Source organism: Wolffia australiana, chromosome 13, assembly GCF_029677425.1.
Source record: "Wolffia australiana isolate 7733 chromosome 13, ASM2967742v1".
Classification (NCBI taxonomy): domain Eukaryota; kingdom Viridiplantae; phylum Streptophyta; class Magnoliopsida; order Alismatales; family Araceae; genus Wolffia; species Wolffia australiana.
The window spans coordinates 2,146,396-2,290,574 of NC_135847.1; the positions used below are offsets into that span (position 1 = coordinate 2,146,396).

Consider the following 144,179-nt stretch of genomic DNA (forward strand, 5'->3'; position numbering starts at 1 on the left):
TCAACAATAATAAGATAACTTTACAGAAAACTTAGAAGCCGCATGACGACAGCTCTATTAAAATCCTAGAAGAAATACCTTCACATTTGTAGAAGCAACTGGATAGCAAGTTCGGTCAGGATAGGTGAACGCATTCAAGAAAGTATTCAAACTGCCTTTCAGCAGCTCAACGAAAGGCTCCTTCACTGGATACTTCCTGGAACCACACAAAACGCTGTGTTCCAGAATGTGGGGAATTCCAGTGGAGTCTTTCCTGCATTGAAAATAATCAATTAGGTCAAATTTTCAAACAACTTGTGCAATAGGTTAGTACTTAAGATACCTAAATAGATGTTTATATCAACTAAATAATGATATGAGACTGTAAGCTAGAGCTCTCTGAATTGGCAATAGATATGAAATAGGTGATGTCTGCCATCCAATGATATATTTGCCCCCGTCGTCATCAACGTAATCATGGATGAGTGACAACGAGGATGATGATCTTCCCGTCATCATCATACGATAATCATTGGTATCAGGCCCTGACAGATGACATTCGGCATCGGCATCATCATCATCATCATCTTGTCATCTTGAACAAGAATGAGAGGCTCAGTGGTGGGTGGAGGAAGATATTAGTTCGGTCTTGTCACTGTCCTCGTCCTGATCCTCGTCATTGTTTATTCTTAAGATGATGATGAAGATGATGAGGATGATGGGACTCCTCATTGTTTATTCATCATCCTCACACAGCATTCAAAAGAAAAAAATATTTGATACAGAGAATAAAGTAATCAAAACATCTGATCATGAATAAGAAAATTCATTGGTTTCATCCTCTAGTGTGCAGAAGAATATAGAACAATGGAAAGTCTTTTTTTTGAAAGAAGAACGATGGAAAGTCGACATATCAACTTATTCATGTCATGTTAAATGAGTATTGCTCATGAGAAAAACAAGATTGCTTTTGTGTCTGCACAGAACTGAGCTTCTTTTGAAACAGCTAGCCAAAACAATAACTTTAAGATTTTCACTCCAAAGAATTACGATAGATCTAGTTTCAAAATAATAATAATAATAACAATGCTTACGGTGGAGTACGGAAGACAATGCCAAAAACCTTATTCTCATCATCATTTGTAACTGACATGATTTCTGCTCCCGTCTTCAGGTGCTTATATAGTGTTGCAGTTGACTTGCACTCATCGATAAATTCTTCAGATACCTTTTTAAACCCAAGCTTCAAGGCGATCTCATTGCTTTCATCAGTGCCTACCCAAGAAAATCAAAAGAAGGTATCCACTAAATAACCCGATAACAACAGAAAAAAGCAAATCTAAAGCTCAGAAAGAAATTAAGATAATGATTTTTTTCTCTTGGGGATCAACCGACCCTCGCATTCATTCATTGAGATCATTTTCAGTGTGGCTTTTATCACCAATCAAGATTAGTTTTGGATGATATCATTTATTTTTAAGGAATAAGCGGTGAGATCGAACATCAGCAGAAGCAAAGTCCCGGATGTTGATTACCGTGTTGATAGGAATGAGACATATAAACAATATATATATATATATACAGAATGAAATGTTCTACTTCTCATAACAACATAATCACAATCAAACCAGTAAGTTTTTAAATCATATTTCTGACTTTTCGAGGTGATTATGAAAAAAATCGATTATCGCAGAGATTGAAGAATCGCTCCCACAATCAAATTCCAGCGCGACTGAAGAAACCGACGCAGATACTCTCGAAAGAAAGGCTATAATATCACCGGAAGAAAAAAACGCTAAATTCATCCCCCCCCCCATCCATTTTCAACAAGAAACCGGAAGAACAAAGAAACCCAGAAAGCACTCCAAACTTTAGAAAAAGATTTCTCCACAAACCACTGGGAGACGTCGGAGCGGGGGAGGTGGAGACAGCTTGAGGAGCAATGGAAAAGCCCCTCCTGGAACCCATCCATCTACGGCGGAGGGCAGCTCCATTCTGAGAGAAGGGTCGGCGAAGAAGCCTCAGCTGGCGAAGCTGCTGGCGTTGCTGATACTGGGCCGAGATCAAACGCTGGCATCTGCTGCCAGAGCCGAAAATGAAGGTTCTTCCAGCAGCGGAAGAGAAGGAGAAGGAGCGGAGGAGCGCCAATCTCTCCATTTCTTGGGTGCCCAGAAGGGGAAAATTGATGGGTCTTATCTTTCTTCTTCTGGGTAGTGAGAAAGGTGAGAGCTTTGTATTGAATTTTGGGCCTGGAGTGGTATTATGGTGTGTGTGTGTGGCGTTTGGGCGTCCAGTGGAATTTTGTGGGTATTGGGTAGTGAGAGAAAGCCCAGTCTTGGGAATCAAGAGAGTGGCCGCCATTCGACTTGGGAGGATATTTCTGTGACTCTCTCTCTTTCTTTGTCTCTCATCCACCCCCCTTCTCTCTCATCCTTCTCTCATCCTTCTCTCTCCTCTCTCTTCTCTCTCTCATCCTTCTCTCATCCTTCTCTCATCCTTCTCTCATCCTTCTCTCTTCCTTCTCTCTCGTCTCTCTTCTCTCTCTCATCCTCTCTCTTCTCTCTTCCTTCTCTCTCCTCTCTCTTCTCTCTCTCCTCCTCTCCCTCTCCTTCTCTCTCTCATCCTTGCCCCTTTTCTCTCCTCTCTGTTTTTTCTCTCCTCCTCTCCCTCTCCTTCTCTCTCTCATCCGCGCTCCTTTTCTCTCCTCTCTCTTCTCTCTCATCCTCTCCCTCTCCTTCTCTCACATATTCTCTCCCTACTTTTCTCTCCCCTCTCTTCTATCTCTCATATCTACTTCTCTCTCCTCTCTCTTCTCTCTCTCACATCTACTTATCACTCTTATCTACTCTCTACTTCTCTCTCCTTTCTCTTCTCTCTCTCACATCTACTTATCGCTCTTATCTCTTCTCTACTACTCTCTCCTCTCTCTTCTCTCTCTCACATCTCCTTATCACTCTTATCTCTTCTCTACTTCTCTCTCCTCTCTCTTCTCTCTCTAACAACTACTTGTCACTCTTATCTCTTCTCTACTTCTCTCTCCTCTACCTTCTCTCTCTCACACATCTACTTGTCACTTTTATCTCTTCTCTACTTCTCTCTCCTCTCCCTTCTCTCTCTCACATCTACTTGTCACTCTTATCTCTTCTCTACTTCGCTCTCCTCTCCCTTCTCTCTCACACATCTACTTGTCACTCTTATCTCTTCTCTACTTCGCTCTCCTCTCCCTTCTCTCTCTCACATCTACTTATCACTCTTATCTCTTCTCTACTTCTCTCTCCTCTCCCTTCTCTCTCTCACATCTACTTATTCTCTTATCTCTTCTCTGCTTCTCTCTCCTCTCTCTTCTCTCTCTCTCACATCTACTCGTCACTCCTATCTCTTCTCTACTTCTCTCTCCTCTCTGTTCTCTCTCTCACATCTACTTATCACTCTTATCTCTTCTCTACTTCGCTCCCCTCTCCCTTCTCTCTCTCACATCTACTTATCACTCTTATCTCCTCTCTACTTCTCTCTCCTCTCTCTTCTCTCTCTCACATCTACTTATCCCTCTTATCTCTTCTCTACTTCGCTCTCCTCTCCCTTCTCTCTCTCACATCTACTTAGCAATCTTATCTCTTCTCTACTTCGCTTTCCTCTCCCTTCTCTCTCTCACATCTACTTATCACTCTTCTCTCCTCTCTACTTCCCTCTCCTCTCTCTCACATCTACTTATCACTCTTATCTCTTCTCTACTTCTGTCTCCTCTCTCTTCTCTCTCTCACATCTACCTGTCACTCTTATCTCTTCTCTACTTTTCTCTCCTCTCCCTTCTCTCTCTCACATCTACTTGTGACTCTTATCTCTTCTCTACATCGCTCTCCTCTACCTTCCCTCTCCCACATCTACTTATTACTCTTATCTCCTCTCTAATTCTCTCTGCTCTCTCTTCTCTCTCTCACATCTACTTATCATTCTTATCTCCTCTCTACTTCTCTCTCCTCTCCCTTCTCTCTCTCACATCTACTAATTACTCTTATCTCCTCTCTACTTCTCTCTGCTCTCTCTTCACTCTCTCACATCTATTTGTCACTCTTACCTCTTCTCTACTTCTCTCTCCTCTCCCTTCTCTCTCTCAAATCTACTTATCACTCTTATCTCTTCTATACTTCTCTCTCCTCTCCTTTCTCTCTCTCACATCTACTTGTCACTCTTATCTCTTCTCTACTTCTCTCTCCTCTCTCTTTTCTCTCTCATCCTCTCCCTCTCCTTCTCTCTCTCATCCTTGCCCCTTTTCTCTCCTCTCTGTTTTTTCTCTCCTCCTCTCCCTCTCCTTCTCTCTCTCATCCTCGCTCCTTTTCTCTCCTCTCTATTCTCTCTCATCCTCTCCCTCTCCTTCTCTCACATATTCTCTCCCTACTTTTTTCTCCCCTCTCTTCTATTTCTCATATCTACTTCTCTCTCCTCTCTCTTCTCTCTCTCACATCTACTTATCACTCTTATCTCCTCTCTACTTCTCTCTCCTCTCTCTTCTCTCTCTCACATCTACTTATCACTCTTATCTCTTCTCTACTTCTGTCTCCTCTCTCTTCTCTCGCTCACATCTACTTATCACTCTTATCTCCTCTCTGCTTCTCTCTCCTCTCTCTTCTCTCTCTCACATCTACTTGTCACTTTTGTCTCTTCTCTACTACTCTCTCCTCTCTCTTCTCTCTCTCACATCTACTTGTCACTCTTATCTCTTCTCTACTTCTCTCTCCTCTCTCTTCTCTCTCTCACAACTACTTGTCACACTTATCTCTTCTCTACTTCTCTCTCCTCTCCCTTCTCTCTCTCACATCTACTTGGCACTTTTATCTCTTCTCTACTTCTCTCTCCTCTCTCTTCTCTCTCTCACATCTACATGTCACTCTTATCTCTTCTCTACTTCGCTCTCCTCTCCCTTCTCTCTCTCATAACTACTTATCACTTATCTCTTCTCTACTTCTCTCTCCTCTCTCTTCTCTCTCTCACATCTACTTATCACTCCTATCTCCTCTCTACTTCTCTCTCCTCTCTGTTCTCTCTCTCACATCTACTTATCACTCTTATCTCTTCTCTACTTCTCTCTCCTCTCTCTTTGCTCTCTCACATTTACATATCACTCTTATCGCCTCTCTACTTCTCTCTCCTCTCTCTTCTCTCTCTCACATCTACTTATCACTCATATCTCTTCTCTACTTCTGTCTCCTCTCTCTTCTCTCTCACACATCTACTTATCACTCTTATCTCTTCTCTACTTCTCTCTCCTTTCCCTTCTCTTTCTCACATCTACTTGTCACTCTTATATCTTCTCTACTTCTCTCTCCTCTCTCTTCTCTCTCTCACATCTACTTGTCACACTTATGTCTTCTCTACTTCTCTCTCCTCTCCCTTCTCTCTCTCACATCTACTTATTACTCTTATCTCCTCTCTACTTCTCTCTGCTCTCTCTTCTCTCTTTCACATCTACTTGTCACTCTTATCTCTTCTCTACTTTTCTCTCCTCTCCCTTCGCTCTCTCAAATCTACTTATCATTCTTATCTCTTCTCTACTTTTCTCTCCTCTCCGTTATCTCTTTCACATCTACTTGTCACTCTTATCTCTTCTTTACTTCGCTCTCCTCTCCCTTCCCTCTCTCAAATCTACTTATTACTCTTATCTCTTCTCTACTTCTCTCTCCTCTCTCTTCTCTCTCTCACATCTACTTATCACTCTTATCTCTTCTCTACTTTTCTCTCCTCTCCCTTCTCTCTCTCACATCTACTTATCACTCTTATCTCTTCTCTACTTCTCTCTCCTCTCTTTTCTCTCTCTCACATCTACTTATTCTCTTATCTCTCCTCTCTGTTCTCTCTATCTTCTCTCTCTCCTCTTTACTTCTCTCGTCTTTTTTCTCTTGCTCCTCTCTCTTTTTTTTCTCTCTCGTGTGCTCGCTCTCATTATCTCTATCTTCTTCGCTGTCCTCTGGCGCTTTCCCCATATCTCTCTTTTCTCTATGCTTTTCTCTATGTTATGTTCCTTATCCTTCCTCTCTCTTCTATTTCTTATCCTTTCTTTCTTTTCTCTTTCTGATGTCTCCTTATTTCTGGATATTATGTAGCCGTCAGGTCAATCACAATTCTATGATTTATTTGAGTACATTGAAATAAATATTCATTCATTATTAATGTCGTGTGGTGTTTATAATGAAGTCTTTGAATGCACACAATAACCTAGAAAATAATGTGAAAATTATAAAATAGTGATCACTATTCTTTAAACGTGTAGTCTAAATATTCCTATTTGTTGGATACTCGACACAGACATCCAGTTATCATGATAGAATAACACTATCTTATCATACTTATACAATGAGTGTTGCTAATCATGTAGCCATTTGTGTAGATACACTAAGGACAAACAGTGGGTGTTTTTTGGAGAAATAATTCACCTAATTGATCCATATGAATCACTAAATAGTATTTTAATTAAAAGTTAATCAGGTTGATTCATGTCACAATTGTATAAGTGGTATCTTGACTTGAGACACCAAGGACATCTTGCATATGGACGTCCATGTTTTGACTAAAAAGTATGAGTCTCTAACCATGGTGTTCAAACATGACTCAGCTCGAACATAACAAAAAATACATCAAATTGTTTGAGTGGTCAAGATGAAATCATATGCCTTCGGTATTAGAGGAGATTGACTTGAGGAAGAAGATGTATCAAATCCATGGCCATGAACATAGGAACATTGACGAGGGCAGTATCCAATGATCCTTCCTGAGCATCAATACTAATTGAAAGAGGGATTAAGGCTTGACAACTAACGATACCCTAGGACATTCGGAGTCTCACACGGATGAAGGATTATACATATACAGTAACCAATGATGTTAAGTCTCCATAAAAGAGTATAAATACTACTTTGTACATTATAGACCATGAGGTATAAATTGGCACCATATAGGCTGAAAATTTAACCCATTAAATGGGTTAAGGTTAGTCAATAAATGTTGGTGGGCCATTAAAGTTACTAACTAGATTGATACATGGGCCTAGAGGGTCATGCTAATAAGATTAAAGGATATTTGTAGATAAAATTTATTCATAAGAACTTTTCAAAAAGTCCTTAAATATGTATAAATTTGGGCATCTCCCCCTCTCGTCCTCTTTTTCTCATTACTCTTCGATCATTCTACTAGAAACTCTTGATGGTGAGAAGATAAACTAGATCATCAAGGAGAAGAGGAGAAGAAGAGGAGGAGATCCATAGTCCCTTTATCACATTGAAATACACCTAGCAGCTAGGTACATGAATGGCTTGAAAGCTCTCTCTTCTCTATCTCTTTTTATCTCTATCCCAAAAATTCTCTCTAAAACATATGAAACTCAGTTTCTACTTTGAATTAACTGTAACAAATTAATAAAATAATGATTTTGAAGTCCACAATCCATTTTCTTATATGTCAGATAATGATTCAAACATGTTTAAGTTTTTTCATGGTTATGATGCAACTCCAAGTTTCCTACACAAGCTAGATTTGGATGATGATATTCACAAAACCAATCATTGAGACTTAAGGTCATATTTATCAATAGCTGCTTCAAGATGTAAAGGCTTTCGGAGGCCCATGTTTCATCTTTGTTCAATTAGTTAACACACAAGTACCACCACATTTTCCTCTACCGTTAACTGTCATTGTCGTTTTCAACACCATAGTCAACATCTCCATCATCCTACTACTACTCTTCCTTCATGCATCAAGCGTGGGTTTAGTTTACTATTTTCCTTGGTGAAACCGATTCAACATTTTCTCTCCACCACTTCTTATAGTACTTTTTATTTAATTCCTGATTTAAAGTTTTTATTATATTCATCACTAATTTTTGGGGAAGTTAATATTCCATTTTGGGTGACTAACAGCGCAACATCAATAAGGATACCACCCACCCTTCTTGACTTTCATTTACATTGATCACTTTACTTTGATTACAGATATGTTCCATGGAATGGATAGCCATCCCAGCAAAGTCCCAGATGATATTGTCTAGTTAGGGTAGCATACCACTACATATAATACCACTCTCCTAGTAGTAGCCATACCCAAGGTTAGCCTTGGTTAACCGACCCATCATCACTGGCACTCTCCTTGCATGATTCCATCGTGATATGGATATTTAAAAAGATAGGATGAGAGAGAGAGAGAGAGAAAAGAATGGGTGTCAAAGAAAGATATTGAAAGAGATTAAGAGGGATACAAAGGAAGAGAGAAAGTTGAATCTCAGGTGATGGTTGGCGATTACGTTAGGATTTCATCACATGATAGTGATGATGAGGATGATGTAATGTGCTACTGAATTTTGAAATTCAAGATGTGTGTTGGGACAGGGACTTCACAAAACGCATGTCACATTTCATTTCATCTGATCTTCAGTTTTCATCCATAACATCATATCCTAATGACCTGACCTAGGCAAAGCCCTTGTTAAGGAATGGGGTTCATGCAAGGAAGGGGGAATCATTGGCTTAGTGAAGAAGCATGCTCTAGTCAACCTGGGCATTGTGGTATCTAGAGAGGTGAACTAAGCACATCACTCAAATACTATCTATATTCCGTACTCCCCATTCCATCCTATCTAAATGTTATTTCATTTCTCTCCCATAATTCTCATTTATGAGTTCTGTCCGTCTTGGTTTGGTTTGAATTAAAGAACTATTGTTTTTAGTAACTCAAAGTGTGATTGTCGTAAACTCCATTGTGGGGCCTATCATTTGGTATTAGAGCCACAATCCTAAAACCCAATGGAGTGTTCCAAGCATGACTCCTAAGATTCTTTGACTACCTTTAAGGCAGCAATTTACCAAGCATGACTCCCAGGCTATCAAGTCCCAACATTGAGAGCTTGAGTCCATGGAATGACCCAAGGCTCAGATGTGATCTTGACCATCCAGGACTTGCTCCTACCAAATAACGTGGGCAGCCATGCCCATGAGTGGAGCCCATCACAATCCATCATACAATGTCGGGAGTCATCTAACAATGTTACTCATGACACAAAATGGCATTCTATATAACAGACACAATACAAGGTCGCTATCTAAGTATATAAATGCTCAAAACTTGCCCTTGTAAAAATAAGGGTTCTGCTTAACCACGAGTAAAAGAGGTGTTCTCAATCGGCGAAGCCTCTAAAGCTTGAGTTGATCTCAATCAGCAATGCCTCTAGGTGTTCTCAATCGGCGAAGCCTCCTTGGACTGAGCTGAGGAGTTCTTAATCGGCGAAGCCTCCTTGGACTTAGCTGAGGAGTTCTCAATCGGCGAAGCCTCCAAGTACTGAGCTTAGGATTTCTCAATCGGCAAAGCCTCACAGCCAATCCTTGCTCTCTCATTTATAATTTAAAATTTTCTAATATAATATATTTAAACTTATTACCAGTAAATCTAACTCCTATACACTTGTTAGAAGTCAATTATAGGGTAAAAAATTATCAGAATAGAAAACAAGTGTGTTCAATGCCCTTGTACTGCCTTTCATCATCAGCTGAAATGCACAAACAAGGGACAAAGGACTTGTGTTGCTCCTAAAATGAAAAAATATTCGGTAAAAAGCTAAAATTCATGCATGGATTTATTTTCATCTTAAAACCTTGTAAAAAAATTTCAAAAGTATTTCATCAAAATTTTTATAAGAATCCTCATTCATGCATGAAATGATTAGATTTGTAGTTTTTATTTGTTGAGGAACAAATGTTGTAGCTTTTGGGATTGATGAAGCTCTTATTTCAGTTTCCATTATATTTTTGAATTTTCAGGCCAAAGATATGAGTAACTTACTTTATTTGTTAGCCTTTTTTAGTTCTAGGTATTATGTAGAAGACAAACACGAGCAAAAAGGGGTTGAGCTACCTGGAAAATGGTCACAACCACCAAACCTTAAAGGGACTTGTTTCATAGTTGGCAGCCCAAACGGGAGCATCCATTAGAGGGGCAAACCCTGGAGCAATGTGTATCTCAGGCGAAGTATGGATTTAGCACTACACTCTTAGTCACAACAAAGGGGAGGCCTCAAACAGGAACTTGCATGTGACGGTTGGAAGTTTTGAAGACACATTGACAGAATAGGTCATAATCACATGGAAAATGTTTATTTTTTTCCACATGGGACTAAGCTCTTGACATTTGTAAGTTCCAGTATTGGCTGACCCGAGACAAACAAAAAAGAAAGAGAAAGTAGTGGGGCAAATTTCCTAACCCCACCATTTTAACGGATGTCACCACTTCTAGAGTAGACGACCCAAGTGATGACCAATGTCATCATATGCCCCAAATTAGATAATTTTATTTATTAGAAGGATTTCATTTTTTAATTTTCTTTAAAATTTCATGTTCATAGTTAATTTATTTCTCCTCTAAAGGCCTTATTAATAATACCCATGATGCAATAGATCATTTGGTGATAGATGGAATAGGTTTTTTATTTTAAAAATATCCCAAGAGTCTTGGCTTTGAAATTTCATGTTCTAGGCCCTATTGAGAGAGAGTCATTCTTCTAGTGTGCCTCCATCACCCCACGTTGTCTACCTTGCCCTATGCCATCATCCCATAATGCCTCCTACAATTCTTACATAACTATACACAACAGCCTTACACTATTTCATGCCTCCACATCTTGTTATCACCCCATGGCATCCTGTGCACCACCTTGCACCACCGCTCTACACTTCTCTTCACCCTTGACCACTTCAATTAGTACCATGGCCCATGATGCCCCAAATGTTATCCTCCTGCTGTATTGTACCACACAATGAATGATGTTCGGTGTTCCTTGCGCACACCACCACTACATGTGTTACCACTTACAATGCAGGCTGGTCAAATAACATAGCGCACCCATTTACCAAATGGCACATTAACCCTTTGAACAAACCTACTACACTATGCTAGCATCAAAGGTCCACTCTTCAATATTTGGTAATCCACATTTCTATGCATGGTGTCCCTCCTTCCACGTCCCCCTCTGCCACACTCAGTGGAATGTGTAAGCTGAATTGAATTTAGAACTTTGTTTGAAGATTGTACTTGCACTCTTGACCAAGGAAAAAATATTTTACACATTATTTTCTCCGAATAATAAGGTTTCAATTGACTCTATAGATGTATGGCTTTTCTGTTAAATCATAGATTACATTAAGTTATCCCATCCTATGTGTCTCTTAGTTATCATGCATTAGAGAGTTACAACCTTAAAAAAGACAAAAAATGATCACACTTTGAACCAACTCAGCCCTAAGCCTGCATCAAAATGAAACAACTTAAAAATGCCACATTATAATCTCATCCATCTAATATTCGCAAAGAAAATCAAACAGTCAGTTTAAAAAAGTTAATATCGTCATTGTTCCCATATGATAATGAGTGGCTGACAGCAAATGATAAGGATTAAGGGTCAAAAATTAATTCTAGGGTACACGGTTGTGTTTTAACGACAGATGTTTGACATGCTCTTTCTGAAGATCAGATGGATATAATTAGACCCTTTATCTCCACCCTTGGCCATCATCACCTTCAATCTAATCAAATTGTAATCACAACCTTCTACATGTGTTCAATGCAATAAACAATCTGCATAACCCCTTCTTTGGCTATTAAAATTGGATTTTTGAGACTTTTGGGTTCTTCCATTTAGGAACTTAGACGTGGATGAGATACCCTCCTTACAGTTAAAATATCCCAATTAAGAGAGTGAAAGTACATGTGAAGGCTTGAGAGGCTTAGAGAGACACCATAGAAGCTCTAGGAAGCCCAGATTGTCCCAGTATGATGGACACACACTTGGAAGAAACAAACCGATGTTAGGAAATAACAGTTGCAATCCTTTCTGTTTAACTATGTAATCAGGGCATTCCAGTTCTTTATGAACTTCTTAATGTTAGAATAGTGTTCGATTTTAGTTGAATTAGGTTTATTAAAAAGAATTGGATTTAAAATCAAATGAATTAATATAAATTGGTTGAGATTGTTTAGATTGAATTGGTTTTTGAATTTTTTTTCATCAAACACTCGTGAAATTTTGTATTTCCATTTTCTCATTGTTATTTTTCTCTTTTATTTTGATTTAATGATATCATAGATAATTACCAAAATTTATAGATCTATGTAAATTAGTATTTCCTTTAAGATAGTCTACTACTAATTATTTTCATTATTTCGTAATACCTTGTTATTCATCTCACCTGATTTTGTTTTTTCTTTATGTTTTCTTAACTTTTAGTAAAAATTAAATGTCTTGCTTCTTTTATTTAATTATCATTTTTTATTTATTACAATATCAATTATTGTTTTATCATTTAGATATAATAACTAAAGTACTATACCAATCATTCTCTCTCATTTCTCTTTTGTGTATCTTGTATTTTTTAGTATTATGTCATCTACAAACAGTACCATTCTAATCTACAAACACTCTTGAAAATTCCAGCCCCTAATGCATAAAATATTTGACCACAATTTCCATTGGCATGTCCTTCATTTATGACACCCTTATGAATAGCAGGTCCCTTGATCCTCATTGGGTCCAATTACAAGTGATCCTCTCAGACCTAGCAAGCCACCCTTGTAACTCTCAACACTATCTTCTTGCGAGAGGGTTCACTATCTAAACATATCAACACATATTTAAGTATTTTGAAGAAACAACACAATTTTAGACAGAATACCAATCTACTTTGTTATGATTTCAAGATCATCTATAGAAGACATGGGAAAGCAAGAAACCAAACCCACTCTCATGACTGAAATCTTCACTGGCCCTCAAACCCTTGATGTGTCATCCTTACAGCAAAAGTGGTAGCAGACCTAACGCTTAGGTAGATTGTCAATGACTTCACTGGAGACCTTATTGGCAGGCGCTTGTGTTCGCCCGTCCCAATACCGGTACCGGATGCCGATATCGGGACGGATGCTGTATTGGATACCGGAAAGGGAATTTACAGTATCTGTTTTTTTTATACCCAGATACCGGATATCAGTATCGGATACCAGTTGCTACAGTGCTGATATCCGATACCGATACTCGTCTCGATCTCATCATCTGCCTCCATCTCAGGGGGAAGGATGACGACATCGGATATCGGGTGTGAATATCGGATTTCGATATCCACATCGAAAGGATACTTAAAAATATTTTTAAGTGATAAATATTCAGCGATGAGTATGGATTAATGTGGGCAAGAGAGAAGTAAGAGAGCTTTCTGATTGATTACACATCTCATTTTATATATACAGCCAAATATTTTCAATTTCTTCCATATGGGATAACAGGATTCGGGTTTTTGGTGTTAAAATCCGAATCCCTCTATCCCATATAGAAGAAAATAGAACTATTCACTTCTATTTATTGGATGATGTGATATTATGTTAAATAATGAACAAATATAAGGGCCATTAAATATAGCGAGTATAGATTAAAATATAATTTTACCATTTAATGTATAGTCGGACTCATTTAATATATACAGAGAAAGATATCTAATTTCTTCCACGGGATTCTGAGTTTACATTAAACTTTGAATCCTGTTATCCCATATGGAAGAAAATAAAAATTTTGCACTCTATATATTAATTGAGATTGAAAATACATTAAAACTATTCGACTCTGATGTACATAAATCATAGATAGATACAAAAAACTTATTTTTTACTGTCGATACCGGATATCGATATCCAAATACCGGTTCTGATATCCAGATATTGAAATTTGATATCCGATATCTGATACCCGTTTTGTTCTCACCCCCCTGATATCCGGTATCGATATCCATCTACACATAAAGGACGGATATCGACCGATATCCGATATCTGATATCAGACACCGTCCCGGTTTTCTGCCGGATATCGGATGTTGGTTGCCCGATATCTGATATCGAAAGGATATCAGTTGGGCGAACCCTAGTAGGGGTTAAGACTTAAGCTTGGTACTATCAAAATATGAAAAAGTAAAAATATGATAGAAAATTATTTTGTACTTTTTATTCTGTTAAGTTGATAGTGGAATGTGATCTTTTTTGAAATAAGGCTAAGTGTCAACCAGGTGAATTCATCCCTTGCTTCTTTTAATTTTTTTAATCATTATGGCTTGTAAATTTGAATAAAAATGTGCATATGAGAGTATCATATCAAATTATTACACTGAAAACCAAACTATCACCATCATACCACAAAAAACATTTATAGATTTTTCTTTTCAATATCATCATGTATCTTATAAAAAGAGCTTATCTGACTATAATTTTTACCTACAACTAGAATCATTCATAAATCATCATATTGTGAATATGGTTGGAATTAAAATAAACATTTTCTTTACCCTCATCTTGTTCTTTAATATCTATATTTAAATTCTATGAATTTAAATTTTTTAAATTATGGATTTATCTCGAAGCAATATTTTTTATGATGATGTTATGCACACATATTTATACTATGATACTTATGGTTAACATCAAATACACATCTGGCCCATCAAAATTATCTTTGTGAATTATATTATTCTGATGTAAAAAATTTTCATGAAAGTATATATGTTATGAATAGTTAAATACAATTCAGAACTATTCTACTTGATCTTATAATCGTGAAAATATTTCAATTTTCTCTAGACCATTTGGATATGATTATGCTCCCCCTCTGCTCAATTTGACAATACTCTGCTGGATTTTGTTAGGAATTTCAGGAGGACCAAAATATACTGAAAATAATACTTGAACAAAACCTGTATCATATTGGGAATTTATAAAAGCTTAATAAAGATAAAGTGATATAGGAGCTTGAGCTCAATCCCAGACGAAAAACTGTGAATGGTTTACACTATTTCACACTGATATATATCATCTGTTATGCAATATGCTAACGATAAACATGAGGATAACATTCTAATGATAAAAGTCTGGTTGGCAGATTTATAATAAGGATAGCTATTCATACTATTAAAAGTCCTTTTTTCCCTTCTGAAAACTCTCCTTTGTTGAACCATAGTTAACCTAGTAGATTGTATGAGTGTGGATGATTCATCCTGGAGTGACATGAATTAATATGTTGGTAATTATATTTATTTACCAAAATGTTTGGGGAACCAAAACTTTAAATGGTGGAAATTAATAAAAAAATTATCATATAAAATAACTAATTTTTTTTTGTTGAATCCTGCTTAAGAAGTTGATGTTAATCAACCAATATAAATGTTCCATAGTTACAACTATTCTATGTTTATGTTATATTTTAAACATCCCACTAATCAAGAAGGTGATCTATTAATAAAGGTAGACCACTATAAGAAGAAATAATTATACATTTTGATGGTCATATTCCACGGGATGTCACAATTTCATTCATAATTGTAGAATTTCCCATTTTATTGTTATACATAGTAACCCTGTGAAATCGAAGAAAAAAAACTGAATATGAAGGATTTTTGTTTTCAACCATTTTCTCTGTGTAAGAACTAGTGATGGAGAAAAAGGTGAATTGTTTTTACATACTGGCATGAGCACCTTGTTGATGGTGAATTTTTTATATTAATTTCATGATATTCTAAATAAATCATATTTTACACATTGGCATCAAAACTTGATAAATAATAAATATAATTGTCTTGAAATGATTTCATGTTGGTCAAATTATTAAATATATTTTAATTTCTCCATAGTAAAATGAAACAAAAGAGGGAAGCCAAACTTGGAATACACAAGTTTCTACATGAAAATGGAATAATCATACATGTATATTATATGTAGTGACTTTATTTGGTTAGTCTTAGCTTTTTTAATCTTGATGTTTTTTTTGTAGTTTTTCTTTAGCAGATTTTCTAATCTATGTAATGTGTGCAGGGATATTTCCTATTCTTTGGTGTTCTTCCCCACAAGTGCTAGTTTTTAATCCTCTTTGAACTACAAACCTCTAAAATTCTGTTGAGGACTCTGCATGTCGTACTGGGGGGAGGCATGCCATATTTTTTGGAGTTACAAACATCACTGAATATTCATGATTTAATCTTGGTGGGCTAAAAGACGCTTCATGAAGTCAATTATAAATGATTTCCCCACTTTAGGAAACCCTTATCATCCTTGATATTAAATTGATTTTAATGCCATATAGGCTCATAGAGTGCATCTTGATCATGATTAGATGGCCCAAACCATGACTTTAGATTATGTGGGAATAGATTTCCTATCTGTTAGATTACCTAACGGAGGCGAAAATATGTGTAATTTGGTCGTCGTTAGTTTTGCTTCAATCAAATAAATTTTATTTTGTAAACTTACTCAGATATGTATAGTGTTGAGTAAGGTCGTCTCCAAAGGGATTGGCACTTAGAGGTAGAATTGACTACTCACTTATGGAATATTGCAAAGGAATTGTAGATGACAATTCTAATGGACAATTCACTGATTGTTAGTGTCTACTTGAATTCAGGATAGGATAATGTGATGATTTTGTACCAGAAGATTGATGAATATCAGTGTAGGATGAAAGACTTCCCCACAATAGTAATAAGCAAACACCGCTAGGTGTTTGCAGTGATGTCTAAAAGAGAACAATAGAGAATTTAATAAGGAATTTATAGAGGAAGTCTCTTCCAATGATTTTATTTAGACCTCAAATTTTATATGTAGGTAGAGGGATTGGGTTAGTGATTTTAGGATATTTTTTTGGAATTTTTAGAGTCGAATTATAGGATAAAACGTAGCTTGAATATCCTATTGCAAAGTGTTTGATGAAATGCTTCAAAGAAGTAAATGGGTTTTTATAGAGTTTTTGCAAGGGAGGAGGGATAATTTTTAAGGTATTTTTATCAGAAAAATGAATTTAGATTAGAAACTATATCTTCCTAAATTTTATTATATTTTAAGAGATTTTTAATTGGGTTGAAAGTATTTAAAATGATTTTTACAAGATCGATTTTAAAGACAATGCACACGAAGTGTTTGAGGAAATGCCTGAACAAAATTTTGGTTTCCTCGAATTACCTCAATTTCGAGAAATGTGTTGAGGATAATTCCTCAATCCCTTCTTGTAGGAGAATGTACCAACTAGGAATAAAGAGAATTGGAATTACTTAACGGAATTTGGCGGTGGATGGGGGTTGCCGACGACTCCTGACCTCTGTTCCAGTAGCCTTGTCCTTCAGGTAAGTCTTCTTGATCTTTCTTTGAGTGTCTCCCTCCTTTAGTTCTCCCTTCAGGTCACGTACCTGTCACGACCGACGATCGAGAGAATCGAACAGAGAGAAGATAGAAACTGGCGCTCCACCCTTAAAAAGAAACCTTGAACTTTGGCGACGAAAGATACATTTCGGACGGCTTATAGCAATTTTATAAGTCAGGAATGGTCGGATGACCTACCTGACCGGTATGGGACCATTCTGGCGACATCTCCAGCGACCGATCGGCGGAAATCCGCCTTCCCCTCGCCGGAGTGACGTCGCCGGCGATGGTTACGATGGCAGAAAGAGTCATTCAGTCGAGATTGTTCTCAACCGTCTGATGCTCTTTGAGAGGGATCAACGGCTACGATTACATCGTACCCGTGGACCCTATTTATCTACGGTGGACCTGCTCCGTCAGCGGCACCACGTCAGCTCCGAGTGTCTACGTGGTAATTTCAGATTCGTCTAGGATGAAGCTCCGTGTTGAGTTGTCACCTGAAATAGAAAAAGAAAAATAAATAAAATATTACGACGATCTTGACGGTCAAGATTAAAACATTGCTTTTAAGTAAGGCCCATTCGGAGTTTTAGTTTATTTTCATTTAGATCCCAGCCTGATGGGCAGCAATTATTCTCGTTCCATCTTTGGCCCAGCCCGCTCGCAGTTGAGATCTGAAAATTGAATAAACTCTATAACCTTGGGCGCAGGCTGACATTATCTATGTGCTGCTTTGAGGCTCGACCTGGGCTGGGCTTGTGCTGCGCGTGCCACCTGCAGCTGCGGCCTTGGCTGCGGGTGGCGCCCGCTGTGCCTTTGCCTTGGCTTGAGCCTTGGCGGCTCCATAGGAGGCCATTTTTTTATTTCTTCTATTTATCTTTTTAATATTATTTTTCTTTTATTATTTTTTATTTCTTATTTTTCTTTCTTCTTAATCAACAAAATTTATGCTATCTCTTATTAGTGCAAAAAATCATTAAAAACATGACATTTTACCTAATAGGGTGTTTAAGAGATAGGGAATCAAAGGATTGGAATATTATGGTCCAAAAGGTAGACTGTTGAGTGATCTATAAGAACCCCACCAACACTACCACCTTACTAAGCAGATCCTAGTTTGATATTTTCACAAGGTAAATTACATTCTGGTATAGCTTAATAGCTTGGTTTTTACATCCTGTTGTAAAGTCACATAATTCCTTCCTTTGATCCACCAAAGAAATCTGATTTTTTACCTTCCTCCACTACCTATCTAATCCTTGTTGGGATCTATGCAAAAAAAGTTGAAATCAATTAAAAGTTGATCTCTAAAACACAGTACACTATGTAACTTTTGGAGAAGTTGTTCCACCATTGACTTGCTCTCATAGATATTATTTTGAAGCCATTCATGTGTTTGGTCTCGAGAAATATCCACGTGATAAAGGAGCACTTGAATCTCTACTTCATCTCTGACTCTATTTGAAGCTCTTTTAGGTTCTCTTACCATGAAGATACTCTTCTTGGTTGAAGGGAAAAAAGAGACGGAAGAGAGCGGGGAGGGGCTCCCAACTCTGGCTAGCCTACATGCCAAAATATCTGGCCCTCCCTTATTTATACTTAAAATTTTCATGAAAACATCTTAAGTAGAAGTATATCCACCCATGCACATATAACCTTATGTGTGTAACCTTCTGTGTGTTACCCTTTAAACATTATTAACCAAGCTTATTAATTAACTATCAAAGTTGTATCACCTCAAACCCTAGTTGGCCAATAGGATGAACACCAGAAACAAACTATTCTTTCTCACTTGATTTCAAACGACGCCCACGCACCCATATATATGGAATGCTTATATGGGTGTACAATAGTGGGCCTATCAGAACATGCCATCAATTACTTAAAGGAAAATAAGTCCAAATAAGGAAAGTACAAATAGGAAAAGAGACGAATAGGAAAATGATAAATAAAAGAGTTTGCAACTAACATTAACTATATCAACATATAGATTGATTAAGGATCAATTGAACCCAATCGATAGTTCAAGTTTCCAGGCTATGGGGTATCTAGAAATACCTCCTCCTCTAGAAGATACATATTAGTGAGTGAAATCTCTCAAGGAACCTTTACCGTAGATGGTTACCATATATGAATCCTTCACTAGTGTGAGATTCCTGAACAAGTTAGGGTATGGTGAATCATCAAAATCTAATCCATCATTCAATTAGTATTGATGTGAAACAATGATCATTGTCAAACTATTATGGACAGAGATTTAGCTGCATTATCTTCCTTTAGTCAATATCCTCCTACACCGAGGGCAGAAAATCATGTCTTGATCTCATAGTCACCTTCATCTGCATTTTACTGAATCTCAGAGAAAACTTGTTTGAATCTTATAGTTAGAGACTCATAACCCACAATTAAAACATACATCCATTCATGAGATGTTCTTGATGTCTCGGATCAATGGATCACTTATACAATCATGACATGAGTTAACCTGATTGATATTTAGATATATTATAGTTTTTGGTTTCATATATAGATCAATTCAGTGAACTCTTTCTCTAAAGAGCACCCAGTATATGTCCTTAGTTTCTCCATGCTAGCGGTCACAAGATCAGCCATACTCGTCATATAAGAATGATCATATAATGTTATTCAATTTGAATAATTTGATGTTTTTTTTGCTTTTTCAATTTAATATGAATATTTAAAACACATGTTTAATTACTTGGAGTCACTATATTATGATTCCATCATAATTACCAGGTCACTACACGTTTCATGGACTTCATTAGAAACATTGCACAAGATTATTAATGAATAAATATTTCTTTTAATGGAGTCAAATAAAATATGGTGGTGTGATTAGATTTAGGGCCACATAACAATCAATCAATCATCCCCCTTCATCTACTTACACCCCCATCATCGAATCTCTAGAAAACCTTTTCTTGTCACTTGCATGTTACTCATGATAGCCATTTCCCAAGTCCTTATACCTCTTTATCATTCTATGATATCAATATGATACTTATTTCATGTCACTCTCTTGGGCTAATATTATGTATCATATTCCTACCCTCATTCCTCTATCTCTCTTCCCTAATGTCCTCATTAACCTAGATAATCAGTATCTTTCACCATATATTCTTATTTATCTTGGAATAAAATAGTGAATATTATCTAAAATTTTTAAAATATTTAAAAAATATGATCATAAAAATATTAAAATATTAGAGGACATGATTATTTTATAATATGATCTATCCTATTTTCCTCTCATCACTATGTATTTTATTCATTCTTCACTTTTAAATAACTTTGATCTGTTTAGTGAGTCTACTGTGGAATTATCTACTATTCATCTAAAATCTTATTTTGAATTATCTACTATTCATCTAAAATCCTTGAAGTTGGTTATCTGAAGTAACATAACCTTCATCAACCATCCTTGCTCTTCTTATCACCTTTCTCTTGACCCTTACTACCTTGTTTTCTCATCTACACCCTTGTTACCCTCATGATATTCATCTTCATCAAAGTATCTGGATATAACAGCACAATTAAAATTACCTAATACTGTATCTTATCTAATCAATTTCTCCATTTTATGTTTGTAAAAAGTATTTAAGGCCCCCTTTCATTTTTAATGTACATATAGGCAGATTTATCCTTGAATTGATATCATCTCTACTCTACCGCTCTTGATGAAAAGAGATAGCAAGCGATCTAATCTTTTAAAGATATCTTCATCGCAAGTTTGAGATATTTTTAACACCTTATTTCTTATTAATAACATCCCAAATTTAAAGGTTTTGGATTCATATTTTTTGGTCCACATTTTCAGAATAAATGAGTTGGATAAAAATGTGATATAGAATTCATGCCATCAGGAAACTTGTCCTACAGATATTCAGTATGATATTTTAATACATTTTTAATTTTTATTTTGAAGTATAAAATATATTTATAAATTCCATATTATCCATATCATCTAGAATTGTGCCATTTTAGTCATAATTAAAGAAAAAGTGAATAAAGGAGAACGCTGGGAAATCACCACGAGAAGAAAATAGCCAATTTGAGAAAATTTTTGGGAGACTCGCTGAATGAATCAGAATAATGTTATTCGGAATTTTAAGGATAGTATTATAAAAATTTCAGAAAGATAAAATAAAAAATTTTCCAGTCAAAAAAATAAGAAATCTGAATTTCCATGTTGACATATGGTGACGTAGATCATAAGAGATAAATCTACATCAATAGAGAAGAGAGTAAAGAGATAAGTAAGATGTAAGACATGATTCATGATATATATAAAACATAAGCTATCTTGAACCATCTTTCAAATTTAAATGAATATTTAAAATATTTTGCCATCAAACAAATTAAGACATGACATCTCATTAAATATTCTTGAATAGATAGCTGGATAAAAGGATCTACATCTGAATTACTGTTTAGATTCACTCAATATATATAATATAGGTGAATTATGTTTTATGGACCTTTCATAACATGATAATATATCACCTCTTAGTACTACTAAAAAGATAAGGGATAAATTGTGTGCCATCCATGAAGATACATCACAGGTCTATAAAACCATACTAGCATTTCAGGATGAATGAAGTGTTAAGCTCTACATGCCTTGATGAGGATGAAGACAAGGATTCCATGTAGTTGAAGACTCATAACCGAATCATAACGACATCAATAAAAATCATTAAATGAATAACATATGCATGGATTGCATCCATGATTTCTCGGATTTTGGAGCTAGACGAGTCGAGCTGTTTGTGTGTGCAACCTCTAAATGTATCCATGCAATCCTCAGCATGTCAAATCTTCTCCTTCACTCGTACGAACTCCTTTCACACTTTGTCACCATCGTTACGCCATCTTGATCACATAGAGAGTGGAAACGAGGTGTGGGAAGAAGGGAGAAGAAGGGTAAGGCCCCTAAACAATTCTGTTCTGGTGAATTTCGTTTAGGGTCTTCCCCCATTTATACTAAGTGGGTATTTTTTATAAAAAAACCCAAAACCTAAGTATATCTTCCGACATCCAAAAGACCATTTGTGTGTGACCCTCTAGGCCCATATATCAATCTAGTTAATGATTATAATGCCCTAATAACCTTTATTGGCCATTCATATTAATTAACTATATCATCGTATATATTAATTAATGTCAAATTTATTTAGCCCAGTCGATAGGTTGAGTCTCCAGCACGTGCGGTACCTCACTACACCTTGTGCTCTATAAGATATAAAGGAGTGTGTATTAAGTCACTCATAGAACCTGTTCAACATAGGTTATCGTCTAAGTATAGTCCCTCATCCACTTGACGCTCTTAGGATGACTTGGGTATGGTCAACTGTCAAACCCTAATCGGTCGTCCGAGTTAGTACTGATGCATTCAAAAATCATTGGAGAACTCTTATCTTATATTTTACTATCTTGGCCAAGGACTTCATCGCATCATCTGCCTTAAGATGTCGCCTCTTATATCGAATGTGGTCAATCTCATCTGGATGACTTAATCAGGTTCGTGAAATTTTTGATGCACTCGAACTAAGACTGCTAAGAATCCTATGATTAAAAATTCATACATTATAGCCAAAGTACAAAAATGTCTTTGGTGTTTGAGGTCTAAGGACTACTTACAAAACTGTGACATGAATCAACCGGATTGATAGTTTGGTATAATATCATTCAGGGATTTGCATGGATGAATTTAGTGTACTCTTTCCACTAAAGAGCAACCACTATCTATCCTTTGTGTCTCCACACTAATGGCTACGAGAACACCCATATTTCACATATGAGTGAGGCTAGATAGTGTTATTCTGTCCAGATACTTCAATGTCATTCTCGAGTATCTTTCAAATAGGAATATTTATAACACATGCTGAAAGACTAGTGATCTCTGTATTACGATGTAATCATAATTCACTAAGTCTGATCATGTATTCATGGACTTCTTTATAAGTATGATACGTCCACTATAATGAAATATGTTTTATTAATTAATATGGAACAAGATATGGAATGTGTGATTAGATTTCTGGCTGCATATCTTTCCATCACGAAGGAGGGAAGATCAAGGAGATGATGGAGCTTAACACGAGCTCCTAAATTCTGAGGAGTTAGAGGGTAAGACGTTTATGAGTTCTATATTAACCATAAATATTGAGATGTATTTTTAAAGAATGTTACATGAATGTAACGACAATTCAAGAGAACAAGGACTTGGATACAGTGCCAGTGGATGCCTTTCATTCACTCATCATTCGTGCAAAAAATACTATCTAGCTGAATCAAAGGCATATTATCGAGCTGTTCCAATCAAGAAAAAAGATATCTAATTGAAGATAAATGAGAATTCCACCAACAAGGAAGAGCAAATTGCACTCATTACGAAGGGATAAAGCCCATCTTCCAAGAAACTATGGAAATGATTAAGTTGTTTCATAAATAAAGTCATGTTTTCATTTTATGAAGAAATTTCACTTCATCTCATAATGCCATGAGATGAATGTGGGTGACATAAAGATAAGCAAATATGAAAGGAAATTGAATTTATAACCTTTTAAAATAAAAAAGAGGGAATGAGATGAAGTTTCAATAACGGGAGAAGAATAATACAAGAACATACCAATCCTTGTTACATGACATAGTCAGCCTCCGGTGACTCTAAACTATGAATCATTTTTTGAATTTGATTTTATTATGATGATGCAAAAATATCATTTTGATAATGTGCTAAATAAATATGCATGTGCCAAGAAGAAAGCAGGATTAGAATGAAATCTGAAAAAAATATTGAATCTTTTAATATTTAAGTAGAAATTTTAGTACTATACGATATTATGATACAACAAAAACTTGATACAGGTTAATCCTCAAACTCTATCTTTAATGAACTGGAGCTTGAGAATACAATGAAAGCAGAACAATAAATAGTATTAAAATTAGGTTACCTTAATAAAGACATCACTAGGTTGAATAAATAACCAGAAGATCCTAGGATTTCTCATCGCATGGATAAAATTGAGAAATATGATATGGGAAATAAGCTAGATAAAGTTCTCTCAGATAGGAGGTCCTCAACATGATGTTAGGATCTTAACGGTGCTACTTCATTGAGTGGTTAGTATCTGTTTTATCAGCTGAGGAGAATAACTCAACCAAAAGTAATCAAGTAGAATCAAAATCTCTTTATAAAATGAAGACAGTTTGAAATGTGTTATCATTAAGAAAAAAATTTCATGTGGAATGAAGAAATCCACGTCACGAGGATTCATTGAACATAATTAGAGAATAGGAAAATATGAGTCATGAATAATACCACACACATCAGTATGTTAGGGGGAGTCATACTAGGTATGGAATGCAATATAAAGCAGAAACAACGTATCAGTATACACACTTGGATGTGTCTATATCACTCATCGAGCCATGATGCATTATACTCACAAACTTGAAGTGTGATCATCACATCAAGCATGTTTAATCTAAATTTTTATGGAGTTTTTGATTTTTTCTTCATAGGGGGCTAGATATTTGAGTCAACTAACTTGGTTACCCATGTTAAAATAGTTTATTTCATATCATTTTCACTGAATTGGCCACTTTATTTCTTTAATTATGTTGGAAGAAAATAAATTCTAGGTTAAAAATAAATTTATCTGTAAAATAATAGATTTACAGACATACTTTCATGGTTTTAAGAAAGGATATAAAATCATAACTCAATTTTTAGTTTTTTATTAATCAATAGATGATAAAGAGCAGAAGAAATTTGATAACTATTTCTATTGTAAATTGAAGGAGAAGTGAATTCAATAATTATGGCTGGGACTGAATTTTAGGTTAGAATAAAAATTAAATTAGTAAAACATAATGGTTTCACTTCATAAATCACTTAAAATACATGATCTTCTATTTTATTTGTCTGACTTATCAATGAAAATATGAATATCCCTTATATATATATTGTCCTTAAATTAAAACATCAATATTTCCATCATATTGTTAAATTTTTTAATTGGACTGTCCAACACAAAATGAGCCCTCAAACTTCTACAATTAATAAAAAATATGAAAATCAATACTTTTATTTTAATTCAAAATTTATTTTCCCATTTTTTATATTTAATTAAAAAGGACGACTTTTTAGATTGAAGCTGAAATCATAAAAAACATTTTGTATTATTTTATAAAAACATTACTATGTGAAGAATGAAATTGATGTATTGGTTTCAAATATTTGTCTCCAAAATATCAGCGCACAAATTTCATTTAAAATTTGCTCGTCATTGATTCTGTCATTTGAAAAAAATATTTTTTAAATCTTGTGAAAAACAAACACTTTTGAGAAATTATACAATACATATTTTCATTTTTCACATGATTTTAAGGTTAACTAAATCTATAGGACTCTCAAATCTCATCTTAATTCTCACCTAGAAATTTAAAATGATTACTCTTAGGAAGATAAAAAAACTTATGCATAAATAACTCGATTTTAAGGAGCTTCAGGTTTACACGCATTTCTCATTTTGCCTGTGATTGCGCATACTAATTATTTATCATTCAGTTTTAAAAGTATTGGCAATATTCTGATGCTCATATACATCATTTTATGTCTAGATGAAAGTAAAACAGTTGATGTTTTGGTTGATATTATATATGCGGGAATATTGTTTCATCATGAACTTTCAAAGCAAGAAGAATACTTGGAAATTTGTTCCCATGCTTAATTCTACCCTGTTGTCACTTAAAATTTTAAATTCTTAGATTTTGGAAGATAGTAAATAATCAACGAGATTATGCATAAAGAACTTGACTTATCGTTTAGTTTTAAAAGTATCGATGATATTCTGGTGCTCATATACATTATATTATGTCTTGATGAAAATTGAAAGTTGATGTTTTGCTTGATGGTACACATGGGGGAATATTGTTTCATTATAAACTTTAAGAGCAAAAAGACTACATGGTAAACTTTGGTCCATTCTTAGTTGTTCCATGTTGACTATGATTGTGGAAACTATTTCATTGGTTATTGGTGAGTTTTTTACTCTTCTCCTTTTCCTGTTTGGTTCTTCTATCATGGAAAGTCTAGTGGATCCTGGATGACTATTTAATCATGTAATATACTTATAACTTATATAAACTATTTATTTGACTTATATAAAAAACTATTTAAAATATACTAAAAATAAGGTTTTAGATACACAATAATTACCACTCATGAATGACATCTGCAATTGGTGTCAAATTTCCAAGATAATCTTGGATGATAATATCGGGACAAATATTAGTATCAGAAATTGGCTTCGTAGCAACTTATACCAATATTGTCATCTGATATTTGGATATTGGTTAAGTTCATTATTGAGTTCCCCCTTTTAATAACATCACGAGACTGTCTTAGTATCTAGATGGGGGAGTGCTACTCCACCAGTTCATCCTATCCGATGCTGCTGTTTATGCCTGCTGTTGTACATATATCTGTTTGCAACACTTAGTGTCTACGACAACAAGAAGTACCCACATCTCATCCTCATAGATGGCTACCAATGGCTTGATTTCACTAATGAAGTCAAATTCCAACCAGAAGCAAGCCTCCACGAGCAATTCTTAGAAACCTCTGCCACCAAATTGAGTGAATATCTATATAGTTCTACTGCGTCCTCGAGTACCTCATCATCTAGATATAACCACCATATACCTCCCTTCAACCCAATAGACTGTTTCCAATTTTAGTTCCCCTCCTGTGGCAGCCCTTGAGCAACCCCATTCACTTGGAATCACGAAACCATATATTTTTAAGGCTATTTTGTAATCAATATGTTCACATTATCATCATTTTCATGTGAACCTACATTTCATGCATTAATGGGAATATTTTGTTAAATTTACATTTTTTTGGTGCGGATTGTTACATGATTTACTGGCCTAATAATTTAACATTGTGATTTTAAGAGGTGGAACATGTTTTTGAGCTTAATTATTCTCTTGGTTGTATTTTTTAAAAATTTTCAAGGTTGAATTGGACTTTAAATAAATGAAAAAAATGAAGAGAAGAAGAAAAAAGGTGGATTATGGCTGCAGTGCCTAGAGCCCAAGCCTGCTACGTGCAACAATGCTAAAGCCAGCAGCACACCTTTAGTAAATAAATTTGTGAAAGAGAGTGACATATTACTTACCAGCCAATGTATAATTACTCTCTCTCTATCCGTCGATCTAGAATTTTCCATGGCAAAGGAATATACATGAGGAAAAGACAGACCCAATCTAGTCCCTTTCTGAATTATCTATAATCCTTGGAACCAGTCTTTAATTAATTAGAAAAAATCCAAAAATAAATCTCCCTTTCATAATTTAGATCTCAAAATTACTAATTGGGTCAATTTCCACTATTCACTACATGCCCATCACAATCTGACTCTCCACACACAACCCATGTGCTAGTGCAACACTAGCCCAGACACTAAGGTGTGTCCCACTATGCACTACAATGTTCCACAGATATACATTAGCCTTGCAGCCATTCGCCTCATGCATTGAGTAATTACACCGTCATATCCCAGGTGTGACCCATTTGACCTATCAGTGTTTGTGCCACTGCAATTTCCATGAAACTTTTAGAGTGTTGATTTCACTATCACATATACAACAATCATCAACTCTAGCCTTATTATATATTTGTTTTCCCTTATTTTCTACTATTTTTTCATTTATTCATATTCTCATTAACTCCATATTTCACCTAGAATAACCCCTTACTTTCCCTATATTGAACAAAGTAATGAGGTCAAATTCTATGAATATCATTGTTCGATCGAATATTACACAAACAATTGCCCCCAACTTTGGACTAACCAACTGGAAGCCTTTATATAAAAGAGTTTCATTTATTGATTGATTTTTTTATAATAAGTTGACTTCTTCAACTTATGGACATTTTTATAAAACCTGACAGAGTGCAGTATCTTAGCAAAAGAGCACTGTTGTGGCAACAACTAGGTGAAACCTGAGCTTACTCTTTATTGTCATTTTCATCATATTTTAAAATTTAAAATTTTATTCAAGGAATGAACCACCAGAACCCTCACCTTGTGTCCTTGAAATCATTGGAAGAGATACCCAATTCTAGAAAAAGTTTTTCAGGAACTTCAATAGACATTTAATGTTTAAGGTTGGTGCATCTGAATTGGATCCTACCCACATTTTATGGGAAAATGAATGACGACAATGCACCTACCTAGATAATTTAAATAACCTGTAACTTATTCAGAAATTTAGAATTCTGTATAGATGTACTGAAAATAAAGCTTATAGGATAAACCTACGGTTGTGTTTACAAAGTTTTATTTAGTATATAAAAAATATTTGTGATGCCCAAAGGAAATCCATTTTAGACATCACTCAAGGAAACTATTACACATTTAGTGGGAGATGGAAAATATGAGAGGGTTGAGTAATTTTCTAGTAGTTAAAATGTTTAATGAGTTGTTTAATGAGTTAGAGATAAACATGATTAATGAGGAAGTGGAGGAACATTTATGGAGAAGAATGATGATGAATACATGTATATTATTAATAAATTAGAAGATAGTTACGGTTATCAGCAAGGCCTGAATCAAAATGAAATAAACTTGGGACCAAAGCAGGGGGACATTATGTCAAGGTAGTAAAGCCATAGTTCGGAAAGGATAAAGTAGAATGTAATTTATTGAAAGGTAGGGAAGGTTGTGTTGTAGCTGACCTAAGATGTAAAGGCTTCCAAAGTTCGACGATAAAAATCCTCACCTTATGACATTATATTCTCCGTACCTTCTTATGTTCAATCTGTAAGATTCATGATCATATGTGAGGATTTTTATGTTGAGCATTTAAATGTCTTGAAAAGGAAAAATCAGGCCAAAATCTCAACGAGTCCAGGGGAGACTTACGGGACAAATGCAGCAATCGGGAGGGACGATGCGCCTTTCAAACTAGTTCATTCTACTCTTAAGGCTCTAAATATTTTACCTCTTACTCTTAAACACAATACGTTTCTAATTCCCAGTGTTCGTTAAATAGTTATATGATTCAATTATTCATAGGAATTATTCCGAATCAGAGCAAAATGTTTTGAAACCTTGAGACGGATACATAAATAATCTAAGCTGGAGAAAGTGATCGAAAATGGGAAAAGGCATGAACGAAAGTCATGGACATTTTGGAGGCCACAAATGAAGGATAAAATCAATGAACTGGGCCTTAAAAGCCATCACTTCCAACATAGAACTGTTTTAATCCTACGAATATGTCATTATTTAATTGTAACATGTCATCCTCTATCCATCCATCTGAAGAATCTGATGATAAGAATGCATGCATGAATGCTGTATATATACGCAGGCATGGGTAAAAATTTCAGAATCCAGTTAAACATTGAGGGGATCAAGAGCCTGAATTTGAAATGGAATGCAATCATAGAGAGGGAAACCACTTCATAGCTTCATGGATATCTTTAAATAATATCCTGAGCATACGATTTCTTCTGAGCAGTCACTCCCTCATTATCCATCATTAACTCAAATAAGTCATAAAAATAGGATTACGATGTTAAAGTTGGGAAACTTCTTCCACTGAGAGATCCTATCCCAGATAATGCTTGTGAAAAATCTCGAGCAAGATATGATGACAGAAGGTGGATAAAACAAAGGAAAAAATTATCCTTTTACAATATCATCAATTTGTTTTTGACAAAGCATAAAAGAAATGGTTTTCCCAGACTCCAACACCTTGGAACCATCAAATAGACACGTTTAGTTTGGTCTGACGTCTACACTGAATTCAGCCTTCACTTTTTAAAGCTTCAGCAGTTTTCAAAGCTTTTATCATCAGAGGTAGAACCCCAGTATCAGTCATTCGATAAATAAAGCGATAAAATTCTGCTCCAGACAGCGTAAAATCTGACTCATTTATTGCACCAGGTTGGATAGAGCGAGAGAGATGAAAGAAGACATTATCGTGTTACTACTCTCTCCCGCTTTGTCTGAGCGTGCGACGGCAAGTGTAAAGAATTACTGCACCTTCTCGCACGTTTCTCTATCTCTCTCTATCTCTACAGCTCTTTACTCTTTCTCTCTCTCTCTCTCTCTCTCTCTCTCTCTCTCTCTCTCTCTCTCTCTCGCTCTATCTATCTATCTATCTATCTGTCTGTCTATCTATCTATCTATCTATCTATCTGTCTGTCTATCTGTCTATCTGTCTATTTATCTATCTATCTATCTATCTATCTATCTATCTATCTATCTATCTATCTATCTATCTATCTATCTATCCATCTATCTATCTATCTATCTATCTATCTATCTATCTATCTATCTATATATCTATCTATCTGTCTATCTGTCTATCTATCTATCTATCTATCTGTCTATCTGTCTATCTATCTATCTATCTATCTATCTATCTATCTATCTATGTATCTATCTATCTATCCATCCATCTATCTATCTATCTATCTATCTATCTATCTATATCGACCTATCTATCTATCTATCTATCTACTGTCTGTCTATTTATCTATCTATCTATCTATCTATCTATCTATCTATCTATCTACTGTCTGTCTATTTATCTATTTATCTATCTATCTATCTATCGATCGACCTATCTATCTATCTATCTACTGTCTGTCTATTTATCTATCTATCTATCTATCGATCGACCTTTCTATCTATCTATCTACTGTCTGTCTACTTATCTATCTGTATCTTTCCTTATTTGTCTGCAGTTACGCAGTCCCACGAGGGAAGCGACAACGCAGTGCAACGCCCGTGTTCTGCCACCCTCCGCATCAGTCTAAACGTGGCCTCAATTTGCCAGTTGCCCCCCACCTGTCTTCTTCTCCTCCCATTATTGTTCTCTCTACAACTCTCTCTTTCTCTCTCTCTCTCTAAGTCTGCAGGTCTCGCTTCCTCTAAGGGAGACAGTAAAAACCCAGAAACAAAGACCATCCCAGACGTATCAAGTAGTGGAAGAATGACCCAGTTCTTCTCTATTCTTCCACTCTTCACTGAGAAAGAAAAGGCCTTAGATCGGCCTTCCTTCACCACCCTTCACCTTCAATCTTCTTCATTCAGCGTAGAAAAACCATGGAGAAAAGACCCCTGCAACGCTCTCCCATGTCTCTGAGAAGCACTGCAAACCCATCCCAGAAGGGATGGAGCTCTGAGCGTGTTCCTCTGCCTTCTAAATCCCCTCTGCTTGCCTTGTCCAATGGAAGAGCCTTGCCTTCAAAGTGGGATGATGCAGAGAAGTGGATCTTCAACCCTGTCTCCGGTGAAGGAAATGGAGGGAGCCCGTTTCTTTCTCTACAGCGGCCCAAGTCCAAGAGTGGCCCTCTTAGAACACCCCCTGTGGGTGGAGCAGGCTCCCAGTCATCTGTTGAGGTGATCTCTAATTCAGTATCTTTCTCTTGTCTCATGTTCTTTAGTGGTACCAGAGCCAGTTTCAGTGTTCTAATCCTAGTCACTGCACACTGAACCATAGCATGTTGAGTTTTGATACCTTGATGAGACTAGTTTAAGAGGAAAAGTAACACCCTTTCAATGAGCCATAACTTTTAGCACGGTGGTAGGTGTGGTGCCCAGGTTGAGAATTCAATCTAAAGCAGAACACTCAAAACGTGGTGGTAGGTGTGGATGGGTTGACTCCTTTCTGAGAATATTTTTATAGGAAAAGTAATGTCATTGCTTTTAGCTATAGCTTTTGACACAGTGTTACCACAGTGCCTTGGTTGATTTGTCAAACTCTGGGCACAATACCACAGTACCACAGTACCACAGTGCCTTGGTTGATTTGTCAAAGTGATGTCATTGCTTTCAGTTTTAGCTATAGTCCTATTTCTCCTCAGGAGTTGAGGGTGTATAGTGAGATCTACACCTTATTTGAGACCAGTTTAAGAGGAGAAATAGGACTCTTGTTATTCGCTATAGCTTTTAGCACAGTGGTAGGCACAGCGAGAGGTTGAGGCTGTGAATCCTAGTCAGCTGTTGAGGAGGCATTTTGAGGTAGACACCTTATGAAGACCTGTTTAAGAGGAACAGAAGCTCTCTTGCTATTAGCTACAGCTTTTAGCACAGTACTTGGCATAATGCCAAGGTTGAGGCTTTGAATCTTAGTCAGCTGTTGAGGAGGCATATTGAAGTCTATACCTTTTTTTGGACTAGTTTAAGAGAAAAGTAGCACCCTTGATACTAGCTATAGCTTTTAGCACAGTACTAGGCAAAGCACTGAGGTTGAGGCTTCGAATCCTAGTCAGATGTTGTGGAGCCCTAATGAGCTATATACCTTGTCTGAGACCAGTTTAAGAGTAAAAGTAGCACGCTTGCTATTAGCTATAGCTTTTAACACAGTACTAGGCACGGTGCCGAGTTCGAGGCTTCAAATCATAGTCAGCTCTGGAGGGTGCTTATTGAAATCTACACCTTGTTGAGATCAGTTTAAGAGGGAAAGTAGCAATCTTGATATTAGCTATAGATTTTAGCACAGTGGTAGGCACAATGCCGAGGTTGAGGCCTTGAGTCCTAGGCACAACCCATTCAGTCTTAGAGACAACAATTAATTGGGAACCTTGTGGTTAGCACCATTTTGAGATTAGTTTAATATAAAAAAACATTAACATTACTAGAAATATCAAAAGGCATCACCATTACTATTAGCTATAGCATTTAACATGATACTAGGCACATATCGAGTTTGAGGCTTCAAATCATAGTCAGCTCTAGAGGGTGCTTATTGAATGGGTTGATAATAGCTATAGCTTTTAGCACAGTGGTATGCACAATGCTGCGGTTGAGGCTTTGAGTCCTAGGCACAACCTATTCAGTATTAGAGACAGCAATTAATGGGGAATCTTGTGGTTAACACCATGTTGAGATTAGTTTAATATCAAAGAACATTAACATTACTTGTAATATCAAAAGGTATCACCATTACTTGAATTTTAACATTTTTTTTACAGATGCCCGTTTCAGCAGAGATCCCAATGAGGAGGAATATCTTGGGGACTTCACCGTTTCTTACTGGGGTCCTCATGCCAGATCAGGGCCATTATCGTAGCTTGCATGGGGAGGAAAACGGAACGGGGGGAGTAAATAAAAGGATGTCCGTTTCTTCTTCTGCAGCAAGGGCAGTGGGTTTCCAAGGCTGGTCTGACCTTTCCACTGCTTCCTCTTCATCTTCAGAAAGGTTCCAAGGTGCAATCTTTCTCTCAAGAAAATCCTACCCATTGATCTAATTTTACAAACATCCGTTCCGTCAAACCCATCAGACGTTAACTTCGTAGATGGAAAAATAATACAAAACCTTCAAAACATAATACCTGATAATACAACAAAGAAGAAGGAATTATTTTATCTTCTTGAAAATAACCTGCTGTTCAGCTGAAGAGAGAACGTGGTCTTCCTCATACGCAGTTAAGAAAAAAATTTGGAGCTCAGCCCATCGACCGTTGAGTTATTATCTTAAAATAAAACGAATTTTGATCTTGCAAACACAGCTCTTTTGATCATTTCTTTACAAATAAGTGTGGAAACATTTTGGAAATGCCCTTAAATTTCACCTGTTTTCTATATAATTCTTACGTAGTTGAATACGAACCTGTATTTTTTCCCTTCTTAGATTATCTTTTGGATCTCTTCTTGAGCGAACATACTTCCTTGGGAAAATAAAAGATATGTCATCCAACAGAAAAAGGTTCTTCTAATTCTATGAATCTTCTTAGAACCTTCTTCGTATGAATATCATACAAGAAAGTTTCCGATTGACTGTTATTCAATCAGTAATCCAAGGCTCCAGGCATTTAGTAAATGAGAGAGAAACCCTCCTGACTGAAAATACTTTCAATCGTTGAATGCTTTCCTTTTTCATTTTTTTGAATTATTACTAAACCTGCTATATGTATAACAAGCAAGGTATGGAACGTATGAACGTCGCCTACTTTGTCGTACTTTGCAGATGTTGAATGAACTCACTTCTATGGAAAAATGAAAGATATGTCATTCAACAGAAAAAGTTCTTCTAATTCTTTGAATTTTCCTAGAACCTCTTTCTCATTATATCATTGATGAAAGTTTCCTATCGCCTTCTATTCTATCGGTAATTCACGATTCCAAGCATTTAGTAAATGAGAGAGAAACCCACCAGACTAAAAATACTTTCACTTGTTGAATGCTTTCTTTTTCTCAATGTTTTGCATTATTCCAAAACCCGCTTCATTTGCTGATTTCTCCAATATAATATTTTCTTGAAGCTGTTCTTCGGATTCTAAGCATTTAATAAATAAGCTGTTTATAATATCGCACTAAAAATACTTTCACTTGTTGAATGCTTTCTTTTTCTCAATTTTTTGCATTATTCATGAACCTGCTTCATTTGTTGATTTCTCCTAAATAACAAAGTCTTGAAGCTTCTCTTCCATTGTTGTACTTTGCAGATGATGATCAAGAGATAGTGAAGGAATCAGCAATCATGTTTTCCCCAGAGATTCAAAGGAGAGAAATGGGTACTCAGATCAGCCCAGAGTGTAGCGAGTCAACTTCTCCAAATGAGAGAACTCAATCTCCTCCATCTTTCTTCAACGCTGTACACTCTCATCTCTCTAAGTTGGACATTAGAGACGTTCAAGTAGACGATCTTGTTGTTAAACGTGGATGGCCAAAGGCCCTTGATGATCATGTTCAAGACAGATCCCACGTGGCATCTGCTGATTGGAGGAAGAATCATTTCATGGAGAGCAGATGTCCAGACTGGCAGGCATCATATTCAGCGAAATACTCGTCAAAGTGAGCTTTTTATTTGAAAATCATGCAACTCCATTTATATTAAATTTTGTTATTTTGGTAAAAAGTTGTTTAGTTTAGTCTTATTAGTTCCCTAGTTTTTATTTTTTTTCTCACACGAAGTATAACTATATATTTCATAGATATGCCCCATGCCTTTTGTTGTGTTGAAGTTTATGAGAGTATACATAATTTCTATTAAATTTTAACATTTTGGTTACAAATTTTTTAGGTTAGTTTTCTTAGTACCCTACTTTTTGATCTTTTTTGCACATAAAGTATAATTATATATTTCATAGATGTAGTTATCATATATATGCCCAAATCCATTTGTTATGTTGAAGTTTACGAGAGTATACATAATGTCTCAATCTCAACATTTTGGGTTCTTCTGATCATTCTTAATATGCATAGAAGATGCCCAAAACTTTCTCATTTCAGATTAAATATTTTCATAATTCAATCGCTTTTTGCGTTATGATGAATTTTCTTTGTTTTGGGGGAAGTCAAGTTTGATATCTGTTTACCAAGGTTGAAGAGAAGAGAGGCAAAAATCATAGCCTGGGAAAACTTGAAGAAGGCTGAGGCTGAAGCCGAGATAAGTAAATTGGAGGTATTATTTTAATTGTATTCTGAGTGATATCTTTTTCAGACTCTATCACTACATTATCGTAAGACTCTGAAAGAAAATTTATCCGTAGATACCACCAAATCAATAAAATTATGCAACTTTACTTGAATATTTATGAACATCTGATAAGCACCCACTCATCAATGCCCATGATTGATCTCTGAGTTAAATATCTGTTTATTTTTCTGTGGCCCCATTTGCTCGAATCAACCAAGACAACCTCATCACCTTGTCAGATCAATCTAGCTAGACCAGTTTCTTCTGTAAAAACGGGAAGAAAATTATAATTACAGAATAGACTGAAAGTCGTTTTATTCAATGGAACAGTTCTTGAGAAACTACCTATAAACACTGGTAACTGAAATAATTATTAAAAAATAATGATTATTTCGATTACCAGTCTTTATAGATATTCTATCACCAATTGTTCCATTAGCTCAAACGAGTTCAATGAGCCTCCACTTTCACCCATGCTGATATGGATATTTAACAAATTTTGGTTAATTCCATTTGAGTGCAGTGGACATGACACCTGAATGTATACATTCATTTTGGAAGTATTATTCATTTTTTTCAATCAAACTAGTTAACAAATAAATAACCTTAAAATTTATTATTTGGACTGTAAACTTTACCTGATGAGGTGAGTATTTGCCTTTCTTTACCAGATGAAACTGGAGAAGAAGAGATCATCTGAAATGGAGAAGATTATGAGGAATCTGAGGCATGCTCAGGAGAAGGCAAAAGATATGAGAAATGCTTTGGAAACAAGCAAATCTGATGATCTGGAAAGTGAAAGAAAAGAATTACCTTCCAGCTTCTGGAAGAAAATGAAGAAGGCCTACTTCTGTGGCGGCTTCACTTGTTAATCCTCTTAATTTTTTTTTTAACTTATAATATTCAGAAATTATTGATTCTTCGGTATATTTATTTTTTTATTATAATTTTTATTTTTCCGACTTTGTCATAAAGGACTTATGAGGCCGAAATGTGAATGCTTTGGCACAAAATACAGACATAAAATATTAATATTCACTGTATCTTAGAGATAGAAAATTACAAATTTAGATGATACTTGGGACCCAAAACTGTTCACGAAATTGATTGTAAATAGGTTTTTGGTAGTTTTTGAAATATGTGACGGTTAGGTAAGAATTTGATAAAATAACCCTAAAACAGGTCCAGTTTATTTTAACGAATTCTCATTAAAAATTAGCTCCAGAAATATTAACTCCAAATTGAGGACACTGTCCTAACTTTTACCTATGTAATAACATAATACTATACAGTTCGACAATATGATCGAAGTGATTCTGATTTGTCTCTTGGAAACTTAGGTGATACTAGAAAAATTTTCAATAAAGCATCTTCTTGAAAGAAAAGAAAACAATTTATATCAGCAAATAACTTAATGAGATAAAATGTGAAAATTACATTTTTAAAAATTGAGCTCCAACATCTATTACGCTAATATGTGAGTCTAAATTGACCAAAACCCTTTTAAACATCAAAAGTAATATTATATCTTAACAGAGAAAATATTAAAATAAATCTACTTTAAAATTTGTGTAAATGTAATATAATTAATCAGATTTTAAAACATGATACATATGATGAAAAAAAATAATGATGCAATGAAGGCATTTCATGACTTGGTATCTTCTCACGATCTTAATTGAGAATATTTTTCTGTAAGTAAGATATAAAAGTAATATTATATCTTAACAGAGAAAATATTAAAATAAATCTACTTTAAAATTTGTGTAAATGTAATATAATTAATCAGATTTTAAAACATGATACATATGATGAAAAAATATAATGATGCAATGAAGGCATTTCATGACTTGGTATCTTCTCACGATCTTAATTGAGAATATTTTTCTGTAAGTAAGATGCCATGTGATATTTGGGCCCATTTGTTTTTAATTTTTTCAAAAAATTGTGAAGGATTGAATTATACGAATTGTATATGTTCTTACAAGGCCATGGGGGCTAGACATCAAATAGTAACGTATTTTTCACATTGGCTATGCTAATGTTTTATGTTATAAGTGGTATTTTATCCATCTATATCATTATTAATGATGTTACACTTGTGTGATTATATTTAATATTTTCTAACATAAATCAGCAAAATATTTATTTTCCTCCAGATATTCATTTTTGTTGCCATGTTTGATTTATGTTAATAAATTCATGCCTAAAATAAATATGTTTGTGTTTGATTATTAGTATTAATTTAGAAAGACAGAAGTGGAGACATAATATGATATCCAATTTCACCTCATAATGGTATGTATAAAATCTAAATGCTTCCTAGACAACTCTATTTTTTTTACTTCTTGATATCTTTTAATTTGTAATAAGATAGTTCAAATTATATCATATCTACATAATTTATCAATTTGAATTATTTTCTTGATCAAGTGCATCATTTTTTAAGCAACACTTTGCTTTGAATAAGACTAGATGGTAAGGGAATCAGATTTCTAGTAGCACAGTTCAAGGGATTCAAAAGGAGATAAAATCCGACAAAGATTACATTGATATGCATAGACACCAGATATTTGAAAGGCTTGAAAGGTACTCATTCAAGGAACTAAGAAATAATGGATTCAGTTAGTGTATGTTGATGTAATTATATATTCTTTCATTGTGCAATCATTTTTTTATGTAAGTCAGCCAAGCTCCATGAATCCCAGATGCCCCTGCCCAAGGTAGTGACAATATATAAAAAATAACAGAAAATAGGAGGTATTAATGTCCATGCTAAATGACAAGAGAAAGGTTCCATGATGTACTCCTTAGCACCTCCTAAAACATGTGATGTAGCATGGCACCTCACGTTTTCAACACTCAACCTATTGATTGTGTAAAAATAATTACAATAATAATAATTAATATATATTATATAATTAATTCATCAGGAATAAATAATTATTCAGGTTAATGAGTTATTCACTAGGTTGATTCATTCATCTACAGCCTCACATGCATCAGTTTTATTGAATATCAAAGGTTATACTTAAAATACTGGGCCTTAAAAAAAGAGTCCATTCAGTATAAATTAATGAAAGCAAAAATTAAATGTTTGCACATTCCAGTCTTTTTCCATGTGCCCCTCCTTTTTTCTTTCCTTGGATGTCTTTCCCTTTGGATCATTGATAATTATCACAAAACCCAACATATTTATGTTCCATTTCCCTTAGATGAGTATACTTTAGTTTGGGTTTTTTTACTATTATATGGATCCAGTTAAAAGTTCTATCATCACATTTAACTTCAGGAAGATAAATCAGATGAAAGCAACATATACATAGAAAAAATGGTAAGTCTAGTACTTTTCTCACACTTACTCCATTTTTCACATTGATACCTCAATAGTTTGTGCTCCAAAAATATCATTATCAAGATAGTATACATTTATATAAATGATTTTGTGAAAAATATCTCATAGATCTTAATAAAATAAATATGTGTTAAGAACAGGAAAAACTAGCTATTGCTAAAATATTGTGAGGTGTGTGACAAAAGAAGGAATGATAAGATATGATGAAACAGATTTTTATACGAACGAAAAAAAATTAATTATTTCTATGTATCTCAGCTCTATCTGAAGTATGCCTCCTCTCTATCTTAAAACCACAATCTCCAATTCTGACCTTATCATTCAAATTCGTATTATCATATGGACTTAGTTTATGTCACAATCCTAAAACTCAAACCAATTCTGACCTTATCATCCAATCTAACATGGAGAGACACAGTGATTCAGTTTTCTCTTTAGTTTAAATTTCTAATAAGTAAAGTAATATATATGAATCAAAAATTTCAATTCAACGTAGTTCCTAAATGCAACTCTCAAATTTAGGAGTTCAATATTTTTTTTCCTTTTTTTTAAATGATCCTATGTTTACAGTACATTATATTTAGTGAATTGCATCTGAAATTGTAGCTCAAACCATTATCTATCATCCATACTCATCTTTATTCCCAGAATATTATTCTCTGATTTATATTATAGATAAACACTCTTAAATTAATTAATTTGAATGTTAAAAAATTGACTTCATTTGAAAAATACTAATACAAAATATAATAAATAACCACCAAAGATCAAAAACTCAATCTATTGATATAGTTTTAAACACAATGAAACTAATCTAAGTTGTTGCAATAAAAATTGGTTCATAGAAACTTATTTAATCATTTTATTCAAAACTGAAGCTTTAAAATGTGTTCATCTTTAAAAGAGAGAATATTTTATGAATCTGAAAATCATTCAAAATTATTATTTTTACTTATTCGAACCATATTAAACATAAAAGGGAAAAATGTAAAAACGCTTATAAAATGCTCAAAAACTTGGACATAACATGGAAGTTGTGTGAATTTTATAAATTTCAAAACTCATGCACAAAAACGTATTCTCAATTTGATTCCAAATTGAAATTTTAAAGTGCCTTAGTCTATCTACTGATCCATGTGATTATGAATGTGTAAGGAACCAGAGATCCCTATTGTTGGGTTCTAGAGGCCTTGACATGGATGAAGAAATCAAATCGACACGCAACGGAAGACTTTTGCGAATCAGACATCATCATTTAAACAATGAAACGATGTACCTTTGCATGGATTACATTCACGATTTTTGGATCCCAGAGTGAGACGAGTCGAGCAGCTCAAATGTGCAGCCTCTAGACATATCCACGCGATCCTCGGCACATCGAATCTCCTCCTTCTCGTTGACGAGCCCCGTTCTACCTCCACCATCGTCGTTACGCCATTCCGATCGCATCAGGCATGGAGAGGGGTGTTTGGAGAGGGAAGAAGAAGGGGAAGGCCCCTGAAAAATTCTCCCCTCAGTTAATTTCGTTCAGGGCCTTCCCCTATTTATACTAAGTGGATATTTTTCATAAAACCCCCAAAACATAAGTATATCTTCTGACCTCCAAAAGACCATTTCCATGTGACCCTCTAGGTTCATGTATCAGTCTAGTTAACGACTCGAGCGGCCCAATAACCTTTATTGGCCTTCCAAATTAATTAACTATATCAACATATAGATTAATTAATGTCCGATCGATTTAATCCAATCGATAGGTTGAGTCTCCAACACGTGGGATGCCAAGCTACACTTTGTGCTCTAGAAAATACAAAGGAGTGTATATCGACTCACTCATGGAAGCTGTTCGTCATCGGTTACCATGTACGTATAATCCCTCATCCACTTGGTGCTCTTTGCACGACTTAGGATATGGTCAACTGTCAAACCCTAATCGGTCATTCGAGTTAGTACTGATGCATCCAGAAATCATCGGAGAACTCTTCTCTAATAGTTAACTGCCTTGGCCAAGGACTTGATCGCATCGTCTACCTTGAGCTATCACATCTTATACCGAGGGTGGACGATCCCATCTTGACGACTCAATCGTCTTTGTGAACTTCTTGATGTATCTGAACTAAGACAGTTTAGAATCCCATGATTAGAGACTCGTTGGCCATAGTCAAAGTATGACTTTCCGTCCACAAGACGTCTTTGGTGTCTCAGGTCTAAGGACCACTTACACAACCGTGACATGAATCAACCTGATTGAGAGTTCGGTATAATACCATTCATGGATTCATACGGATCAATTCAGTAAACTCTTTCCACTAAAGAGCACCCACTATCTATCCTTAGTGTCCCCACACTAATAGCTACGCGATCGGCCATACTCATCATATGAGTGAGGCTAGATAGTGCTATTCTATCCGGATACTTCGATGTCCTTCTCGCATATCCTTCGAATAAGAATGTTTAGAACACATGCTTAAACACTAGTGATCTCCGTATTACAATCTCATCATAATTCACTAAGTTTGATCATGTATCCATGGATTTCATTATAAGCATCACACGTGCATTATAATGAATAGGGAATTTAGCACCCTACAGGCTAGAACTTTCAAAGTTTGGCAAATACATGCCAAACTTTGAATTTGACATCCTACAGTCCAGATATTTTTAAACTGCCAGATCTAGGACGCGCCCGCTTACGTGGACACCGCCTGCCTGCCAGGTGGAATTCGGAGAGTCCACGTAAAACGGGATTCCACCTGGAAGCCAGGCGGTGTCCACGTCACATACCCGATTTATTACGGGGATCGAAGGGAGAAGGGAGAAGGGAAAGGGGAAGGGGAAAGGCCTCCGGCGGGGAAGATTTCTGAGGCTGCCGGATTCGGGTGAAGATTTCGGGCGAGGATTCAAGAGCTCTAACCAGAAGAGGGGTCGATGGGGAGCCGAAGGTTGGTTTTTTTCTTGATTTTTAGGTTTTTTTCTTCAAATTTTGAGGTAGGCTGTCTGAGGGGCCGTCGGAGGCCCTCCCCTTCTTTTCTTCTTACTTCTTCTCTCCCCTTCTCATCTTCTTCCCTCCTCTCCACTCCTCAATCTTTTTCCTATTCTCTTCTCGTCTTCATCTTTCTTCTTCTCTGTTCTTCTACGATCTCAGGTGAGAGAAGAAGTGCATACCCGCCATAAAGGCGCTAAGAGGAGTGGGGTAAAATGAAGCGGGGTCAAGAAGTGCGTACCGGCCCTCGTCGTTCTCCTCTTCTTGCAAACTTTTAAACCCAAGCGGCCTTTTGAACCCAAGACGGCCCCCCGGAGGCCTGGTGCCGGAGGCCCTCCCACGTCGCGGAGGCCTTTCTGGAATCCTGGTGTGTGATAAGCTCGATTTTGGTGGTTATTTAACAGTAAAGTGTGTGAGGATTGAGCCTAGAAACAACATTTATAACCTCACAGCCTTAGGGCAAGTAAGGGTCGATCCACAGGGAGCAAGGAAAACGATATTGATTCTCTCCTTCTTATCAGTTTATCTCAGAAAATATATGGTTCAGTCTTTTTAATCAAAAAGATTATCTTGAGTAGAATTCTTTAATTTCCTCAGAAAGAGTTCATAAAATAATTTTCTTGATATGAAACAACTTCTCCTTCCAAATCATGCATAAAAACTAACAAGATATTTCAGTTCACCCTTCTACAGGCCCATGCCTATAAGTTTGGCAAATCACCAAACAGTTGGTGGGCGAGCCTGTAGTTGTTTCTGCGCACAGCCTAGCTGGGCGCAGAGACACCTGTAGGGCGTTCTTGCTCTGCAAGAACCCATGCAAGTGCAGCTGCGTGCGGCAGTTGCGGCGTGCGGTGCAACTGCGCACCCGGCTGCTGTTGCGCACAGTTGCCTGCCGCGTGGTCGCTAGCAGCGTGCGCTGCTGGCGGCTTGGCTGCCCGCGGCAAGCGCTGATGGCTACCTTTGGTCGCTAGCAGCGTGCGCTGCTGGTGGCTTGGCTGCCCGCGGCAAGCGCTGATGGCTGCCTTGGGTTGCTAGCAGCGTCCGCTGCTGGCGGCCTGGCTGCCCGCGGCCTTGGCTGCCCGCAGCGAGCGCTGTTGGCGGCCTTAGGTCGTTGGCAGTAGGTGCTGCTGCCGGTTGGACTGCTAGCGCCCTAGGTGGCTGGCAGCTTGGGTTGCTGGAAGCTTGGGTTGCTGGCAGCCTAGGGTGCTACCTGGGTTGCTGGCTACCTGGTCTGCTGATGGCTGGCAATTTCAAGAGAATGTGCAGTAGATAATGGACGATTTGAGGAGAAACAAAAGGGAAAACGAATTCAACAGCAAACAATTTGAACTTAAACTAAAACAAGAACAATCTGGTCTGGATTTGACTGATAAGCACTGGGTGATTCTTAGTCCCAAATTCGATTGTCTAGAAGGGAGGAGAAGAAAATGCTGAAACTAGATCAATCACACCTCCTCGTGTCACTTCCTCTCGGCAAGGCGGTGATCTTCTTGGTCTAGCTATGCCTCAGCTTGTCTTCCTCACTACTCCAATGCTCAGCAGCTCTTGGAGGGTCTGCAGAAAACCTTCTTCTCCAAGCCCTAGCTTCCTTAGAGAAAATTCTGGACAACCCAAAGTGAACTCTCAAGAGAGTATTTATAGGTTTCTCTTAACACATACCCAGGGGCATTTTCGGAATTTTATTCTTCTTTGAGATTTCGCCAGCTCCTGTTGATCCTTGACGTCCTCCTTAGTTGTCTTAACCTGTTTCTGAACTTACTAACCAAAAAATGTCGAATCAAGTGGGGTTAGTAATTTTATGAAATAATGCATATGCATGACAACTCACATGAATTAACTAGATATTCTTGATGCTTTAATGCTTAAAAGTCTAAATATTTGATGACTTATTGAGAGTCATCAGTGTGGGACGTCTCCTGGAAGGCCTCCTGCAGCCTCAGAAATCTTCCCCGCCGGAGGCCTTTCCCCTTCCCCTTTCCCTTCTCCCTTCTCGCTTCGATCCCCGTAAGAAATCGGGTATGTGACGTGGACACCGCCTGGCTTCCAGGTGGAATCCCGTCTTACATGGACTCTCCGAATTCCACCTGGCAGGCAGGCGGTGTCCACGTAAGCGGGCGCGTCCTAGATTTGGCAGTTTAAAAATATCTGGACTGTAGGATGTCAAATTCAAAGTTTGGCATGTATCTGCCAAACATTGAAAGTTCTAGCCTGTAGGGTGCTAAATTCGCTAATGAATATGTTGTATAAATGAATATGGAATGAGATGTAGAATGTGTGATTGGCTTGCCGACCACATATATTTCCATCACCTATTAGATTACAAAATGTGCTGCATTATTTTTAATTTTTTTTGTATCCTTATATTTCTCGAGAAAGCCAAAGAGGACATGCCTACAAAGATGAATTACCATGAAACTAACCCATATTTTTTTATCCTCATAATTAGTGAATGAAAACATATTGCCAATTTGATTTCAATATGACAAGTTAAAAGATGTTCTTTTATAAAGGAGAGTACTAATTTATGAATTTCAAGAAATAAGAGATCCATTTTAGGATGCAAAAACTGCTAGTTTATTCTTATATCATTATATCTACATAAATTCTGAAATAACAAATGCTCGAAACAGTAGAATTACCATGAAACCTACCCAACTCTTACCAAGCTCAACATTAAATTATGAAATCATATTAATCAATTTGATTACAAGCTAAAAATTAAAATAAGTTTAATTTCATAAGAAATAAAATGATTATTGTGAATTTAATTATATGAGAGGGATCTATAATGTGTTTCAAAATATACCACTTTATGTTTTTTGTTATTATTACATGAATATAGTAAACTATAAAAATATTACACAAAGGTAACCAAAAAAGCTTACAAAATTACAATCACAATGAAACGTGCCCTAGTTTTTTAAATACCAAACTCATTTGTGAACGCCTATTTCTCAACAGGATCCTAATCTAGATCTGTGAGCTGCTTTCATCTGTAACGCGATGAAATTTTCAATGTAAAAGAAAGTCGTAGGGATCTGTATCAAGTTGAACATGTACATTTATATTCTAAATATTATTAATTAAACTATAGTAGAGACCTAAAAAATGCAAAATATAAACAAATTTAAGAGAAAATTATTTTAGAATAATAAGGCCCAAGGATCTCTATCACGTTGCAAAATGTTAAATCTACAATAAGATACCCTAAAAATCGTAAGTATACAAAAAAATTTAGTATAATGAGGCCCTCAAGATCCCTATCGGATCACAAAATATCCTAGTATATTTGTAATACTATTGAATTTACTATAGAAGATGCCCTAAAAACCCTAAGGAAAAAAACTAAAATAAATTAGTACCACATTTTGCAATAATAGTGTGCCAGGGATCCCTATCAGGTTGCAATATGTAATATTATATTCTTAACATTGTTGAATTTACAATAGAATATACCCATAAAACCAGAATTATAGAACAAAAAGGATTAGAAAAAATAAGTCCCATTTGATCCCTATCAGATTGCAAAAGGTGCTAGTATATTCTTAACATTGTTGAATCTACTACATAAGATACTCTTAAAGAACCCAGTAAAAGAAGAAAAGGTGTACAATAATAAGGCCCCTGGGATTCATATCAGGTTGCAAAGTGTGCTAGTATATTCTTAGTTTTTTTGAATCTACTACAAACGCTACACTACAAAACCCACAGTAAAAGTAGAAAAAAGTATAGAATAAAAGGATATTGGGATCCCTGTTAAGTTTAGAAAATCTTCTAATATATTTTTAATATTGCTGAATCAACTGCGGAAGATACTTTTAGAAGCCTGGAGTGAAAGAAAAAAAATCTAGAATAATAAGGCCCTTGGGAGCCATATAAGGTTGCAAAAATGAGCGTGTATATTCTTAATATCGTTGAATCTTCTTCAGAAGATTCGCTAATCACCATAGTAAAAGAAGAAAAAAGCCTTGAATAATAAGTTCCCCTGGATCTCTATCAGATTTCTGAAATGTTTTAATATTTCTTAAAATGGTTGAATATGTAAACGTTTTGCGAGAGCCAGACAACCAAGAAGAACAAAAACAGAAGGGGACGACAAGAGAGGGACAAAAGAGAGAAAGTGCATGTGAGAAGATAGAGTTATCATTTCTGACTAAATCATGAATCCTCCATATTAGGGTTAGCATTGGTTGGTATTTATAATACCATATAGTATGTAACTAAAAGTAACTTATTGCGTCTGAGTCCTTTCTGAGTAAACCTTGACGTTGTAATAAGTCTAATGCGTTGCCTAAACGTTTAATCCTGGTCTTGTGATAGACTCCATGGGGGACAAGAACCAGGCACTGACGACTGAGGATTCCTCACTATTGTATCTTTTTACTTTGTGTCATGGGCATGGGAGAGTGGGATATGTGTCTCATTGGGATACATACGCTCACTCAACACCTGCAAACCCTTGCAAACACTTAACCTTTACATTTACTAACCCTCCGGGTAGCGTCCTGGGCATAGTCTATGTGTTTACTTCTTAAGGTATAATCCTGGTTCTGAAACAGACTCCGAGATTGACAAGAATCAGCTGTTGACAACCAAGGACTCTTCACTGACATCCCAAGTATCACAATTGTATCTGTTAACTATTTGTCACGGGCATGGGAGAGTGGGGTACATGTCTCATTGGGATACGTACGCTCGCTCAACGCCTGCAAACCCAGGCAAACACTTAACCTTTACACGTATAAACCCCCCCTCGTGTCGTCTAGCGCACAACTCATTCAGTCAATGAGCACGTCTCTTGGGTCAGTCGTACCCGGCACGAACGGACCCACATCAGGTTGCGTAAACGAGCTAGCATAGTCTAAGTATCAGCTAATCTAAAACAAAAAATGTCTTATAAAATAAGCCCTTCAAAAAATGTGCTAGAACCAACTTTGTTCAAAAGAGAAAATATTGTTGAATCAACTATAGAAGATTTCCTAAAAAACCCTAATAATCAACAACAGGAGATAGCCTCAAGTACCCTAGTAAAACAAAAAAAGTCTAGAAAATAAGCACCTGTTCAAAAAATGTGCCAAAACTAACTTTTTTCAAAAGAAAAATATTGTTGAATCAACTATAGAAGATACCCTAAAAACCCTAATAATCAACAACAGAAGATAGCCTCAAGTACCCAAATAAAACAAAAAAAAAGTCTAGAAAAATAAGCCCCTGTTCAAAAAATGTGCCAGAAAAAAAAAATTGTTGAATGAACTATAGAAGATACCCTAAAAAACCCAAAGTAGGGGAAAACAAAATAGTTGGGAATGTGGAGGGCTTTTTTGTAAAACTGCCTTCTAAGTTAAAACTCTTTAAAACTGGGAAAGAAGAACAGTAGTTCAGTTTTGGGGTTGAGCTGCAGAAGAGAAGAGGGAGAGATCGGCCATGGCGGAGGAGGAAGAAGAAGAGAGCAAGGGGGACTTCGTCGATGAATCCAATGCAGAGTGTTCGCCTCACGAGTTGCTGGAAGAGAGCAGGAAGGCGATGGAAGAGATTGCCGCGAAGATGATTCTTGTGAGCAAGGAAGGAGGCCCCAAATCGGAGCTGCGCGAGCTTTTCACTCAGATGTCTCTCGTCTTCATCACTCTTCGTCAGGTGCCTAGGTCTTCTGCTCTTGTTTCTCTGATTGAGTGGGTTTGCTTTCCTTTTTATTATGATTTTAATTGTTGTTCTTCTCTGCTTTTGGCGTTGTTTTTCTTTGTTTTCTTCGTTTTCTCTGAGGTCCCGGCATCTGCAGCTCTCGTTTCTCTGATTGGCTGAATTTTCTTATAATTATGATTTTGATTGTTGTTCTTGGCTTTTGTCGTTGTTTTTCTTTGTTTTCTTCGTTTCTCTGAGGTCCCGGCATCTGCAGCTCTCGTTTCTCTGATTGGCTGAATTTTCTTATAATTATGATTTTAATTGTTGATCTTGGTTTTTGGCGTTGGTTTTCTTTGTTTTCTTCGTTTCTCTGAGGTCCCGGCATCTGCAGCTCTCGTTTCTCTGATTGGCTGAATTTTCTTATAATTATGATTTTAATTGTTGATCTTGGTTTTTGGCGTTGGTTTTCTTTGTTTTCTTCGTTTCTCTGAGGTCCCGGCATCTGCAGCTCTCGTTTCTCTGATTGGCTGAATTTTCTTATAATTATGATTTTAATTGTTGATCTTGGTTTTTGGCGTTGGTTTTCTTTGTTTTCTTCGTTTCTCTGAGGTCCCGGCATCTGCAGCTCTCGTTTCTCTGACTGAATGGGTTCGCTTTTTGTTATAATTATGATCTTAATTGTTTTTCTTGGCTTTTGGTGTTGTTTTTCTTTGTTTTCATTCGTGGCTTGATTTTTTTCTTTAAGGTTGAATCGTTTCTCTTGGGTCCCAGCAGCTGAAACTCTCGTTTCTCTTGACTGTCCGGGTTTGCTTATTTTATAAATTTTCTTGGATTTTAGTGTTGTTTTTCTGTGTTTTCACTAGTGGCCCGACTTTTTTTTTTAAGTTGAATCGTTTCTCTGAGGTCCCAGCATCTTCAACTCTAGTTTCTCTTACTGGGTTTGCTTATTTTTCTTGGCATTTGTTGTTTTTCTTTGTTTCATGGGTGGGTTGAATTTGTTTCTTTGACGGCGAGTTGGTTCTATAAGATACACGCATCCTCGGCTTTCGTTTCTCTGTCTGGGTTTTCATATATTCTTATTTTTATTTCCTTTCTGTGTGGTAATTTTCGGCCCCCGGATGGATTGGTTTCTTTTAATCTGAATCAGTTTTCAACATCTTTACTCCCTTATGTTTTCAAAAAGAAACATCTTTACTTCCTTTTTGTGGTTATCTGTGGTCCATTGATGGATTTCTTTTTTCTAAAGCTGAATCAGTTTTTTATGGTATCAGCATCTTCAGCTCTCGTTTCTCTTACTGGGATTGCTTATTTCATTTTTTTTGGCATTTGATGCTTTTCTTTGTTTCACGTGGTGGATGAATTTTTATAAAGGTAAATCATTTTTAAAAGGTACCCGCATCTTCAGCTCGCGTTTCTCTGACTAAGTTTTCTTATTTGATGATTTTCTTGGCATTTTGAGGTAATTCTTTGGTCTGCGGGTGGATTTTTTTTTTATAGGTGAATCGTTCAATCCTGCTGGAAGAGGACAGGGTGAAGGAGGAAACAGAGAAGGCTAAGGCGCCAGTGGACATCACGACCCTGCAGTTGCACAATCTGACATATGAAAAGAACCATTACTTGAAAGCTATCAAAGCCTGCAAGGACTTCCGTTCTAAGTACCCTAACATTGAACTTGTTTCTGAGGAGGAGTTCTTTAGGGATGCACCGGATGATATTAAAGGTGGAGTTCTCTCCAATGACGGTGCACAAGATCTGATGCTGAAGAGATTGAACTATGAGCTTCATCAGGTACGCACAACATATGAAATTGTAGTGGGGCAAACATATTTGAGTAAGCTATTAGCTTTGAATGTCTGTTACCCCTATCCCTTTCGTAGTTGATCAGTTTAACCCATGGTCAACTAATGCCATGTCCAATTCATCCTTGGACATCATCTACTGCAGGAGGAAGTAGTTATGGAATTAAAAGGAATGAATTTTTTCCTATTATCTTTATGATTATGTATTAAAGCTTATGATTTTAGTTGAAAACTTTTAGGACATGTATTGAAGTATGATATGTATCATTAATTCAAAATTTTAGATCGATTAGAATTGACATGCTCCACGATTAGAGTTATGGGTTGGCCCATCATCGTTTATTATTTTTATGAATCAGAGAAAGGAGCTTTGCAAACTTCGTGAGAAACTGGAGCTGCGTAAGAAAGAACTTGTGGAGAGGCTTTCGGAAAGGAAGAAGTTTTTGTCCAGTCTTCCTTCACATTTGAAGTCATTGAAGAAAGCATCACTACCAGTTCAACAACAGTTGGGTGTTCTTCACACCAAAAAGTCAAAGCAGAACTCTGCAGCAGAGTTGTTACCTCTTCCTCTTTACATTCTATACACACAACTGCTGTCTCAGAAAGAAGCTTTTGGGGAAAGTATTGAACTTGAAATACTTGGAAGCATCAAGGATGCTCAGGTTTTTGCCCAACAACAAGCGAGCAAGGATTCAGGTAACATTTTTATGGAATTACATGTCAACTTTAATGTGGTATTTATTCCGTTATTTGATTTCATTTTGTCACGTTCTGCAAAAATTCCTTCTTCGTGATCCTGCAGCATAATGCTGATAACGTCTTCATAATTTCTTGTGTTCATGGCTTCAGATTTTTTCTGTATATTATTTCTAGTTTTATCCATAGTTTTTAATAGGTCATAGGTTTTTGGTGAATTATAAAAAAATACCTTCGTCCATCAAAACCTGGCCGCCTTAGCTGTCTTTCTGAAGGAAAAAAAATTCAGAAAACGTCATGTACTACTCATGGGATGACCCATATTTATATAGGTTACATATTGGGCCACACTTAACGTGGAACTCTGCAGCGTCAGTGCTCTTCTGGATGCGACGGTGGGAGGCTGGGGTTTGGAAATAAGAACCTCATAGTCGTAACTCAGTGACCACTGGGTGAAATACCAGTGACAGGTGAAGGCCCTATTAGGAGTAAGTCACTAATGGGTCTAGAATAATAAAGACAACATAAGTTATCTGGTATGGGCTTAGTCACTTATGGCCCTATACTAGTTACGAGAAAAATAGATAAAACAACTCAGGGAAGGATGCCTTAGTTCAACATTGACTAATGTTTGAGAAATTTCCATTATGATGGTTCTCTTCAGGCCTCATATGGACACTTTTAAAGTATCTAGGAGAAGAGGAAAAAAATGAAATATCAAAAGGCACTAGCAGAATATAAGCAACTGCAAAAAGTTAAGAAAAATTTAGTATCCGTTGATAACTATGTAGTCTTCCTTTCTTGACGAGAGCTTTCCTAATGAAAGGCTTACTATTACTTCAGTGATACCTGTTGATTACGTGATAGAAAAGGAGATAAGCGATGGCAATTTACATGATACTTGTTTATCCCATTGAAGACTGACAGAATTGTGTAGACACTCTTGGGCGAGAATGAGAGAATAGAGGAAGTAGAGAGAAAGAACAGAATTTAAGAGAAAATGTTCAAGTTTTTTGTTACTCAAGTAGGTATATATACTGGCCGTTTAACGGCTAATTTACTGTTCATAACGGCTAGTAAAAAACTAGCCGTTATTGTCCCGATTTTAAAATCGGGTAGTGGGCCCCACCGAGCTTGGCCCAAGATATCCCTTTTTTAAAATCGGGTAGAAGGATGTTTCATCAAATACTACATCTTTGGATACAATATACTTTCGAGTAATTGGATGATATAACTTGTATCCTTTTTGAGTAACAGAATATCCAATAAATACACACTTCAAACCTTTTGTAGATAGCTTATTCTGTTTATGCGTATGATTGTATACATAGGCAACACACCCAAAGATTTTAACAGGTAATCCTGTTTTTAGTCGCACATTAGGATAGTGCATTTCCATTAACTCAAGTGGGCTCTTAAAATCTAGAGTCCTTGAAGGAAGTCTATTCACTAAGTGGGTAGCTGTCATGATTGCAAATCCCCATAAGTTTGCTGGGACATTTCCTTGCACTAGTAAAGTTCTTCCCCTGTCCACTATATCACCAATTTTCCTTTCAGCAACTCCATTTTGTTGTGGAGTATAAGGACATGAAGTCTCATGTCTTATACCTTCACTGGTAACAAATTCTAGTAATCCGTTGTTTAGGAAATCTTTGGCATTGTCTGTTCTAAGTCCTTGTACTGGATCACCAAATTGTCTCTTGATCAAGGCACATAACACCTTGATATTTTGAGTCACTTCGTGTTTGTGTTTCTGAAGAAACACCCAGGTATATCTACTATAGTCATCTACACAGACTAGGAAATACTTGAATCCTAGTATATCCTGTTGTGGAGAGGGTCCCCAAACATTGCAGTGAATTATTTGGAAAGGTTTAGTTGAGTAGGATTTACTTGGTGGATAGGTAGTACGTTTAAACTTTCCTAATTGACATGCTTCACATATCAAATTTTCCATCAAACAGTTTTTGAATAAATGCGGATACATTTGTTTTAAGAAGAAGAAAGATGGATGACCCATCCTTTGATGAATCGCCATAAGTGACTCCTTTGATGTAGCAGTAGCTACTGTTCTCGTTTGATCTCCTCCTAAGACTCCATGTTTTTGGCATGGAAGGTAGTAGAGTCCTTGTTGGACTTTAGCTAGTCCAATCCTCCACCCGAGTTCCTTATGACACAAATAAGCATCCAGATTATCAAACAGAACAGTATACTCATTTATCTTAGCTAACTGTTGAACAGAGATTAAATTCACAAACAGTTTTGGAACATGTATAACATTTTTAAGTTTGCCAATTGGATGTATGGCCAAATTGCCTATTCCCACTACTGGAAGTAGTGTTCCATCAGCAGTTTGTACATGCTTCCCAGGAGCAAGTTTTTCATATGTCATGAAGGATTCCTTCCTAGATGACAAATGCTCCGTAGCTCCTGAATCTAGGATCCAAGCAGTTGTTAGATCCTTAGTAAACAAAGCTATTTGTGTTAAAAAATCATTGTTACCCGTATTGGCCATTGAGGTGGAGCCGATGACAGAACCAGAGTGAATGATTGTCTTCAAATTTTGAATTTCCTCTATCACCTTCTGGAGGTCCTGCATTGAGGGAAGAGTATTACCAGAATTTTGTTCCTGCTGGGCTAGATGTGCTCTTGCAATGTGGGGAGGCTTTCCATGTAGTTTCCAGCATTTCTCTTTGGTATGTCCTCTCTTTTTGCAGTAGTTACAGAATATATCCTCTTTGTTAGTTTTTTCTTGATCTCCCTTCTGCTGGGGCTGACCTTTTGCTATATAAGCTGTACCTTCAATGGCTCCTTTAACAGAATTCAAACGACTTTCTTCTTGCATCACCTTGGATTCAGCCTCGTCATATGAGGGTTCATCTTCTCGGTTGTAAAGCTGACTCCTGACAAGTTCGAATTCTGGTCTAAGACCATTAAGGAACTGACAGAGGCGATTAGTTGCCTCATGGGCTCTAGCCACTGGATCAGTAGAGGGTGGACGACAATGATCCAGCTCATTGTGAATGTCTCTCAGTTTATTGGAATAGGTAAGCACATCCATGTCTCCTTGCTTGAGAGTATATGACTGGACGATGAGAGTAATTATCTTCGTCTTGTCATGCTTCTTAGAATGATTTCTATGGACGGCTTTCCATAAAGTTTTAGAAGTCGCGTATGATGTGTACCTTGTGAGCTGCTCTGAAGAGAGAGAATCAAGCATCCAACCAAATACGAATTCCTCCTCCATGGTCCATCTCTGGAAGTCTGGATGATCTTCGTTTGGAGGATCTTCAGTCAAAAGGTGTAGAAGATTGCGAGGCTTCAAGGCAGCTTGGATTGTTCTTGACCACAGGAGGAGATTGTGGCCATTGAATATATTGCACTTTGCAAGCACCGGAAGATGCGTCAGCCATCGATCCGGGATGATCAACTGGTGCCCAGATGATGTAGACGATACGGCCGGGGCCTGAATCTTCACTGACTCCTCAGTCATGGTGTAGACGCAGCGGAAGCAATTCTCTGGATGCTTTAGGTAGCCTCCCGTAGGATGCTCTTAAGCTCCAAAAAACAACAAATATCAAATGCAAGATCAGAGATCCTGCTCTGATACCATGACAGAATTGTGTAGACACTCTTGGGCGAGAATGAGAGAATAGAGGAAGTAGAGAGAAAGAACAGAATTTAAGAGAAAATGTTCAAGTTTTTTGTTACTCAAGTAGGTATATATACTGGCCGTTTAACGGCTAATTTACTGTTCATAACGGCTAGTAAAAAACTAGCCGTTATTGTCCCGATTTTAAAATCGGGTAGTGGGCCCCACCGAGCTTGGCCCAAGATATCCCTTTCTTGACGAGAGCTTTCCTAATGAAAGGCTTACTATTACTTCAGTGATACCTGTTGATTACGTGATAGAAAAGGAGATAAGCGATGGCAATTTACGTGATACTTGTTTATCCCATTGAAGACAATCCAAATTATACAATGAGGAGAATTTGGTAAAAGCAATGCGCAAAGAAAGAGGAGACTGTCTAAAAATCTCAATTTAAACTATTCCTCAAGTGACACAGGTTTAATACCCGAGAATAAAGTTAGTAGAGTAGGCCAATTTACTCAATACTTATTTTCCTCATTTTGTGTTATCCGTAAAACCGACTACAATCCAGTTAAAGGTTCATGACACAAGAAAATAAATAAAGGAAACAAAAAACAAGGATAGAGTAGATTGTCTGTCTAAAAAAATCAATCGAATGTGCCTTGGATGCTGTGGGTTGCGTCCGGAATGTTGGAAACATATCTACATTATTACGATCTTTATTAGTTAATTTCGACATGGTAGAATTTGGTGCCTCTAATTCTAATGTTTTTATTCATCTTATTCTGCGCTTAAGAATTATTGCATTAAAAAAACATGACAAAAATCTGCGTAAATAGGCTGTTTTTGATTTATTTGTGCATAATGAGAAGGCTTTCATACTCAATTTGTGAGTGATAATGATCTATTGTCTTTTTTTAAAGTTTAGCGTTATTACATTTAATGTCTTATATCTGATGTTGAGGAAGAAAGCTCATATGAATCACATAACCGCATCATCGATGTGTTTGATGCACATCCTCATCGTTGATATCTTGGTTGGTCTGATATGCTTTAATGTCATTTTTTTATTGGTTTTCACTTTGATTTCCTTTACTACTATTAATCACAAATACAGGAACCAGTGTTGAGGCTGGAAAACTGGATGACGACTTGGTTGATGATGAAGATGAAGGTCAGAGGAGGAGGAAAAGGCCAAAGAAAACTTCATCCAAAGACACAGTCGACAGTTCTGGAATCTTCCAGTCACATCCACTTTATATTTTCCTTCACATGTTTGATGATGAATCTCCTGCTGCCAAGCCTTTGAAATTGGTTTCTCTGAGATTTGAGTTCTTGGTCAAGTTGAATGTAGTCTGTGTTGGTGTTGAAGGTGGAGACCAAAAGTTGGAGAATATGTTGTGTAACTTATTTCCTGATGATGTTGGAATTGAGCTTCCTCATGAAGTACGGGTCTACTTTCTTTCTCAGCTCATGCTGATTCATTTAATTTATGCCTTATCTAATCATCTCTGTTTTGTTATTTTTTTTCATTTTTTGTACGCCAATATATATATATATATATATATATATATATATATATATAAACAATAAAGAAGATCACCCAGCTTGGTGAACCTCCGTTTGTACGCCAAAATATTTAAGAAAACTGTTGAATCGAGTCTCTCTCTCTCCCTCTCTCTCTCTCTCTCTCTCTCTCTCTTTCTCTTTTTTTCACTTTATTTCTTTCTCCATTGTGAGTGGGCCACGTTCTATAAGTGGCCCACGTGGGAGTTCTTTCCTTTTATTCGACTCTCACTTAAGTAAAATCCCACGTGTGAGCCTTTAAGTGACTCACACGTGGGACCTTGTAATGGGGCCTCTTAAAAGGCCCCAAGCCCTAGCCGTCAAACACTTCTTCTTTGTTTTTGTTCTTTTTAGTCTACAAGACTGTGTCTCAGGCGCCGCCCTTGGCTGGAGCTTCTCCTCTCAACATCTCTCTCTATTTCTCCCAAACTAACATGGTATCAGAGCATCTCTGATCCTCGAAGGGCTCATCAACTGGAGCAGATCAAGTCGTTGTTGGAGGTGTTCCCTGTTGCTGTTAGCTCGTCTCAGATTTCCTCAAGCTCTGTCTGCAATGCCAAACAATGGCGATGAAATTTTGGCTACTGTTGATGAAGGACTGAGTGGAGTTAGACAAGGAGAGTCTGACTCTCCTCAAGTTCAAGATGCTGGTCGTCCTAACTTTATTTTTCCCCCACCAGAAGTCAAGTTTGATGGGGGAAATATGTTTGAGTGGTCCAAGATGGTCACTCTCACTCTGTATGGATGCCAGCTGGGAGACCACTTGACAGATGATCCAAGAGCTGCATCGGATCCAGAGTACAAAAAATGGAGGGCTGAGGAATCTCTGATCCTCAGCTGGATGCTCAGATCGATGACACCAGAGATGCGGCGAGATTTCCTCTACTGTGATACAGTAAAAGAAATGTGGGATGATATTCAGAAATACAGTGAAGAACAGAGTCATGACTGGAGGATTTACGAGTTAAATGTCCAGGCGACTCAAGCACGTCAAGGGACGGACAATGTACTTCAGTACTCCTCAAAACTGAAAGCAGTCTGGAGAGAAATTGACTACTTGTGGCCCACTCACAACCCACAGTCAGTGGAGCGGCAGTATATTTTGAAGCAGAGATTATTTACTTTTCTGATGGGTCTCAATCCCACGTATGAATCTGTGAGGAGCCAGCTCCTGCACAGAGAAAAATTGCCTAGTCTGGAAGAACTATTGGAGCAATCAGACAGGCAGAGAGTCGACTGCGTGTTGCCTCTGATCCTCAGACTCAAAATTCCGCTGCATTTTTATCAAGGAAGCCAGAGGCTAAAGCGGCTCCAAATACGAGCTGGCCCACTCGTCCACCGCCACCTAACTCGACTGCTTCACCAGAAGGGGAAGACAGTCGTGATGCACTGTTCTGCGCCTACTGCAAAAGGCGTCGACATACTAAAGAGAATTGTTGGAAGCTAGCATGGAAGAATCAGAACGCAGGGAAGAAGGCTTATGTATCTACTTCCCAACCACAAAACTCTGGAGCAGCCGGGACGAGTCAAGCAGTTGAAGAAGTGCAAGAAAAACTCAGCTCTACCTCATTGGCAAAGTCAGGTAATTCCTCTCCCCATGATTGGATTGCCGATACTGGGGCAACAGATCATATGTCCCCAGATGCGTCGCAATTCACCGAGTATAGCCCTGCTGAAGTGACACATAGAGTCCAAACAGCTGGAGATGGTTATCTGTCAGTAAAGGGAGTTGGAAAGATTCGGGTTCCCCCCCTTGGGCTCCTCAAAGAAGTCTTACATGTAGAGGGCCTAAGGACAAACTTGATATCTATACAAAAAGTAGTTGATGATTTGGGTTGCCAATTTATTCTGGACAGTGATGACTGTTTTTTGTATGACAAGGTCTCCGGGAGGAAGATTTCGTCCTTTAGGAGGGAAGGTGGCTTACTCATCCTTGATGGCTTGCCTCGACAGTGCATGGTGTCACAACATACGATCACCAAGGAGGAAAGGGTGATCCGTCTACATCAACGGATGGGACACCCTCCTTTTGACTTACTTAAGACTTGTTATCCCTCTATGTTTAATGGGATTTTAGCTGAAAAATTGTTTTGTGAGGCCTGTTGTATGGCCAAACTTCGAAGAACTACTTTTAAATTTATGGATGATCGCTGCTCTTCCCCGTTTGATTGTATACACAGTGATGTTTGGGGGCCCTGCCCAGTGGAGAGTTTAACGGGCAGCCGTTATTTCATTGTGTTTGTTGACTGCAGTCGGGCGATGTGGCTATACTTGCTGAAATCTAAAGCAGAAGTGCGAACAGTAATTGTCGAATTGTGCAGTTGAATTCAGAATCGGTTTGGGAAGAAGATCAAACGTTTTCGATCTGATAATGGAATTGAGTTCCTCAATGCCGAAGTTAAGTCGTACTTTATGAGCCAGGGGATTATACATGAGACGTCATGTGTCAACACCCCTCAGCAAAATGGGCTAGCTGAGAGGCGTTTGGGTTACACATTGGCCACTGCCAGGTCACTATTATTTCAAGCAAAGTTGTCCAAGAAATACTGGGGAGAGGCGGTACAGACAGCAGCCTATCTGATAAACAGAATTCCTATGAAAGTCATTGATCTTAACAGTCCCCTGGATCGACTACGAGAATCTTTTCCGAAAGTTCGTCTGTTCTCTGGACTTCCTGCTCGAGTATTCGGATGTGTGGTGTATGTGCATCAGAATTTAGGCAAACTTGACCCACGAGCAATCCGTTGCATATTTGTTGGATACTCTGGGACTCAAAAGGGATATAGGTGCTTTCACCCTCCTTCAAGAAGATTCTTTGTGTCGGCAGATGTGGTGTTTAACGAGACAGAACTGTACTCCACTGCTGACAATGTGTCTGCGACAACCCAGACTGAACAAGGCTCACACGTATTTGAATTTCTACGTCATTTGACTCCTGATCAAACCCATTGTTCTACTGACACTCCAGCTGGGGAGATCGAGGTCAACACAAGCGGGCAGATAGTTGATGATGCCGAAGATGAATTGATTCAGCCTTCGGATGAGCAGGGTGAACCAGCGGGAGCTATGGACAATCAAATTAATCCTGAGGAAGAATTGACCCAAGAAGTTCCGGAACACTCACTAGAAGATGCAGTTGCAGATACGAATGTAGAAGCACCGGATGATGACTCAGGTTGGCCTATAGCATTGAGGAAGGGAGTAAGGTCGTGCCGAGCTAAGGCGAAGTGCCCGATCAGCCATTACGTGAAATATGAAAGACTGAGCAGTCAGTATCGGAGTTTTCTCACTCTGCTGGGTGAAATTGTTGTTCCAGACAGAGTCGAGGATGCCCTCCGAGATCCGGGTTGGAAAGCAGCTATGGATGATGAAATGTATGCTCTCATGAAGAATGACACTTGGGAGATTACTTCCCTGCCCAAGGGAAAGAAGGCAGTGGGATGTCGATGGGTGTTCACACCCAAATTTCTGGCAGATAGAACGTTGGAAAGGCTCAAGGCCAGACTAGTGGCAAAGGGTTACACACAAACAGAGGGAATTGATTATGGTGAGACATTCGCGCCAGTAGCAAAGTTTAACACCGTCCGAGTCTTGATTGCACTTGCAGCTAAGTGTGATTGGGAAATTTTTCAGTTTGATGTGAAGAACGCATTTCTCCATGGAGAGTTGGAGGAAGAAGTCTATATGCAGCTTCCCCCGGGATATCGATTGACAGAAAAACCAAATCAAGTATGTCGACTGAAGAAGGCTCTGTATGGGTTGAAACAATCACCGAGGGCATGGTTTGGACGCTTCACCAAGGCCATGGTAGAATTGAATTACTACCAAGCTAGAGGAGATCATGCTCTCTTTATCAAGAAGGGAGCAGGTGGAGCAGTTACTGTTCTACTAGTCTATGTGGACGATATACTTGTTACTGGTGGAGATATAGAAGAAATTGATCGGTTGACCAAGGCACTGTCCAAACAATTTGATATGAAGGAACTTGGACCATTGAAGTATTTTTTGGGTATTGAGGTTGCATACTCCAACGAAGGTATTTCTTTCAGCCAACATAAGTATACGTTGGATCTACTGCAGGAAACTGGGCAATTGGGGTGTAAGCCAGCGACAACCCCCCTTGATATTAATGTAAAGATTGGAAAAGGAGATGATGGAGCGGCGGTAGACAAACATCTTTATCAAAGGTTGATTGGGAAACTGATTTACCTCAACCATACAAGACCAGATATCTCGTATGCTGTCAGCCTATTGAGTCAGTTCATGAGTGAGCCATATGAAATTCATTTGCGAGCAGCTTACAGGATTCTGGCATATTTGAAATTCACTGTTGGACAAGGACTTCTATTCACTCGTGAAGGAGGTCTGACGTTGGAAGCCTATACTGACTCTGATTGGGCCGGGTCGGTGATTGATCGTCGCTCTACATCCGGTTACTGTACACTCTTGGGTGGTAGTTTGGTCACTTGGAGGAGTAAGAAGCAGAAGGAAGTCTCTCTGTCTAGTGCGGAAGCTGAACTTCGAGCACTTAAGCGGGGTGTCTCAGAATGTCGCTGGTTGAAGCATTTGTTGGAGGATATTGGATTATATGATGGTGTGAAGGAATCAAACTCTACTGTGACAATCAGTCTGCCCTTGCAATTGCCAGAAATCCTGTTCAACATGACAGGACCAAGCATATGGCCATTAATCGGCATTATCTTTCGGAGAACATTGATCGGGGAATCATTCGACCAGAGTACATTCCATCCGTCAACCAAAAAGCCGACATCTTCACCAAGCCTCTGCCTGGTCCGAGATTTCAACAGTTAGTGTCCAAGCTAGGCATGGTCAACATCCACACCTAGCTTGCGGGGGGGTGTTGAATCGAGTCTCTCTCTCTCCCTCTCTCTCTCTCTCTCTCTCTTTCTCTTTTTTTCACTTTATTTCTTTCTCCATTGTGAGTGGGCCACGTTCTATAAGTGGCCCACGTGGGAGTTCTTTCCTTTTATTCGACTCTCACTTAAGTAAAATCCCACGTGTGAGCCTTTAAGTGACTCACACGTGGGACCTTGTAATGGGGCCTCTTAAAAGGCCCCAAGCCCTAGCCGTCAAACACTTCTTCTTTGTTTTTGTTCTTTTTAGTCTACAAGACTGTGTCTCAGGCGCCGCTCTTGGCTGGAGCTTCTCCTCTCCTCAACATCTCTCTCTATTTCTCCCAAACTAACAAAAACATACCCATCACTGGGAAATATTTGGCGGATTAAAGAATGTTCTTTATCTTAGGGATCTTTGTTCCCCTCCAATTGCATTGCTTGTCAAACAGTTTGATATATATATGTGTATGTTGTGTGTTTGTGTATATTTATTTCAAGAGATTTCTTCATGAAACTATTGTAGGGAGGGAGCGAGGAAAAAAAGACAGTAGGCTTGGATTAATGCTCATACCCCCTCTTGGAGGATCTCACAGTGCAATTCACAATAGGTTCTTGAATGCCTTCTTAGCTGAGAGAGACATGAATTTTAAAAAAACTAATTTGGGAATGTGCCATAAATACACCCGTTAGGTGTTGAGGATCATAGCACATTTTTAAAGTTCTCTTCAGGTTTCCGTACGTAGAATCGTTAATTCCTCTTATTTCTAGCAACAAATTAGACTAGATTTGTGTTCTCAATCCCCCCCCCCCTTTTTTGTCTTTTTGCAGGCAGCTAAGACCTATGCAGGAGACAACATAAATTTTCAGGCGAGAAGTTTACGCCCTTTTACGTGGGCTCAACATTTGGGTGGAATGGATATTTTACCCGAATCACCGCCTTTGCTTCAAATGTCAGACAAGGGTTGTTCTCCCTCTGGACTGTCCCTGTATCGCCATCAAAATCGCGTTCAGACATTTCTGCAGAGGCTCCGTTCAAGGATAAAAGCACATACGGCTCTTCAGTGAGTCGCTGCTCAATGACCCCCCAAATGTTCCAAAAAAACAGGAATTTGATTTCTGCAAATCTATAACTTCCATTGCAATGTCATTTGTAGTTTGAGGTTCTAGAGTTGCACTTTATTTTTCAGTATCCCATATATATGTTTTTTTTAAGTGAAATGCATGTCTGCAATGCTTTCTCTCCCTGATTAGCTTTCTTTTCCTTCTTTCCAATAGGTTCTGAGACCTCATTTTAACTACACTATCGTCATAACAGAGGTTATTCCACTGGCAGAGCCAGTAGTTTATATGAGCCCTCCGCATTCTTTCCTCTTTGAAATGCAGGAAACAGATGGAGTCGCTAAAAAGGTTGACCTTCCCTTCCATCTCCTGCACTGATGTTCCATGGGCTCTTCATTCACCTTCATGTACTATGGAACAGTGGTCAGCCCCTGGGTCAACCTCAGTGGATGTTGGCTCTTTGGATAATTCTTCAGCAGCAAGGTCAAATAGGGAGGAGGGAGAAAGTGCTAGGGAAGATGGAGAACTTCCATCCGCTTCTCAGCTTCCAGTCATCTCCGACGATCCAAAACCGGTTTCTCCCGGGGAGCTTTCCAGGAGCTTGAACTTGATGTCGAAAAGACCGACTGCTTCTAATTTGGGGAAGTCAATGAGCTTCAAACGACATGATGAGATCACAGACCTTGTGATGGATTGGGAGAGTGATGAAGAACAGCAGGTTGCACCAGGCATCGAACTCGAAGGAGAAGACATAAGCATGAAGAAGAACTGGAGAAGGCCATGGGAGGAGTATGGGCTGAAAGTATTTTCCATGGTTCTCAGCAGGATTCAAAATGGGAAGAAAATGAAACTGGAGGCGAAGGTAGGGGTTTTGTCCTTGCTAGTTGAAGTATGGATCAATGGACTCGAAAATGTCTGAAAAATGTGGTTTGGGTATCATTTCAGGTTGAAATCAGTGTGGAGTACCCTCTGAGGCCGCCTAATTTTAGCCTGAGCATGGCAACTGACTTGCTAAAGGAAGGTGGTGGCTCTTCATCTAGTGAGTGTTGCAGTGCAGAATGGTTTAATGAGCTCCGTGCCATGGAGGCTGAGGTACTCTCCTTATCTTCAAATCTGGCTGTTAGTGTTCAGTGCCTACTCGATAGCCCGCTGTTTTTTCATCTTTATTTCTCACTGTGATGTAACCTTCCGTTATTTCTTCGCGGTTATTTCTAGAACCTTCATAATAGAACAGATATCGAGTAGGCCCAATTTGTAGCCCCATAAATATGGGGGGTGGACCATGTGAGTAGGCAAAGTTATTCTCTTTCCTCAAACCCTAGTGCGTGAGTGGTTCTAGCTGGAGTATCACCACGTAGGAGCTGACATGGAGATCTGCTCAATCGACCCAAGGCCTACCCAGCTCGACCCCTGTCCTTCCCTCTTGATCTTGTAGGGTTTGAGTTATTTGCAGCAGCAATCCTTGTTAATTACTAAGCAAGATTAAGCTTAACTAGGGGTTTAATCCCTCAGACTTCTTTGATATATATCGTGGCATTCTCATAAAATTGTGTCATGATTTCAGGTCAATGTTCACATCATGAACATGGTGTCAGAAGAATGGGAATATGAGATCTTGGCCAACCAGATCTGCTGCTTAGCTATGCTTTTTGACATGCATGTTGACCAATTGCAAACTATCCCTCCTGCCCAGAGGAGCATCTCGTTGGCTGACCTTGGACCATGGCAACCAGTCATCGGGTCTTCGTCTTTTGGGAGGTCTGCCCGGGGAAGAGACCGAAGGAAGTTGCTTTCTTGGAAGAAAACCTGAGACTAATAAGGTACTAAAAACAGTTGACGGTCTAATCTTTCTCCTGTTTTATTGTTTCATGCTTCAATATAAACCCTTTTTTCTTATTCTGGTGACATTCTTGATACTTCAAAGAATCTGAAAACTACTGATCGGTATTCTGCAATGCTTATTCTGGTTCCTTACTCTTCTCTTTAGTTTTGCCTCCATAAAATACTTTATTGCGATGCTCCTGGTTATAGTGAAGCTGACATTCTGATAGAGATCTCCTCTGATCTGATAAAAAATCAAGAATTCTCAAGAATTGACCCTTCCATTGAGTCCACTGAGTCGACCTCCACCACCAGATTGGAGTTAATCTGCGCTTCGTGATCAGTCCCAGCAATCTTTCTATATGAAGAAGTCCTTGTTGATTAGAGATGTTTCTGCTATTTATCTTTATTTAATATAGTTTTTTTGTCCCTAGATTGTCAATTGGCCACGTTTTAAGTGGCCCATATTGTTTACTTTAATTTAAATGGTTGTATGCGGGTCACAGTTATAATTGGCCCACCAATCTGTGTATCACATGATTTTTTCCAGGAATAATCCACGTTGGTTAGTGGGACCCACCCAGTTATGATATTAGCTCGTATTAAGCCAGTAAGAAGGTTTAGAAAGTGAGTCCTTTCTGTTGTCCAAACCCTAGCCTTCAGAAACTCTTTCTGCTGTCACCAAGAGAGGAGAATCCAAAGGATTCTTAGAAGACACCAAGCTGGATTTTGATACGAACCTTGATCTAGGTTCGTATCGGAGGGAGGGTAGAGGACGAGGTAAGGTAGAAATTCCCGGGGAAGAGAGGAGAACGGGAATGGTCGGGGGAGGGCCGAGCTGAGGGGTAGGGATTGGCCGGGGACGAGCCGCCTGAAGATGCGGTGAAGTAGAGACGATAACGAAGGACAGGGATCGTAGAGGGAGAGGGAGAAACCAGACCTAGACGAGGAGGGGGGAGACAAGAAGACCTTAATGCAATCTCTTTCTTCTTGGCTGCCCCCCTAAAGGGAGGGCATCCCTATTTAAAGGGAAATACATAAAAGCAAATGACTAAAACGCCCCTGTGGGCTAACATGACGAAATTACCCCTAGGATCCTATCAGATTTCTGTTTAACAGCCCCCCTTGAGGGTACATCCCTCTTTCTTTTAGGCTCACAAAATCCCATCCAATGTTAGTACGGGCTTACACGTGCCTCCTTCGGTGTCTTTGTATTTCTTGGGTAGTCTCGTGTCACATTCCTTATCTTTGGTTCCTTATTTTGGCCAGTTCTGGTGTTTGAGATTTGAAGTCCCTTTCTTGGCAGAGAAGACACTATTTTTACCTTTTTCTACTTTAACCTAAAAACTTGTATATTTGTGAATATTTCCTTGTGTCACTTGACTGTGGGACCTTTTTTAAAAAGGAAATTAAGGAAGATCACCCAAAATTGGTGACTCTCCTGATGTGATAAATAGATATATTCATTTAGTACACATAAGTCCTGACGTGCCTCCATGCCCCCTGGTTGTGGCCCTTTAAACTATGCAGATGTGAGACTTGCCTCTGCTAGTACAACTTTGTCTAGCGATATCTCCCTTCCATTGAAGGTAACCTTGTTCCTATGAAGCCATATTTTCCAGAGTATTGCAAAAGGTCAACCACACTCCTTTCGCCCCTGAGTGCACCACCTTATATGGAATCTCAGAAGGCCTCTGAGGAGACCACGCTTGTGGTTGGTTGATGGGGCCACACTGCTCTGGCAAACAGGCATTTGAAGATGAGATGGGCTGTCTTCTTTGCCGCTTGCACGCGGAGTACATTTTGCTGAGGCTCTTTGGAGCCACCTCTTCCAGATGACCTTCAATACTAGTCTTCGTCGTAGGAGCAGCTCACCTTGAGGAGAGGCTTTTTGTTTCTATATGGTGCGATAGGCACAAATGGTTCTTGGTTCTTCTGCTATGTGTCTGGTGCTTTGCATGGGCATCCCGGATGGAGAAGGATCTGCCTATCCACCCCTTCCGTCTTGTGTCCCTCTCTATGGACGTAGGTGTAATAAGTTCTGCTGCATCCTTGTATAGTTCTCTACTGTCTAGTTGGACAGGGCGGGTGTGGATTCCACACACTAACCCAACACTCTCTACTGGGGCTTGAGGGTTCTGTGCATGGGCAAAAATGCGTGGGAACTTTGTCTTTAGTGTGTCCTGAGCCGTCCATTCCTCTAGGCCAAAAACAGACTACCAAAACTTAGATGACAACTTAGAGCAGAGCTGTGCGTCTCTCCCAGGCCAAGCTAGATCCATAATTGTCCTTCAGGATCTGCATAACTAGACATGGTCATTCTGTTCTGTTCGATTTAAACGAACAAAAATTCGCCCAAAAGAACCGCACAGGGCCTTATTCTTTGTTCTGTTCTTTTTTTTTGTAAAATGAACAAAATTTGCACATTCGCACAAAGCAAACAAAAGAACCGCACACGGGTCTGTGCGATGTTCTGTTCTAATTTGTTTTTGTTCTGTTCGGAATACCGAACAGAACGAACAGTTCGCACAAATTCGCACAAAAAGAACAGAACGACCATGTCTACAGCAGCATAACCACGTTTGGCTCGGCCCTCAAGACTCCCCACCCACTTGGCCAGTAATGCTATGTTGAATTCCTAGATTTTCAATACTCCTAGGCCTCCCAAATGGCATTTCCGCAGGAATCTTCTCATCATACCTTCTAGGTGGTTGCCAACCCTCACTGGTAGTTTCAAGAGCGAGATGCAGAAGATAGGGATCGCTGAGAGCACATGTTGCAGCAACACCAAGCCTTCCCCCTTTGACAACACTCTGTCTTGAGCTTCATCTCCACCTTAGTCAATCTGTGTTCTTTAAAAAAGTCCGAGATATTTCATGGGTAGTGTCCCAATTAGTGAACATATTGCCTCCTCTTGCAATAACCAAAGCCAGCAAAGGCTGACTGGGCGCAGTTAATATGATTAGAGACATTTCTGGTTGCCAATACAATGTCACAGAGACATTATAGTTCACTATGCCGTAGTGATTTTTAAAAACAACTATCAGAAATAATGTCTTTTATTTGAATTCCTCGTGAAACGTGACCCTTAGCTTCCAACCGTATCAGATTGTGAATCCAAGATGTGTAGAAATAGCTACTGGTGGTTTGAGTGCTCAATACTTGGCCATAAACATTGATTCCAAAAAAAGAAAATACTTGGCCATAAAGAATATCTCTCAGGCTATAATCCTGAGTCTTCGAATGCGTGTCAGATTGACTTGTGAAACCAAGATGATGTCTAGAAATAGCAAGCAGAGGTTTGAGTGCTCAGTGCTTGGCCGATTTCTCATTGTGCACTGCTTAGAGAGTATCTAATCTCATGTTCTTTGATTTTTCTTATTCATACTAAAAGTATGTGCCTAAGTTAAGTAATTTTATTCTAAGGCACTAAATAGATTTCCAAAGTACGTCAACTATGAAGCTCACAGTGGGCAGGTCTGTGTAAACACAATTTTAGCGATCGAACTATGAAAAGCCCTGCAGCTCAAGTTATCTATCTCATTAATCGTTCTAAGCTGTTCTCAAGAGTTGTCAATGGTACTCTTGTTCAAACAATAGACTACTGACAATTTCTCTCTGAGATTTTTCTTCTAAAATACTCTCTGATCTGTAATGATATTTCAGAAAAATTAGCCTGAATTTTGTGTGAGATGCAACTAGATAATTTCCTTTGTTAGCGCACTTCATCCTCTTGCAATTATGAACCGTCTAACTCATATACGATCTATATGTAGTCATAAGAATTAGTTTGATCTGGAGGTATGATCCCCATTCTAGCAAAAAAAATGGTGTGCAATTGAGATTGCGTAATTTCATAATTCTTAGGAACCCACTAAGGATAAGTAACACTACTTTTGTTTTAGATACTATTGAATTTTTTGGACAAGTTTCTCAATTGAGGAATTTATGATTATTCCTGTGCACTTAGATGATAATTCTGTTGAATCCACTCTTCATGTCAATGGATAACTTTATATGACACCAATAATCTAGTCAAGGGAACTTTTCAACAGTATTATGATATGAACTTTGTTTACGCTCTCATGTAGGGATATTGAGATACTTCTGAGTTCAAAAGGTTGGATTTTGTCATTACCATTATGAAAACTTTTATTTGGGAAATAGGTTGGATGGGTCCATTTAGTTATGATACTTTTATGTAAGGATTTCCCTGAATACTTCATGTTTAATAAACATAGCTTTCTTAACAATGAACAAGCTTAAAGTTTGTTTCTCTGTGTGATCAGTAAAATTTTGGTAGACTATGACCATAACCTGATGTAAGATAACATGTCATGCTCATCGTCCAGATTTTTTCTTCACTGACAAATTATGTATACACAAGTAAATCCCTTGTATTGATAATAGCCATAAACCTCAGCATAAGAAATAACTCTGTAATGTGAGATTTAAACAAATCAAGTTAGAATACTTTAATTAGAAATAATGTGGTATCAGCTAAAGATCTTTACATTGGATGAAGATCTAATGATCAAGATTTGGACTCCACTATGAACCCCAAGATGTGAAGGACTTGGTCCCTCCTGTGCTGGCATGTGGCATCATCTTGGCCGTCCAAGTTTATTCAAAAAAATAGACGGCCGAGATCTCTCTCTAAGATGTGCCTAGATCCACCACACCCCTAAGAGCAACTTGGGTTTTGAAAGGAAAATTACATGTAGTCCACAATTCCTAATGTTACACATGGGAGATTTAAATATTAGAAGACGAGCCTCGTGAGCCACTTAAGTCAATTATAAAATAATTGACTCTAGAAAGTAAGCAAGTTATATGAGTCAGATACAAAATAAATCGCAATTATAAAAAAGAACTTCATGAAGAAGAGCAAAATGAAGCTATGCCCAAGTATACAATTGTGAGGTCATTGTGCAGTGCATTTGCTCTGCCCATCGCCATGACCTGGACCAGAGCAAATGGGCAATTTGGATAGTTTATTACTAAAAAATGTGCATATTAATGAAATGCCACATGTATGTGATTGATTAAGAGGTTCAATCTTTGGGTTCAAAACTGGTTAGAAGACATAATCTTGGCCGCGTTGTTTGGTCATTGGGACAACCTACCATGCGAGGCTGGGTGGATTCAGCTTCCAGGTGGTTTAAATTTCTGGAATGTGCCCCAACAGAACAACTTTTGATGACCATCCCTACAAGATGGAAACTTTTGGATACACATAATGTGATTCTGGGTCCCTGATTTTCTATTGTTTCATGGGTGTTTAGGTTTCATGGATGAATAATAAAACAACTTTATATTTTACCCATTACAAAGAGTTTACTAGGGCTAGGGTGAGTCACATCTGAACCCCAGTGAGAGGTTCAGTGAAATCTCTGAGCATAAATGGGATGTTTGATGAGATTTGTATTATATTGACTCTAAGGGTGATGGGCTGGAGTCAAAGGGACTAAGCCATTGTTTCTAGAAGGGTTCTGGGGAGAACTATTCCAAATCCAAGAGTTTCAAAGGGTTCTAGTTGATCTTGATATGTTTGACTACAATAAAATGTTCTGTATTTGTTTGATGAGATTAGCAGAATTCCATATGGTAAAAGTCATTAAATTTATAGACAATGTGTATTTATTAGTCTGAACTGGGTATGACCAATGGATGAAGATTAGTTCATCCCCAAGTAGTTACTAGCAGACATTTAGTTACATAAAAAATGCAATATGTTTTTGTTACTTTGTTTCAGAGGTGTTTCCCTTTTTTCTAAAGATGTATGGCCGATTTTTGGGTTTAAATAGTTCTACTAGCTATACTATTCATTTGTGACAACTACCTCAAATAGCGCAAGTTTCTCAAAATAGCATTCAAATTGTGTCAATATAAGAGCACAATCTAAAGACCAGACTAGGGGACATACTATGACGAAGAAAATTCATCTTAATTGTAAACACATATGAACAAACTAGATATATAAAACTGATTAAAGACATTAATGCAGAATTGAATAAAATACCTCATTAGCTGGTAATTCCGGTTTAAATGACTTTAGTTCTTATGTGTGTAAATAATTAGTTTCTGTGCATACTTATTCTTATTTTGTCATCTTTATTCTCCTCATATAATAAAACCTGCCTCTTTGGCTAATTGAAAACATGCATGCAATGAAAGCCGTACCCTCTTCCCACTGTCATCTACATCATCTGCAGATCTTGATGAAGATACACTTCAATGAGAACAATACCAAAATTGTTATTTAAGTTTTCGTAATCATGATTTACAATTTCACTCCTGCAAGCATTGCATTGTTTAAAACATAACTAAAAATAAAATAGAAAAAATCAGACAATCCGTAGAAAATGAGTCAGAGTAATTAGAAGACATTGAACAGCTAGAATGATTAACGTCATATATTATATGAACATTAAAACAAACTCTGACAAAAAATGCATCATTCAACAACTGATTGTTGCAGACAACTGGTTTTTAAGTTTGCCTAACAATAAATAATTCACATGTTTTTATTTTTCTTTTCTAATTAAGGCACACATTTCATTGCCAGCCTGTCACAAGAGTAACACCTGCATAATATTTGGTTATCAGAGGATCATTTACCTGAAAGAACTCTTTTCAAAAAGAATTTACCTGAAATAATATGTAAGATTTCATAAAGCTCCTGTACAACGAACACATTGAGTCATTACGAATGCGATGATATGAAGTTTCAACTTCTGTGAATGCATAGTGTAGATTTAAACTCATAGACTTCTAGGTTCTGTTTTCAATTTATGAACTGATATTATTCCTTTTTTAAAAAAAATTAAATGACAGTAGTCCATTTTTTCTTATTCACATTTCCCCTATTTTTCATTTTAATTCAGGCACTAGAAATAATTACATTGTGCAGTCAGTCATAAAGAAAGTAAACTGATCATTAAAGAAGGATGCGGAAACTCATTTGAACCAACGGCCATGAGAATATTGTTAGAGTTATTTTGTTCATTGCCTTCTCTATGTTTGCCTTATAACTAGTATCAAACAGCCATGAAAAAAGTTACTAACCCATGAAACCAAAAGCGAAGGACTTCAAACCCTTGTTAAAGAACAACCTTTAAAAATGATATTCATGATTTCTACTTTATGGGTGGAGTACGCATACATTGAGGCACCCATTCTAACTCAGGAAAAATATTAACTCAAAGTAGCTGCCTAAGAAAAGAAAATTCCTCTAACACATTGGAAGAAAATATATCGAAACAAAAATTATTCAACCAAATATGCAACTGAGGATAAATAAAAAAACCTAAAACGGATACCAACCACAAACTGTTGTTGCTTCCAAGATAGATCGTCTGATTGAGATACATTGAGGCACTCATTCTAACTCAGGAAAAATATTAACTCAAAGTAGCTGCCCAAGAAAAGAAAATTCCTCTAACACAATGGAAGAAAATATATCGAAACAAAAATTATTCAACCAAATATGCAACAGAGGATAAATAAAAAAACCTAAAACGGATACCAACCACAAACTGTTGTTGCTTTCAAGATAGATCGTCTGATTGAGATACATTGAGGCACTCATTCTAACTCAGGAAAAATATTAACTCAAAGTAGCCGCCCAAGAAAAGAAAATTCCTCTAACACATTGGAAGAAAATATATTGAAACAAAAATTCTTCAACCAAATATGCAACTGAGGAAAAATAAAAAAACCTAAAACGGATACCAACCACAAACTTTTGTTGCCTTCATGATAGATTGTCTGATTGCGAATCCATGGCAGCCATATTCTGCTCTTCCATTAGTTTAATCTGCCTTTCGGCGTGTTCCCTCTCACACTGGCTGATCCCCATAATAATGTCGACCATTGTGCCCGTCGTTCCAAAGAAAACTAATGGTGCCAATGACTTCCTCTTTATTCCAACCGGGATGGCAATCAGAGCACCAGCCACCGAGAACACCCACGTGCCAAGCGCACTGCGTAAAAGCAAATAAATTCTTTAAATAATGTTTTGATGAAAAATTATTATTCTTCGAAAGAAAAGAAGATCACTCAATATCGGTACTCAACCCAATACTAAAAAAATACAAAATGAGAATTACAAGGACCAAACTTGTCCCCCCCCAACCATTCACACCCTTCTAAACTAGCATGCAACAAAACCCTCCAATTCGTTAACAATGCCATGAGGCCAAGATAGTCATCTAGCCGCATGTTTCAAGGGATCTTATTAAAAATTGAAATACCAGAGGCTCAAGAAAGAAACTATAAAATCTGGCTAGTAAGTGACAGATGATGACAGTTAACCCTAATTAAAAGTTAGAGAGGAGATCTAATCAAATTAGACTCGGTTTCGTTGAATTTTCAATTTTTTATGAAACAATATTTGGCGAAAAAACTGGCATCATTACTGAAATCCGCACCGACCAATGGGAGTGAATTAAAGATGGATTTCAATAAATAACAACTGAAAATTAAAAAAAAATGGTTCACATACAAAAAAATTATTATTCTTATGATTAATGAAGTCATGACGTAATGTCTAGGAAGAAACAACTCTTGGCAGATAAACGGTTCTTTTATTACCAGTGCTCCAATCAATAGCTGGGACAAAAATGACCTTACAGGAGACTTTTTCCAGCGATTTTCAAAACTCTTGAGGTCATTCATTCATCCTGAAACCTGTTAAGTGTTAGCCGATAGGGTATTCGTGTATATTTTACTTCTAGGGTTCCTCCCCCCCTTCTTGCTATGTTATGTATATTAAGTCTTCTCTCTTTCATCTCCTCAATCTTTAATAAACAGCTAGAGAGAAACGAGATCATTTTCACCGGGAGGTTAGCTTCGATGAACTGGCGTCATTCCCGACATGGAGGGTCTTATCCTGGGCTGGTTTAGAAAGACCTGAGTGGGGCAGCCCGATTTTGTTCAAGCGTAACACATGTTTATATATACATATATTTATGGGGTTGATCACCGATTCGGGGTCATCTAGAGATAAACGATAGCTGAATGAGACTCAGATTCTTTCAGTTTTGTTAAATTTGGGCTCAAATTGGACATCTTTCCTGAATTAGTTTGGAAAAGTAAGCTAGAAGAAAAGAAAAATCAATGGAACTGCTTTTGCCAATCATGATGGTTCCATTTATCTGATCTGTGATAGGAACTCAGCAATGAAATTTATGGTACAGAGAACTGGTTCAAGATGCATAACCGAATCCTGCGCTCTCAATAATTTCGCTGGTTACTCAACGATGGCCTTTGATCTAACTGATTATCCAACTAACGGAATGAAATTTAGATAATTCTATGCAATATGCTAGAATCTGCAAATAACTGAATAATTCAAGCTTAGATAATTCAATGAAAAAGATTTTGAGATGCTACAAATTTTTTTTGGATCGGAAATCCTCCGCAGAAACAAAAAAAAGTTTTCAAACAAACTTCAGATTCTAACGTGACCTAGAGCAATTTCAGAGGTAAGTTACCCATTAATCAAGACTAATGAGGATTAATGGGTAATTTCCGTCTGAAGAAATCAAGATCTCGACTCCATATGGGGACGTTTACATCAATGCTCGAATCAATAATGAGTGTCATCAAATTTCAAAATGGGCACAAATTTTTTCCCATCTTTCCGAAAGCAACGAACTAATAGTTAGCAGAAATTTAGAAAAATAAATGAGAAGGGCATGGGACAGTCGATTATTAGCAAGAAACCCGGAAAATAGATAAGATAAAGAAGGGCGGAAGAAAGAAAGCTTACTCTGAGACGGAGCAATCTTCAAGTTGCTTCGTCTCGCCTTCGCGCAAACCTCTTTCCATGGCGCTCACTCTCTCTCTCTACCTCTCTTTGTATCTCTCTCTGTATTTCTCTCTCTATATATATTTCTCTCTTTCTCTCTCAGTCTCTCTCTATATATTTCTATTTCTCTCTCTAATCTCTCTGTATATACCTATTTCTCTCTCTAATCTCTCTGTATATCTATCTCTCTCTATCTCTAAAAAAATATGACTATATCTCTCTCTAATCACTTAATATATCTGTTTCCCTCTCAAATCTCTCTCTATCTATTTTTCTCTATATATACATATATTAATATTTCTCTATCTATATAATTATTTATCACTCTATATATCTAGCTCTCTCTCTCTCTCTCGTTTTGTCTCTCTTTCTCTATTTATCTCTCTACTATCTCTCTCTCTCACTAGATCTGTCTCCCCCTGTCTCTCTTTCTCTATTTATCTCTCTACTATCTCTCTCTCACTAGATCTGTCTCCCCCTGTCTCTCTTTCTCTATTTATCTCTCTACTATCTCTCTCACACTAGATCTCTCTCCCCCTGTCTCTCTTTCTCTATTTATCTCTCTACTATCCCTCTCTCTACATATCTCTCCATTTCTCCCTCTACATATCGTTCTCTATTTCTCTATCTACAAATCTCTCTCCATTTCTCTCTCTACATATCGCTCTCTATTTCTTTCTCTCTCTTTGCATAAACCACACAGATCTGAAGCTTGTAGACAGATGCCGGAGAAGGAAAAAAACAAAGGCTGTTTCGTTTGGATTACATGCCGGGGGTAGCATAGAAGACGAGTGGCGGAGCAGACCTCACTTGGTCCCTATGCGACAATTTCGCCCATTCATTCTTTGCATCGAAGCTTCTTGCCTCCGCCGTCGCCAACGAAATTCTGTAATTCAGATCCCCCAAGAGAATTATCGGGCTGCTACATTAAGAAGAATAATTTGAAATAAAGTAGAGTATAAGAATTTATAAGGATAAAAGTAGAGTATAGCAATCTATTTAAGTTTGGTAGCAGGCAAGGATGAAAGGGCGCCTAAAAAACATCCCATCAACACCAACAATGCAGACATCTGTGCATAAACAATCATTATAGAACAATATTTTACAGGTGTGAATAATCAACCCATGAATTAGATCAAGAGATAGTTTAATATTTGAGAACTAAATAAATTATTGACTATTGTACGGGTGGCGTGATTAATTGACCCATGAATTAGATCAAGAGATAGTTTAATCTACTTGAAAACTAAATAAATTCATAATTGGACAGATGGTGTGCCTAATCTACCCATGAATTAGATTGAGATATTGTTTAATCTATTTGAAAATCTAAATAAATTAACAATTATTGGACATATTGTGTGACCAATCGACCCACTAATTAGATCGGAGACTGTGAGAGAGATAGTTTACTCGATTTAAAAAACAATGTGTAAAAAAAAATCATAATCGTTCTGATACTGCGTGAGGAAAAAAACAATCTTGATCGCAAATATGGATGATAAGGATGAAAGCGGAATTTATTTCCCATCTACAAACAACAAAAAAAAATCTAGAATATTGTTCTAAAACGAATCATTAATACACGAATCAACAATGCAGACATCCGTCCCTAGAACCCTCAGAAATCAAAAAACTGAAGGTGCATTGCTCGTTTGGATATGGAAACCCAGGATAGAGATAGAGGGATATAGGTGAAGAGAGAGCGAACCAGAGATAGGGAAGGACATGGTCTGGTCTCGGTCCGGTTTTATCGAAAACCTAAACCTAAACCTGAAGTTCGGTCCAGTCTCGATCTCGGTCCGGGCTCGCGGTCTGGACAGAGGGGGGGACGAGAGGGGCTTGAGAGAGAGGGAGAGAGGAGGAGAGGGAGAGCAGGAGAGAGTTTGAGAGAGAGGGGGAGAGAGGGAGAGAGTGCGAGAGAGAGGAAGAGAGGGAGAGAGAGAGAGAGAGAGAGAGAGGAGGAGAGGGAGAGCAGGAGAGAGTTTGAGAGAGAGAGGGTGAGAGAGAGGGGAGAGAACGAGATAGAGAGAGGAGAGGGAGATCGGGAGAGAAGGTGAGAGAGAGGGGGAGAGAACGAGATAGAGAGAGGAGGAGAGGTAGATCGGGAGAGAAGGTGAGAGAGGGGAGAGAACAAGATACAGAGAGGAGGAGAGGGAGAGCGGGTGAGAGAGTGAGGGTGAGAGAAAGAACGGAGGGAGAGAGGGGGAGAGGGAGAGGGAGCAGGTGAGAGAGAGAGTAACGTTCCGGTTCGATGTGCGAAACCGGACCCGGACCGGAAGGTTTGGTCAGTCCTAAAAAGGCTGACTGACGGTTCGGTTCGGTCCAGTCTGACCGAACTTCGGTCAGACCATGTCCTTCCCTAACCAGAGAGATGGAGAGAGAGAGAGAGAGATAGAGAGAGAGAGAGAGAGAGAGAGAGAGAGAGAGGAAATGAAACCTGCAGGCATTGGCGGAGAGGAAATCCAGGGGGCTTCGAGGACGTTGCGGACGACGTGGATGACACTGGAGAACAACGCTAGAGAACCCTGTTTTCTGATGAACGTGCGTTCCAGTTGACCCCGCTGCCCTCCGCTTCTGTAACCGTTTTCTGTAAAAGAGCATTTCTGATGGGAAACCCATGAACGAAAACGATAACCTTCCTTCTCTTTCGCCGGTGAACGAAGGTACAGCCAATCAGAGGCCGGGATGAACTTCACACGTCTGTTTTCTTCAATCAAATTGGTAAAAATACTCAAATTTGTAAATGAAATTGGTAAAAGTACAAAGAACTGTTAAGAAAAGATGATTATAGCTTGGCTAGAATCCCTGCTTCGATCCTCGCTGACGAATGACGATGATAGAATTATCCCACTTAAAGTACAAAGAACTGTCAAAAAAACCAACCTTTGATGGAAGTTCAAACTTTTTGAGCTTCCAGCATATTCCTTGGACCAAAAAAATATATTGCGGCAAAAACGAAGCACAATTACATATCGATACCAAAATGTTTTGATCCAAAATCTGCGATGAAATCAGACTTGATAAAATCTGAAAAAAAAACGGATTTGATCGGACGAAACACGGATTGGAGATCAACGATTTTTAAATCAAAAAAAACGAACCTTTGATGGAAATTCAAACTTTTTGGTCCTCCAGCATATTCCTTCGAGCAAAAAAATATATTGCGGCAAAAACAAAGCGCGATTACAGATCGATACGAAAAGATTCTGATTGAAAATCTGCGATGAAATCGGACATGATAAAATATGAAAAAAAAGATTCTCTGTAGCCAAGCTACAAAGATTTTGTTACATGACGAAAAGATTTTGTCACATCACGCCGCGATTACAGATCGATACGAAAAGAGGATTCTGATCGAAAATCTGCAATGAAATTGGACTTGATAAAATCTGAAAAGAAAATGAATCTTTGTACTTTTACCAATTTCTAGCCGTCAGCGAGGATCGAAGCAGGGATTCTTTTGTTACAGATTCTGATGACGAAAAAAAAAGGATCTTTTGTTACAGATTCTGATTGAAAAGATTTTGTTACATCACGCCGCGATTACAGATTGATACGAAAAGAGGATTATGATAAAAAATCTGCGATGAAATCGGACTTCATAAAATCTGAGAAAAAACAGATTTGATCGGACGAAACGCGGATTGTAGATCAATGATTTTTAGATAAAAAAAACCAACCTTTGATGGAAATTCAAACTTTTTGGGCTTCCAGCGTATTCCTTCGAACAGAAAAATATATTGCAGTAAAAACAAAGAAAGACACGACTATTACTTCCAGTTGATAAAATTACCGGCCCAGTTCGTACAAAATTCCACTATGCGAGAGAAGAAATAAGTAAACAACGATTAAAAATAGTGTTAACAGCATAAAGAATAAACTTGAAACATAGCGAGGTAAACGGGATTACCGATTAGAAATTTCTCTTGGACGATCGCGGCGTCATTTTCCGAGTTCGCCTCGATTTTTTTTCTCCAAAATCGATCTTTCCTTTCGGTTTCTTCTCTCTATATATATGAAAAGATTCTGATCGATGGATGATGATTAAACGCGAATAAACACGGAGCAACCATTTACTTTCTCAACCATTTTTTGACTCTCAGTATATAGCAGAGTTTTTCTCGAAACAACTGTCGATGTTCTCAACCGTTTTTCAACTCTCTCTCTCTCTCTTATTCTCTCTCTTCTCTCTCACTATCTTTTCAGCCAATCAGAGGCCAGAAGGGTACACCAATTCCTATTATAGTAGTATAGATATCTCTATTTCTCTCTCTGTTTATATATATCTATTTTCTCTTTAACTCACTATTTCTCTCTCTCTGTATTTCTCTCTCTACATATCGCTCTCGATGTCTCTCTCTATAGAACTCTCTCCATTTATCTCTCTCTATGTATCTCTCTATTTCTCTCTACAAATCTCTCTCCATTTATCTCTCTCTCTACAAATCTCTCTCTTTATGTATTGTTCTCCATTTCTTTCTCTACAAATATCTCTCAATTTATCTCACTCTCTCTATGTATCGCTCTATATTTCTTTCTCTACAAATCCCTCTCAATTTATCTCTATTTACATATTGTTCCCTATTTCTCTTCAAAAATTTCTGTCCATTTATCTTTCTCTCTCTATTTCTCTCTCTACATCTATCTCTCTCTAGATATTGCTCTCTATTTCTCTTTAAAAAATCTCTCTCCATTTCTCCCTCTCTCTGTATATGTATCTAATTTTCTCCAACAATTAAGCTCACTTTCTCTCTCTAGATTTTCGTTCCCTAATCAGAAGACTGATAATGCCCGAGCCTACGCGAAGAACCCGAGTTTCAAGTATACAGCTTGACGACCAGTCCTGACAGTTTGTTTATTTTCTGCATCATGTCTTTATCAATTTTATGGGGCCCAGTGTTTTTGGGCTCTGTCGTCTTTTCTTATGTTTTTTTGAGTTTGTCCGGACCATTAAGAGAATGTCTTTACTTTGGACTTTTCCCCCAATTTGGCCCATAAGGGATGGTATGCCCCCAGTGCCATTTGGACTTCCTTTGTTGAAAAATTGAATTTTCTCTTCACTATGGAATTCCCACCTTCTCCTCCATGGAGATTATCTTCCAGTTTTCCTAGAGCAGCTACGAGGATGGCAATCGCTCATCAACGCTGCCGCCACCAGTTCACGGCCGCAAAGCCAATACCACTGCCGGAAGAGCAGTCGCCGCCACTAATTGCCGACGCCACGTCCAACCGTTACCAGTAGGAGTTCTCCTGTTCCTCTTGTGTCGCCGTGCCGCGCCCTGCCGCCAGCGCCGTCCCCAACCACCATTGTCTGTGCTTGGTCGCCGCTGTGTCAACCCACAGCCAAGGCCTGAGTCATAATGGGTAGTGCCCTCTCACAATTTAGAGCCTGTCAAGGGAATTCCTCATCCCCTGTTTCTCTCTCGCCGTCCCAAAAGTGTGTAGAAAAAAACTAGGGAAGGACACGGTTTGACCAAAGTTAGATCAGACCGAACCGAACCAGACCGTCGGTCAGCCATTTTGGGTCAATTGCGGTTCGCATGCCATACTCTAATATGTCTCTCCCTCTCAAAAGCTCTCTCTTGCCCGCTCCCCCCTCTTCTCCCTGTCTCTTCCTCTCGCAATCCCTCCCTCTCTCTCATTCTCACTCTCTCTCAACCTCTGTCCCCCTCTCAATCTCTCTCTCGTCCTCTGTCCCCCTCTCACTCTCTCCCTCTGGCACTCTTGCCTTCTCTTCCATTCTCACGCTCTCCCTCTCTCCCTCTCCCCGCTCTCCCTCTCTTCCTCTTTCACTCTCTCCCCCTCTCACTCTCTCCCTCTATTCGTTGTGCAGTCCCTCTTATTGCAATCACTCTCTCTTAGTCTCGCACTCTGACCCTGTCCCCTTCTTTCTCACTGTGTGGCTCTCTCCTTCTCTCCCTCTTTGATTCTCTTGGTCTTGCACTATCTCAGTCTCACTCTCTCTTCCTCCCTTTTAATTTCTCCCACTCTGTCATTTTCTCACTCTCGTTCTCTCCCTATTTCATTCTCTCTCTCTCTGTCTTTCTCTCGTACTCCCTTTTTATTTCTCCCAATATCTCCTTTTATCACTCTCATTCTCTCTCCCCCTGTCTCCATCTCTCATTATCTCCCTCTCATTCTACTTCTCTCCCTCCCTCCCTCTCTCATTCTCCCCTCTTGATTTGTCAGTCTGCCCTCTCACACACTCTCCCTCTGAATTTCTCACAATCTCCCCCTCTCACACTCTCTCCCTCTGAATTTCTCACAGTCTCCCCCTCTCACTCTTCTTCTCTCCCTCTCTTACTTTCACATCATCTCGCTCTCACTCTCCCTCTCCATCTCTCATTGTCTCATTCTCTTGTCCCTCTAACTCTCTCTCTCTCTCTTCCTCTCTCATTTTCACACTCTTTCATTCACTAATCATATCCCCTCACTCTTTCTCTCTGCCTTATTTTCAGGCACTACTTCTACACCTGAGTGAGATTCAGATGAAGTCTTGTTGTATGCGGTGAGATGACCAAGTCAACCTGACATTGACTTTCACATTGACTATCCAACATGACTAGACCAAAGGTGGATCAAGACCGAGACTGGACCAAATTTTAGGTCTGGGTTTGGGTTTTTTGGTAATGCCGGATTGAGACCAAACCGTGTTCCCTAAAAGCAAATAACATGGGGGAAATATCTTCCATTTAGCAAAGTTGCATTTATTTTCCAAGAAAAAATACCATTTCCATAAACATCAGACTAGAAAGCTAAGCTAACTGTATTTGAATTCAACTATTATTCCTTGTGACCAAAAGGGTTAGCAAAGTTCATCATATTTCATGATGACTCATACAATTTGATGATATAGTGTAATATTAAATTATATTTATATGGGATTCATCTTACATGATATTGAAACTCTCAATTGCTGTAATTCAAATGCTGATTTTATTCAAAAATAACTATAATTCAATGGTGGTTCTGACTAAATTTCTTTAGAACCAAAGAATTGACCATATAATAATTTATTCTAAAGATGCCCTTATTACAACTTAATGGTAAATATATTGGGAAAAAATCAATCAAAAATATCTTGAAGACTCTCATACAAAAAAATCAATACAAGCTTGAAGAATCTAATACAAAAAAATCAACACTAGAATGAAGACTTTAGATAGGAAAACTAAATCAACCAGCATAATTTGAGTGAAATTGGGAAGGGGTGATAACACTTCTTGAAGCTGAAATTGAGACCTTGTATCTTTTAAAGTAATACATGACCTTTTGGGTCGCATCATTACATAAAAGACAGAGTTACATTACATAAAACTAAACTATGAAATTTTGATATTAGGATCATCTTGGTCCACTTATCTATCAATTTTCTCCCATCTTAGACTTAATTGTTTGGGTAGGAGATGAAAGTTAAGATTTACATGAGGCAAGGCAAGGTGAAAATATATATTGGTGAATTTCTCACTAAAAAGTGAGAGGATAACTGTAAATATTTTTTTAACTTTATTCTTTAATTGAATGATTAAAATATAATTTTTCTATGTGTTCCTGTATAAAAATTATTCACAATCAGGCTGAATGACTCACCTACTTAGATACCATGAGTATGCCCAACTACTATTTTATGCTTACCACTCCCATGTTTTATTTTTTAGCAGGCGAGTAAACACTTTACTAGGATCGTATAATTTTTTGTTAAAGTTGAAAGTTTACAATTTTAAGTCCATTATAAGGTTGCTAAAGGTAGACAATGGAAATCTATAAAGACATTACTTTATCTACCATTTATACTAGGTGTGTTGCTATACTTCAAAAAGATACACATGAGTTATAATCGTTAATATAATAATTTATAAATATTTTTCTTTATAAGAGGTACATATTAAGATCATATTATTTAAAGATGCTGGTGAGAAGATAGTTCTAGTCAACTCATTCTAAGCCTCTACAATGAGTCCACTATTTTAGGCTGGAACCAATCTCATCTTTAGTTTAGATATAAGAGAGTAATTTTCCTTAAGGAACCAAACCTAAAAGGAGTGAATTTAGTGTTATAAATAAATTATATTCATGACATTTAATTTTTTTTATTTATATTTTAGTGTAATCAATTTTAATAAGCGATTGAGGAGGGGAAAACATGGACACATTGATTTTTTTACAGGTTAGGGCTAGTGCTGAATTCTTCCATGGATATGTATTCCTTGCCAGAGCCTCTCTCAATATTTCACCTATAAATATTCTTGGTAACCTAGGATACAGCCATACTACATGTTGACAAAAAAATTAATATATTCAACGGATAAATCCTGCCCAGGGATAAAAAAAATTAACCCCTTTCCTCGACACCTTGACATCCAAAATGTGGTATTAATGTCCATTTTATTATTGTATAATTACAATTTTATAAAAGTGCTATTATGATAATTCCTTGGATATTCATGCCAATCCTAATGTTTTTAAACTCCTGGTGTATTATAAGTTAATATTTGTAGGTCAAAAATTCATCTCAAGATCAACCCAACAGTTTCAATTATTTATTTAAATCTTAATATATATTACTGTCTTTTTATTATTTTTTTCTTATATGAATTTAATACATAATTTTACTGTATTTATCTCAAAATAGTATACGCTTCTATCAATTTCTATCAAATAATTTTTACAAAAAATAATATTCATCAGTTTATTAATATCTATAAATTACCTCTCAATTGATTATATTCTGATATAGTTTTTTCCCTCACACTATTCTTTCATTGACCTCAGAATTTAAAACATACCACCTAAATCTAAGTCTGTGTCAATTTTAACAAATCCAATATGGAGTTGTATTGGGTTTGATGTTACCTTGTATTATTATAATAAGAATAATAATGAATACATGTTACGAAATAATTCAATAGAAACAAGTTTTACGACTGTCGAGTGAACATTTCTTGAATGCCTACACCAAAAACAGTCATTATTTGTCATACGGATCCAGAAACATTTATCTTTATCACACATAATATCATGATGTTTTGGTATGTGTCATGAATTTGAACCCACATATAGAAAAAAGGAAATTTAAAAACTATGGGCTTTCCGCAAAATATAATATGTATATATGTTTATTTACACATGTGGACATATCCTTCTAAGCCATCAAAAGTTTAAGCAATGTATGATCCTATAAGTTCAAGGTTTGATTTTTTAGGTTGGCAATAGAAAATCCTATGTACATTCATCCCATAAAGTAACAGTTAAATATACAAAATATGAAAATATTATTTTCAATAATGACCAAAATGTAATGATATTTTTGGGATTTTCTATTTTCTTTGATACAAGTGAAAGATAAAAATATTCTCTTCATAGGGAATATATTTTAAATCTTTTGATATGAGAACATTAATTTGAATGTAGATTTAATTTTATGTTTGAAATTTTATATTAGAGTGAGAGATAAATCATTAAATTAGTAATATGCACCGCCATGTTTTAATTTAAGTTCATTGAGTAAAACTATTGTTCGTTATTACTCCAGTGTAATGCTTATAATGAAGTCTATGAATACATACAATGACCTAGTGAATTATGATGAGATCATAGTACAGTGATTTCTAGTCTTTAAACATGTATTCTAAATATTCCTATTCGGTGAATAGTGGAGATTGACATCGAATTATCCAAATAGAATAACACAAACTGATCCTACTTATATGATAATTATAGCTGATCATGTGGCTAATAGTGTGGCGACACTTAAGACAAATAATTGGTGCTCTTTGGAGAAAGAGTTCACTGGATTGATCCAAAAAAATCATGAATAGTATGATACCTAAATGCCAATCAGGTTGATTCATGTCATGGTTGTATAAGTGATCCATTGACCTGAGACATAAAGGACATCTCGTGGATGGAAGACTGCATTTTGACTACAACTTATGAGCCTCTAATCATAGGATTCAAACAAGTCATAGCTCAGATATTGTAAGAAGCTCATGAAGATGATTGAGTGGTCAAAATGGGATCATTCGCCCTAGATATAAGAGGATATTGACTCAAGGAAGACAATGCAGAAAATCCCTGGCCAGGGTAGTGAGGACATTGGAGAATGAATTCTTCAATGATCCCTGTTATGCATCAGAACTAATCGAATGCCGAATTAGGATTTGATGATCAAACATACCCTAAGTCGTTTGAGAGTCTCCCGCGGATAAAGGATTATACATATACAGTAACCGGTGATGATAAATGTTCCATGAGAGAGTTCTAACACTTCTCGGCACCTTCTAGAGCACTAGGTGTCGCTTTGCGTCCCATGGGTTGGAAGCCCAACCTATTTATTGAGTTGAATCGATCCTTATTTAACTAATCTATACATGGATATAGTTAATTAATAAGGTTGATGAATACTGGTTTTTAGGTCACTAAAGTTATTAACTAGAAGGATACATGTGCCTAGAGGGTCACACATTTAAGATCATAGTGGCTTTGGTGAATATATTTACTTTATGGGATTTTGGGAAAAAACTTAAGTAAAATTTAAATAGGGAAAGGGGAACCCGTCTTTATCCATTCTCATCTCTTCTCTACCCAACCAAGGTGATTGTCTTCATGGTGAGAAGGTCTTTAAGATTTCAAAGGAGAGTTGAAGAATAAGAAGTGGAGATTCAAGAGCAATGTGATCGCGTGCACATGTTTAGATGTTGGGCACGTGAACCATTTCAGAACAATATCAAAGTGAGCAGGTTAAGGGTGGAACAAGTTCTGGATAAGGTACATGTGATGTATGATTTTAAAGATAGATTTTGAATCGATAATTTCTTCTGCAGTCATGGAAAAAATTTCCATGACTGAAACAAGGCTCATAACCCGACATAATGAACAGAATACAACCACTCCACACCTAAAATAAATTTGGGTACAACCAAATTTACTTCCTGATTCAGAACTTCCTGAATCTCATATGATGAGACAGTAATTATTTTTAGCATTTTTCATTTATATTAAATTTAACCAAAGTTAATAGACATAATAAGGTAAGCATAAATCACTACATTTTACATGAACATTGACATTAACTAAAGGATTCACTAAGGTATTGTTGGAAAATTAGAATGTATGGCCACAGCTGTAACACAGACTGCACATGTTCACTAGGGTTGATAGGATTTATGAATAAAGATGAACTCTTAATATTCAGAAATACTTTTAGTTAAGTATTCTAAATCAATATCCTGTAATTTATTCTCAAATATCTCATTACCGGTTTTAATACCTAATAGAGGTATTTTCTGTATCCTCTATCACAAGGGAATTGTGTTCATCTATCGTGCAAAAATGATCCTTGGTGTAAGATATTACACTAAATGATGCACACTTTTTTTTCACCTCTATGTTTTAAAATACAATTTTAAATATATCATAATTAATTATAGTACATACTACGTATTCTCAATGTAAAATCCCTTAATATAAAGGGTCTTTGCTGCTTATGGAGACTACTCTTTGACGCTTTGTGCTTGTGAAACTTCTGGAGATCATATAAGAAATAGCAATGGGATAGAATCTCCCTCTGGAAATGAGTCAAAAAGAAGTCTGGGACAAAAAATATAATTCGTGAAACTTTGGAATCCATTGAGGATTAAATTTAGATTATAAAATTAGAAAAATAAATAACATTAAAATAAAGACACTAAAAATAACATAGAACCAAACTAACTAGAATATAAATCATTCGAGGGTTGAAATGAATTAAAAGAGTAGAGGGAATATATCATTTATTACCTTATGTTTATTTCATCTGAATTTGAGGATACATAAGATTTTTAGTTTATTTAGTGTAATGTAAATGTCATAAATTAATTTACCGTGACTATAGAGAGTTAATTTTATACCGAAGGAGGGCCGGCGGGAGTGGCCGATTGCGTGGAACACTCGAGGTGGGCGCGCCCAACCTCTCCCCTGATCAGACGACTTTCACAGCGGCGGGGTGGACTGCTCCACGGCCACTGCACTCTCCGCCTGCACTTTCACTTGGAGGGAGCATGGACGGGTGAGGTCGGGATGCGCAAACTTCTCTGAGCTCCTGCTAGGTATCATTTATGTATCGTTTCCTTTCATGCACATTGGCATGGACGAGTGGAATCCGAGTGTAATTGGGATATTTATGCTTGCTCCACACCCATAAAAAATGATAAACACTCCATTTTATATATAAAATCCCCCTGGGTGGCGTCCAGGGCACGACTGGATCGAACTACGTGCACAATCACAGGGTTGGCCGTACCCGGCACCGTGTTTTTTGCTAATAAAAAAAAGAAAGTTAGTCCTAGTTATTTAATTTTCCATAAGTGGAATAAATATAGAATCTCTTATACAAATTCAAATATATTATCACCTTGGGGTATCTAGAAGCAATTTGAATTATCAATAAATTCTATAGTAATATACCCTTTGTGATTTGATATATATCTGAAAAAGTGATTCTTCATTTAAATGTTACTAGCGCTTGGGTGGCTGATTGTTTTTTCCCAAATGTATGGCAGGAATATTTAGACAAGTAATATGGATGACATCCAACAAAAATCTTAACTTACGTTCTTACCATAGTTTTTTGTCACATCATTATCCACAAGATATATATTTAGTTTCAACCATGCATAAATAGTCTACGTACCACTTTCTCTTTTTAATCAAATTTTTACACCACAAATCATCAATCTTAGTAACATTCCAATTTTAATTTTTTTTTATAAGATTCCTGATCCCAAATAAATTTATATTTCAAGCTGAAGCGATCTTTGTCACAGCTAAGCTATAGATTTCCTTAGGATCACTTCCCAATACTTTATAAAGACACGCGCCAAATATTGTATATTTTATCTCAATCTTTAATATACAAAGCTATTTTTTTTATTAAACTAAGAACTCCTTTTTATCTGAAGGATAAATTGGAGGAATTTATAGATTACAAAGAATTCATATAGCTCCTCTTTTCTGAGCGTGAGGTATACCGAGTACTCAGTAAATTATGGACCACTTCAAATCTTCATTTTCGAAAGGGATGACCAACTCCGCAAATGTCGGTCTAAACTTGAACCCATGTATAGGTATGAAATTAGAGAAAGAACAACAATTTAAATGGGTAGTCCATATTCCTATCAGATTTATTCCCATGTTCCGATCTTTCCATTTTATGTACCCATTTCTTGGGTAAAGTTTTCCAACTATTTTTCAAAATGGATTGGTTATCCATAAAGAAAGCTTTATTTTTGTTCCGCTTCTTGCACTTCAAATTCAGAAATACTTTTCCTAAATCGCCCACATCGCAATATTATTCCAATATAATATTTTTGTTCATGGTTTTACCCTTAGAGTCGTAATTTTACTCTATGATGTTATTTTGTAGTCACTTTGTGCAATTTTATTTCCAATATTCAACCCTTGTATCTTTGAATTAATACTCCCATCTAAAAATCTCAATTCTCCCATGAATCATACTTCAGTATCTCTTTCACATGAGATATGCGTATTCCCCAAATAAGTTTGAGTTAATAGAACGAAATATTGCAGTATATAATAAATATAGCATATATTAATTATAAATAATATGAAATAATGCAATTATAACTAATATTTCAAGTATTAATAAATTTATTCTTTTAAAATTAATTATCTCATGATGATGTAAATTTAATTTCTCAACTCCTCGTGCCAATATCTAGGTGACTTTGGAACCTTTTAGATCACATATGAATAATAATATATTCAAATGTATATTTTTTGTCATATAAACCTAATTTAACTTATCCATTTATTTTCTCTTTTTTGATTAGTTTGTTGATTGCAGTATCATTGACAAGTAATTGAAAGTACAATTAATGATCTTCTTGATATAGGCCAATTTTTTTCTTGCAGGAAACCCTGTGATTTTTGCATATCCCAGTTATAATAAAATATTATTATCCATAAGTTTTTTTAGCAAAGTCCTATGGTTTTATTTTGTGGCTAGGTATTGACTTGGGAACTTTATTGATTTAAAATGGAGCCATCATTCAAACATGAAATGAAGACAAAATATAGCCCGTTCCTAACACCAAAATTTGTGGATTAATATTATTCTTAATTTCACATTTATTTTTCCTCTAAAATAAACTTATGAGAATGTATGAATAATATTGTGTCTTAGAATGATTATTTTGACATAATTCTGTGAACTAAAATAGGCACGCATGAATAATATGATGTCTTAAAATGATGAATTTCACTTTTGAAACTTTATTATATTTTCCCTGCATCTTTTGATATGTTACAGATTTTTTTGAGATCATATTTGTATTCATATAATTGACTAAGAGGGACCCTATTTTATTGATTTATCACAATTTTTTTGGAATAATGTGTAATTATACTAGGTTTAATTCATGTTAATATTTATAATTTTGAGCTAATGATATACAGTATTGCCTTTAGTCAAAAATAAATGCGACAAAGTCGTGATTAAAAGTGCACACAATCCATGTTGCTGTTCTCCACCTGCCTCCAAATGCGGCATGCTGATTTTCGACTAAAAGTTATTGGTATTTTTTGTAGGACATGTATTCATACAAATCGGATGTAAACATTTTTATGCAAATCCCAAAATTTTAATACTTAATTAGAGTAGGAATTTTCTCTTATTGAAGAATGATGGTCGCTCATGTATATTAAATGAATTTGTATTTTCACAAAAATATGTTAAATGGTTATTATTTTATTTCTCTTGAATAATTACAAACCTTTAATTGTAAATTAACTCATCATACAAGTAGTTGAATATATAAATGTCTATTTCATGATAACTTCTTCATTTCACATGTTGCATAGTAAAACTATTTGATAGATGTATCCACAGACCTGATGCCTCTTCCTTGTACCATTAAAAATCATTTAAAGTTTTGGCTAAATTGAATGAGAAATAATGACCTTGTGTTTTGGATTGTCCATTTTTTATTTCTATCTATACATTTTATTTGATTAGTAATTTGGGCGAAGTTTGTTTTTTAATGTATTGTTTCACTCTTGGGTTCACCCAATGAGAATTAGTAAAAGAGTATCGACTTGTTATCTTACACCTAAAACCACCAATTGTTTTAATCAACTATGCTCCTCCAGGGAAGTTACAGTTCCCGGGATCATTTTCAACTCAGCACACTTAAGGTTGAAACCTTTTCTACTCAGAACACTTATAGTTCCTCCATTCTTTTAATATGGAAAAGGGTCGAATGATGGTAAGCATGAAATATTTACGTTCCCTTTATCAAAATATCATTTTAATATAGAATTTATGAAAAATAAAATAATTTTCAGTGAAATTTGATTCAAATATTTCTAGTTATGATTATGATATTTCAGTGTTTTGGTACTTTTCAAATTTTACATAGACTCAATGGAATTTTCAATATTTTTGGTTAAAAATTAAACCGTATATATTGAATCATTTAAATTTTATGATAACATAGTTCGAAGATTCAATTTTATCCAAGTATTTTAATCCAACTATATCTTTGAATTTTTTCTTCTGACTGGAGAATGACTCATTCCACTATAGTTTTAATTTAATCAATTAAAAATTAAATTTTTGTATAAGAAAATAAATCCTTTATTTTATAATGCCTATCCTATGTTCTCAATTCCAATGATCTACTATAAAAAAATTTCCAGTAATCAAATAATATCTATATATCACTTTATAAAATATCCACAAGACACCATTAATATCCATGTTTTCAACATGTTATATAAAACTATTATATGGAATATAAAATTTTAAGTTTCGATAATGTCTCAATTTTTCTTCTCTTTATTTCCAAAATTTCAGTCATCTCTTAAATATCAACTCAACATATCAAACAGGGAATAATTAGATAGAAACTTGAAATGCCTGTAAAATAAAATAATTTCATAAATTTCCTTCTCCTCATTTAGTGGTTCTTGTATTTTTTTCTAAATTTGGATTGAATGTTCCTTGATATGAATACTGCTCCCTGCTACCAAGTTATGATCAGGATAGTTCAATGATAGTAGCATCTAATAGAAGTTATTTTTTCTTAAAGATCAGCAAAAAATGTGTTCTTCATGTTATGTCTTTTATCTGTCTCCGTGTTTGTTAATCCTGAAATTTAAATACTTGTAACATGAAACTCGTAACCATATCAAATATATAACATACAAAAAACGAAGATTCAATTATACTCTGTTGTTGATACTTGCATTATACTAAAGTATCTATTTGTTATATACTGTTAATGTAGAAAACTATAATTTTCCAGATCCTATGTAGGGTACATCGATCCGATATATGATTCAAATTGATTGGTTTCTGACCTGAGCTGACTAATGTAGAATTGATTGAGATCATATGGGATATATGATGTCTGAATAACCATGATATGTGCATGACAAATGCCATCCGTTGGTTAAAAGCTCCCAATTATGGAATGATATATCCAGATTCAATGAATCTGATCAAACATATGAAGCTTAATTTTATACAAAACTTTTGTGAAAATTTGTGAAACTTCATGAAGCAAATAGGTTTCCCTCCAGGAGAAATTTCTTTGAGCTTAGTTGTTCTTGATGTACAATTACAAAGACGGGAATTAATAACTGAAAATATCTAGGAGAGAGCTTTTTCCCTAGAAAAAAAGCATGTGAATGATTTTAATTTCATATTTTATTGTGTGGAAACTATTTACATAATTCATCTTAATACTATCAATGCATTTTTACATTGATCATATTTTCTAACCAGTAAAATATAAGTCCGATTCAACCAAACAATGTAAGAATTCAAGATTCGAAGTCTGACATTTATCTAAGAGTTTTGGTTTAAAATAAAAAGTTTACCTTTCAACCGAATTTTCACAATTTAACTTTTTTCATTATAACTGAGATAGCAAGTACAACTTCATCCATTTACCTTCAAAATTGATTTGTTGTTCATTAATTAGATTGTATACATTTTCATGCCAATTTATTCCCAGAAAAATTATATTGAACAAGGGTCTCGAGTCTATTTAAGAGTTGATGGGACTAATAACTAAGTTATTATCATTTTAAAACTACTTTAGGCATTTTATGTCAAATATCTCAGCCTTAAATATTAATGAATCTATATTGAAAATTGATTCAATGTGAGAATATGTATCTCTCTTGGATAGTTTTTTGTTTCAATTTCTAAATTTCCATGTTTCTACTAGTTTGTTGCAATTTCAAAGACCTGATAGTATGCAACATTTTATTACTAAATATTATGCGTACAAAATGAATAATAATATCATGATATAAAAATTTTACGATACCCAAAGTTATTTAAAAAAGAATCATTATCGTGAAGCTTTATAATATTTTTTGAATGAAAATTTGAACGTACTTGGGGAATCTATTATTAGTTTTAGAAGGTTTTAATACGCTACATAATTTTTTTGCTGATAGCTGTGCATATTCTTAAGGTACTTGAGTATATAACGCTAAAATTCATTAAAAGTCTAGCATATTCGTGATATTGGATTTTTAATTAGATATGGCTCCCAAGTAGCATGCGGTAGATCAGATCTTCAACTAAAGAAAAACGAGCAAATGACATTAAGAACTTTCGTCTTATTCATTCATGCTAGAATCTAGTGCATAATCAAGGTGGATGCTATATTCCCCTGACATTAGTAAAAGTCACACCTAATTGCACAGAATGAAAAATTGTCCCCAAGTAACGTTCCCAAAGATTTTTAAAACTAAATTCAAAATTCAGCCTTGGGGTGAAGTAATAAAACAAAAGTCTTTTTCTCCATCAAGAACCAATTTAAAGACATGTATACCGTGAATTAGGGAGACAATGTAAGATAAACTTATGAAGCATAAGTATAAAATGTTATTTCAAGGAAACCATGGATGACTACGCTGAAAATAATCGCAATAAACGATACCTGGAGCATTGTCGCGATGTGTGAGGGCAAGAACATACTTTCTTCCAAAATTCTAAAAATCATTTGAAGACTTTGCGTCAAGATGCATCATATATCTTCATGAGGGTGAAAATTAGAGGGAGTACTAATATGAGAGTTAACGAGGTTTTAATAGATTAGGAAGCCAGAGTATGATCATTGTTTAACGAATTCCTTTTTGTTCACCTTTTTGCAAGGCAATGCAGATATGTGTAAGGCTTTTCTTCATTTTTTGTTTCCTCTCCTGACTGCAAGTTATTGAAGACCACCCAAACGAAGAACAGCCCAACTGGACTAGTTCAGTTCAAGAATTTCCAATCACCACAAACAGGAAGACCGATGTATAAACGAAGTGAACTATCAATCGAAGTATTCAACGACTGTGCATATTATTCTATAAACGATCTTACCACTTCAAAAGGACTTTCATACTTCGAGTTGAAAGCCTCAACACATTGAATATAAGCTTCTGTTCATTATTTCCATGAGACTTTCCAGTTTCAAGTGACATCTACAAGACTTCATAGACAATTTCTAATACTCTTTTTCAACTTGAATCTATCATACCTCAAGAATAAACAAACAAACTCTATATCCTCGACCTGGAGGCTGCTTCAAGATGAGAAAATGCCACAGAGGAGAAGGTGGCACTACCAATAAAAGTCCCACAAGTTGATCAACTCTCCTTCAGCCTCCTCCAGCAGCTGACCAAAGTCACTTTGCCCACTTAATAGTAAATCTGCACTCCTGTGTGGGGAAGGAAACCCACCACAATCTGAGTACACATCGTTAATTCCACTCTCAATTCCATGAGGAGACACTGCTGAAGAGGAAGAAGAGGATGAAACCAAGGTAACAGAGGCTTCGGCGGTGGCGGCGGAGGCGGCGGCAGCGGCAGCAGCAACCTTCTGTATGGCTTTTGGGGCCATAACAGGACCTTCACAGTGAAGAAGATCCTTGCTTTCTGGGAAATTGAGCTCAGCTGAAGAGCCCTTGATGCAAAGAAGAGCTGCATCATAAGCTCTAGCTGCTGCCTCTGCAGTGGAGTAGGAGCCCAGCCATATCCTTGTCTTCTGCTTAGGAGCCCTTATCTCAGAAACCCATGTCCCCCATCTCCTCATTCTCACCCCCTTGTACCTCCTCCTGTGCTCTCCTTCTTTCCCACTCTTCACCATTTGGTTGGACCTTAAAGCTCTCCTCTTGTAACTCCTTTGAGAGGGGCTTTTATAATAGACTTTCATCATTTTTTGTGATGGGTTGCGGGGGATAGATACAGGGGCTGCACATGATGAGGGGTTTAACTAAAGGATAAGTGAGAGGTGGAAATGAAGAGAATTATTTATGATGGGGTTGTGGACATGACGAGGGGATTGAATAAAACATTTAGAACGGGGGGGAAATTGAGAGAATTATTTGTAGTGTGTTGTGTGGGAAAGAAAGAGGGAGAAATTGTATTATTTTTAACTATGGTGGAGATGTAGGAAGGACGAAGCCCCACGTTACTGAACAGCTCAATAATTTTTCGCAGCTTCTGCTGCTAGCTGGAGCTCATCTGGCTCTTACCGCGTTTGCAGGACATGTCTTTTAGGGGACTAGGTGGACAGTGGACGCTCTTTCTCTCTTCCCGGTGTGCTCGAAGTCAGCACAGCTGTTCGCTGCCCCGAATCTCTGACTATTTTTTTTTTTTTTGCTTGTCCTCCTCTTTCCGAATAAATGGACAGCTTTCAGGTTGGATCACACATAATTTTATTCCTCTCTATCCACCTACCTATCTATCTCTCTATATATCTATCTCGCTATCTATCTCTCTAGCTCTCTATCTCTATCTATCTATCTCGCAATCTATCTCTCTGACTCTCTATCTATCTCTGTCTATCTATCTCGCAATCTATCTCACTGTCTCTCTATCTATCTCTATCTCTCTATATATCTATCTCGCTATCTATCTCTCAGGCTCTTTATCAATCTATCTCGAAATCTATCTCTCTGGCTCTCTGTCTATCTCTATCTCTCTATATATCTATCTCGCTATCTATCTCTCAGGCTCTTTATCAATCTATCTCTCTGGCTCTCTGTCTATCTCTATCTCTCTATATATCTATCTCGCTATCTATCTCTCAGGCTCTTTATCAATCTATCTCGAAATCTATCTCTCTGGCTCTCTGTCTATCTCTATCTCTCTATATCTATCTCGCTATCTATCTCTATCTCTATCTTTCTATCTATCTCACTATCTATCTGTATCTCTCTATTTATCTATTTCGCTATCTATCTCTATCTCTCTATCTATCTATCTTGCTATCTATCTGTATCTCTATCTCTCTATCTATCTCGCTATCTATCTGTATCTCTATCTCTCTATCTATCTCGCTATCTATCTGTATCTCTCTCTCTATCTATTTCGCTATCTATCTCTATCTCTCTATCTATCTATCTTGCTATCTATCTGTATCTCTATCTCTCTATCTATCTCGCTATCTATCTGTATCTCTCTCTCTCTATCTATTTCGCTATCTATCTCTATCTCTCTATCTATCTATCTATCTCGCTATCTATCTCTATCTCTATCTTTATCTATCAATCAATCTCTTTCGTCTCTCTATCTCTCTATCTATTTCTCTGTCTCTCAATATATTTGTCTCTCTCTTTATCTCTCTATCTATTTCTCTGCCTCTCAATATCTTTATCTATCTTTCTCTGTCGATTTCTCTATCTCACCATCACTCTAGTTATCTATCTATTTATCTATCTATCTCTCTATCTATTTCTCTGTCTCTCAATATCTTTATCTATCTCTCTCTGTCGATTTCTCTATTTCACCATCACTCTAGTATCTATCTATCGATCTATCTATCTATCTATTTATCTATCTATCTCTCTATCTATTTCTCTGTCTCTCAATATCTTTATCCATCTCTCTCTGTCGATTTCTCTATTTCACCATCACTCTAGTATCTATCTATCGATCTATCTATCTATCTATCTACGTCTCTATCTATTTATCTGTCTCTATATCTCTCGAGCTATCTATCTCTCCATATATGAATCTATATCTATCACCATCTCTGTATATCTCTATCTATCGCTTTCTCTATATATCTATCTATCTACCTGTCTACCTATATATCTATCTATCTATCTACATATCTATCCACCCATATGATAGTCATGCGAGAAACTACGCGATAACAAGTTGCACCTGACAAAGTATTTTTTACCTTATTTAATTCATCGTCCTACGAGAGAGAGAGAGAGAGCAAGAGAGAGAGAAAGAGAGCAAGAGAGAGCAAGAGAGAGAGAGCGAGTGAGATAGAGAGCGAGTGAGAGAGAGAGAGAGCGAGAGACGGAGAGAGAGAGAGACCGCGTTTCTTTCTCTTGCTTTTTCTCCGGTTGCGCCGTCCTGAAGAGAATAACTGCTGCATCCCGCACGTTCTCTCTCTCATAGTCTTTCTCTCTCTCTCATACTCTCTCACTTCATCTATCTACCGACTTTCGTCTCAAAGTTCACGTTCACTTCGGCAAGTCTCGGAGACACGAATTTTCACACCGATTTTATGTCTCTCTTTCTCTCTCATACGACGCGGCGTCTTTTAGCCTGAATATCAGCCATGTACTCCGGTACTGTCACTGGATTTTGTACTTCCTCGATGTCAGTGATACCCTGATGTCATTCCCAAGCATCGGTACTCAAATTTCTTCTTGATCATGCATCTCGCTTCACTCTGAAAAACGACACGTTTTATGTCTCAATATGTGACATGCACATCATCAGTTTTATTTGATTTATTCTCCTCTCTCTCTCTCCGGCCCATCTGTGTCTCTTTCCGTCTCCGCCCCCTCTCTTTCTCTCTCCGGCCTCTCTCTCTCTTCCCCCCCTTTCGCCTTCCTCTCTCTCCATTCGCTCCACTCTTTCTCTAACTCTCTCTCTCTCTCCCTTCGCTCCACTCTTGCCCTAACTCTCTCTCTCTCTCCCTTCGCTCCATTCTTTCTCTAGATCTCTCCCTCTCTCTCCCTTCGCTCCACTCTTTCTCTAGCTCTCTCTCTCTCTCCCTTTGCTCCACTCTTTCTCTAGCTCTCTCTCTCTCTCCCTTTGCTCCACTCTTTCTCTAGCTCTCTCTCTCTCTCTCTCCCTTCGCTCCACTCTTTCTTTAGCTCTCTCTCTCTCTTCGCTCCACTCTTTCTCTAGCTCTCTCTCTCTCTTCGCTCCACTCTTTCTCTAGCTCTCTCTCTCTCTCTTCGCTCCCCTCTTTCTCTCGCTCTCTCTCTCTCTCTCTCCCTTCGCTCCACTCTTTCTTTAGCTCTCTCTCTCTCTTCGCTCCACTCTTTCTCTAGCTCTCTCTCTCTCTTCGCTCCACTCTTTCTCTAGCTCTCTCTCTCTCCCCCCTCGCCCCTCTCTCTCTCTCTCTCTCTCTCTCTCTCCCCCCCCCTCTCTCTCTCTCTCTCTCTCTCTCTCCACCCTTTCTCTCCCTCCCTCTCTTCGCTCCGCTTTTTCTCTAGCTCTCTCTCTCTCTCTCTTCGCTCCACTCTCTCTCTCTCTCTCTCTCTCTCTCTTCGCTCCACTCTTTCTCTAGCTCTCTCTCTCTCTTCGCTCCACTCTTTCTCTAGCTCTCTCTCTCTCTCTCTTCGCTCCACTCTTTCTCTAGCTCTCTCTCTCTCTCTTCGCTCCACTCTTTCTCTAGCTCTCTCTCTCTCTTCACTCCACTCTTTCTCTAGCTCTCTCTCTCTCTCTCTCCCCCTTCGCTCCACTCTTTCTCAAGCTCTCTCCCTCTCTCTCCCTTCGCTCCACTCTTTCTCTAGCTCTCTCTCTCTCTCCCTTCGCTCCACTCTTTCTTTAGCTCTCTCTCTCCCTTCGCTCCACTCTTTCTCTAGCTCTCTCCCTCTCTCTCCCTTCGCTCCACTCTTTCTCTAGCTCTCCCTCCCTCCCTTCGCTCCACTCTTTCTCTAGCTCTCCCTCCCTCCCCTCCCCGCTCTCTCTCTAGCTCTGCCTCTCTCTCCGTCTCCGGGCCCTCTCTTTTTAGCTCTGTGTCTCTCTTTCTCCCTCTCTCCCTCCCTCCCTTCCTCCCCTTCACTCCCTCTCCGGCCCCTCTGTCTCTAACTCACTCTCTCTCTTCCTCCCCCCTCCCCTCTCTCTAGCTCTGTCTCTCTCTCCTCCCTCCCTCTCTGTCTCTCTCTTCCTCCCTCCGCCCCTCTCTCTAGCTCTGTCTCTCTCTCCCTCCCTCCCTCTCTGTCTCTCTGTAGCTCTGTCTCTCTCTCCCTCCCTCCCTCTCTGTCTCTCTGTAGCTCTATCTCTAACTCTTTCTCGCTCTCTAGCTCTATCTCTAACTCGTTCGCGCTCTCTAGCTCTCTCGCTAACTCTGTCTCTCCCTGTAGATCTCTAGCTCTATCTCTAACTCTTTCTCGCTCTCTAGCTCTATCTCTAACTCGTTCGCGCTCTCTAGCTCTCTCGCTAACTCTGTCTCTCCCTGTAGATCTCTAGCTCTCTCTCTAAATCTGTACGTCTCTCTCTCTAACTCTCTATATCTATACCTCTCTCTCTCTCTAGCTCTCTCTCTATTCATGTCTCTCTTTCTTACTCTATGTCTCTCACTCTCTTAGTCTTTCTCTAACTCTCTCTGTCTCTCTCTCTAACTCTGTCTTTCTCTCCACTTCTGGGGAAGTAAGAAGGTATTTAATGTTTACGGTTGGGAGAGGGAATAAGAGTTTCTGATTCCCAGACTGCCGAGCCAGTGAACAGCTGTGCTGACACTGAGAACACAATAAAATAGAAACGAGATAACGATATATTTTATAAGCGGGAGACACAGAAAGCTATTTATAGGGATAAAACAAGATGCTGGATAGATGAAAAGTACGGTAAGATAATTTCAAAGATGCCCGCTATTCTTTGCAGAATTTCTCCTCTTCCAATCTCTGTCAAGCACATGCTTTGGCTTTGTCTCTGTTATAGAGAAACATAAAGATTAAGAATACGTTTGAAAATGACACTGGGAGACAGTTTTAATCATTGACACAAACTTGATTGGGATCATTGGGTATCACAGTGTTTAGCCTATCTTATATTTCTCTTCAGTTTACATTGTTTTATAAGTTCTTTAATCATCTCGATTTATTTCTCCTTCTGATAAATCTATGTAATTTTACTGTTATTATCTCCTCATCACTAGTTATTTACAGTAATTCCCTGTTGAGGTGATTCTTGTTCATTCTGCATATTTTAGACTTTGAGACTCTATTTTAAGTATCGTACTCTCTATGAAACTTAATTTCTGACAATTATTGACTAATCCGCTGAAATTGATAAGACTAGTCTTCCCACATGATTGACTAATCCGCTGAAAGGTCAAGACTTACTCATGTACCCATAAAAGTGTGTCTTAATTATCTTATATGGTTCATTAATGATAAATGATGGATCTTAACTTAGTAAGCAAGCCAAATAGTAGGGTATATTAGATAACTATATAATTGATCTCATACATCAGTCTAAATGCCCTCTAAACCTCAATTGTGGTTTTGCATAATTTTTTTGATCAACCTCAAGTGTGTCCAGTAAACATGATTCTTAATAGAGTGTGGTTTTAGATAATACTTATTTTGACCTGATCAACCTCACCTCCGCATACCCCATGTTGTATAACAAATGCTATTAATCATGATTTTTTAAAATATCTGGTCATAGGGTACAGACAATCCTCAAAAGATTGAAACGAGGAATATTTTCCGTGAGTCTTTATGTGCATTCGTCCAAGAAATTTTTGAAAATATATTATTCATCAATATTGAAAAAATAAAAAAATATGCATAGAAAAATGGCATTATTCTCAATTAAAGTATGCAAAAAATATATTCTTATAATACATCAAGTCAGATGGAAATATTGGTTTACCCTAAATATAGTTATAGCAAGGAAAAAGTTTCAACCCGCTTTTCTCTCTGAGGTATGGTCAATTATAGAATAATACATTAGTAATTTATTAAAAATGGGTGAGGGTTCTTAACATCCATTCAGACACTCATTTTAAATAAGGAATCTTATACATTATTAAGGTTTAACATGTCCATTCCTGATTTCAGAGAGAATACAGATTAGGATAACAGATGGGATACCCAAAATGGTTTAAATGATGTCACTGTTCAATCACTTCAGGACTTATTTTTATATCACATTACATTCTGTTGGTGTTAGATTTCTATGGACATTTATTGCTAATACTAAAATATAATTAGGCTAAATTATACTCACACATACATCTAGAATAAGTTATTTTAATTTCTGGATGTGAAACTAGCTCATTGATATTTTCCCTAAATACATTAAAAAGTTTCCCCTTACTTTTTTACAGACATGATGATATGATCATAGTTTCACGTGAATTTATTTCTAGAATTCTTTATCCATCAGAATGGTGTTATGAAATATTGTTAATTTTTTACTTCCTTTGTATTTTCATGTTATCATTACCTTTTATGTATACTTATGTTTCTCATGTATTATCTTTTCAATCTGCACTGTTGAATATTGAGGCCAATAAGACTAATCTCAGGTGAAGAGGAAGAATAAATATTGCAGATCAAGAGAGAGAGAGAGGTGTCAAATGATGAAAGTTCAAGAACAGAATCATAGATTCAATACCTTGTATGAAAATGAAAATTATTATCATTTAGTGGATAACTACTTTGGGGCTGAGCATGCAGAAAGGGTGGAAGTCTCCTTTCCAACATAGCGGCCTGTGAATTTAAGTTTAAGCCATCATCAATTGTAGATACAAGAGTCAGCAGCGGAGATATAAGCATGAAGACTTGCGTTCTATCTCATATGCATTGACAACATTGGAGCTGAAGAATTTTGAGATAGTGTAAATTGTACTAGATTAAACCTCAGGACATTAAGGGTTAGTGAAAACCCAGTTAGGAGTTATGAAGTAGACTATCTGAGCAGGACATATGGAGTTACTTCCTAAACCTGGATAAAATCACTATGTAATATCATTTTATTCTAACTCACTCAATAGATAGTAACACTTACTAGATTAAGATAAATAAATAAAATTAAAGAACATAGTCGACTTTAAGTTAAAAAAACAAAAAATATTGTCTTTGGTTTTAAGTCTTTAATTTTTAAATAAAATGGACTAATGATTGGTTTAATAGTGATAACACACTTTCTTCATGGGTTAAAATGATGATTTTACATATTTTTGCGGTAAATTGGTTATATTTCCATGTTATCAAGCCTAAATGATTAAAACCATTTGTAGAACAATGTTTTGAATTTTCTGAATTATATTTTTTTGTAGATTTTTACAACGATGTATTCTGAGCCAAAATCGTTGTTTGGGTTGGAATACAATTTTTCCTAGATTTTTTTGACATTGTATTCACGAAAATATGAATTTACTAAGTCTCTAAACATATTTATTTGTATTTTTTGGGATTATAATTAATTTTATGACTTTATTAATTATTTATCAGCTTAAAATTTGCCACATCACATTTACCTATTAGGTTATTTTTGTTATTGATTGGCATCAACCAATGATCAAATCATTTTAATGATTGGCATGAGCCAATCATTGAAAAGATACCATTATGATATTGTGAGAAGTGATGCCATTATGGAACTAATTACTGAAAATTTTCCCATCATTTTTGTAACTGATCAATAATTTATAGCTTTGTCAATATAAGAAAAGAGCAATTTTAATTGTAATAAATGTGATGTGGAGACCAAGGAAGTCTGAATTAAAATAAGCATTATTTTTTTGTTGTTTTCTCCTTTGATTGGTGAAAAGTTGTAGCACCCACTTACATGTCACGAGACACATGGGAACATGAGTCCTCTATTATTTGTTTTGTCATAAACATATTGATGTGGCATGTGCTGACACACCACCACGTCAAACACGTGTTTTCCTTATTATACTATCATATATATGTTAATAATATACAATTATTCCTTCTTTTTGTTTTTTTCCTGCATGGACACATGGTGCGATCTCAATCATTGATTGAGGATCACATGAGCTAATCTGTGCCAATGGTTGCATTTAATGACAAAAACCTTAAAATGTGATATTGCCATGGTGATGAGGATGCAGAAAAAGAAATATTTAGCTTAAAATCAATGGTTAGGAATTTTATAGCGTTAGGGCTTGGCATCTGATGATCTAGATGGTTGATCGAGCTGAATTTTGTGGGTATCTTTCCCTTCCCCTCCTCTATCCATCCATATGGTAGGATCTATAAATTTCATTCTGCATATTTGTAAAAAACAACTTTTAACACACTTCCTCCAGGAGAGGCAGAATGCAGGAGAGTGAGGCTTTTGAAAGTCCATTAAGGTATTATTGGTGTCTTGAGTGCATGGAGAAGATCAACAGAGAAGTGAAAAGGCTGATCGGAAGTAAAAAATCACTATGGTCCCAGAGGAACATTGGCATCTAAGTTTGGGATCAAAACCATCACCGTTCATTATCATCCATCACCATTGATCATCTACATAACACATGATCTATGTCATCATGATATCATCTTGTGTTCTCTCCTCCATCTAAATGTTAAACCCTAAACCACTGTCTCCCGCTACTTTCCTTCTCCCTCATCCCCTACATCCACCATCCTCCACATACATCGTTATCTATCTTACTCCTGAAATTCCATCCATCCTATTCATATCATACCTGGTTCTCTTCTTATGTACCATCACACCCTAGTAAAATACTTAGTATCTTCTCTCTCATCTCACTATTTTCATCACCTCACAGCCCTAGATGTACCCCTTCATATCCTACCCGAATCGCTATCTGGAGATAGTTAAATCTGTTATATTCATTCCCGGTGGAGACAACCCATACTCATCCACTAGCTAGAATTATTAGATGAGCATTGATTACTTATAATATTTATTGATCACATTTAAAATCAAATAAAAAATGAAATAATTTTAACCCTAAAAATTTGGGTTTACAAAATACATCCTATTTAATGTTACATGATATATATTTACTGATAGTTTTATAGCATTAGAAATGCAAACATTAAATGACTGGATACCATTTGATTGAAACTTTTAAACATAAAAATAAATCAATATTTTTCCAAACAAAATTATAAATTAGTGAACATAAAAACCTATCAGTAAATGCCTTTATGCAGGTTAAGACTTAAGAGGCTATAAAAATATCTTCATGTTTGATTGGTCTAATGATCAAGGTAGAAGATGAAATTTTATAAAATTATGAAATATATTATCGTATTAGAAATTGCACAAATAATATGAAATGGAAATTAAAAAATAATTTAAATGATAAAAATAAAAATAACTCATACTCCAAATAGTCGTAAGTATTTTTCTATTCATATTTAGAGACAACTTAATAAAACCATGTCATACACTGTTGGATTCAAATATGAGAAAGGATCAAGCATTTATAGAAGTCCAGAAATCCATGAAATTGAACTAGAGGAAATATTGGTGAATTTAAAGTGATTGAACATGAGGTGTTTACTTATCTTATCTATTTAGAAGACAGTAATATACACTTTAATTAACCAGAAAGGAGATCAAAATATCACGATTTGGAAATGATAAAAGAGCTAGACAAAGGCCACAGTTATCACAGTTCAGCGAAAATGGCTCAGATATACACAAGAGCTTCCTAATGAAGCTAGATTGGCCCAAGCAAAAAAGCATAATGATCAAAAATTTGAAACTAATAACCCTCTGGTGGCAGTTTTGATTTATATATCCTAGTCTCCAGTATTATTCTAGTCTCTAATATGATCAAAAGATTATTACCCTGATACAAAACCCATAGCATATTTTGGCAGGATGCAGTCCAACAAACTCACTTTCGCGAGAAAGAAAAGTTTTATCAAGATAATTATATTTTAATGCGACTTAACTTGTTATTTATCTTTCAAGTTACGACTGCTAAATGATGCAGACGAATGGTTTGAGTTTGAAGTTCTGGAAAAATATGTCTTAAATTTTAGTTAAGTGATTTAACCTGTAACAACATAAATACATTATATTTTAGAGAAAGTTAATTTCATACTTTGTTTGTGTTTAATGCTTAATAAACCAGTATTTACTATAAAACTAAATTATTGAATGTTCCCAATATATTGAAATCTTCTTATGCAAAACCTCGCTCAGTAAGGATGAAATCCATAGAGAGCAACAGGTAATGAGATCATAATTTTTTGTTTTAAAAAATATTTTTGAAGTTTTAAATTTAAATATAGTCAAATCAGTAAAAAAATAAAATTAACATGAAATAATTATTTTTTGAATTATAGATAATTTCTATTTTGTATTTGTTTTTTAACTTTTCCAGAAATAATTAAGCAAAAAAGGGGAATTGGGTCTTTTCAAGTTTTTTTGAGTGGTAGGATGTGATGTTTGGGGTTGGGCATTCATGATGAACGGATGTACATGCTATACTCATTATAAACATGTCAGTGCTGCTGGCGGGGCATCAGATTGCAATGGAAAGGATGTAGGGTTGGCTTAGGCATAGACGGTAGTTTAGGACGATGTTTTATGGCCATTTTTTTCTCCAAAAACTTATCAGGCTCTCATAATCTCAACTCTGTAGTCTCAATACACAAGAACAGACCTGAGGAAAAATAGTAAATACAAGTGGTGCAATGATCCCCGGCCTCCAATTTGATTCTTCAAGATTGGAGGGCCAGGATGACTTGTTTTTTTCAAATACATTAAATTTTCCACCATTTGACTTGTTTCAAAATATGCTTTATTTTCAGTTGTATTCATGCGTTTTGTGTATTAAACCACATCTTCTGGCCTAGGAAATGACTTGGCTTTATGCCTTTCATCCAAGACATAGTTTTGGCTTCTCCTTTTCTCAATTTAACCTCTAAAATATGCATTTATATTCATCTCGTCCTTGAATTTAAGTAACCACAATAAAATATTACAAAATATCAACTTGTTCTCGTGGAATCAAGTGGAGCTACTCTCCAAATATCAATAAATACACTAAATTATCAAATTGATAATTTACGTGATATTTCCTTCAATTTATCAACTGATAAAAAAAAATATGATTCTTGATGTAATTATCAACCATTAAACAAAATGATGTGCTGATCACATACATACTATTATCTTATTAAAACCTCTAAAATATATTTTAGAACATTAGAAAATGAAACTTTGAATTAAATAACTCATCAAATTGAACCCCAAATGTTTCTTAATATATTGTCTCAAGTAAAATTATTAATTACTTATACCATACTTAACCAAGTACAATCTCAAAACACTTTGTAAATAATCCCTATTCAAAAACTAAATTTTATTATACAATAGCATTTATAACCAATTAACAATCGTGTAGAAGCTTTTATTTCACCATCCATTGAATCAATGTTTTCTTATACTTTTTTTAGGTATGCCTTGGTACTCCACTTTCTATTCTTTCACTGATAATCTATCTTTATGTATTTGACAAAATTCTTCTACTAACATCTCACAAACTAGGAGCTTCCCCTGAACTTGGTATCTCCAATTTTTTTATTTTTTTTACCATTTAATAATGAAGGTTAAGCTTTAATGGAATTTCATAAAATGCTTTAAAACGTGTTTTGATGACTGTTAAAAGTGTTTCATGCCTTAAATATGGTGTGATAAAGTACAGTAGTACCTTAGTCAACTGGTTGGCTTATTGTAAGTGAAGATCAAGTAGCATCCATAGTTATATTAAAAGGCAACTTAGTTTGACCACATGTTGAACAACTCAAATCATTGATTTATGACTTAAATTTTCTATGATATGAACATAAACATATTATCTAGCACTTTTCAAATATTTATTCCAATTTGAACTCATTTTATTGGTTTAATAACATCATCATATTCTTAATTACTACATTTGAGTATTCAAGTCTGAATTTATTGATGATTTAATGAAGAATAATTACATGAGGATTTTATTAACCAATGTTGATATCTTAAGTAAAATGATGCAGTAAACATACCTGAAATTTTCAGATTATCTTAAAGCTGAAATTATTGGCATAACGACTAGTTTTTACTCTTAACACTTGAAAGGTATTTTGAGCATATTGCAAAATAATAAATATAAGACATTGAAATTAAAAGCATTGATGTTTCATATTATCTAATCATAATCAAAATATATGACTATTCAACTAGTGAACTTTTCATAAATTACCATTGGAGTTTTTAAATCCTTAAATACAGTTATAAGCCCTAATTTCAAACCCTCTTTTCCTTGCTGTTTGAATATTGCAGTACACAATCTGGAGAGATCTTTCACTCCCAAAATCAAGTTTAAATTTTTTTGTTGCTAATATACATCTATGACCATTCATATTGGAATTATGTTTTTTGGTGCTGGTGATTCAAATTTAAAAGGAAAGACGTCTGGCCTCTGAATTTTGCGCATCCTTAACCTTTGTGATAATTTTGACATATTTAATATATATTTTATATTTATTTAAATATTTTTTTTGACTTCTGAGTAGTTGCTAACATTTATGAAAATCGATAGAACTTTCAATTGCATATTTTGGTTTAATTTTGAAAGATTTGCAGTGGTTTGAACTAGGGCGCAGAGGAATTGGATGGTTGACAAAGAATGTGGAAAGACTGACTTTTGGAGATTGATTTGATTTGATTTTGAATATTTTTTTCAGAGACAACAGTTGTTCATAATCGTGTTGCAGAACCTCAGAGTTAAAATTATCTCATATGGTGCATGAATGAAGGAGATATTTTAGTTTTCAGCACCAAAGGTCTAATTTAAATTAACAAATTTCATCTTAAGTGAAACATGGAGGAGCAGAGGACTAGTGAAAAGTTCTGAGTATAAACATGGAGGTATCGCTGGAGGGAATTCGTAACTATATCTTCAATTTTTTATCAACGGAGCAAATACATTTCTGATCTAAAACTATTCTTTTTGAAATATATGAAATTTGGTATTGTCTTGAATATTAGTTGAGTGATTATATACTAATTGTTGTTGAGGAGAAATACATATGTTAAAAAATATATTGCTCTTGTTAGATCTTTGTGGCCAGTCAGGTTAAGGCTTTGGGGGTCTTAAGGAGGAAGCTTTGGGGGAAACTTTAGAGAAAGGCTTCAGGGGTCAAGTTGAAGCAAGGCAAGCTTCGTTGCTTTGTGGAAGACTTTGGGGTCGAGGACAACAAAGCTTCACCTAATTTTTTTCTTTTTTTGTATCCTTGTTCAGCCCTATTTCCAAGTGATTGGCTAGGGGCATTCACACTAACATGGTTAGGGCACATCATCGCCTCAGGATGAATACCCTCGAGCAGCATTAAAGATTAGCCTAGGTTGTCTAAAGAAAAAATTATGTTTCACATTTCCTCTACCTTATTTCCTAGATAGAAAAATTCGAGGTTACTGAAGAAGAAAGAGATATTATAGCTAAAGAAACTAATTCCCCCTCCACACTCTTAGGTTATTCCTTAGCCACTTAAACAAACCGATACATTTACATTTTTTTGATATTTTTAATAACATACCCAAAATTGGAGATTCTGCTGAATGTGAGCTCTCATAATCTAAGTGTTATATCATGTGACAATGATATTATGGGGTAATTAATCTCATGTTGACACATGTGAATTTATTATGCCCTATAATAATCCATAACAAAAACATTACTAAATTTACTTTGAAAATTATTTTTTCCCAAAAAATAACCAAAACAGTGTGATATCTCATGAAAACATGAACACATTGAATCAAAAACTGCTAAACTAGCATCTAAGATTTAAACATAATGCAAAATTTAATCAGGACGGACCACAGAACACTAAACATATATCATCAAGGACTGAGTTCATCATGAAATGATAGGATATTATTAGGACCGTATTTGTTTTGAATAAAATTAGAAAATAATTGTTCCATAACTTTTAGATGTTTAAAAGTCCTCAGCACGAGTCATGATTGATTTATTTTTAAGCTTGGAAAATAATTCTGAGCCTCACAGTGATGTATAATCTTGACTTTTAATTCTAATAATATAGCAATTAGAAAATCTAATAATGATATGAACTTTCATTAAGAGAAGTTTAACTTGAATTTTAGTTGTCTTTTGGTGAATTATGAGATTTTTGTTCAACCATGCGAATGTACTACGACACAAAGGTATTTCATAAGGAAACATAATCTGTGAGAAATATTTTCTGCATCCAATGATATTGAAATCCACAACTTTAAAATGTTATAAGATATTTTCTATAAAAATATATTTATTAATGAATTTTGCCGTCGATATGTCTCTAGCTTGTGTTTCAATGACGACAGGATTCACAATAATATATACAATATCCACTAATTTTTTACACAGCACTATTTTTTAATTTATTATGGATAATATATACAATATCATCAAACTATTATCCACTAATAACTCCAAATATATGTAATTAATAAAGGTTTGCTAGGTCAAGGTCATTTCCAATCTTATATTGGAATAAAGTAGTCTATAGGAAGTGTTGATGCTGATTCCATGTTATTTCAAGGACATAAAGAATCTAGTTGAGATTTAACAATGAATTATTTTATGAACCTTTAAACTAGTCCTTAATATCATCATTACTAAGAGAACCGTTCCATACATTTTAAAGTTTTGAATTTACTGAAACAAATCAAAAACAAACTCTAGGATTATGCATTTCCACATTGGGATAGATGTATACATCCAGGTTAAAGGACCTAACGTAAGATGGGTTCAAATTGGTTACTTAAAGAATTTCTTAAATTAAGCGAGTAACATTAAGTTGCAGATTATGGTACTCTATAAATACAGAATATATCCTGATACATTAGATAGATAGTTTAGACATTGAAAAGTCATTGCTTTTGAAAATATATCATGTTAAGATATTTAAAAATTCATATTATTATAAAAAAATACGTAGTTAAATTAATTTTCCAGGTTAATACATAAATAATTGTATCACTATATAGTTTATTATAAAACGACATATGTCTGATCGATGTGTTCTTATATTTAATTGAATAAATGAAATGATACTCATTGATAGAAACGTAAACGAATCTTTGATTTAAATGAATTTTACAAAAATATATGGAAACACATGGCCGATAATATGAATAGATCAGATTATAGAAAGACTTGATGCCTAACAACTGTACATGTACTTTATGTTAATTAAAATAAGTTAAATTATGATTTGCTTCTTTCAATTTTTTCATATTGAAAAAATACATCTAAATAATCATGATCATTGTCATAACTTGTTTGGTAAGAATATCTTATTTAATATTATTTACTTTAGTTTAGTTATTCATCAGTTTATATTATTTTATTTATTAATTTAAATATTTTATTTTTATAATCTATTGAGATATTGTTCTAGTTATGTATTGAGTTAACTTAGTTTAGTTATTTATTCTAGTTATTTGTTGTTTGTTTCATTTAGCTTTAGTTAGTTTGTTGATTCGTTTCATTTATTTAAGTGTTATATATATTATTAAATTATATTGCTTAATTTATTTTCTAAATTCACTTTATCTTATTTATCTATTTCTTATTTATATTCTAGTCTTTATCTCAATTTGTTACTCGGAATACCTTTTGATTTTATTTTTTGATCTTATTGAGTTTCATTCATTATTTTGTTCCATAAATGTTGTATTTAATTTTTATTATAGTTTCTTTTGTTCATTGGTTTACTTAGTTTAGTTTATTTTGAATTGATTCATCGATTTAGCTTTGGAAACGTATTGCCTATTAGCAAACATAAGTTGGCGCCAGAGAGAGCCTTTGACATAATCCCCCAATATTCAGTCTTCCATTATTCTACTCTAAGAGATGGGGATGAAATTAAAGCCCCAAACAACTTATGAAACAAGTATGCTTCAATAAACTAGAAAATAAACACGCCCATGAGATTCACATTTTAAAGGAAACTTGATAAGGACATCAGGAAGGATATGAGACAGGAAACATGTACCAAACTGGTCAGATAATGGATAATGCATCAGAAAAATCTTTCTGAAAGATGGAACTAACTGGCTGCGCCAATCAATCACTTTCCTCATCTTCCGCTGCAAAAGAACAAATAAATATGAGAATTAATATCCACATCTAATTAGATGATAACTTGCATTAAAAATGTAATACAAAGATTCTTTGATGGCAAAAGAAAAACACTTAACTTTCATAATCCGGTAAGGTTCATAAACTCAGTTACTATCAATGACTGGGTTAGAACAATCTCCATAAAAAAATATCATTACAATCAAATTTATAATAATCAAGCCAACAAATTCTGTGCAGTGTCCATCGCCTGCAACGAAGGACGTTCTTTGCAGGCCCATCAGTTAGTTTACCGTCTTTTTGATGGACAAAGCTAGGCAAAAATAGCAAATAAAACAAGAAATATATAGAAATTCAAAGCTGCCTTAGTTTCAACGAGTCTTATTGATGTTTTCTATCCACCGGATTTGGATGAAACAGAGATCAGCTTCTATTTGACCATTAAGTCCATAGAACAAAATAGAGCAGGGAGATAGAAGGATGAAGTAAGAGAAATTAAGAATAGAGATAGGGAAAGAAGAGAAATGCAATCTGCAAAACATAGAATCCTGGCAGGTATCATCTCGATGTAATTCCAATATGTAAAACCTTGACAGGATAGAGATGGATGGGTCGAGAGGGACACGAGCAAGAGATTCCTGGTGTGGAGATGACAGACGAGAATGGTCAGGGAAAGGGTCGAACAGAGGGGACAGGGATCAACCAGAGACGAGCAGCCTGAGGACGCAGTGAATAAGAGACAATCATGAGATCAGAACAGAAGGGACATGGACATCGAGGGGAGAAGGGCACGGACAGCCACTGGCACAACTTTCTGTCTCCCCTCCGTAAGGGAGGACTGTGCTATTTAAAGGAATCATGGAAGAACATCTGTTTTGATGGACTTCAAGATATAGGAGGAAGAAAGAAGTGCCTGATGAAGATAACATGGGAAGCAGTTTTCTCAAGTTCTTATAGAGTGCCCATTTGATTTTACTTTGTCGTAATGATCTCAATCAAAATGCTTAACGACATGCTCGTTATTGGATACTTTTACAATAGTGCCCGTGAAGAATAAGATCTTCAGTATCCAACTGTCCAAGAACCCACAGAGCAGCTTCTGTATTGAACTCGGATCCTTTAATGAAACATTGGTAGCATAATTTTCGAGTGAGCGAATGATACGATCATTGAATGGTCAAACGGCGAGACTGCCCCTAGTAGGGTCAGGGATCGTATCATTCTCTCACTCAAAAATTATGCTACCAATGTTTCATTAAAGGATCCGAGTTCAACACAGAAGCTGCTCTATGGGTTCTTGGACAGTTGGATACTGAAGATCTTATTCTTCACGGTTATTATTGTAAAAGTATCCAATAACGAGCATGTCGTTAAGCATTTTGATTGAGTTCATTACGACAAAGTAAAATCAAATGCGCACTCCGTAAGAACTTCAGAAAACTGCTTCCCATGTTATCTTCATCAGGCACTTCTTTCTTCCTCCTATTTCTTGGAGTCCATCAAAACAGATGATTCACATGGAATTAATAAAAACCCATCAAAACAGGTTTTCTTCCATGATTTTATCAAAAGTTGTTTGAAAAAATTAATTTGCACATTTTCAGTCTGAAACACGTATCTGTTGTTTTAGCACTTAAAATCCAAAACCCGTAGTCGACAAGTTGTCTCTCTCACCAGTTCTGGCAAACAGTGAACAACCCTACAAAACTCCTTTTTGATGAAGCATAATTTGCTTTTTTAAAAAGAAAAAAAAAGGTTAATGCTGCGATGACTATCATAGATTTTTACGAATGCTTCCTCCAGCTGAGGCATCAAAAATACAATCGCAGTAGATCTAAAAAATACAATAACTTATTCAGACAGCTTTTTAATGAAACTTGAGATTCTATCTAGCATATTTAACAAGTCCCTCAATCATGACTATTCGTCAAATACATTCACATCGCTAAGGAAATTATTCACACAAAAATGATGCGACAATCTACAAGAATTCCTACGGACGATCACAGTTGCTCCACATCTGAGAGGACTGTTAGTGTGTAGTCTTGTCTTACATTTTTTTACGGTTTGTTTGTCTTGTAGACAACTAAGTGCAAAAAACCATCAAAAACAAATTATTATGACCAAAAGGAACAGAAGATTAAATCGAGATAGCAAAGAAGACAGAACGCAAAACACTCCAGCAACATCACAACTCAGAAAAATAAACCCACGCAGAGATGAAAAGAATTACCTTCAGATTCTGCCTCGCTGGAGTTATTTTCTTTGTCAGACTCGTCATCCTCTTCTTCCTCTTCCTTCTCATTCCGTTCATCTCCTTCATCATCCTCTTCTTCCTCGTCCTCCTCTTCTTCATCATCTTCTTCTTCTTCTTCCTCCTCGTCTTCATCACTTCCCAGTGGAATCTCAGGCTTCGGAGTTCCAACAAAACTGGTGGTGGATCGCCTTCGAGTACTGGACACTATGTTGCTCAAGTCAATGCCTTCAAGCTCTTTTGCTTTCTCTTTCTTCCTTCTGACAGCCATGACCTCTACATTCAAGAAAAGGTTGGAATATTTGAGCATAAGGTTTATTACATCATGTACACATATATTTGGTCACGAATACAGATTCATAATGGTATATGGAATAAAAGTAAGTTATTGTTTTATCGGTCTTTTCAATAAAACCACCCGTAGCAGAAATAATGAAGCCAAATAACTAATACATTTCTGAAACATATATGTAAAGATTCCCTCCCTTTTCAACGGAATTTAAGTCCTTTTTTCTTTAGATTATTTTCCTTCTAAATAGATGTAACCATCGCCTGAGGATAACAGACAAGAAATAGATTGTTGATTTTGCTGGGAGATCCTCCGGGATGGGAAAAGGCGCCAATTGGAGCCTTTAACAGGCGTTTGTCGTTACCTCGATCGATAATGAGAGGAAGATGACAACTCAACATTTATTTCCACCATCAAACAATAATGAGTCCACCGTCATTATCATGCTTCAACCGAGAACTGTTGCCATCATCATCCTTCATCCATCACCAATGATGGATGATGATCCACATCATTTATCTCATCACTTGCTCTATTTTTACTCTTTCAGATGATGAGGACAATAACAATTCATCCTCGTCATAAATCTGTGGCTAGAAAGTGAATGATGATTTTTTCCTCTTCATTCTGGCTACAGAAAAGGACAAGGAAAATGACTACTAGTCACGATCCCCTGTAGTTGGTGAAGTCATCATCAATGACAAAACCTTATCAGTAATCACCCCTCTTTTTCTACCTATACGAGATCCCGACTAATATAAAAACTGGGTGTTCAGCAGCATGTTACCTTTCTCTGACGGGTTTGTCGATAAGCCTTCTTTGCCAAGGATGTCCTTCAACTCCTTTATCAAGCATGACTCACGCTTATCCTCAGGAGCCTGCTTCACCCTCTTGTAAACTGTTGGTGGGATCCTGAATCAAGGAAAGAACAGCAAAAACAGTACGTTATTTGGTGCCCTTCTAAAGGAGATAACGAATTACACTAAGTAATTTTACCCCAGGCCGCAGGATTTTATAACAGACTTCAGACGCTCAACCGTTTTTCCATAAGCTTGCACTGGAGTTGCCTTCTTAGACTAAATGACAACCGACTTAAATGAGTTCAACTTATAAAACAAATTTATCATAAGAAATTGTACTCGCAAGTACCTTGACTGTTTCTTCTTCAGATGAATGTGATTCAGCTTCCTCTGGAGATTGATCGCTATCTTCTTCCTCTAAAGACTTTTTCTGCTTTCCATTTGTTGATACTTTCCTTGACTTCGGAGTATTCTTCGGTTTCTTTCTTGGATCACTTGCCCTAGTATTTTTTAATGTACGTTTTTTTGATTTTCCCTTAACCTGGTCATTTTTCTCATTTTCACTGCCCGATGCATCTGAAGATGATAGATCTTCTGAGCCACTACGTCTACTAGCTTTTTTAGATCCTCTTAATTTTGAGAACGACGTATCCTTTTCTGAACACTTTTTCGCCGCTAGAACATGTTTTTTTGAAGCTTCTGGTGGTAGGAGAACCTGAAATGAAATTCCAATTTACATAATTCTTTAGAGTGCAAGAAGGCCACCAACATGTATTGTTAGATAAATATGTAAACACCACCTCATCCAGCTGTTGGCTAATAAACTTTTTATGAGGATCAAGAGCATTTTTCTCAAGACCAAGATCCCTTTCCAGGAGTCGACGCACTTCAACCAAAGAAAGCTTCCTACACAGAACAGATAAACAATTGAGATGTAATGAAAGAGATTAAGGTCAGAAAAACTTTCATACTCGGAGTTGTCTCTGAAATATGATGCCTTTTGCTCTATTGCCCGTTTAATCTTAGCTTCGTTTACAACTCCTTTGGTCTTCACATCTATGGATTTATCAGTTTCATGGCCATCTACTCCATTAACCAAGCTTGAGGTGTCATTAACTTTATTTTCGTGCATGGAAGTATGGTCCTTTGGGGCTTTGCTGATTTCTAGCACGATATTTACATCACCAGCAGGATCCTCAAATGTTGACACTTCTTCAGAAACATCAAGGCACTGGTAAGTCAAAGTAAGAGAACAATATTTTCAGGTCTTGCTATATAATAAGATTCTAAACAAACAAAAGTAGTACTTTTAAAATTTGTACACCGTTTGAGGTTTATCATAAATAAGAAATTTAAATAAATCTTAAGTTGCTCTAGAATCATAGATAAAGGGTTCATGGCAAAATTTTGATTTCAAGGCAGGTTTTAATTTCTTTCCCCCACGGTAACTTTTAAGAGTGAGGAATGCAATAAAATCTATATCGCAACGCGAACGGTCAGTGCCATACATGGATTAAGCAAATATTAAGCAGATGTAAGAGAATGCTGATTTAAACCTCCAGATGAAATTATTGATAACTCACAGAAAGCTACAAAATCGTTTGGAGTCCAACTACCGCATAATTATGTTTGCTACTGTCCATCCTACTTCCTTTCATCACGTTTAGCACTGTCAACAGAGAAAATAGCTCAGAAATGAGGATGGACGATGAACTTTAACGCTCAGACTCAAAACTCCTTTCAGAATCACGGAATTAAGAAATCTTTAAGTATCATTGTTCTTTAATTTATTATCATCAAATTAAATAATCTGTTGGGAAGTCTGAAACAATATTTCACCAAGATAATGATCCAAGGCGTTTCTTCTCCAAGAAATATCAAAGGAAGAAGAAGAAAAGTCACTACTAAGAAGTTCACGTGCGAACTAAAAATACCGAACTTGCGAGGAGAATATAAATAACAAGAAGCGGGAAGTGGGACGACACTTGGTGTTATTCTCAAGAAATCAGTTGCAACAGCAGCTGAGAGGCTGGAAGAGGGATTGGGCCCGCGACCAGAGGGGGAGAGCTCCTGCGAGTCCTCCATCGTGCCTTCTACTTCCTCTCTTCCACTATCACTATCTCTCTTCTTCCCATCTATCTTGTTTCATTCTGGATACAATCTATGGATATTGTTCAGGCATTTTATCACAGTTGCGGTTTATAGGTGTTTGGAAGGAATCAAGCTATTATTCTCTTCCAAGGATTTCCCTAGATCCATATCAGATATAAAGAAATCACGTAGCTAAATGGAAAATTTTCCATTCAGCAAAATTCATCACACAGGAATACCCAATGATGACCAGTTGTTGCCGTCATCATCGTCCCATCCCATGGCCAGAATAGTGAGCATGAAATTGTGATCGTCACTGTCATCCTAATCACAGCCCAATGGCGAAGACAATGATGATTGGTCATTATCCATGTCATCTGCAAGAGAAAGTGACAAGAGGACGATGATAAGTCATTGTCCTCCATCAACCATTCACCACTGAAGGACGATGACAATGAGAAACTGATACACCTATGTAGTATCAAAGAACTATTTCCAATAAAATCCAAGAATTCACGAATATTCACCAATATGAGTTTGAACTCAGTTTGGGAAAATGGATAGACGAACGATAAGGGAGTCAGACAATCGGGACGGCTCCTTCCTCCACGTAGGTGGAGCTCCTTCCTCGTCGTCGTCGCTCCTCTCCAGATCGACGACTTGGATCCGTGTCTCTGGCCTTCTTTCGGCCCAACCGTCGCCGCCCTGTATTCAAGAAAATGAATCGATGTCACCCCCTCCTCGTAACTCCCTCCTTATTTATAGGGGCTTGGTCCTTGGTCAGGTCGTGCAGTCAATGGGTCGTTGACCGGCTCTCTTTTGCCTTATTTGGTACTTTCTTGAAAAGTACTTATCACAAACTAGTCATTATCATCATCACCTTGAAGCAAACAAATGACAGGTACCATGAGGAGTCGTCATTTCGGCTTTTCCACGTTCTCATTGACGGTGAACCCTAAATTCTCACTCATAGAGATATGTTTAATTGACAGAATAAATTGACAATTACATTCATCTTTACTTGAAAAGGAAGATCCAACCTTCTCTAGATATTTCTTGATAATTTTTTTATGGGCATCAAGGGAAAATGCTTCCATGCCAAGGTCCTTTTCTATTATTCTTCGAACATTCTCAAGTGTTATTGAACTGCAAAAAAATGAAAAGAGTCAAGAGTGATGGAACGCTCTATAATATTTTTATCAAGAAGAGAGATTTTTATCCAAAAAATTGCTGGTTTCTTGACGACAGAGATCTTAAGGCCATTAAACTTTCAATTTATGGATTCGGTTATAATGTAGAGGTACGCATTTTCTGCACTGGTAATTACAGGAATCATGTGAATAATAAAAGTCACATAATTCAGACAATCATTATCTACATATCAGTCATCTATCGCCAAATTAGGAGAATCTTTAAAAAAAACCAAATTAGGAGTTCTTTCATCTAGAAGAACTAAGTGACCACGGCTAGAAAAATAATAACACTGCGTCGTATAATGATTAAAACAATGGACTTCACTGAGGTTAGAACCACTGATACCTTGGCGAACAAGTTCTACAGTACATGAACAAAACAAAATTCAAAAAAGATATCCCTGATATAAAGTTTTCAGTATTCACCCACAAAATGATATCCCTGATATTAAAATTTTTAATTGAGGGATATACATTTTATGAAGTGGTAACAAAAAGAATCGTAAAAATCATAAAAGCTCGACAATTATTTATTTACATAAGAGAATCATCAACCACCAAATTGAGCACTCCTTACACTGTAAGAGAACTTCGCAGCAAAACTGAACAAATAATAATGCCGCTTCGTTTAATGATTGATAGAATCTCCAAAACGTTGGCAAATAAATTTTTGGAGCACAACATTAAAACCGACTTAAAAGGAGGGCTTCCATCTAGAAGAAAGTTATCACTGATAACCCTAATTACTCAGAGACAAAAACAAAAAATCAAGAGGAAAACAGTACTACAAGGAAAAGGAATCACTAAATAAAAAACCTCCCAACAATAAACAAAGGATCAAACATGAATAAGCTTGATTTCACCCAAATGGGTAACTCATCAACTCGACGTGAACGAAAGTCACTCTGTTTTAGCCGTAGAACTCTGTAGCAATATCAGAAGCCCTAAATTTTTTGTTGAGTGCAGACAGTAGCAAAGAAAAGATGCAGCTGAACTGAAAAAACCCGGTTCCAACCGAATTGAAACAAAGCATAAAAACGTAGCGAACAGATAACATATGTAAACCCACTGAACTGAATTCAAAGTGAACATCAACTTACTCTGCCTGATCTCTGAAATTCCTAATCCTGGCGCGTATAGCCTTTGATATTCTATTCTCAATTGCTCCTCCAGAGACTTCCCCGCCCACTTCGACCTCCATTACTGCGTTCTACGCGCACCCCACGCCAAAGAACAAGTTTTGGGCGTCGAAAACCGAAAACCCAGGAAAACCCAGAAAACCCGGGAATCAATTTCGAGGCAGAGATCGAATTTGTACTCCTTTACGCAGCTACCTTCCAAGAATGGCGCCACAAAAGGTTTGGGACGAATGACTGAATGGGACGGAGACGGATGACGTAAAGGGACGGGACGGATGACGTAACGGGATGGCGGATGACGGAATGAATGAAGGAATGGAGACAGGATGGCACGGATGACGGAATGAGACGGAACGGATGAAGGAGTGGAGACGGGATGGGACGGATGAAGGAATGAGACGGGATGGACGGCGGAATTAAACAGAGGGATGAAGGAATGAGGCATGACGGACGAAGGAATGAGACATGATGGATGAAAGAATGAGACAGAATGGATGACGGAATGAGATGGGACGGATGTCAGAATGGAGAGGGGACGGGACGGATGACGCAATAAAGGGGAGAGGACGGATTGTTCACATGTGAGTAAAGTTTTGATGAAAAGTTGAGGACAGAGGAGAAGTTTCTTAGGGGATGGTCCGATCACGGGCATTGCGCGGAGGCGCTCTCCTTGCGCTGTGCGGTTTGAATTTTTTAACCCCCCCTTCAATCAGCCTTTGAGGCTTGGGGCGAAGCGAATGGGTGGTTCTGATAGGTTCAGTCTGCGGGGCGAGGTCGTGAGTTCAAAACTTATTCATAATGATTTTTTTGGCATTAAATGTAGTAAATATTTTGGTCATCGGCAGAGCACCCCCGGCCAATTATAGTCCTGTATTGGGGGGTTTTGGGCAGTGGGCAGTTTAGATTTCCGGCCAAATACGTCGTTGTCAAGTGTTACACTCTTGGAAACAGGTGCAGGAGACAGGTGCTGAGCCCTACTCTCCACCTTAGATAGTCTCCAACCCAAAGGAAATTTCTGGAATGGGTATAAGTGAATCTAGAACCTAGCAAGCCAAGAAGAGATTGAAGGGGAGAACACAAGAGATAAATATGTGTCATATTGTACAATGGACTATTTGCCAATAATGTATTGGTGGAGTGTGAATTTAAGTGAAAAAAGATGGTTATATCTTTATTCTAGTACTCTATGGGATAAAACAAGTAACCTTGATAGAAGATTATGGAGTAGATCAAATCTACCTGAGAGCATGGCTTTGATCTTATCCCCTTATCCCTTTACCTATTAATATGCTCAAGGGATAATAAGCAATGAGGAACAAGATGTAAACTTGGTATCATTTAAGTACATTTTGAGGATAAGGATCTTGTAAAAAAATTAGTAAACAAAGAAATTCTTAAAACTTTCACAAGACCTAATTCAATCCTTTCTTGGGTGAGAAATCCTTGGCCCCTGTCCAAGTTGCTCTCACGCCACACATCCTCCTTCTTCACCTTTTTCCACATCATTTTTCCATATATCAGTAAAAAAATTCATTTTCACATCAATACGTAAAACATCATCTAGAGAAATAGAATAATATTTCTATGTTATTTATTTGATTCTCAACTAAAATAGAAAATGATTTATGGTAGTGAATATGGTTTTTCCAAAAAAACACAGTATTTTCAAAAGTAATTCGACCCATAAAAATCCTTTTTGCTTTTTTTAGTTTATGCTTAAAATTTTTCAATTTGGATTAAGTACATGTCAGTCAATGGTAATGCATTTGTTTCACTCAGATTAAAATTGTGTGAAATATCTGATGGTTGTGAAGTAATCATATTTTGATCGGGGGATTAGAAATCATGATAGTCTTAAAATTATGCTCCAATGTGAAATTGAGACTTTTGTATCATGTGGAGCTTCTAAGTCATCATTTTTCAACTCTTCTGGTACTGGGTAATAAGCTTTGTACCACATGGAAGTTCTCCCTAATAAGTTTTGAACTATTTGGATGCCGGGTAATATGTTTATTCTATTAAGTTAAATGATTCACCAATCAATTCTCAACTTTTTGGATGCTGAAGAGTAAGCTTCCGTATTACGTTGAATTTATCAATAATCATTTTCTAACCCCTTTGATGCGAGGTTCTAAGATTTGTACTAAGAGTAACTTCTCAGTGAAAATTTTCAATTCCTCTGATGGGTAATAAGTTTTATATTCTGTCTAATGTCTCAATAATAAAATTATGAACACGTTGAATGCGGGGTAAAATAGTTTTGTATCAAGTGGCATTTCTTAGTAATATTATTTTTCAGAAAATTAGTTTTTTATTACGTGGAATGTTTTTTGTGTAATAATTTTTTAACTCCTGATCCTGTAATACAACATAATGAGGATATGTTTAACATTAGGGAGTGGTTTTAGTTTGAGTTATAACATGACACATGTGGTATGTAAAGTATAGGTAAGACTAAATTGCTCAATTGTAAATACTTTGAGGTGCTTTCTTTAAAACCAGTATCAGTCTCTCTACATTCAAGTAAAGAATGACTGTAATAATAGTTCGAGATGTACTTTTCCTTTCAACTATTACCAAATAAAAATATTATTCATTTCTTGAGACAAATTTTAAGAGATTCGATTCAAACCATGGAGAAAAGGTGAGAACTTGAATGTGTCTTCATTTATGTATTGAAACTAACTCTTACATATATAATTTCATTGCAAGTATTCTCCCATTATCTAGTTTCGTACTCTGTGCAGTCTTGCTCATGTCAAGTTCTCAATATCGTTATTTGTAGACAGGTGATCGAGTGAAGAGAAAGAGAGTGAGAGAGATAGAGGAGAGAGCGAGGGTGATGAAAAGAAGACAAAGAGAGAGGGATAGAGGGGAGAGAGAGAGAGTGTTGGAGAGACAAGAAATAAGAGAGATAGGGATGTGAGAGAGGGTGATAGAGAGAAGAGAAAGAGGGAAAATAATGTGGGTTTCAATCGAATGTTTTAATTAAATATGGGCTGATTGATAACCCATTTTCTTCCATGGAATCTCTCTATAAGTGATGAATGCGATAAGGCACAAAAAGAGAGAGAAAGAGGATAAATTTCCATCAGTACCGACCACATATATTTCCATTATTAGTGAATAAGAAAATCCCACATTCAATAGTAGAACCAAGACTGAAGATGATGTCTATCGGATAAACTTTAGATAATGAAGCCTTGGTTTAAATTTAGCGAAACATGGGCCTTAAGTCTAGTGAGTGCATCATTAGATCAAGGGGATAGCGAATAGTATGTGGACTTACCATATGCCAGATCCTGAGATAGAATTATAGTACAATTTGGACACAAATGCACATAACAAAGTATGGTGCTATCAGATCCTTGGACACACTTAAACTCTCTATAAAAATACTCTGCCTCAGACATAATCTAACAGAAATATACCTCATATAGTCGCCAATTTCTAGTGGCGATAAAATGTAGAAGCCTTAGGATGCATTAGAGAGCATGTGCTTAATATAGGGAGCTTTGAAATGACATGACTCTTCTAACCTCCACCCAACAGATGTCAGAGTGCCTTGTGAGATCATATGGAACACAATGTAAGGAATTACTTTTTGAGTAATAGTCAAGAAGGCCTCACAAAAACTGAAAATTTAACTAAGACTAAGTTGCCATTTTTCATGCCCCGCAACTACTTAATCATTCCCCATATATGATTTTTTTATTTTTAGTAATCACTTTTGTTCCCAATTTAAAATGATTACAATCACAAGACTATAGTTTTTGTAATAACTTGAATCGTGTTCCATATCCAAGATAGAGAGACTTGGGTCGTATGATTAGAAATTCATAACTCTGGATGGAGCAATTCAACATTCAGCCACACAATATATATATAGCACATCTGGATTTACTCAAGGCTCACTCAAGGCATCACTATCATTTAATCACATTTTAAGTTACACGAGTAAAAAAAGCCACAATACCATTAAATAATGCTCCAAGAGTCCATGATAGTCAATTGTAGCACATAAATATCATTCCAATATCAGTTTGTGTGTAAATAGGAAAATATATTGCCCTGTTAGCTAGTGATTCTGTTCAGTGGGTGAGGTGTGAGGATGCCTCATTAGATTAGAAAGAAAAATCACTTGATCAGATTATGAGATGCAGGAATGAAAAAAGAAGAGTGGGATTTACTTGCTTGAAAAGTACAAATAAGTCTGATAGTACTGATATTTCACTCCAATTGAGGTTGTGGGGAATGACTGATCATTTAGTAATAATCATCTCCCCAAAATCAGTCACTCACCGAGGGCAGGCATCAAAGTGGTTGGCAGGATGAGAAATCATGATAGTCATTAAATAATGGTTGTCATTGATGTATTTCCTGTAATATGAGTCTGATGCAGGACGACGTCATGGACGTCATCACGAGGGGTACTGAGACGATGCTTTGATACCAATTTGATGCCAACGTCATCTAGGACGTCGTCCGGTTGGTACCGAGTCAATGCTTGGTTACGTAGATAGTGGGGTCGCACGTTGTCAATGTCATCGTCTGATGGATAAACCCTAACAGTTATGTAACTACGAGTGAAATGATGTATCCTACGTGGTCGTACTTTCAGGCCCCGACTCGATGGAGAGTGCCAAACTCCATGCTCCGAAGGAGGTCACCGGGTGACGACAACGGTGGCCTCTCGAACTTCGTCTGAGGGGCTGCGATGTCTACGGCGCCGAACGAAATCAATACATAGGGGCTCGTACGCAACGGACTGGCTCGACCCATACTGATAAGATGCTCAAGTATGGTAGTTATCTCTCACTTCTTCTCTCACCTATCTAGCCAGTGTGTAGTGGAGACAATCGACAATATACTACAAAAAGGTAATATAACGAGCGAGCGGGAGGGCGGCGTACCTCGTCAGCAATCAGCTCGTTGTGCAGGAACTTCGTCAAGTGCAGCAGCCAGTACAGGTTGCAGTGGAGTGGAGCCAGAGAGGGTCGGCATGCCTCGACTAGCGTAACGGCATAAGAGCAATCAAGGAAATCCGGAGGCGAGGAGTCAAGGGTGATGCGGTGGGGTGGCGACTCAAATAAATGCTCAGAGCTTAACGAAGCACTTCCTTATTGATGGATCATTGCGGCCGGAGAAGGTCGGAGGCATTGGTCGACAGAGGAGAGGTCGCCACTAGCAGCTAGGATACGTTTGGCTGCCACGACGGCAACAACAACAGTGGGCAGCAGCTGTGGCGGATTGTGCAAGCGGTGCAACAATCACTGGATGCCTGGTCGGCACAACGTCGCCCAAGATGATGGAGCCGTTCAACGTGATGGTCGTGTAAGACAGAGGCACGACGAAGGGTCTCTACCTGATTGGTCAGGCAGCTGCTAGAAATCGGGCGGCATTATGCTTGCGCGGTTGGTCAGGCCCTTGCACTGGAAGATACGAAGAGGTCGCGGTGGTATGGTTGCAGCTTAGGGTTATGGGCTTATCATGACCCAGGCTCAGCCGCGGAGGAATTCACTGAGGTGATACAGCTGATTGCAAGCGGTTGCTGGCAGTAGTTGACCTGACCTAGCTTGGGTCACACTCGTCTACGAAAGTGCAAGTGTCCCACAACAGGATCGCACAACCCGAGGGCCCTGGTCAGCCTTCCACGGGTGTGGAGGGGGGTCAATGAACCGCCGAGAGTCCTCCAACCTCATCGCATAGAGGGGGCCACCGTCACAGATTGGCGTAGTCCACGGTGATTTTGTATCGTGCAGGTTCGGTAGCTGGCGGTCGATTCACACGAACGCAGCGTGGAATGCAATTGCACCCATGGTGCAGGCTCGGTCGGGATGTCCAGAGGGGGGGAGTGACAAGTCCCAAGCATCGGTAGCGGCGTCAATTCCAACGGGGGGGGGGGGGGAAGAGCCCTCTTCTTCCTCTCTCCCTCTTCTTCTTCCTTCCTCTTCCCTCATTGCTTCTCTCAAGGTGAGACCAAGAAGAAACAATAAAATCACACGATAAACTTCCTGGTCTAACCTCTCCTAGGGCACCGCTCTTCTCTTATAAAGGGGAACATAAATGGGCCCTAGGGAGGTCCATAAGGGTGGTAGTCCATTAAGGGGGGCCCTTATATAATGGGCCCCCAATAAAAACATAAAACGGTAGGGGATGGGCCCAATATAACTAGGACCCCATTACAAAGGTAAAATTAAAACACACACGATGGACGAAACAACGGACACGTCACGACTCGACAAAAATGACTCGACGAGTCCAAAAAACAAAAACACGACTAAACGGAGAGGATGAAAGAAACCAAATGCGATAAAGATACGAGCGATATTTCACCCGGGATGTTTGAAGCTGGGTGTCTTCTTTGGCGCCTTGTCGTGCTGGTCGGGTGGAACGCTAACCAACGGGCCGTCGATAGCGAGAAGGATGGCATTGAAGATGTCTCCGAGGGAGCAAGCTGGCATGCTCCATTAGTGTCCCTCTTTGAAGGTTAGGAACTAGGTTTTTTAGACATTCTAAGTAATCATTTTTTAACTCTTTGTATAATGGGAAACAAGTTTCGTATCACATGGAATTACTAAGTAATAATTTTTTAACTCCTTCGATGCTGGATAAGAAGGTTTGTATTTGGCATAATGTCTGAGTAATAATTTGTGAACTCCTTGGATATGGGGTAACTAAGTTTTGTATAACATTGAAATACTCAATAATATTTGAACTCCGTAAATGCATGTAATAAGTTTAAGATGACATTAAATTTCTTAGTAATCATTGTTTAACTATTTTCATGCGAGGTAATACATTTTTTAAGACGAGTAATTTGTTAATAATAATTTTAAAGTCCTTGGATCCTGGGTAATAAGTTTTGTATCAGGCAGAATCCTCAGTAATAATAGTTTTTTCGTAGTATTTTTTTTTGAACTCTCTGAATAGCTGGAAAATATTTTGATGTGGATGTGTTTAATATTTGGGAGAGGTATTAGTTTGAATTATGGCTGACACATATGGATAATGCAGAGAAGGCTAAATTGCCCAAGTGATTAAATAGTGCGAGATGCTTTCTTTAAAACCCATATCAATCATTCTACATTCAATTAAATAATGAGGGTAATAATACTTCTAGACGTACTTGACCCCTCAATTCTGTTTGGGAATAATTATAGTATTGTTTCTTTTGCAAAAGGACTAGGGAGGTTCAATTAAAACAATGGAGAAAAGTTGAGAGATTTAATGTGTCTTCGTTTGCACATTGAAGTTGACTGATTCATATATAGTTTCGTTACAAGTCTTCTCCCGTTTATCTAATTTTGTAATGCATTGTCTTACTAAGGTCAAGTTATCAATATCTTAGCTTTTAGACGGTGTTATCAATCCTCATCTTCGGATGAAGAAGGGACTGATAAAGGACTCACAATGCTATGAATTGGATTTAACCATCGAAGAAATGTTGAGAGAGAATTCTCCAATACAATGTCAATAGAAGGGATTGGGAGAATCAATGGTCAATATAGAAAGAAAAGAAAGAAAAGAAAGAAGAGAGAGGACTCCATGCCCTATCTTCCCGAATCTGGATGGCAGGCCTGATCCTGCTTCCCCAGCCTCTACGACTCTTGGCAGCCAATTCTTGAAATTGTCGATACCTCCCCTCTCGCCCCTTCAGCTTTATTTATATCTGACTCACACGTGTATAGTCAACTCTAGGTCTTCACACATGACGACGTTTCTTCCGTTGATATTTCTTGGAGAAGAAACGTTGTCTATCAGATGGCTGATCGAGAGAAGAGAAAGAGAGCAAGAGAGAGATAGAGGAGAGAGCAATGATGACAGAGAGAATATAAAAAGGGAGAGATAGAGGAGAGAGAGAGGGTGATGGATAGAAGAGAAAGAGGGAGAGATAGAGGAGGGAGAGTGGGTGTTGGAAAGAAGAGAAAGAGGGAGATACAGAGGATAGAGGGAGGGTTACGAAGTGAAGAGAAAGAGGGAGAGACAGATGAGAGAGGGAGGGGGTGATGGAGAGAATGGAAATAGGGAGCGATAGAGGAAATAGAAAGCTTGATGAAGAGAAGAGAAAGAGGAAGATATAGAGAGAGAGAGGGTGATGGAGATTGGAGAGAAGATAATGATTGAGAGATAGAGGAGAGAGAGAGGGTAATACAAAGAAGAGAAAGAGGGAAAATAACTGGGTTTTAATCCAACTTTTTAATCAAAACTTCATGATAAACCCACTTTGTTAATTCTCCTGCAATTGTAGACTAAAGCCTCCATGGATTGTCTCTGGGATGGATGTACAGAGAAGACAGAGAGAGAGAGAGAGAGGAGAGAGAGAGGGTGATGGAAATAAAAGAAAGAGAGAGAGACAGAGGTCGAGAGAAGAGAATCAGGGAAAGAGATGGGGGGTTTGATCGAACGCTGTCTTTACAAAAACGGCTTCTAACTAAATTTACATTCCAACGGTGTTCTCTGATCTCTCTCTCTCTCTCCTCTCAATTCAAATCCCCCTTTTTTGTTCAAACTTGTCCTTCTTCCTTCTCGATACTCCCTTTAATGGGAAATAGTTAACTACTCTCCCTCTCTCTCCTCTCTCTCTTCTTTGACTTTTCTTCCCCTCTCTCACGTTCTTTTCTCTCTCTCCTCACTCAACTATTATTCACTATTCCACCTTTCTTCTTAGCTCTAATTTTTTCTCTTTCTCTCTTCTCTCATAACTTCCAATTTGACTTTTCTCATAACCTCTCTCTCTCACCTTTCTCCACAACTTTCTCTGTGTGGAACCACCCTTCTCTATACCATTTTCTCTTCGACCACCATTTCGAATTGACAATTTATTTTCCTTGTAACTGCATGTTTCATTCCCTTTAAAAGGGCCATGAGCCTGCTTGTATGAACACTTTTGCTTGAGAATTATTGTGAAGTTATTTTGTGAGAAAAGAGTTATTCCTTGGAGATTTCTTCTGGCGATAACGGCAACGGACAACGGATCTACAATGGAACGAGTACGTGGCTTATCTTCTTCAACACCATCAACTCCTCTTGGGTTTCTCCTTTCATTTTCTCCGTACTTTAAACTCTCCATCATTTTGCCTATCCACTTAACCCCACCATCCCCCATCATTGAATACTTTCATTCAAACCAACCCACCATCTTCATCTAGGTCATCTTTTCCTCTTTCTTCACTTCACCAATTCCCACACCTTATTCCATCCAATTCATCCAACTTCACACTTCACTTCCACTCCTTTCACTTTACCCATCAATGCTCTCTTGTGCCAATCAATCCGTCTTCCACACCTTCCCCTATCTTCATTCACATCACTCGTGGAGCTGCAGATCAACGTAAATCAAGGCCATTCAACATCAAGATACTCAAGCTATTGACTCCCATCTCTCAAGTACCTTGAGACACCTTAAACTTTTGAGATATTTATGGTTCATGATAATTATCAATTTGCTCTAGTGAAAGTATTACCGAAGTGCCTAGTAGAACCCCTAGCCCATTTATGTAATCCCTTCATATAGCATTAAACCGAATTTGGATCACCCTCAAGTATACATAACTAACAACATATTTGTGTTTTTTTTAATTAAATTCACGAATCTATTTTTGTGTCCCGCATCACCCTTCTTCCCTCTCGGCTGCTCCTAGTCCAGCTACCTACGAAGGTGCTTGCACAACCCCTCCATAATAGTATGTTTTCTTTAGAATACCGAGTAGTAAGATTTCAATTACGTTGAATTTCGCTGAACCATCTGCGAACGCTTTGTATCACGGGGTATGAATTTCTCGGTATTAATTTTTCAAATTTTCGAATGCAGGGTAATATTTTAGTGTGGATTCGTTAAAATATTAGGGAGTTTCTGGTTAGCTATTAGGCGTGCTTGTTTATTAGGCGTGATTCGTTAAAATATTAGTCTTTAACGCTGTATAGTTCTAGACGTGCTTGTATGTTTTATTCTGTTCGCAATTAGTTATACATCCCTTTTCTCTGTTGGAATTACAGAGATTCTGTTAAAATTACGAACTTGTGATAGAGATTCTCGACAGAGATTGAAGAGGAAGTAGAGAGAGAGAAGAGAGGAGAAGAGAAGAAGACAGCAAGAAGAAGAAGAAATCACACTATTGTATTCATCCGTCGAGATCTACTTACATGGAATTGGTATTTATAGAATGATGCTAAAGCTGTTTAAGTGGAGAGTTATTTTTCAGATTATATGACCGTTGTGACAGACACAACAATTATATTCTGACTTAATCTCGACCGTTATAATCAACATAGGGGCACCAATCATGGCCGTTGATTGGTGCATCTGTTATAGTCAGGTCTGTTGAATCCTGACCATTATAACTGGATGTGCGTATTGATCTGACGGTGAGCGAGTTGGCGCACTTGGTGCTGACTCCCTAAAAACTTGATCACTTAAATATATAGTTTCGTTCCATGTCTTCATCAACCTGTTTAGAACGTTTTAATCAAAAGAAAGTTCTGGAAACTTTCTTTCGTTTATCGTGCAAGTGTCATTGAAGCTTCCTCTAGGGAATGCCTATAGGAGCGATGACTTTTTGAAGAGAGAGAACTGAACAAGCATCTTCAGACGAGTGATCGAGATAAGAGAAAAAGGGGAGGGTGAGAAAGGAGAGCAGAGAAAGGGAAATAGAGGGCGAGAGAGGGAGAGAGCGAAAGGAGAGTCAAAAAGTGATCAAGAGAAGAGAAAGAAAGAAAATGATCCAGATAAGAGAAAGAGGGAGATGGAGAAAAAGGAGAGAGAGAGAGAGAGAGAGAGAGAGAGACGGTTATCGACAGAAGAGAAAGAGGGGTAGAAAAAGAGAGTGTGTGTGATTGAGAGAATAGGAAGAGAAAGAGAGTGAGAGAGGGTGATGAAGAGAAGAGAAAGACGAAGAGAGTAATACATGGTAATGGAGAGAACACGGGAGAGAGAGATAAGGTGACCGGAAGAAGAGAAAGAGGGGAGAGCGAGAGAAATAGGAGAGAGATAGAGGAGAGAGAGGGTGATCGACAGAAGAGAAATAGGGGGAGAGGAGAGAGTGTTGGGGCTTGGGAACAAAACTCACTACTCACTTTGATATGCAACACAACATCAACACAGAAAATGAAATGTAAAACTTATTTTTTATTTTCAAACTAGGTACATATATAGGAACTTATGTTCCAACCGACATAGTAACCAACATAAAAGTCTTTACAAAAGTCAACAATACTAACATATCATCCTTAATGTTGACTGTTTGACTCCTAGATGATCTCTAAATTTCTCAAATCCTCCTTGAGCCAAAACCTTGGTAAATCCATCTGCAACTTGATCAAGAGATGAACAATGTTTCATAATAATTGCTCCGGCATTGACTTGTTCTCTAATATAATGATGCTTTATCTCTATATGTTTGATTCTTCCATGAAATACAGGATTCTTGGCCATAGCAATTGTTGACATGTGATCACATAAAAAAATAAAAGTTTTTTCTTGATCTACACCAAGATCCTTCAAAATCATTTCGAGCCATATTCCATGTTGACTTGCACTTTCTGCAGCTACATACTCAGCTTCTGAAGAAGATAATGCCACTGTCTCTTGCTTCTTTGAACTCCATGAAACAGCTCTTGAGCCGATGAGAAAAACATATCCACTCGTACTCTTTCTTTCATCTCTATCTCCTGCCCAATCACTATCCATGTATACCTTTGTATACTCCCATCTGCTGCATGCTTGATTTTGTAAACCCATTTTGCTTTTAATTTTGTGCATAACACCAGGATATGAAACAAGTTTTAGACGCAGAGGTTTCAGCTGAGGACGAGGTCAAGGTCGAGGAAGATATCAATGGAATAGAAGAGAGGATAACACAAATCCTTTAGGTTGCATAACATAAACTTCTTCATTCAAAATACCATTCAAGAAAGCAAATTTAACATCAAACTGATATACCTTCCATGACTTTTGAGCTGCAATGGCTAACACAATTCTTATTGTTTCAAGTCTTGCAACAGGTGAAAATGTTTCAAAATAGTCAATTCCATAATTTTTTGCATAACCTTTGGCCACTAACCTTGGCTTATACCTCTGTATACTCCCATCTGCTGCATGCTTGATTTTGTAAACCCATTTTACACCAATAGGTTTAATTGAAGATGTAAAATCCACAAGCTCCCATGAGTCATTTTTCTCAATACACTTGATTTCATCTTCCATTTCATTCCTCCACTCTTTCTTGCTTTTAGCTTCTTCAAAGCTTAATGGTTCATCATGTGACAAAAGTGCAAAAAATACTTGTCTCATATAATTCTTTTACCGACTTTGTCTTTCTTTGTGGTGATGGGGATTCATCTTAAATCACTCTTGATTCATAATTTCTATCTGAATCAAGGATAGATCCATACTTTCTCCATTTCATTCTTTGTATTTCTGAATTCCCTTCTCATTCTTGATATGTAGGATTTTCATTCCAATCCCAAAGCTTTCCTCATAAAGTCTGAACTTCAATTGTTCCTTTTCCTTCAATCTTTACTTTCTTTCCATCACCCACTTTAACTTCTCCTCTTGGTGGCTCATCAAATTCAAAAAACATATCTTTGTTGAAAACCATATGATTGCTGCAAGCTGAGTCAAGAAACCATAGATCTTTCAAATCAGAATAAGATGTAATATTAGACATAAATGCGTCATGCTCTTCAGCTTCCACATAACTGGCTTGGTAATTTTGTTTTGAATAGCAGTATGCTTCAAGATGCCCATATCTCTTGCAATAATTGCACCAAAATATTCTTCTTCCTTCTAAATTTGCATTATCCTCTCTTCTATTCCATTGATATCCTCCTCGACCTTGACCTCGTCCTCGGCTTAAACCTCTGCGTCTAAAACTTGTTTTCATATCCTTCTCCAAATCCTCTTGATTGATTAAAATAGTATCCTTGATGATTGTGTTGTCTGCCTCCTCTTGTCAATCTTCCTCTACCGCTTCCTCTGTGAAATTGACTTGAGCGTGACAACATAGCCTGATCTTCTTTTTTAGACAAATCAATATTTGCCTTAAATGCTTCTTCAATTGATTTTTCCTTTTACCTGCTCATTCTATCTTCATGAGAAATCAAAGAGCTCATCAAATCATCATGAGTATATGTATCAAAATCTTTTGATTCTTCAATTGCAGTAACAATATAATCAAACTTAGCGGGCAAACTTCGTAGGATTGTCTCCACTATTTTTCTCTATAAAATATCTTCTCCGTATCTGCTCATTTGATTCACAATTAAGAAAACTCTAGTAAAATAGTCTTGTACAGATTCTCCAGCCTTCATAGATAAAGATTCAAACTCTCTTCTCAATATTTGTAATTTTACCATTGCTACTTTATCACCTCCATGAAAATCTTTCTTCAAAATATACCAAGCATCATGTGCTGCAGTTGCCTCAGAAATCTTTGTAAGAACTTTTTCAGTAACAGACTCTTGAATAATAAACAAAGCCTTTGCATCTTTTCTATTCAAATCTTTGAATTCAGTTTTCTTTGTTTCATCTAGTATAAAACCATTTTCCACAATATCCCATAAATCTTGACTTTTAAATAGGGACTTCATCTTGGAACTCCATGTAGAATATTTTTCTCCATTAAAAGGAGTTGCAGTAATGATAGACCCTTCCCAGGGTGCTTTCCCAGCCATTTAAAAGAAAAACAACACCAAATCAAAACCAAAAGTAAGCTCAACTTTATCTTACTATTGTAATAAGTCAGTAGCCTGAACTCTTGGAGCTTTGCTTTTACTTCTCTTCCACAATCCTTATGAAAACTCCAGCTCTGATAGCAATGTGTTGGGGCTTGGGAACAAAGCTCACTACTCCCTTGGATATGCAACACAACATCAACACAGAAAATGAAATGTAAACTTATTTTTTATTTTCAAACTAGGTACATATATAGTAACTTATGTTCCAACTGACATAGTAACCGACATAAAAGTCTTTAGAAAAGTCAACAATACTAACAGAGAGACTGTGATCGACAGAAGATAAAGAGGGAGAGAAAGAGAGACGGTGATCGAGAGAATAGAAAGAGGGAGAGAAAGAGAAACGGTGATCGCCAGAAGAGAAAGAGAGAAATGAAGGAGACAAAGAGCAAAGAGAGACGGTGATCGCCAGAAGAGAAAGAGAGAAATGAAGGAGACAAAGAGCAAAGAGAGACGGTGATCGCCAGAAGAGAAAGAGAGAAATGAAGGAGACAAAGAGCAAAGAGAGACGGTGATCGACAGAATAGAAAGAGATAGAGAATATGGAGAGAGAGAGGGTGAGCCAGAGAAGAGAAAGAGGGAGAGACAGAGAAGGAGAGAAGACAGATAGAGGGTGATCGACAGAAGAGAGAGGGATCGTAGAGAGGGGAGAGAGAGAGAGAGAGAGAGAGAGAGAGAGAGGGTGATTGGGAGAAGATAAAGAGAGAAAGACATGGGCGAAGAGAGGTAAAGAGAGAAGCACGTACCTTCTAAATTTTAATGCCTTGAATGTTTTAATCCATAGAAGGCTTCTTCATAAATTTATATTCTTACTGGTTTCTTTCATGTTCCTCTCTCTCTGGAGTCAAAGCCCCTTTGTTCAAACCCCCCATCTTCCTTTTCTCCCAGACAGTCTCTTATCCTAAATTGGTCTGGTTTTTACTCTTCCTTATATTTCTCCACTCCATCTTTTGTTCGTAATTACCTTCTATGACTCATTTATAGCCATTTGTACCTTTTCCCTTTTATCTAATTTCTTGTTTTTATTCCAATGGATCTTATAATGCTTGTTGTTTAACATTATTGTCTGAATAAAACTAGAATTTTATATCTGAACTTATTAAAGTATGTATGCGTTTTGTTTAATGATGTTTTTTGTCTTCTTGCCTTCCTGTAATGTTGTGTGATATCTAAATTAACCTCTTTCTCCACTTGATGTTAATTTTTTTAAAAGATCCAATTCATGAGATACACTCTTATTCACATTCTTAGATTCATTTATGAATAGACTGAAAAAAGACAGACAAGGGAGATACCTTTTCCAATTGAGATTATGAGTATATTTTTCAGCATTATAAATTGTAAATGCTATGAGCCTATATTTACTCTTCTGTTAATTTAGATCTCTTATGCTGCTCACATCTTGATATACATTAAATATAGATTTCTTCATCTCTGTCATACATCGTTGCATAATAGTGATATCTATTTTTTCTTTGCCACTGGTAATTGTTTTTTGTCGTTTCCATGTGGGGCTGTGTGGGTAACTGGAAATATCTGTACAGCACGTACGGTGTGTCTGATTATGTTGCTTATGTCTATATATTTGTACAATATTACATATAATTTCATTACTATCCACCCTATAATTTCAAATTTTCATATTCTTTTTTCCAATTTTCTTCTTTTCTACATGTAAATTTACTTAACGCCAAAACTTAGTGTTCCAGCACCATTATTTTCTATTTGAATATCTTTCGATGTAGATTTTTTCGTCCAATATAATGCTTTTTATTTTTCTTTTCTATGACTAGTTATTTTGTTCCTTTTTTTGTGTGCAGGTTTGGTGGGTATATGGATATCTCTATGCACTCATTTTTATGATGTGGTTTTATGATTTCATATTTCTTATAATTGCTTGATTATTTTCTTTTCAATACCACGCTTGGTTTAAAATTTTTTATATTGTTTTTCTATTCATCTTGTTTTGATGACTATAATTGATGTGATAAATTCTTGCATTACTGTTCATAGGTACACTTACGTTGATATTAAAAAGGGGAATCAGGAAGGGCAATACATAACATTTCAGGGCAAATGCTCATGCTAGATGCATCTTGATATCCTAAGATTATCTGTCTCACCCTCTTGACATATAATGCTTTCTCTTTTTTTTGCCATCACTAATTATTTTGTTACTCCTCATGTTTGCAGGTTTAGAGGCTATCCTGAATATAGCTTTGCACTAACAACGTTATGTTTTCTATTATGTGGTTTTATGCTTTTACATTTGTTCAGTTTTTTAAAAAAATTAATTTGTATACCACACTTGCTTTAGAAAATTTTATATAGTTTTAGTTGTTACATCTTATTTTAATGACTATTTATGATCTGATACATTCTTGTTTTACTTTCATAGGTACGTGTACGGTCATATTAAATAACAGAGGAGCAAGAAGGGCAATACATGATGTTTCACAGAAACTACTTATGCTAGATGCATCATTATACTCCTATATAGATTTTTTTTCATATCACTTACCGTCTTGGCATATAGTGCTTTCCATTTTTCCTTTGCTATCGCTAATTATTTTGTTGTGTTTTTCAGTGTGCAGGTTTGGTGGCTATTTCTTGAAGTATCTTTTCCCCAAGCATGTCATGTTTTCTATTTTCCAGTTTGAGGCATTTATGCTTGTTCCAATTACATTTTATTTTTATTTTGTGCGCCACTTTTGCTTTATGAACGCATTTATTGTTTCAGTTGTTTTTACACTCTCTTGACAAATATTATTGATCTCATTCATAGTAGCTTTTTTTTCCTAAGTACCTTTACGATGATATTAAAATACAAAGGAGCAAGAAAGGCAATACATGACATCTAAGGCTAACAACTTATGCTAGAGGCATCTTTATATCCTATGGTATAGATATTTTCATATTTGTTGCCTGCTGTACATATACAGCTTTCCATAAATTCTTTTCTGTCACTTATAATTTTTATGATGTTTTTTATGAGGTTTGGTTGCTTTTCACATATATCATTGCACTTACTATGCTATGATTTTTATTATCTCATTTTATGCTTCTATCTCTTTTTTGATGGTTTTAATTTTATTGTGTAGACCACACTTGCTTTATTAACTGGTTTATTATTTTGATTGTTTCATCTTGTGTTGGTCACAAGTATATTACGGGAATACTAAAAGTGGAGGAGAAAGGACAATACATGACGTATCAAGGCAACTGCATATGCTCGATGCATTCAATTTGACATCTCTTTTTTTCTTTTGACATTTAGTGTTTTCTATTATTTTTTTGCTATGACTTATTACTTTGTTGGTTCCTTTAGTGTGTACATTTGGTCGCTATATCTATAAATAAGTTTGCACTTACAATGTTATGTTTTTATTGTCTGGTTTTCTGTTTTTATCATTGTTCCACTTTTTTTTATTTTGTATGCTCGCTTGCTTTAGATGATTTGAAATTGTTTTCATTTTTTGTCTTGTTTTGATGAATATATATGATCTGATGCAATTTTGCTTTACGTTTATTGGTATCTTGCGGTTATATTAAAACACAATACAAAAAGAATGGGAATACATGGTGTTTCAGTGCCCTTCCTTACACTATATGCATTTTGATATCATGCGGTATAGGTTTTTTCATCTCCCTTGCCCTCATAAGATATAGTGCTTTTATTTATTCTTTGGTTTCACTAATTATCTTAGTTTTTTTTTTGTGTGCAGGTTCGGTGGCTATTTATATGTATATATGTAAACTAATGATGTTATGTTTTTTATTTTCTGGTTTCATGTTATTTTCTTTGTTCCTATTGTTTTGTAGTTTGATTTTCTATAACTCGCTTCCTTTGGAAAGTTTGTCTTTTTTTAGTTGTTTCTTATTGTACTTATGAATATCATATATCTTGATGCATTCTTGCTTTACTTTCAGATGTACATTTACGTTGATATTAAAATACATAAGAGCAAGAAGAGCAATAGATGATAATTTAGTGCGACAACTTGCACCATAAACATCCTAATATCATTAAATGTACATGTTTTCAACTCTATTGCCTCCTTGACATATAGTGCTTTCTGTAATTTCCTTTATAACTCTTATAATTTTGTTACTCTTTTTGCGTAGGTTAAGTAGATTTTTATGCACATATCTTTTCACTAAATATGTTATGTTATTTATTATCCGGTTTTGTGCTTTTTATCTTTGTCTTAATGGTTTTTTAATTTAATCTTCTGTACAACGCATTGTTTAGAAACATCTTTGTTGTTTTAGTTGTTTCATATTTTTTTGATGTACATAACTAACCTAACACGTTCTTCCTTTACATTTGTAGGTACTTTTATGAAGAAATTAAAAAAGAGATGAGCAATGAGGGCAAGATATGACCTTTTAAGGAAACTGTTCACACTAGATGCATCTTGATATATTTGATGTAAGTTTACATCTCTCTTGCCTGTTGAGATGTATTGTTTGATATTTTTCATTTGGATCACTAATTATTTTGTTGTTCTTTTTGTTGACAGGTTCGGTGGTTATTTATAGAAATATATATTGCACTAATGATGTTATGTTCTGATTATCTAGTTTTATTCCTCTGTCTTTGTTTCAATTGGTTTTTACTTTTATTTTGTACACCTCGTTTATTTTAGAAACTTCAATAATGCTTTAGTTTGTTCATCTTGCTTTCATGGTATAACTGAACTAATACATTCATCCGTCAAATCCATGGGTACCTTCACAGTGATATTAAAACAAAGAGCAACAAGAAGGGTAGTATATGACGTTTAAGGGCAACTGCTTACACTATATGCATCTTGGTATCTTGTGTTTAAATTTTTTCATCTCTCTTTCCCTCTCAACATACAGTACTTTCTTCTTGTTTGCACTGACGGTGTTATGTTTTTTTTATTTTCGTGTTATATGGTTTTATGTTTTTTTCCAAAATCTGTTTTAATTTTATTGTGTGTAATGCCTTTGCTTTAGATACTTTTTATATTGGTTTAGTTGGTTTGTCTTATTTTGATGAATATTACTGATCTGATACATTCTTGCTCCACTTTCATAGATATCATTATAGTTATATTAAAAGAGAATGGAGCAAGAAGGGCAATGCATGACAATTCAGGGAAACTGCTTGCACTACATGCATCGTTGCATCCTCTAGCATATATTGTTTCATATTTTTTGCCCTCTTGAGTCATAGTTCTATATATTTTCTCTTTGGTATCGCTAATTATTTTGTCTTTTTTTGTGCAGGTTGGATGACTATTTCTAGATATCTAATTACACTATGAATATAATAGTTTTTAGAATATGGTTTATGCTTTTCTATTTGTTTCAATTGTTTCATATTATTTTAGGTACCATGTTTCCTTTAGAAATTTATAAATAGTTTTACTTTTTCCATATTGATTGGATTAATATTATTGATCTGCTAGATTCTTGATTTACTTACATAGGTACCTTTGTGCTGATATTAAAAAAGAGAAGAGCAAGAAGGGCAATACATGACATGCTAGGTTTGGTGTCGATGTCTAGACCAGTCTAAGGCTAGATGTATCTTAATATGCATCAATATAGATTGTGAAATAGATGTCCTGATTTTTTATAAGGTTTCCAATTTTTCTCTGCTATAACTGATTATTTTGTTGCTCGTTTTGTGTATAGGTTTAGTGTTGATATCTAAAGCAGTTATTCCAACATTGATGGAGTATTACTAGTGGAAGAAAGGGTTTGAAGATACTCATCAACAAGCCCGGTGCGTGAAAAAGGTCACACACATGGAGGGCAGAAGAAGAATAGGAAGTTGAGAGAGACAAACTGCTTTTCCAAGGTAGGGCAGACTGTTTTGTGAAGATGCCATGTCCGAAGTGTCTTGGGAAAAGGACACATGAATGGACATTGTCCCAAGCCGACGAATGGGAAGGCAGTTGTTCACAAGATGAGCACTCCTAATGTAATGAGGGACTCTTTAAGTTTTGATGGAGAGGTCTACTCTACGAATGTTATGTAGCTTGATAATGCATACCCACAACATTCATCAATAAGAAATTTCAGTTGAGAAATTGATAATTTGTGTAATGAAGTAAAAAACACATCATACCCAAAGGATTTATCTTTATAAATGAATCAGGCTTTTGCTTCTTCAAATTTTAATTATTATTTGGAAATAATTGACTTGCTACCTAGGGTTTGTAGATAATGGAATTTTTTTGTGAAATTACAATTCATAAAATGAGTGAGATAACGCAAAATTGATGGGAAAACACCAAAAAAGATAGAAATATATAAAAAATGAAATAGAAATTACTGACACACGTGAGGATAGAAGGATAAATAGAGAGATAATGTAAGGTGATTTAGAAAACAGCTAAATACAGAGAGAAATATCATACAGAAGTAGATACGTGAGATTGAGATACAATAAAGACAGAGTAAAATAGATAAACATATAAATATAGGAAGATAAGATACACATAAATATACATGCATACTGCTTAGATAAGATGGGATAGCTCAAGAATACACTTGACATCAGTTTTATTTCAATTTCATTTTATAATACCGATGTTTTAACATGTTCTTTCTACATTGAAGACAATATCCATTTTGAGAATAAGAGAAAGATTGAGTTATTAAAAGAAAGGGATAGAGAGAGACAAAGTGATGCAGGACACTTGAGGGAGACGGGAATGACGACAAGGGATGGATGACGTAGAATGACCAGGGGAGAGACGACTAAAGAGACGGGTATGACAATGACAGCTGAGGATGCTAGACGGGTTTGGGTAGAGGAAGTAAATAGGCCATAAAGTTCACACGGTCAAATTCAAAAACCTAAAACCGATGAAATGATGGTGGTGCAGCCCCGTTCCTCGTCGAGGGCAGGAGTACTGTCTTCAACCATCGCGACAATGCCGAAGCACCAAATCCAATACTCGAATTCACGTCGCGGGGAAAACTCACGAAAGAGAGAATTTTAAGAAGTTCCAAATCGAAACAAATCTGTCGCCGGTGGAAGAACTCTCGCGGAACATTGGACGAAGAACACTTTGACACCAAAGAGTTCAGGCGTACCTTGGCACCATAGTGTGTGAAGAGGTTAAGGGAAATTCAGGTCGAGTCGTGACTGGATGATCCGGGCGTTGTATGGCACACTGGACGAAATATCTGGGCGTTCCGGGCGTTGAGCAGCCCTGGCGAGAAGCGTGACGGACAAGTGAAGAATGCAGAAGGATGGGCGCGGGCGGGGCGTCGTCAGCACGGACGGCCGCATTGGTTTGCTGTGCGGGTGGGGCAGTCTCCTGCGGGGGCGGTCGCGCGGGCTGCTTGCATGGGCAAGGATGGCACCTGCATGGGCGGCCGCATTGGCTGCTGGCCCAAGCACGGCTGTTGCCTGCGCGAGTAGCCGTGCTGGTTGCCTGTGCGGCCACGGTTATCGCCTGCGTGGGCAGCCACGCTAGTTGCCTGTGTAGGCGGGGCTCGCGCCTGCGCGGGTGGCTGCGTTGGCTGCCTGCGCGTGTGGGGCTTGCGCCTGTGCAGGCGGCCGCGTTGGCTGCCTGCGCGAGCGGGGCTTGCGCCTGCGAGGGCGGCCGCGAGGGTTTCCTGCGCGAGCGGGGCTTGCGCCTGCTAGGGCGGCCGCGAGGGTTGCCTACGCTGGTGGGCTTGCGCCTGCATGGGTGACTGCATTGGTTGCCTGCGCGGGCGGGCTTGCGCCTGCGCATGCGGCTGTATGCGCAAGCGGCTGGTGCTAGGGCACCGAAGGTGGGCAGCCCTGGCGCCGGATGCAAGCGGACAGATCACGACGAAGAAGGACGAGGGGAGAAAGAGAGAAAGAGAGAAAGAGAGGATGAGGGAAGAAGAAAGACGAGTGGGAAGGAGGCCGGCGATGACGACGACGGTGGCGGCGGTGGCAGCAACGACGGTTGGGGTGGAGACAGGATAGGGGAGGCTGGGCAGTCCTCCAAGAAGAGTAAAACAAACTAAATTCTTGAATAATGACTGCCTTGCTATTTCTTGAAACGTTGGCCTACACATATAGGCCTTGGAGGAAAGAGAAAATACAGTCAAAAGAAATAAAAATAAAGACGAGCGACGTGATTTTGTGTCATGTCATGGGGCAGTTCTGGATCTGCCTTTGGCAATGTGTCATGACGCGTGAGGGGGTGTGTGTGGGTGGAGACATGCCTGATGCTGGCGTGTTGACTTGATCCGGGGGCGATGGCGGCATGTCTTCAGCGGTTGTGTTGACTTCAGATGATGGTGGTGACGCGTCCGATGTCGATGCGTTGGCGTCGTCACCACCACAAAGATTGAAAGAGATAAAGATCCTTGGATGATTCTTGGGGGCAGCGCGCGGGCGCGGGTGGCTCGCGGGCGAGAGCGGCGCTGGGGCGCGCAAACGCGGGCGGCTCGTGGGCGCAGCGCGCGAGCTTGTGGGCGGCGCGCGGCGCGCTGCGCTAGCTAAGCGGAGGTCGGCGGCGGTGGCGGAAGACGGTGGCGGAGGCGGCGGTGGCGGCAGATCGGATCTCGAGCCCAAGAAAGGGTTTCTTGAGCTGTAACCGCCCCAAGAAACCTTCAAGTTGATGGTTTCTTGGATGATTCTTGGGAACCTTGGGTAGGATCTTGAGGATCCCGTGGAAGGCGAGCGTCGGCGTCGGACCTGTGGCTTCGGGCACCTTCGGAGTGATCTCAACGAAAGCTTCTTCAGCTCCAGGCGGCGACGACTTCTTGAATTATTTACTCGTCCCAGAGTAATCTCGACGGAACGCTTGGACATGTCGTCACGGAGTGATCTCGACGTGATGACGAGGGCTCTAACCACGGAGTGGTCTCGACGTGGGCGAGGCTAGCTGGACCTCTCTACTCTCCACTCTCTACGATAGTGGAGACACAAGTTGGATTTCCTTTCAACAAATGACTCAAGGTTCTCTTGGGCATGCTATCCCCTTATATAGTGAGGATAGGTGCCAAGTGAACGTGGGGGAGGATGAACCGTCGCGAGACGTGGTTCGGCCTCTCCTTACAATTTGAAAATAAAACTGGAAAAATAAAAGGTAAAGGACGAGGACGAGGCCCAACACCGGCCCAGTCCATGAAATCCAAAAACACAAACAAAAGACATAAACAAAAGCAAGGAAGATAGGGATGCTTACGCGCGGTACTTGAACCCCGGGTGGCGAGCATCGGTGCGAGCAGCTCGGCCAGGCTGATGTCGTCCAGTTGTAACGCCTCCGGGATGGTCCCCCATCAAAAAATACCGTGATGATCATGAATTCCTCGGGAAGTCACAACAAGGTTTGTGTGTTCTCATGAATGTTTGATTTGAGTTTTCTCAACTTCTTTCTTTAGGTAAGTTAATAAAGTGGATAACCTCGACATCAAACTTTCCAAACTTTCAAAATTACTCAAAAATCATCGTATAGTGAAAATTATAACATCTTTTGTGGATTATCTGTTGATGCCCAATTCTGCTGTCGAGTAGCTAGTTGTGACGGGTAGATTGTGTGTGGCAGTCAATGCACCCGCCCATAGATTTTGCAAAGGGCGGGGCACCTAAAGGTTATACTATTTTTTAACTTATGTATTACTCTAAAAAATCCCAAACAAATCTTACAAATCATAGTAAATGATTTGAACCTAATATAGTTATTTATTTTATATACTTAGAACAGTTTTGACTTGTCTTCCTTAATTTCAATGAATCTAGTCTTTTAAAAATATTTTTAAATTCAGAAAAAACCTAAAACCACCTTGAAAATATCATAAAGTAAAATTTAATTGGAATCTTCTTTCATGAGTTACTCAGAAAAAGTTAATAAATATTATCGTACAAATAAGAGCCTCTAAATGACTTATTTAACCTAAATTCTGCTTGACCAATTGATTCAGTCATGGAACCTGTCTATCAACGGTTATAGCGCATATATAGTCCCTTATCTACCTGACGCTTTATATACCTCTATTTGTATGGATGTAGATATGTCTCTTTACATACCTCTTTTTATCTTCATCTTTTAGTCTCTTACTTTTTATTTCTTTGTCTATCTCTGTTTTTCTCTTTATTTGTGTTTCTCCTTTGTGTCTCCATCTTTCTCTCATTAAGTGGCTTCCTCTATCTATATGTCTTTATCTCTTTGTGACTATCTCTCTATTTGTCTTTGCATTACTCTCTCACTCATTTATCACAACCTTCTTTGCCTCTTTTTTTATCTAATCTATCACAATGCCTAAACCTTTTCAATTTCTATGTCCCTTCTCCATGTGGGACATCAAATGTGGGTTCTAGAAACTTGGGTGATAATGTTTGAGGACAAGGTTTCCTTATGTTTTAATTTCCATCGAATCTGATAATGAATGACCCACACATAATTCTCATCCACTTCTTACTAGAGAGGCAGGGATCTATTGCAATCATTTCTTGTAGGTTTGGGAAAATATTATCCATCCACTTATGTTATTGCTAGTTTAAGTGGCCAAGGAATAACCTAAGGGGGGGGGGGGGGGAATTAGGTTCTCCATTTATATTATATTTTTATTTTAATTAGCCCAGGATTTTTCTAGTTAAGAAATGAGGTAGGGGAAATGGGAGACACAATTATTTTTTTAGACACCTTAGGCTAATCCTTAATGTTGTTCGGGGGTATCCATCCCGAGGTGATGATGTGCCCTAAAAAAGTTTGTGTGAATGCCCCCCAAGCAAATCACTTGAAAATAAGGCTGAACAAGGATACCAAGAAAAAAGAAAAAGTCAATGTAGCTTTGTCATCCTCAACCTTCAAAGGCTTCCATGGAATGATGTTGCTTAATCTACTTCAACTTAGCCACCAAAGCCTTCTTCTTATGGCCCCCAAAGCCTTAACCTGAGTGATCACAAACATCTAGCAATAACAGTAAATTTCTGAATAATGTATCATCCTTAACAACACTTAGTATTAATGGCTACTCAAAACAGTATTCAAGATAAGGACTACTTTCAAGTTTTTCAACAAGAAAACTTTTATGTCAAAATTTTATTGATTAGGAGATAAAGATTCATAAATATAACTATGACTTCCCTTCATTAATACCTCCTTGCTTGTGGTCATTTTTTCTTTAGTCCTCTTCTCCTCCACGTTTTTCTTTAGATAAAATTCTCAATTTGCGTTTGATCTTTGATGCTTAAAATTCTAAAAAGCTTTTACAATCCTGCATAAAATGCAACAGTTTTTTAACACAATTTCGCACAACTGTTATCTCATACATAGTATTCAAAAACCAATCAGAGAAATCTCCAGAGATCAATCTTTCAACGTCCTTTGTTTACCGCTCTATTCCCCCGTGTCTAGCTTTAAACCCCTTTAACTATCTCAATACTCAACCAAATGATGCAATTAAAATTTATTTGGTTTTCTATAGGTGTTAGCAATAATTCATATGTTGATCAAAAGCTCAAAATCACTGTAGAATGTATACTAAAAATTATAAACTTATCACAGGGTTGAGGATGCGCGAAGTTCAGATCCCAACCTTCTTTTCTTTGAATCTTGAAATATCCTGCACCAAAAACCATGACTTCAAGTTCTATAGACTTGGGTTGATGTCAGCAACAAATGATCTATTCAAACAATCCTAAAAAGCGGCTTGAAAATTGCTCCATGAATTGAGAGATCTCTCTCACTTTTGGACTGTGATTTTCAAAGGGCAAAGAGAAGATAGTTTGAAATTAGGGCTCAAAACTGCATATATGGACTTGGAAATCTGAAAGGGCATAATGGTAATTTTTCAAAAGTCCAAAAGTCATATTCATTGATTATGATTAAGCAGTATAAAAGATATCATTTTAATTTTGATTTTTTTATATTTATAATTTTGCCATCAATTCAAAATACCTTTCAAGAGTGAAGAGCAAAAACTAGCCGTCATTCCAAGGACTTGGGATTTAAAATAATATTAAACTTGTAGATATATTTACCACATCATCTAAATGAATTAACCATCATTGGATAATAATATCTTTATGTAATTAATTTTCATTAAATCATCAATAAATTCCGCCTTAAATACTCGAAGGTAGTAGTTAAGATTTTGAACAAGTTATTCAACAAATAAAATGAATAAAAAATTACACAAATACCTGAAAAGTGATAAAAACTATGTTTATCTTCAAGTCATAAAATTACAGGTCCTAAATACATAAATTGACTTATTAAGTTTATGGTCAAACTAAGTAAGCTTTTAATATATCTAAGGCTCTTATTCTATCTTCACATACAATCAGTCAACTACTTGACTAAGGGCCTATTGTGCTTTGATCAGAACCCATATCGAGGCATGCATCACTTTGAACATTGATCAAAACACACATTACACCATTGTGCTAAAAATACCCTTAAAGTTTAATCGTCAGTTATCAACATGTTGAACCATACCTATATGTTATGAACAAGGATTATTGTTATGTTACTATCCTCACCCTTGTTTGGGAGATAAAGGGGGAGTTGAAGTTTGTCAACTTGTGTTTGGCGATGGTGCCTAATGCACCTATGATACCTATGATACCTATGATACATAACAATGCCCCATGCCCATAGATACCATCCCACGTTAGTGAAAAACCATGAAATTTCAATCCACTTAGTTCATGTTACTTAATGATGTTAAAAGTTGTTGGATGCCATTGGGCACTACCCAAGCTTCTCCACCTAAATACTAACTAATGCTGCTTGTTGCCACCAGATAACCTCAAATTTAGGGGTAAAATAATGTCATCATTAAAGAGAGTTTAATCAATAACCATTTATAAACCTTTACTCATAAAATAGTTTGACTAGTGAGTGACGAGCAAGGGTCATCTCTAAAAGGAACAAATCTTTGGGAGATAGCTCTCTTTATAGGGTGAATTCAAGAGGGTGAGAAGGAATACACGTAGCGTAATAGATATTGATAGAAAGGACATAATGATCAACAATTGACTCTGACTATAACTCAAATACACCTATGATAAATACACCTATAACTCAAACACACCTATTCTAATAATACAGTATTAAATACACATATTGACTCTGACTTCCTTTTTGGTGTGTTTGAGTTATAGGTGTATTTATCATAGGTGTACTCAAATACACCTATGATAAATACACCTATAACTCAAATACACCTATAATAAATACACCTATAACTCAAATACACCTATGATAAATACACCTATAACTCAAACACACCAAAAAGGAAGTCAGAGTCAATATGTGTATTTAACACTGTATTATTAGAATAGGTGTGTTTGAGTTATAGGTGTATTTATCATAGGTGTATTTGAGTACACCTATGATAAATACACCTATAACTCAAACACACCTATGATAAATACACCTATAACTCAAACACACCAAAAAGGAAGTCAGAGTCAATATGTGTATTTAATACTGTATTGTTAGAATAGGTGTGTTTGAGTTATAGGTGTATTTATCATTGGTGTATTTGAGTTATAGGTGTATTTATCATAGGTTTATTTGAGTTATAGGTTTATTTATCATAGGTGTATTTGAGTACATCTATGATAAATACACCTATAACTCAAACACACCTATGATAAATACACCTATAACTCAAACACACCAAAAAGGAAGTCAGAGTCAATATATGTATTTAATACTGTATTATTAGAATAGGTGTGTTTGAGTTATAAGTGTATTTATCATAGGTGTATTTGAGTTATAGGTGTATTTTAATAATACAGTATAAAAAATACACCTATGATAAATACACCTATAACTCAAAACACCTATGATAAATACACCTATAACTCAAACACACCAAAAAGGAAGTCAGAGTCAATATGTGTATTTAATACTGTATTATTAGAATAGGTGTGTTTGAGTTATAAGTGTATTTATCATAGGTGTATTTGAGTTATAGGTGTATTTTAATAATACAGTATAAAAAATACACCTATGATAAATACACCTATAACTCAAAACACCTATGATAAATACACCTATAACTCAAACACACCAAAAAGGAAGTCAGAGTCAATATGTGTATTTAATACTGTATTATTAGAATAGGTGTGTTTGAGTTATAAGTGTATTTATCATAGGTGTATTTGAGTTATAGGTGTATTTTAATAATACAGTATAAAAAATACACCTATGATAAATACACCTATAACTCAAACACACCTATTCTAATAATACAGTATTAAATACGCATATAATAGTACACATAACACATAACACCTAACACATAACACATAACACATAACACATAACACATAACACATAACACATAACACATAACACATAACACATACACCTATAAAATCAAATACACCTATTCTAATAACGCAGTTATTTAAGAAGAATGGGACAAGTATCATACGAGTAGTGGACTGTGATCGAAAAAATTGAAAACTAATAGCTTATGATGAAGGAATGTGTGAAGAGACGATAGTGAGATGATATGAGAATTAATAATAAGATGTTTCTAAGCTCGTGTTTAATAATTTACAGTGTAATAAAAAATAAGAGGATGCAAAGGGGGGGCAAAGTAGAAGTCTCAGGTTGAAACGTTGTGGAAAAGGAGTAGAATGATGAGCGAAATGTTAGAAGATAAAGATTTAGGGTTTGTTTGATGAATGGAGTGGGAACACATGATGACATCATGATGGTAAAGGTGATAAATGAGGTAATGGTAGATGACGATAGATATGGATGATGAAAGATGTTGAGGATGGATATAGTTGTAAATGATCTACTTAAATGTGTTGAAGAATGACCAATGAAAGGAAGAGGCTAACCTTAGATCCCTATGTTCCACCAAGATTATTGT

The 144,179-nt window shown here is 36.9% G+C and overlaps 7 protein-coding genes and 1 long non-coding RNA gene across 10 annotated transcripts in view; 3 read left to right on the forward strand and 5 right to left on the reverse strand.

The window, feature by feature from the left end:
- PREP1 (presequence protease 1) overlaps positions 1–2,224 on the reverse strand; it is a 12,727-nt gene extending 10,503 nt beyond the window's left edge. Inside the window, exons 1-3 of the mRNA XM_078585498.1 lie at positions 1,875–2,224; positions 1,074–1,254; positions 79–253 (exon numbers count right to left, since the gene is read on the reverse strand). Coding sequence (XP_078441624.1) covers positions 79–253; positions 1,074–1,254; positions 1,875–2,136 — 618 coding nt within the window. The 5' untranslated portion in view covers positions 2,137–2,224. The remainder of the gene's footprint in view (positions 1–78; positions 254–1,073; positions 1,255–1,874) is intronic.
- Positions 2,225–31,135: 28,911 nt separating this feature from the next.
- On the forward strand, positions 31,136–36,614 carry LOC144711418 (uncharacterized). Its single transcript, XM_078585408.1, has 5 exons — positions 31,136–31,619; positions 33,194–33,428; positions 34,667–35,015; positions 35,544–35,625; positions 36,312–36,614. The coding sequence occupies exons 1-5, from the start codon at positions 31,323–31,325 to the stop codon at positions 36,510–36,512; spliced, it is 1,164 nt and encodes a 387-aa protein (XP_078441534.1). The 5' UTR covers positions 31,136–31,322; the 3' UTR covers positions 36,513–36,614.
- A 10,726-nt stretch (positions 36,615–47,340) lies between these two features.
- On the forward strand, positions 47,341–63,138 carry THO5 (THO complex, subunit 5). Its single transcript, XM_078585332.1, has 8 exons — positions 47,341–47,609; positions 49,092–49,382; positions 49,753–50,089; positions 54,799–55,127; positions 60,932–61,164; positions 61,487–62,024; positions 62,108–62,254; positions 62,727–63,138. Exons 1-8 carry the CDS (start codon positions 47,400–47,402, stop codon positions 62,970–62,972), a joined length of 2,331 nt encoding a protein of 776 aa, XP_078441458.1. The 5' UTR covers positions 47,341–47,399; the 3' UTR covers positions 62,973–63,138.
- On the forward strand, positions 55,669–57,420 carry LOC144711354 (uncharacterized). The gene is made up of 2 exons (XM_078585333.1): positions 55,669–56,829; positions 57,129–57,420. Exon 1 carries the CDS (start codon positions 55,801–55,803, stop codon positions 56,692–56,694), a length of 894 nt encoding a protein of 297 aa, XP_078441459.1. The 5' UTR covers positions 55,669–55,800; the 3' UTR covers positions 56,695–56,829; positions 57,129–57,420.
- Positions 63,139–70,630: 7,492 nt separating the features above from the next.
- On the reverse strand, positions 70,631–72,919 carry LOC144711221 (uncharacterized). Its single transcript, XM_078585153.1, has 2 exons — positions 72,759–72,919; positions 70,631–70,968 (listed from the first exon to the last, which is right to left on the reverse strand). Exons 1-2 carry the CDS (start codon positions 72,815–72,817, stop codon positions 70,740–70,742), a joined length of 288 nt encoding a protein of 95 aa, XP_078441279.1. The 5' UTR covers positions 72,818–72,919; the 3' UTR covers positions 70,631–70,739.
- A 580-nt stretch (positions 72,920–73,499) lies between these two features.
- Positions 73,500–76,942, reverse strand: LOC144711222 (uncharacterized). Of its 3 annotated transcripts, none has more exons than XR_013583502.1 (4): positions 76,711–76,942; positions 75,902–76,272; positions 75,238–75,500; positions 73,500–73,683 (listed from the first exon to the last, which is right to left on the reverse strand). It is a non-coding gene; the product is annotated as an uncharacterized LOC144711222 (long non-coding RNA). The 3 variants fall into 3 exon arrangements; XR_013583501.1 differs by lacking the exon at positions 75,902–76,272 and adding an exon at positions 76,481–76,521 and having other exon boundaries at positions 75,238–75,507; positions 76,711–76,916; XR_013583500.1 differs by lacking the exon at positions 75,902–76,272 and having other exon boundaries at positions 75,238–75,507; positions 76,711–76,910.
- Positions 76,943–91,230: 14,288 nt separating this feature from the next.
- LOC144711442 (dehydration-responsive element-binding protein 3-like) lies at positions 91,231–92,139 on the reverse strand. Its single transcript, XM_078585452.1, has one exon. The coding sequence runs from the start codon at positions 92,017–92,019 to the stop codon at positions 91,426–91,428; it is 594 nt and encodes a 197-aa protein (XP_078441578.1). The 5' UTR covers positions 92,020–92,139; the 3' UTR covers positions 91,231–91,425.
- A 15,527-nt stretch (positions 92,140–107,666) lies between these two features.
- Positions 107,667–115,786, reverse strand: LOC144711161 (DNA ligase). Its single transcript, XM_078585082.1, has 9 exons — positions 115,593–115,786; positions 114,340–114,445; positions 112,180–112,439; positions 112,009–112,114; positions 111,558–111,923; positions 111,405–111,484; positions 111,196–111,320; positions 110,099–110,395; positions 107,667–107,873 (listed from the first exon to the last, which is right to left on the reverse strand). Exons 1-9 carry the CDS (start codon positions 115,691–115,693, stop codon positions 107,851–107,853), a joined length of 1,464 nt encoding a protein of 487 aa, XP_078441208.1. The 5' UTR covers positions 115,694–115,786; the 3' UTR covers positions 107,667–107,850.
- Positions 115,787–144,179: the final 28,393 nt, after the last annotated feature.

What these genes read in the sequence shown, in the direction of transcription:
- LOC144711354 (XM_078585333.1), top strand. Translation starts at nt 55,801, where the DNA reads ATGCCAAACAATGGCGATGAAATTTTGGCTACTGTTGATGAAGGACTG.
- THO5 (XM_078585332.1), top strand. Translation starts at nt 47,400, where the DNA reads ATGGCGGAGGAGGAAGAAGAAGAGAGCAAGGGGGACTTCGTCGATGAA. An exon ending in TCTTCATCACTCTTCGTCAG is followed by an intron (nt 47,610 to 49,091) that starts GTGCCTAGGTCT and finishes TTTTTTTTATAG; the next exon opens with GTGAATCGTTCAATCCTGCT. An exon ending in AAAGCACATACGGCTCTTCA is followed by an intron (nt 61,165 to 61,486) that starts GTGAGTCGCTGC and finishes TTTGAAATGCAG; the next exon opens with GAAACAGATGGAGTCGCTAA.
- LOC144711442 (XM_078585452.1), bottom strand. Translation starts at nt 92,019, where the DNA reads ATGATGAAAGTCTATTATAAAAGCCCCTCTCAAAGGAGTTACAAGAGG.
- LOC144711418 (XM_078585408.1), top strand. Translation starts at nt 31,323, where the DNA reads ATGGAGAAAAGACCCCTGCAACGCTCTCCCATGTCTCTGAGAAGCACT. An exon ending in GCTCCCAGTCATCTGTTGAG is followed by an intron (nt 31,620 to 33,193) that starts GTGATCTCTAAT and finishes TTTTTTTTACAG; the next exon opens with ATGCCCGTTTCAGCAGAGAT. An exon ending in TCAGCGAAATACTCGTCAAA is followed by an intron (nt 35,016 to 35,543) that starts GTGAGCTTTTTA and finishes CTGTTTACCAAG; the next exon opens with GTTGAAGAGAAGAGAGGCAA.
- LOC144711161 (XM_078585082.1), bottom strand. Translation starts at nt 115,693, where the DNA reads ATGGAGGTCGAAGTGGGCGGGGAAGTCTCTGGAGGAGCAATTGAGAAT. An exon ending in TCAAGAAATATCTAGAGAAG is followed by an intron (nt 112,440 to 114,339) that starts GTTGGATCTTCC and finishes TTGACTTACCAG; the next exon opens with TGCCTTGATGTTTCTGAAGA. An exon ending in CAGCGAGGCAGAATCTGAAG is followed by an intron (nt 107,874 to 110,098) that starts GTAATTCTTTTC and finishes GTTCTTTTGCAG; the next exon opens with CGGAAGATGAGGAAAGTGAT.
- LOC144711221 (XM_078585153.1), bottom strand. Translation starts at nt 72,817, where the DNA reads ATGGAAAGAGGTTTGCGCGAAGGCGAGACGAAGCAACTTGAAGATTGC. An exon ending in GAAGATTGCTCCGTCTCAGA is followed by an intron (nt 70,969 to 72,758) that starts GTAAGCTTTCTT and finishes GCTTTTACGCAG; the next exon opens with TGCGCTTGGCACGTGGGTGT.